Raw genomic sequence first — 121896 nt, 5'->3', positions numbered from 1 at the left:
TATTCAACCCTATTCTATTCTATTCAACTATCCTGTTATATTCTATTCAACCCTATTCCATTCTATTCTATCCTATTCTATCCTATTATATTCAACCCTATTCTATTCTATTCTATTCTATCCTATTCAATCCTATTCTATTCAACTATTCTATTCTATTCAATCCTATTCTATCCTATCCTATTCTATCCTATTCTATTCAATTCTATTCTATTCTATTAAACTATTCTATTCTATTATATTCTATCCTATTCTATTCTATTCTATTCTATTCAACCCTATTCTATCCTATTCTATTCAATCCTATTCTATTCAACTATTCCATTCTATTCTATCCTCCTATTCTATTCAACTATTCTATTCTATTCTATTCAATTCTATTCTATCATATTCTATCCTATTCTATCCTATCCTATCCTATTCTATTCAACCCAATTCTATCCTATCCTATTCTATTCAATCCTATTCTATTCAACTATCCTATTATATTCTATTATATCCTATTCTATTCTATCCTATCATATTCTATTCTATCCTATCCTATTCTGTTCAATCCTATTCTATTCAACTATTCTATTCTATCCTATCCTATTCTATCCTATTCTATTCTATCCTATTCTATTCTATCCTATTCTATTCTATCCTATTCTATTCAACCCTATTCTATCCTATTCTATTCAACTATTCCATTCTATTATATTCTATTCAATCCTATTCTATTCAACTATTCCATTCTATTATATTCTATTCAATCCTATTCTATTCAACTATTCCATTCTATTCTATCCTATCCTATTCTATTCAACCCTATTCTATCCTATCCTATTCTATCCTATTCTATTCAATCCTATTCTCTTCAACTATCCTATTATATTCTATTCTATCCTATTCAACCCTATCCTATTCTATTCTATTCTATTCAACCCTATCCTATTCTATCTTATTCTATCCTATTCTATTCTATTCAACCCTATCATATTATATTCTATCCTATCCTATCCTATTCTATTCACTCCTATCCTATTCTATTATATCCTATCCTATCCTATTCTATTCTATTCTATCCTATCCTATTCTATTCACTCCTATTCTATTCAATCCTATTCTATTCTATTCAATTCTATTCTATTCTATTCAATCCTATCCTATTCTATTCAACTATTTCATTCTATTCAAACCTATCCTATTCTATTCAACCCTATTCTATTCAACCCTATCCTATTCTATCTTATCCTATTCTATTCTATCCTATTCTATCCTATCCTATTCTATTCTATCCTATCCTATTCTATTCAACCCTATTCTATTCAACCCTATCCTATTCTATCCTATTCTATTCTATCCTATCCTATTCTATTCTATTCAATCCTATCCTATTCTATTCAACCCTATTCTATTCTATTCAACCCTATCCTATTCTATCTTATCCTATTCTATCCTATCCTATTCCATTCAATCAACCTATCCTATTCTATCCTATCCTATCCTATTCTATTCTATTCTATTCAATCCTATTCTATTCTATCCTATTCTATTCTATTCAAGCCTATCCTATTCTATCCTATTCTATTCTATCCTATTCTATTCTATTCTATTCTATTCAATCCTATCCTATCCTATTCTATTCAACTATTTCATTCTATTCAATCCTATCCTATTCTATTCAACCCTATTCTATTTAACCCTATTCTATTCTATCCAGTCGACGGTAATCCATAGCGTCCCTATCAAGAGTCTCTCGATTGATCATTTATTCTCAAGGTCACTGGGTTTAAAAGAATCGTCACGATGATGCGGTGTGCCTTCACTTCCTCCCTTTCCCCATTCTTCTACTAGGCTACACGCACACTGTTGCAGCCACAGGAAATGTACGGTTAAGTTATAAATGTAATTCCGTGGACCTGCCACTAGAGGACATAGATCCTTGTTTCCCCCTTTTTTTATGAGTCGTTTCCATAATCACCAACCACCCCCCTTCTCTTCTCCCTCCGTTGCTCGCTCGTTTGCTCCCCCACCCTCCCACCCTTTCTTTCTACCTCCTCCCTCCGTTGCTCGCTCGTTTGCTCCCCCTCTCTCCCTACTCTTCGACTCACCTCCAAGGGACGCAAAAACGCTAGTAACACACCAGCAGGTTAGCAAGCAGACTGTCAAGCGACAAGGACACGAGAGGGAAAAGCTACTTTTTAACGCCAGATATTATCCATCTGAAATAACGGAAACTGCACAACACGGTATGTGAATAGAGGGTTAACTATCAGAATCGAAGTATTTCTGGACATAGCATTGTATTTATATGGGATAACGGAGAAGTGATAGTAGTCTGCCCTAATTTACCCCACCTGAGAAATATGGATGCATGTTGACTTTTGAAGAATCAAAACAATAGTTGCAACACAAATGTAGTGAGTATTTAACATTTAACATTTATGTTATTTTGTGGCAATCTCTTCCTCTCAGTAAAGAGCAAATCATTTCCCGTTATGTGCCAATATATGATTGTGACGTGACTACCCTTTGATTTGACGTGAGGCCGTATGGAAGATGATTGAAGTAACAGTATACCGGTATTACCGGTAGCCTATCAATTAAATAGCGGATGGTTATTGCGACTCTTTGCCGCCTCTCATATCATGCTATAGCTGGGGTTGTAAATAACGTAGGCTACAATGGGCCCCCACATCCAATGCCTCTGGTGGTAACCGCGAGGACACGGATTTGCTCGGGAAAATGCTGATTTGGTGTAAATGTGAACTTGGTAGTCCCGACCGGGTCCAGATGTGTTTTTATCCCCGGGTTAGCGGTTCAGCGGGGGGTATGAACGTTTACCTCCCAGACCATGTAGACCTGTAGCAGGCAGGCTGTGTCTGGTTAGAGGGTGGGCGTGACGATGGTCGTGACCGCCTGAAGTCAACGTCAGATACCAGCGTGTGCGCGACAGCGAATGGGAGAGAAGGAGAACGCGTGAGTAGAGGATATTGCAACTCAAATTGCGGCAGTTGTGATCACCCGTAATTGCGCGTGTGTGTGTGTGTATAGTGTGACCTTTGGCTTATTATCCATTATGCTACATTCAAGACTTGTAGCACGATTTGAATTCTAGCATGTCAGACACTGCAGGACTGTAGGATGTTGCAAGACAGTACCCAGTCATGTGATCGACAATTCTATTGCAGCTGTGAAATGATTTGAGTCCTGTCCTCGGACTGATAACTTATGATATCCATGCCTTTGAACACTGGAGGTAGCTGAGGGGAGAACGGCTCATTATAATTGGCTGGAACCCGAGTGAATGGAAAGGTGTCTAACACATGGAAACCATTTGTTAGAAGTGCTGGATACCAGTCCATTGATTCAATTCCAGCCATTACAATGAGCCCGTCCTCCCCAATTACCGGCCCCCTGTGCCTTTGATGAACGGAAAGAAAGATGTCCATCTCCTAGAGTTGGTAATGTTGGAGAACAACCATACAGACACCCTCTGTCTATCTGTTAGGGTTGGTAATGTTGGATAACAACCATACAGACACCCTCTGTCTATCTGTTAGGGTTGGTAATGTTGGAGAACAACCATACAGACACCCTCTGTCTATCTGTTAGGGTTGGTAATGTTGGAGAACAACCATACAGACACCCTCTGTCTATCTGTTAGGGTTGGTAATGTTGGAGAACAACCATACAGACACCCTCTGTCTGTCTGTTAGGGTTGGTAATGTTGGAGAACAACCATACAGACACCCTCTGTCTATCTGTTAGGGTTGGTAATGTTGGAGAACAACCATACAGACACCCTCTGTCTATCTGTTAGGGTTGGTAATGTTGGAGAACAACCATACAGACACCCTCTGTCTATCTGTTAGGGTTGGTAATGTTGGAGAACAACCATACAGACACCCTCTGTCTATCTGTTAGGGTTGGTAATGTTGGAGAACAACCATACAGACACCCTCTGTCTATCTGTTAGGGTTGGTAATGTTGGAGAACAACCATACAGACACCCTCTGTCTATCTGTTAGGGTTGGTAATGTTGGAGAACAACCATACAGACACCCTCTGTCTATCTGTTAGGGTTGGTAATGTTGGAGAACAACCATACAGACACCCTCTGTCTATCTGTTAGGGTTGGTAATGTTGGATAACAACCATACAGACACCCTCTGTCTATCTGTTAGGGTTGGTAATGTTGGAGAACAACCATACAGACACCCTCTGTCTATCTGTTAGGGTTGGTAATGTTGGAGAACAACCATACAGACACCCTCTGTCTGTCTGTTAGGGTTGGTAATGTTGGATAACAACCATACAGACACCCTCTGTCTATCTGTTAGGGTTGGTAATGTTGGAGAACAACCATACAGACACCCTCTGTCTATCTGTTAGGGTTGGTAATGTTGGATGGACAACCATACAGACACCCTCTGTCTATCTGTTAGGGTTGGTAATGTTGGAGAACAACCATACAGACACCCTCTGTCTATCTGTTAGGGTTGGTAATGTTGGATAACAACCATACAGACACCCTCTATCTATCTGTTAGGGTTGGTAATGTTGATGGACAACCATACAGACACCCTCTGTCTATCTGTTAGGGTTGGTAATGTTGGAGAACAACCATACAGACACCCTCTGTCTATCTGTTAGGGTTGGTAATGTTGGAGAACAACCATACAGACACCCTCTGTCTATCTGTTAGGGTTGGTAATGTTGGATAACAACCATACAGACACCCTCTGTCTATCTGTTAGGGTTGGTAATGTTGGAGAACAACCATACAGACACCCTCTGTCTATCTGTTAGGGTTGGTAATGTTGGAGAACAACCATACAGACACCATCTGTCTATCTGTTAGGGTTGGTAATGTTGGAGAACAACCATACAGACACCATCTGTCTATCTGTTAGGGTTGGTAATGTTGGATAACAACCATACAGACACCATCTGTCTATCTGTTAGGGTTGGTAATGTTGGAGAACAACCATACAGACACCCTCTGTCTATCTGTTAGGGTTGGTAATGTTGATGGACAACCATACAGACACCCTCTGTCTATCTGTTAGGGTTGGTAATGTTGGAGAACAACCATACAGACACCCTCTGTCTATCTGTTAGGGTTGGTAATGTTGGAGAACAACCATACAGACACCCTCTGTCTATCTGTTAGGGTTGGTAATGTTGGAGAACAACCATACAGACACCCTCTGTCTATCTGTTAGGGTTGGTAATGTTGGAGAACAACCATACAGACACCCTCTGTCTATCTGTTAGGGTTGGTAATGTTGGAGAACAACCATACAGACACCCTCTGTCTATCTGTTAGGGTTGGTAATGTTGGAGAACAACCATACAGACACCCTCTGTCTATCTGTTAGGGTTGGTAATGTTGGAGAACAACCACACAGACACCCTCTGTCTATCTGTTAGGGTTGGTAATGTTGGAGAACAACCATACAGACACCCTCTGTCTGTCTGTCAGGGTTGGTAATGTTGGATAACAACCATACAGACACCCTCTGTCTATCTGTTAGGGTTGGTAATGTTGGAGAACAACCATACAGACACCCTCTGTCTATCTGTTAGGGTTGGTAATGTTGGAGAACAACCATACAGACACCCTCTGTCTATCTGTTAGGGTTGGTAATGTTGGAGAACAACCATACAGACACCCTCTGTCTGTCTGTTAGGGTTGGTAATGTTGGAGAACAACCATACAGACACCCTCTGTCTGTCTGTTAGGGTTGGTAATGTTGGAGAACAACCATACAGACACCCTCTGTCTATCTGTTAGGGTTGGTAATGTTGGAGAACAACCATACAGACACCCTCTGTCTATCTGTTAGGGTTGGTAATGTTGGAGAACAACCATACAGACACCCTCTGTCTGTCTGTTAGGGTTGGTAATGTTGGAGAACAACCATACAGACACCCTCTGTCTATCTGTTAGGGTTGGTAATGTTGGATAACAACCATACAGACACCCTCTGTCTATCTGTTAGGGTTGGTAATGTTGGAGAACAACCATACAGACACCCTCTGTCTATCTGTTAGGGTTGGTAATGTTGATGGACAACCATACAGACACCCTCTGTCTATCTGTTAGGGTTGGTAATGTTGGAGAACAACCATACAGACACCCTCTGTCTATCTGTTAGGGTTGGTAATGTTGGAAAACAACCATACAGACACCCTCTGTCTATCTGTTAGGGTTGGTAATGTTGGAGAACAACCATACAGACACCCTCTGTCTATCTGTTAGGGTTGGTAATGTTGGAGAACAACCATACAGACACCCTCTGTCTGTCTGTTAGGGTTGGTAATGTTGGAGAACAACCATACAGACACCCTCTGTCTATCTGTTAGGGTTGGTAATGTTGGAGAACAACCATACAGACACCCTCTGTCTGTCTGTTAGGGTTGGTAATGTTGGAGAACAACCATACAGACACCCTCTGTCTATCTGTTAGGGTTGGTAATGTTGGAGAACAACCATACAGACACCCTCTGTCTATCTGTTAGGGTTGGTAATGTTGGAGAACAACCATACAGACACCCTCTGTCTATCTGTTAGGGTTGGTAATGTTGGAGAACAACCATACAGACACCCTCTGTCTGTCTGTTAGGGTTGGTAATGTTGGAGAACAACCATACAGACACCCTCTGTCTATCTGTTAGGGTTGGTAATGTTGGAGAACAACCATACAGACACCCTTTGTCTATCTGTTAGGGTTGGTAATGTTGGAGAACAACCATACAGACACCCTCTGTCTATCTGTTAGGGTTGGTAATGTTGGAGAACAACCATACAGACACCCTCTGTCTGTCTGTTAGGGTTGGGTAATGTTGGAGAACAACCATACAGACACCATCTGTCTGTCTGTTAGGGTTGGTAATGTTGGAGAACAACCATACAGACACCCTCTGTCTGTCTGTTAGGGTTGGTAATGTTGGAGAACAACCATACAGACACCCTCTGTCTATCTGTTAGGGTTGGTAATGTTGGAGAACAACCATACAGACACCATCTGTCTATCTGTTAGGGTTGGTAATGTTGGAGAACAACCATACAGACACCCTCTGTCTATCTGTTAGGGTTGGTAATGTTGGAGAACAACCATACAGACACCCTCTGTCTATCTGTTAGGGTTGGTAATGTTGGAGAACAACCATACAGACACCCTCTGTCTATCTGTTAGGGTTGGTAATGTTGGAGAACAACCATACAGACACCCTCTGTCTATCTGTTAGGGTTGGTAATGTTGGAGAACAACCATACAGACACCCTCTGTCTATCTGTTAGGGTTGGTAATGTTGGAGAACAACCATACAGACACCCTCTGTCTATCTGTTAGGGTTGGTAATGTTGGAGAACAACCATACAGACACCCTCTGTCTATCTGTTAGGGTTGGTAATGTTGGAGAACAACCATACAGACACCCTCTGTCTATCTGTTAGGGTTGGTAATGTTGGAGAACAACCATACAGACACCCTCTGTCTGTCTGTTAGGGTTGGTAATGTTGGAGAACAACCATACAGACACCCTCTGTCTATCTGTTAGGGTTGGTAATGTTGGAGAACAACCATACAGACACCCTCTGTCTATCTGTTAGGGTTGGTAATGTTGGAGAACAACCATACAGACACCCTCTGTCTATCTGTTAGGGTTGGTAATGTTGGAGAACAACCATACAGACACCCTCTGTCTATCTGTTAGGGTTGGTAATGTTGGAGAACAACCATACAGACACCCTCTGTCTATCTGTTAGGGTTGGTAATGTTGGAGAACAACCATACAGACACCCTCTGTCTATCTGTTAGGGTTGGTAATGTTGGAGAACAACCATACAGACACCCTCTGTCTATCTGTTAGGGTTGGTAATGTTGGAGAACAACCATACAGACACCCTCTGTCTATCTGTTAGGGTTGGTAATGTTGGAGAACAACCATACAGACACCCTCTGTCTATCTGTTAGGGTTGGTAATGTTGGAGAACAACCATACAGACACCCTCTGTCTATCTGTTAGGGTTGGTAATGTTGGAGAACAACCATACAGACACCCTCTGTCTATCTGTTAGGGTTGGTAATGTTGGAGAACAACCATACAGACACCCTCTGTCTATCTGTTAGGGTTGGTAATGTTGGAGAACAACCATACAGACACCCTCTGTCTATCTGTTAGGGTTGGTAATGTTGGAGAACAACCATACAGACACCCTCTGTCTATCTGTTAGGGTTGGTAATGTTGGAGAACAACCATACAGACACCCTCTGTCTATCTGTTAGGGTTGGTAATGTTGGAGAACAACCATACAGACACCCTCTGTCTATCTGTTAGGGTTGGTAATGTTGGAGAACAACCATACAGACACCCTCTGTCTATCTGTTAGGGTTGGTAATGTTGGAGAACAACCATACAGACACCCTCTGTCTATCTGTTAGGGTTGGTAATGTTGGAGAACAACCATACAGACACCCTCTGTCTATCTGTTAGGGTTGGTAATGTTGGAGAACAACCATACAGACACCCTCTGTCTATCTGTTAGGGTTGGTAATGTTGGAGAACAACCATACAGACACCCTCTGTCTATCTGTTAGGGTTGGTAATGTTGGAGAACAACCATACAGACACCCTCTGTCTATCTGTTAGGGTTGGTAATGTTGGAGAACAACCATACAGACACCCTCTGTCTATCTGTTAGGGTTGGTAATGTTGGAGAACAACCATACAGACACCCTCTGTCTATCTGTTAGGGTTGGTAATGTTGGAGAACAACCATACAGACACCCTCTGTCTATCTGTTAGGGTTGGTAATGTTGGAGAACAACCATACAGACACCCTCTGTCTATCTGTTAGGGTTGGTAATGTTGGAGAACAACCATACAGACACCCTCTGTCTATCTGTTAGGGTTGGTAATGTTGGAGAACAACCATACAGACACCCTCTGTCTATCTGTTAGGGTTGGTAATGTTGGAGAACAACCATACAGACACCCTCTGTCTATCTGTTAGGGTTGGTAATGTTGGAGAACAACCATACAGACACCCTCTGTCTATCTGTTAGGGTTGGTAATGTTGGAGAACAACCATACAGACACCCTCTGTCTATCTGTTAGGGTTGGTAATGTTGGAGAACAACCATACAGACACCCTCTGTCTATCTGTTAGGGTTGGTAATGTTGGAGAACAACCATACAGACACCCTCTGTCTATCTGTTAGGGTTGGTAATGTTGGAGAACAACCATACAGACACCCTCTGTCTATCTGTTAGGGTTGGTAATGTTGGAGAACAACCATACAGACACCCTCTGTCTGTCTGTTAGGGTTGGTAATGTTGGAGAACAACCATACAGACACCCTCTGTCTGTCTGTCTGTTAGGGTTGGTAATGTTGGAGAACAACCATACAGACACCCTCTGTCTGTCTGTTAGGGTTGGTAATGTTGGAGAACAACCATACAGACACCCTCTGTCTGTCTGTTAGGGTTGGTAATGTTGGAGAACAACCATACAGACACCCTCTGTCTATCTGTTAGGGTTGGTAATGTTGGAGAACAACCATACAGACACCCTCTGTCTGTCTGTTAGGGTTGGTAATGTTGGAGAACAACCATACAGACACCCTCTGTCTATCTGTTAGGGTTGGTAATGTTGGAGAACAACCATACAGACACCCTTTGTCTATCTGTTAGGGTTGGTAATGTTGGAGAACAACCATACAGACACCCTCTGTCTATCTGTTAGGGTTGGTAATGTTGGAGAACAACCATACAGACACCCTCTGTCTATCTGTTAGGGTTGGTAATGTTGGAGAACAACCATACAGACACCCTCTGTCTATCTGTTAGGGTTGGTAATGTTGGAGAACAACCATACAGACACCCTCTGTCTGTCTGTTAGGGTTGGTAATGTTGGAGAACAACCATACAGACACCCTCTGTCTATCTGTTAGGGTTGGTAATGTTGGAGAACAACCATACAGACACCCTCTGTCTGTCTGTTAGGGTTGGTAATGTTGGAGAACAACCATACAGACACCCTCTGTCTATCTGTTAGGGTTGGTAATGTTGGAGAACAACCATACAGACACCCTCTGTCTGTCTGTTAGGGTTGGTAATGTTGGAGAACAACCATACAGACTCCCTCTGTCTATCTGTTAGGGTTGGTAATGTTGGAGAACAACCATACAGACACCCTCTGTCTATCTGTTAGGGTTGGTAATGTTGGAGAACAACCATACAGACACCCTCTGTCTATCTGATAGGGTTGGTAATGTTGGAGAACAACCATACAGACACCCTCTGTCTGTCTGTTAGGGTTGGTAATGTTGGAGAACAACCATACAGACACCCTCTGTCTGTCTGTTAGGGTTGGTAATGTTGGAGAACAACCATACAGACACCCTCTGTCTATCTGTTAGGGTTGGTAATGTTGGAGAACAACCATACAGACACCCTCTGTCTGTCTGTTAGGGTTGGTAATGTTGGAGAACAACCATACAGACACCCTCTGTCTATCTGTTAGGGTTGGTAATGTTTTAGAACAACCATACAGACACCCTCTGTCTATCTGTTAGGGTTGGTAATGTTGGAGAACAACCATACAGACACCCTCTGTCTGTGTGTTAGGGTTGGTAATGTTGGAGAACAACCATACAGACACCCTCTGTCTGTCTGTTAGGGTTGGTAATGTTGGAGAACAACCATACAGACACCCTCTGTCTATCTGTTAGGGTTGGTAATGTTGGAGAACAACCATACAGACACCCTCTGTCTGTGTGTTAGGGTTGGTAATGTTGGAGAACAACCATACAGACACCCTCTGTCTGTCTGTTAGGGTTGGTAATGTTGGAGAACAACCATACAGACACCCTCTGTCTATCTGTTAGGGTTGGTAATGTTGGAGAACAACCATACAGACACCCTCTGTCTGTCTGTTAGGGTTGGTAATGTTGGAGAACAACCATACAGACACCCTCTGTCTGTCTGTTAGGGTTGGTAATGTTGGAGAACAACCATACAGACACCCTCTGTCTGTCTGTTAGGGTTGGTAATGTTGGAGAACAACCATACAGACACCCTCTGTCTATCTGTTAGGGTTGGTAATGTTGGAGAACAACCATACAGACACCCTTTGTCTATCTGTTAGGGTTGGTAATGTTGGAGAACAACCATACAGACACCCTCTGTCTATCTGTTAGGGTTGGTAATGTTGGAGAACAACCATACAGACACCATCTGTCTATCTGTTAGGGTTGGTAATGTTGGAGAACAACCATACAGACACCCTCTGTCTATCTGTTAGGGTTGGTAATGTTGGAGAACAACCATACAGACACACTCTGTCTATCTGTTAGGGTTGGTAATGTTGGAGAACAACCATACAGACACCCTCTGTCTATCTGTTAGGGTTGGTAATGTTGGAGAACAACCATACAGACACCCTCTGTCTATCTGTTAGGGTTGGTAATGTTGGAGAACAACCATACAGACACCCTCTGTCTATCTGTTAGGGTTGGTAATGTTGGAGAACAACCATACAGACACCCTCTGTCTATCTGTTAGGGTTGGTAATGTTGGAGAACAACCATACAGACACCCTCTGTCTGTGTGTTAGGGTTGGTAATGTTGGAGAACAACCATACAGACACCCTCTGTCTGTCTGTTAGGGTTGGTAATGTTGGAGAACAACCATACAGACACCCTCTGTCTGTCTGTCTGTTAGGGTTGGTAATGTTGGAGAACAACCATACAGACACCCTCTGTCTATCTGTTAGGGCTGGTAATGTTGGAGAACAACCATACAGACACCCTCTGTCTATCTGTTAGGGTTGGTAATGTTGGAGAACAACCATACAGACACCCTCTGTCTGTCTGTTAGGGTTGGTAATGTTGGAGAACAACCATACAGACACCCTCTGTCTGTCTGTTAGGGTTGGTAATGTTGGAGAACAACCATACAGACACCCTCTGTCTATCTGTTAGGGTTGGTAATGTTGGAGAACAACCATACAGACACCCTCTGTCTGTCTGTTAGGGTTGGTAATGTTGGAGAACAACCATACAGACACCCTCTGTCTATCTGTTAGGGTTGGTAATGTTGGAGAACAACCATACAGACACCCTTTGTCTATCTGTTAGGGTTGGTAATGTTGGAGAACAACCATACAGACACCCTCTGTCTATCTGTTAGGGTTGGTAATGTTGGAGAACAACCATGCAGACACCCTCTGTCTATCTGTTAGGGTTGGTAATGTTGGAGAACAACCATACAGACACCCTCTGTCTATCTGTTAGGGTTGGTAATGTTGGAGAACAACCATACAGACACCCTCTGTCTGTCTGTTAGGGTTGGTAATGTTGGAGAACAACCATACAGACACCCTCTGTCTGTCTGTTAGGGTTGGTAATGTTGGAGAACAACCATACAGACACCCTCTGTCTGTCTGTTAGGGTTGGTAATGTTGGAGAACAACCATACAGACACCCTCTGTCTATCTGTTAGGGTTGGTAATGTTGGAGAACAACCATACAGACACCCTCTGTCTATCTGTTAGGGTTGGTAATGTTGGAGAACAACCATACAGACACCCTCTGTCTATCTGTTAGGGTTGGTAATGTTGGAGAACAACCATACAGACACCCTCTGTCTATCTGTTAGGGTTGGTAATGTTGGAGAACAACCATACAGACACCCTCTGTCTATCTGTTAGGGTTGGTAATGTTGGAGAACAACCATACAGACACCCTCTGTCTATCTGTTAGGGTTGGTAATGTTGGAGAACAACCATACAGACACCCTCTGTCTATCTGTTAGGGTTGGTAATGTTGGAGAACAACCATACAGACACCCTCTGTCTGTGTGTTAGGGTTGGTAATGTTGGAGAACAACCATACAGACACCCTCTGTCTGTCTGTTAGGGTTGGTAATGTTGGAGAACAACCATACAGACACCCTCTGTCTGTCTGTCTGTTAGGGTTGGTAATGTTGGAGAACAACCATACAGACACCCTCTGTCTATCTGTTAGGGCTGGTAATGTTGGAGAACAACCATACAGACACCCTCTGTCTATCTGTTAGGGTTGGTAATGTTGGAGAACAACCATACAGACACCCTCTGTCTGTCTGTTAGGGTTGGTAATGTTGGAGAACAACCATACAGACACCCTCTGTCTGTCTGTTAGGGTTGGTAATGTTGGAGAACAACCATACAGACACCCTCTGTCTATCTGTTAGGGTTGGTAATGTTGGAGAACAACCATACAGACACCCTCTGTCTGTGTGTTAGGGTTGGTAATGTTGGAGAACAACCATACAGACACCCTCTGTCTGTCTGTTAGGGTTGGTAATGTTGGAGAACAACCATACAGACACCCTCTGTCTGTCTGTCTGTTAGGGTTGGTAATGTTGGAGAACAACCATACAGACACCCTCTGTCTATCTGTTAGGGCTGGTAATGTTGGAGAACAACCATACAGACACCCTCTGTCTATCTGTTAGGGTTGGTAATGTTGGAGAACAACCATACAGACACCCTCTGTCTGTCTGTTAGGGTTGGTAATGTTGGAGAACAACCATACAGACACCCTCTGTCTGTCTGTTAGGGTTGGTAATGTTGGAGAACAACCATACAGACACCCTCTGTCTATCTGTTAGGGTTGGTAATGTTGGAGAACAACCATACAGACACCCTCTGTCTGTCTGTTAGGGTTGGTAATGTTGGAGAACAACCATACAGACACCCTCTGTCTATCTGTTAGGGTTGGTAATGTTGGAGAACAACCATACAGACACCCTTTGTCTATCTGTTAGGGTTGGTAATGTTGGAGAACAACCATACAGACACCCTCTGTCTATCTGTTAGGGTTGGTAATGTTGGAGAACAACCATGCAGACACCCTCTGTCTATCTGTTAGGGTTGGTAATGTTGGAGAACAACCATACAGACACCCTCTGTCTATCTGTTAGGGTTGGTAATGTTGGAGAACAACCATACAGACACCCTCTGTCTGTCTGTTAGGGTTGGTAATGTTGGAGAACAACCATACAGACACCCTCTGTCTGTCTGTTAGGGTTGGTAATGTTGGAGAACAACCATACAGACACCCTCTGTCTGTCTGTTAGGGTTGGTAATGTTGGAGAACAACCATACAGACACCCTCTGTCTGTCTGTTAGGGTTGGTAATGTTGGAGAACAACCATACAGACACCCTCTGTCTATCTGTTAGGGTTGGTAATGTTGGAGAACAACCATACAGACACCCTCTGTCTGTCTGTTAGGGTTGGTAATGTTGGAGAACAACCATACAGACACCCTCTGTCTATCTGTTAGGGTTGGTAATGTTTTAGAACAACCATACAGACACCCTCTGTCTATCTGTTAGGGTTGGTAATGTTGGAGAACAACCATACAGACACCCTCTGTCTGTCTGTTAGGGTTGGTAATGTTGGAGAACAACCATACAGACACCCTCTGTCTGTCTGTTAGGGTTGGTAATGTTGGAGAACAACCATACAGACACCCTCTGTCTATCTGTTAGGGTTGGTAATGTTGGAGAACAACCATACAGACACCCTCTGTCTGTCTGTCTGTTAGGGTTGGTAATGTTGGAGAACAACCATACAGACACCCTCTGTCTGTCTGTTAGGGTTGGTAATGTTGGAGAACAACCATACAGACACCCTCTGTCTGTCTGTTAGGGTTGGTAATGTTGGAGAACAACCATACAGACACCCTCTGTCTGTCTGTTAGGGTTGGTAATGTTGGAGAACAACCATACAGACACCCTCTGTCTATCTGTTAGGGTTGGTAATGTTGGAGAACAACCATACAGACACCCTTTGTCTATCTGTTAGGGTTGGTAATGTTGGAGAACAACCATACAGACACCCTCTGTCTATCTGTTAGGGTTGGTAATGTTGGAGAACAACCATACAGACACCATCTGTCTATCTGTTAGGGTTGGTAATGTTGGAGAACAACCATACAGACACCCTCTGTCTATCTGTTAGGGTTGGTAATGTTGGAGAACAACCATACAGACACCCTCTGTCTATCTGTTAGGGTTGGTAATGTTGGAGAACAACCATACAGACACCCTCTGTCTATCTGTTAGGGTTGGTAATGTTGGAGAACAACCATACAGAAACCCTCTGTCTATCTGTTAGGGTTGGTAATGTTGGAGAACAACCACACAGACACCATCTGTCTATCTGTTAGGGCTGGTAATGTTGGAGAACAACCATACAGACACCCTCTGTCTGTCTGTTAGGGTTGGTAATGTTGGAGAACAACCATACAGACACCCTCTGTCTGTCTGTCAGGGTTGGTAATGTTGGAGAACAACCATACAGACACCCTCTGTCTATCTGTTATGGTTGGTAATGTTGGAGAACAACCATACAGACACTCTCTGTCTGTCTGTTAGGGTTGGTAATGTTGGAGAACAACCATACAGACACCCTCTGTCTGTCTGTCAGGGTTGGTAATGTTGGAGAACAACCATACAGACACCCTCTGTCTGTCTGTTAGGGTTGGTAATGTTGGAGAACAACCATACAGACACCCTCTGTCTGTCTGTCAGGGTTGGTAATGTTGGAGAACAACCATACGGACACCCTCTGTCTGTCTGTTAGGGTTGGTAATGTTGGAGAACAACCATACAGACACCCTCTGTCTATCTGTTAGGGTTGGTAATGTTGGAGAACAACCATACAGACACCCTCTGTCTGTCTGTTAGGGTTGGTAATGTTGGAGAACAACCATACAGACACCCTCTGTCTATCTGTTAGGGTTGGTAATGTTGGAGAACAACCATACGGACACCCTCTGTCTATCTGTTAGGGTTGGTAATGTTGGAGAACAACCATACAGACACCCTCTGTCTATCTGTTAGGGTTGGTAATGTTGGAGAACAACCATACAGACACCCTCTGTCTATCTGTTAGGGTTGGTAATGTTGGAGAACAACCATACAGACACCCTCTGTCTATCTGTTAGGGTTGGTAATGTTGGAGAACAACCATACAGACACCCTCTGTCTATCTGTTAGGGTTGGTAATGTTGGAGAACAACCATACAGACACCCTCTGTCTATCTGTTAGGGTTGGTAATGTTGGAGAACAACCATACAGACACCCTCTGTCTATCTGTTAGGGTTGGTAATGTTGGAGAACAACCATACAGACACCCTCTGTCTATCTGTTAGGGTTGGTAATGTTGGAGAACAACCATACAGACACCCTCTGTCTATCTGTTAGGGTTGGTAATGTTGGAGAACAACCATACAGACACCATCTGTCTATCTGTTAGGGTTGGTAATGTTGGAGAACAACCACACAGACACCATCTGTCTATCTGTTAGGGCTGGTAATGTTGGAGAACAACCATACAGACACCCTCTGTCTGTCTGTTAGGGTTGGTAATGTTGGAGAACAACCATACAGACACCCTCTGTCTATCTGTTAGGGTTGGTAATGTTGGAGAACAACCATACAGACACCCTCTGTCTGTCTGTCAGGGTTGGTAATGTTGGAGAACAACCATACAGACACCCTCTGTCTATCTGTTAGGGTTGGTAATGTTGGAGAACAACCATACAGACACTCTCTGTCTATCTGTTAGGGTTGGTAATGTTGGAGAACAACCATACAGACACCCTCTGTCTGTCTGTCAGGGTTGGTAATGTTGGAGAACAACCATACGGACACCCTCTGTCTATCTGTTAGGGTTGGTAATGTCAAATCAAATTGTATTAGTCACGTGCCGAATACAACAGGTGTAGTAGACCTTACAGTGAAATGCTTACTTACAAGCCCTTAACCAACAATGCAGTACAAATAAGAATACGAAATAAAAGCAACAAGTAATTAAAGAGCAGCAGTAAAATAACAATAGTGAGACTATATACAGGGGGGCACCGGTACAGAGTCAATGGCACTCCGGTACCGCTTGCCATGCGGTAGTAAAGAGAACAGTCTATGACTAAGGTGGCTGGAGTCTTTGAGAATTTTTAGGGCCTTCCTCTGACACCACTGGGTATAGAGGTCCTGGATGGCAGGAAGCTTTGCCTCAGTGATGCCGTACGCACTACCCTCTGTAGTGCCTTGTGGTCGTAGGTCGAGCAGTTGCCATACCAGGCAGTGATGCAACCCGTCAGGATGCTCTCGATGGAGAAACTGTAGAACCTTTTGAGGAGCTGAGGACCCATGCCAAATCTTTTCACTCTCCTAAGGGGGAATAGGTTTCGTCGTGGACCATGTTCGTTTGTTGGTGATGTGGACACCAAGGAACTTGAAGCTCTCAACTTGCTCCACTACAGCCCCGTCGATGAGAATGGGGGCGTGCTCGGTCTTCCTTTTCCTGTAGTCCACAATCATCTCCTTTGTCTTGATCACGTTGAGGGAGAGGTTGTTGTCCTGGCACCACACGGCCAGGTCTCTGACCTCCTCCCTGTAGGCTGTCTCATCGTTGTCAGTGATCAGGCCTACCACTGTTGTGTCATCGGCAAACTTAATGATGGTGTTGGAGTCGTGCCTGGCCGTGCAGTCACGAGTGAACAGGGAGTGCAGGAGGGGACTGAGCACGCACCCCTGAGGCCCCCGTGTTGAGGATCAGCGTGGCGGATGTGTTGCTGCCTACCCTCACCACCTGGGAGCGGCCCTTCAGGAAGTCCAGGACACTCCCAGGGTATGGGTGAGCGTTTTCCTGTATGCTTACGTTGGAATACAGCTCATTGAGTGTGGTCTTAGTGCCAGCCTCACTCTGTGGTGGTATGTAAACAGCTACGAAAAATACAGATAAAAACTCTCTAGGTATGTAGTGTGGTCTACAGCTTATCATGAGATACTCTACCTCAGGCGAGCAAAACCTTGAGACTTACTTAGATATCGTGCACCAGCTGTTATTTACAAAAATACATAGACCGCCGCCCCTTGTCTTACCAGACTCCGCTGTTATAACCAGCCAGCTGTCTCATGATGCCATCTATTTTGTGAAGTGCACCAGTCTCTCCTGCAGCAAAGCAACCCACAACATGATGCTGCCACCCCCGTGCTTCACGGTTGGGATGGTGTTCTTCAGCTTGCGAGCATCCCTCTTTTTCCTCCAAAAATAACGGTGGTCATTATGGCCAAACAGTTCTATTTTTGTTTCATCAGACCAGAGGATATTTCTCCAAAAAGTACGATCTTTGTCCCCATGTGCAGTTGCAAACCGTAGTCTGACTTTTTTATGGCGGTTTTGGAGCAGTAGCTTCTTCCTTGCTGAGCGGTCTTTAAGGTTATGACGATATAGGACTCGTTTTACTGTGGATATACTTTTGTACCTGTTTCCTCCAGCATCTTCACAAGGTCCTTTGCTGTTGTTCTGGGATTGATTTGCACTTTTCACACCAAAGTACGTTCATCTCTAGGAGACAGAACGCATCTCCTTCCTGAGCGGTATGACGGCTGCGTGGTCCCATGATGTTTATACTTGCGTACTATTGTTTGTACAGATGAACGTGGTACCTTCAGGCGTTTGGAAATTACTCCCAAGGATGAATCAGACTTGTGGAGGTCTCCAAAACATTTCTGAGGTCTTGGCTGATTTCTTTAGATTTTCCCATGATGTCAAGCAAAGAGGCACTGACTTTGTAGGTAGGCCTTGAAATACATCCACAGGTACACCTCCAATTGACTCAAATGATGTCAATTAGCCTATCAGAAGCTTCTAAAGCCATGGCATAATTTTCTGGAATTTTCCAAGCTGTTTAAAGGCACAGTCAACTTAGTGTATATAAACGGGCTCCCTGCCTGTGCGATTAAACCCCTACAACTCATCCAGAACGCCGCAGCCCGTCTGGTGTTCAACCTTCCCAAGTTCTCTCACGTCACCCCGCTCCTCCGCTCTCTCCACTGGCTTCCAGTTGAAGCTCGCATCCGCTACAAGACCATGGTGCTTGCCTACGGAGCTGTGAGGGGAACGGCACCTCCGTACCTTCAGGCTCTGATCAGGCCCTACACCCAAACAAGGGCACTGCGTTCATCCACCTCTGGCCTGCTCGCCTCCCTACCTCTGAGGAAGTACAGCTCCCGCTCAGCCCAGTCAAAACTGTTCGCTGCTCTGGCACCCCAATGGTGGAACAAACTCCCCCACGACGCCAGGTCAGCGGAATCAATCACCACCTTCCGGAGACACCTGAAACCCCACCTCTTTAAGGAATACCTAGGATAGGATAAAGTAATCCTTCTAACCCCCCCCCCCCCTTAGAGTTAGATGCACTATTGTAAAGTGGTTGTTCCACTGGACATCATAAGGTGAATGCACCAACTTGTAAGTCGCTCTGGATAAGAGGGTCTGCTAAATGACTTAAATGTAAATGTAATAAACTTCTGACTCACTGGAATTGTGATACAGTGAATTATAAGTGAAATAATCTGTAAACAATTGTTGGAAAAATTACTTGTGTCATGCACAAAGTAGATGTCCTAACTGACTTGCCAAAACTATAGCTTGTTAACAAGAAATTTGTGGAGTGGTTGAAAAACAAGTTTTAATGACTCCAACCTAAGTGTATGTAAACTTCTGACTTCAACTGTATATTCTTAGGACCAGATGGAAAAAGGAGGACATTTTCCTCATGCGATAATTCTTCGTAAGATCTGTATAAAAAAGCAACGGACCAATAAAGCTTAAAAATAGAAATGTTGCTAAAAGTAATTAGGAAAGAAGAAGAACTCAACCAACATGAGTCGAGTTGCAACCAATTTTTTAAATAATCATTGCAAAGGAAAAGGCACAAAGCTGGCTCACCATTTATTTTTTATTTTTTATTTAAACAACTATTAAAAGCTTTTTAAATCATCCTAAAACTAAGCATCTCAATAAATATGACAAAGGTATGTCAAAATCAGGTAATGCCAAATTCCAGTCTGAAGGACACTTTGAATTATTTTCCCTCAGTCATTAGGTGTTTGTTCTAACGAGTCAGAAGGCACGTTCCTGTTCCCGAGAGTCGTAGCTTTCAGGAATGAGGTCATAATATTTTGTAGCTAAAAACTAGAGCCAAATTTATAGGAAGAAAAAAATATCAACATGCCACATAGGCACTAGAACCCCCCCTATAGACACTATAGACAACCCCCCTATAGACACTATAGACAACCCCACTATAGACACTATAGACAACCCCACTATAGACACTATAGACAACCCCACTATAGACAACCCCACTATAGACACTATAGACAACCCCACTATAGACAACCCCACTATAGACACTATAGACAACCCCACTATAGACACTATAGACAACCCCACTATAGACAACCCCACTATAGACACTATAGACAACCCCACTATAGACAACCCCACTATAGACACTATAGACAACCCCCCTATAGACACTATAGACAACCCCACTATAGACAACCCCCCTATAGACACTATAGACAACCCCACTATAGACAACCCCACTATAGACACTATAGACAACCCCCCTATAGACACTATAGACAACCCCACTATAGACACTATAGACAACCCCACTATAGACACTATAGACACTATAGACAACCCCACTATAGACAACCCCACTATAGACACTATAGACAACCCCACTATAGACAACCCCACTATAGACACTATAGACACTATAGACAACCCCACTATAGACACTATAGACAACCCCACAACCCCACTATAGACACTATAGACAACCCCACTATAGACACTATAGACAACCCCACTATAGACAACCCCACTATAGACACTATTGACAACCCCACTATAGACACTATAGACAACCCCACTATAGACAACCCCACTATAGACACTATAGACAACCCCACTATAGACACTATAGACAACCCCACTATAGACAACCCCACTATAGACACTATAGACAACCCCCCTATAGACAACCCCACTATAGACAACCCCACTATAGACACTATAGACACTATAGACAACCCCACTATAGACAACCCCACTATAGACACTATAGACACTATAGACACTATAGACACTATAGACACTATAGACAACCCCACTATAGACAACCCCACTATAGACACTATAGACACTATAGACAACCCCACTATAGACAACCCCACTATAGACACTATAGACAACCCCACTATAGACAACCCCACTATAGACACTATAGACAACCCCACTATAGACACTATAGACACTATAGACAACCCCACTATAGACAACCCCACTATAGACACTATAGACAACCCCACTATACACACTATTGACAACCACACTATAGACACTATAGACAACCCCACTATAGACAACCCCACTATAGACACTATAGACAACCCCACTATAGACACTATAGACACTATAGACAACCCCACTATAGACAACCCCACTATAGACACTATAGACAACCCCACTATAGACAACCCCACTATAGACACTACAGACAACCCCACTATAGACACTATAGACAACCCCACTATAGACACTATAGACAACCCCACTATAGACAACCCCACTATAGACAACCCCACTATAGACACTATAGACAACCCCACTATAGACACTATAGACAACCCCACTATAGACACTATAGACAACCCCACTATAGACACTATAGACAACCCCACTATAGACACTATAGACAACCCCACTATAGACAACCCCACTATAGACACTATAGACAACCCCACTATAGACAACCCCACTATAGACACTATAGACAACCCCACTATAGACACTATAGACAACCCCACTATAGACACTATAGACAACCCCACTATAGACAACCCCACTATAGACACTATAGACAACCCCACTATAGACACTATAGACAACCCCCCTATAGACACTATAGACAACCCCACTATAGACACTATAGACAACCCCACTATAGACAACCCCACTATAGACACTATAGACAACCCCACTATAGACACTATAGACAACCCCACTATAGACACTATAGACAACCCCCCTATAGACACTATAGACAACCCCACTATAGACACTATAGACAACCCCACTATAGACACTATAGACAACCCCACTATAGACACTATAGACAACCCCACTATAGACACTATAGACAACCCCACTATAGACAACCCCCCTATAGACACTATAGACACTATAGACACTATAGACAACCCCACTATAGACACTATAGACAACCCCCCTATAGACACTATAGACAACCCCACTATAGACACTATAGACAACCCCCCTATAGACACTATAGACAACCCCCCTATAGACACTATAGACAACCCCACTATAGACACTATAGACAACCCCACTATAGACAACCCCCCTATAGACACTATAGACAACCCCCCTATAGACACTATAGACAACCCCACTATAGACACTATAGACAACCCCACTATAGACAACCCCCCTATAGACACTATAGACAACCCCACTATAGACACTATAGACAACCCCACTATAGACACTATAGACAACCCCACTATAGACACTATAGACAACCCCCCTATAGACACTATAGACAACCCCACTATAGACACTATAGACAACCCCACTATAGACACTATAGACAACCCCACTATAGACAACCCCACTATAGACACTATAGACAACCCCCCTATAGACACTATAGACAACCCCACTATAGACACTATAGACAACCCCACTATAGACTACCCCACTATAGACACTATAGACAACCTCACTATAGACACTATAGACAACCCCCCTATAGACACTATAGACAACCTCACTATAGACACTATAGACAACCCCCCTATAGACACTATAGACAACCCCACTATAGACACTATAGACAATCCCACTATAGACACTATAGTCAACCCCACTATAGACAACCCCACTATAGACACTATAGACAACCCCACTATAGACACTATAGACAACCCCACTATAGACAACCCCCCTATAGACACTATAGACAACCCCACTATAGACACTATAGACAACCCCACTATAGACACTATAGACAACCCCACTATAGACACTATAGACAACCCCCCTATAGACACTATAGACAACCCCACTATAGACACTATAGACAACCCCACTATAGACACTATAGACAACCCCACTATAGACAACCCCACTATAGACACTATAGACAACCCCCCTATAGCCACTATAGACAACCCCACTATAGACACTATAGACAACCCCACTATAGACAACCCCACTATAGACACTATAGACAACCTCACTATAGACACTATAGACAACCCCCCTATAGACACTATAGACAACCTCACTATAGACACTATAGACAACCCCCCTATAGACACTATAGACAACCCCACTATAGACACTATAGACAACCCCACTATAGACACTATAGTCAACCCCACTATAGACAACCCCACTATAGACACTATAGACACTATAGACAACCCCACTATAGACAACCCCACTATAGACACTATAGACACTATAGACAACCCCACTATAGACACTATAGACACTATAGACAACCCCACTATAGACACTATAGACAACCCCACTATAGACACTATAGACACTATAGACAACCCCACTATAGACAACCCCACTATAGACACTATAGACAACCCCACTATAGACACTATAGACAACCCCACTATAGACAACCCCACTATAGACACTATAGACAACCCCACTATAGACACTATAGACAACCCCACTATAGACACTACCACTATAGACACTATAGACAACCCCACTATAGACACTATAGACAACCCCACTATAGACACTATAGACAACCCCACTATAGACACTATAGACAACCCCACTATAGACACTATATACAACCCCACTATAGACACTATAGACAACCCCACTATAGACAACCCCACTATAGACACTATAGACACTATAGACAACCCCACTATAGACACTATAGACAACCCCACTATAGACACTATAGTCAACCCCACTATAGACACTATAGACAACCCCCCTATAGACACTATAGACACTATAGACAACCCCCCTATAGACACTATAGACAACCCCACTATAGACAACCCCACTATAGACACTATAGACACTATAGACAACCCCACTATAGACACTATAGACAACCCCACTATAGACACTATAGACAACCCCACTATAGACACTATTGACAACCCCCCTATAGACACTATAGTCAACCCCACTATAGACAACCCCACTATAGACACTATAGACAACCCCACTATAGACAACCCCACTATAGACACTATAGACACTATAGACAACCCCACTATAGACACTATAGACAACCCCACTATAGACACTATAGACAACCCCACTATAGACACTATAGACAACCCCACTATAGACACTATAGACAACCCCACTATAGACACTATAGACAACCCCACTATAGACACTATAGACAACCCCACTATAGACACTATAGACAACCCCACTATAGACACTATAGACAACCCCACTATAGACAACCCCACTATAGACACTATAGACAACCCCACTATAGACAACCCCACTATAGACACTATAGACAACCCCACTATAGACAACCCCACTATAGACACTATAGACAACCCCACTATAGACACTATAGACAACCCCACTATAGACAACCCCACTATAGACACTATAGACAACCCCACTATAGACAACCCCACTATAGACAACCCCACTATAGACAACCCCACTATAGACACTATAGACAACCCCACTATAGACAACCCCACTATAGACAACCCCCCTATAGACACTATAGACAACCCCACTATAGACACTATAGACACTATAGACAACCCCACTATAGACACTATAGACAACCCCACTATAGACAACCCCACTATAGACACTATAGACAACCCCACTACAGACACTATAGACAACCCCACTATAGACAACCCCACTATAGACACTATAGACAACCCCACTATAGACACTATAGACAACCCCACTATAGACACTATAGACAACCCCACTATAGACACTATAGACAACCCCACTATAGACACTATAGACAACCCCACTATAGACACTATAGACAACCCCACTATAGACAACCCCACTATAGACACTATTGACAACCCCACTATAGACACTATATACAACCCCACTATAGACACCATTGACAACCCCACTATAGACACTATAGACAACCCCACTATAGACACTATAGACACTATAGACAACCCCACTATAGACACTATAGACAACCCCACTATAGACAACCCCACTATAGACAACCCCACTATAGACACTATAGACAACCCCACTATAGACAACCCCACTATAGACACTATAGAAAACCCCACTATAGACACTATAGACACTATAGACAACCCCACTATAGACAACCCCACTATAGACACTATAGACAACCCCACTATAGACACTATAGACACTATAGACAACCCCACTATAGACAACCCCACTATAGACAACCCCACTATAGACAACCCCACTATAGACACTATAGACAACCCCACTATAGACACTATAGACAACCCCACTATAGACACTATAGACAACCCCACTATAGACACTATAGACAACCCCACTATAGACACTATAGACAACCCCACTATAGACACTATAGACAACCCCACTATAGACACTATAGACAACCCCACTATAGACACTATAGACAACCCCACTATAGACACTATAGACAACCCCACTATAGACACTATAGACAACCCCACTATAGACACTATAGACAACCCCACTATAGATAATATAGACAACCCCCCTATAGACACTATAGACAACCCCACTATAGATACTATAGACAACCCCACTATAGACACTATAGACAACCCCCCTATAGACACTATAGACAACCCCACTATAGACAACCCCACTATAGACACTATAGACAACCCCCCTATAGACACTATAGACAACCCCACTATAGACAACCCCACTATAGACACTATAGACAACCCCACTATAGACACTATAGACACTATAGACAACCCCACTATAGACACTATAGACAACCCCCCTATAGACACTATAGACAACCCCACTATAGACACTATAGACAACCCCACTATAGACAACCCCCCTATAGACACTATAGACAACCCCACTATAGACAACCCCACTATAGACACTATAGACAACCCCACTATAGACACTATAGACACTATAGACAACCCCACTATAGACACTATAGACAACCCCCCTATAGACACTATAGACAACCCCCCTATAGACACTATAGACAACCCCACTATAGACACTATAGACACTATAGACAACCCCACTATAGACACTATAGACAACCCCCCTATAGACACTATAGACAACCCCACTATAGACACTATAGACAACCCCACTATAGACACTATAGACACTATAGACAACCCCACTATAGACACTATAGACAACCCCACTATAGACACTATAGTCAACCCCACTATAGACACTATAGACAACCCCACTATAGACACTATAGACAACCCCACTATAGACACTATAGACAACCCCCCTATAGACACTATAGACAACCCCACTATAGACAACCCCACTATAGACACTATAGACACTATAGACAACCCCACTATAGACACTATAGACAACCCCACTATAGACACTATAGACAACCCCACTATAGACACTATTGACAACCCCCCTATAGACACTATAGTCAACCCCACTATAGACAACCCCACTATAGACACTATAGACAACCCCACTATAGACAACCCCACTATAGACACTATAGACACTATAGACAACCCCACTATAGACACTATAGACAACCCCACTATAGACACTATAGACAACCCCACTATAGACACTATAGACAACCCCACTATAGACACTATAGACAACCCCACTATAGACACTATAGACAACCCCACTATAGACACTATAGACAACCCCACTATAGACACTATAGACAACCCCACTATAGACACTATAGACAACCCCACTATAGACAACCCCACTATAGACACTATAGACAACCCCACTATAGACAACCCCACTATAGACACTATAGACAACCCCACTATAGACAACCCCACTATAGACACTATAGACAACCCCACTATAGACAATATAGACAACCCCACTATAGACAACCCCACTATAGACACTATAGACAACCCCACTATAGACAACCCCACTATAGACAACCCCACTATAGACAACCCCACTATAGACACTATAGACAACCCCACTATAGACAACCCCACTATAGACAACCCCCCTATAGACACTATAGACAACCCCACTATAGACACTATAGACACTATAGACAACCCCACTATAGACACTATAGACAACCCCACTATAGACAACCCCACTATAGACACTATAGACAACCCCACTATAGACACTATAGACAACCCCACTATAGACAACCCCACTATAGACACTATAGACAACCCCACTATAGACACTATAGACAACCCCACTATAGACACTATAGACAACCCCACTATAGACACTATAGACAACCCCACTATAGACACTATAGACAACCCCACTATAGACACTATAGACAACCCCACTATAGACAACCCCACTATAGACACTATTGACAACCCCACTATAGACACTATATACAACCCCACTATAGACACTATTGACAACCCCACTATAGACACTATAGACAACCCCACTATAGACACTATAGACACTATAGACAACCCCACTATAGACACTATAGACAACCCCACTATAGACAACCCCACTATAGACAACCCCACTATAGACACTATAGACAACCCCACTATAGACAACCCCACTATAGACACTATAGAAAACCCCACTATAGACACTATAGACACTATAGACAACCCCACTATAGACAACCCCACTATAGACACTATAGACAACCCCACTATAGACACTATAGACACTATAGACAACCCCACTATAGACAACCCCACTATAGACAACCCCACTATAGACAACCCCACTATAGACACTATAGACAACCCCACTATAGACACTATAGACAACCCCACTATAGACACTATAGACAACCCCACTATAGACACTATAGACAACCCCACTATAGACACTATAGACAACCCCACTATAGACACTATAGACAACCCCACTATAGACACTATAGACAACCCCACTATAGACACTATAGACAACCCCACTATAGACACTATAGACAACCCCACTATAGACACTATAGACAACCCCACTATAGACACTATAGACAACCCCACTATAGACACTATAGACAACCCCACTATAGATACTATAGACAACCCCCCTATAGACACTATAGACAACCCCACTATAGATACTATAGACAACCCCACTATAGACACTATAGACAACCCCCCTATAGACACTATAGACAACCCCACTATAGACAACCCCACTATAGACACTATAGACAACCCCCCTATAGACACTATAGACAACCCCACTATAGACAACCTCACTATAGACACTATAGACAACCCCACTATGGACACTATAGACACTATAGACAACCCCACTATAGACACTATAGACAACCCCCCTATAGACACTATAGACAACCCCACTATAGACACTATAGACAACCCCACTATAGACAACCCCCCTATAGACACTATAGACAACCCCACTATAGACAACCCCACTATAGACACTATAGACAACCCCACTATAGACACTATAGACACTATAGACAACCCCACTATAGACACTATAGACAACCCCCCTATAGACACTATAGACAACCCCCCTATAGACACTATAGACAACCCCACTATAGACACTATAGACACTATAGACAACCCCACTATAGACACTATAGACAACCCCCCTATAGACACTATAGACAACCCCACTATAGACACTATAGACAACCCCACTATAGACACTATAGACACTATAGACAACCCCACTATAGACACTATAGACAACCCCACTATAGACACTATAGACAACCCCACTATAGACACTATAGACAACCCCACTATAGACACTATAGACAACCCCACTATAGACAACCCCCCTATAGACACTATAGACACTATAGACAACCCCACTATAGACACTATAGACAACCCCACTATAGACACTATAGACAACCCCACTATAGACACTATAGACAACCCCACTATAGACACTATAGACAACCCCACTATAGACAACCCCCCTATAGACACTATAGACACTATAGACAACCCCACTATAGACACTATAGACAACCCCACTATAGACACTATAGACAACCCCACTATAGACACTATAGACAACCCCACTATAGACACTATAGACAACCCCACTATAGACACTATAGACAACCCCACTATAGACACTATAGACAACCCCACTATAGACACTATAGACAACCCCACTATAGACACTATAGACACTATAGACAACCCCACTATAGACACTATAGACAACCCCACTATAGACACTATAGACAACCCCACTATAGACAACCCCACTATAGACAACCCCACTATAGACACTATAGACAACCCCACTATAGACACTATAGACAACCCCACTATAGACACTATAGACAACCCCACTATAGACAACCCCACTATAGACACTATAGACAACCCCACTATAGACACTATAGACAACCCCCCTATAGACACTATAGACAACCCCACTATAGACACTATAGACAACCCCCCTATAGACACTATAGACAACCCCCCTATAGACACTATAGACAACCCCACTATAGACACTATAGACAACCCCCCTATAGACACTATAGACAACCCCACTATAGACACTATAGACAACCCCCCTATAGACACTATAGACAACCCCACTATAGACACTATAGACAACCCCACTATAGACACTATAGACAACCCCACTATAGACACTATAGACAACCCCACTATAGACACTATAGACAACCCCAGTATAGACACTATAGACACTATAGACAACCCCACTATAGACACTATAGACAACCCCACTATAGACACTATAGACAACCCCACTATAGACAACCCCACTATAGACACTATAGACAACCCCACTATAGACAACCCCACTATAGACACTATAGACAACCCCACTATAGACACTATAGACAACCCCACTATAGACACTATAGACAACCACGCTAAAGCTTGTTATTTTGTCAATGACAGTCGGATTTGGGCTGGGATTTTTTGTTGTTGCAGTTATTTAATATATGTTCAGAATTGATCAAAAGGCCAGTATAAATTAATAAAAGGACCATGATCTGTCCCGCGGGCCGCCAGTTGAATAGCCCTGCCCGATGCCTTAGTTTGAATGGAAAGACGTCTATGCCTCTCAGTGACAGTCATGTGGTTAGGCCTAGCTTTAGCCTCAGTTAGAGTCATGTGGTTAGCTTTAGCCTCAGTTAGAGTCATGTGGTTAGCTTTAGCCTCAGTGACAGTCATGTGGTTAGCTTTAGCCTGAGTGACAGTCATGTGGTTAGCTTTAGCCTCAGTGACAGTCATGTGGTTAGCTTTAGCCTCAGTGACTGTCATGTGGTTAGCTTTAGCCTCAGTGACTGTCATGTGGTTAGCTTTAGCCTCAGTGACAGTCATGTGGTTAGCTTTAGCCTCAGTTACAGTCATGTGGTTAGCTTTAGCCTCAGTTAGTCATGTGGTTAGCTTTAGCCTCAGTGACAGTCATGTGGTTAGCTTTAGCTTTAGCTTACAGTCAATGGAGAATTTTTCACTCCCATCTGTCCGTTTGTAATAGCCTGGGTGTTTTTGTTGTTGTTGCCAAATGCATTTTTTGCGCATATATTCCTAATATAGATTTTGTAGGCACTTATCACGACTCAAGATATGACCCAGAGGCAGACACGGGAGGTGGATATTACACTTCTCGATAGTTCACACGGGGCAAAGGGCCGGTCGAGGACAGGCAGAGGTTCGTAATCAGGTCAGAGTCAGGCAGGGACAGGACGGCAGGGCGGACTCGGGGGCAGGGCAGGACAAACTGGCAACAGACAAACAGAGAAAACGGGTATAAATACACACAGGGGATAATGGGGAAGATGGGTGACACCTGGAGGGGGTGTAGACAAGCACAAAGACTGTTTGAAACCGAATCAGGGTGTGACACCTATAGCCAATCTATGAATATAACACCCTCACGACAACCAGTAGGCTATTGAATCTGTATGTTGCCTAATGCCTTTTTACAATTCGTAGGAATGAGGAGCAACTCTGCAGAAGGCGTAGGCTACATCTCATAACTGCTGCTATCTCTCTCTCTCTCTCTCTCTCTCTCTCTCTCTCTCAAAGATAAATGGATGTGTTGCTGGCCTGTGAGAGGAGACATCCAAGGCCACACATTGTCTAGTAGAACAGAAAAATACACCAACAGTCCACACAGACATTATTTGTTACTCAAAGTAGGCGATCCATCTCAATCCTATGTTCAAACACTGGGAAAATGCTGCTGTCTGTCTGTGTCTGTCTGTCTGTCTCTGTCTGTCTCTGTCTGTCTGTCTGACTGACACAGAATGATGCTTATATAATTAGAATGACCTTCTCATGTAGAGTCTTGATTCAATTTCAATTCAATTTTATTTTATATAGCCCTTCGTACATCAGCTAATATCTCGAAGTGCTGTACAGACACCCAGCCTAAAACCCCAAACAGCTAGTAATGCAGGTGTAGAAGCACGGTGGCTAGGAAAAACTCCCTAGAAAGGCCAAAACCTAGGAAGAAACCTAGAGAGGAACCAGGCTATGAGGGGTGGCCAGTCCTCTTCTGGCTGTGCCGGGTGGAGATTATAACAGAACTATGCCAAGATGTTCAAAAATGTTCATAAGTGACAAGCATGGTCAAATAATAATCATGAATAATTTTCAGTTGGCTTTTCATAGCCGATCATCAAGAGTTGAAAAACAACAGGTCTGGGACAGGTGGCGGTTCCATAACAGCAGGCAGAACAGCTGAAACTGGAATAGCAGCAAGGCCAGGCGGACTGGGGACAGCAAGGAGTCACCACGGGCGGCAGTCCCGACGCATGGTCCTAGGGCCCAGGTCCTCCGAGAGAAAGAAAGAGAGAAGGAGAAAATTAGAGAGAGCCAAGATTTTCAAAATGTTCATAAATGACAAGCATGGTCAAATAATAATCAGGAATAAATCTCAGTTGGCTTTTCATAGCCGATCATTAAGAGTTGAAAACAGCAGGTCTGGGACAGGTAGGGGTTCCATAACCGCAGGCAGAACAGTTGAAACTGGAATAGCAGCAAGGCCAGGCGGACTGGGGACAGCAAGGAGTCACCACGGCCGGTAGTCCCGACGTATGGTCCTAGGGCTCAGGTCCTCCGAGAGAAAGAAAGAGAGAAGGAGAAAATTAGAGAGCGCCAAGATTTTCAAAATGTTCATAAATGACAAGCATGGTCAAATAATAATCAGGAATAAATCTCAGTTGGCTTTTCATAGCCGATCATTAAGAGTTGAAAACAGCAGGTCTGGGACAGGTAGGGGTTCCGTAACCGCAGGCAGAACAGTTGAAACTGGAATAGCAGCAAGGCCAGGCGGACTGGGGACAGCAAGGTGTCATCATGCCCGGTAGTCCTGACATATGGTCCTAGGGCTCAGGTTCTCAGAGAGAAAGAGAGAACGAAAGAATTAGAGAGAGCATACTTAAATTCACACAGGACACTGGATAAGACAGGAGAAGTACTCCAGGTAACCAACTGACCCTAGCCCCCCGACACATAAACTACTGCAGCATAAATACTGGAGGCTGAGACAGGAGCGGTCAGGAGACACTGTGGCCCCATCCGAAGAAACCCCCGGACAGGGCCAAACAGGAAGGATATAACCCCACCCACTTTGCCAAAGCACAGCCCCCGCACCACTAGAGGGAAATCCTCAACCACCAACATTACAATCCGGAGACAAGGCCGAGTATAACCCACAAAGGTCTCCACCACAGCACAAACCAAGGGGGGGCGCCAACCCAGACAGGAAGATCACGTCAGTAACTCAACCCACTCAAGTGACGCACCCCTCCTAGGGACGGCATGAAAGAGCACCAGCAAGCCAGTGACTCAGCCCCTGTAACAGGGTTAGAGGCAGAGAATCCCAGTGGAGAGAGGGGAACCGGCCTGGCAGAGACAGCAAGGGCGGTTCGTTGCTCCAGAGCCTTTCCGTTCACCTTCACACTCCTGGGCCAGACTACACTCAACCATATGACCTACTGAAGAGATAAGTCTTCAGTAAAGACTTAAAGGTTGAGACCGAGTCTGCGTCTCTTCTAGTCAGGATTCTAGCAGCCGTATTTAGCACTAACTGAAGTTTATTTAGTGCTTTATCCGGGTAGCCGGAAAGTAGAGCATTGCAGTAGTCTAACCTAGAAGTAACAAATGCATGGATTAATTTTTCTGCATCATTTTTGGACAGAAAATTTCAGATTTTTGCAATGTTACGTAGATGGAAAAAAGCTGTCCTTGAAACAGTCTTGATGTGTTCGTCAAAAGAGAGATCAGGGTCAAGAGTAACGCCGAGGTCCTTCACAGTTTTATTTGAGACGACTTTACAACCATCAAGATGAATTGTCAGATTTAACAGAAGATCTCTTTGTTTCTTGGGACCTAGAACAAGCATCTCTGTTTTGTCCGAGTTTAAAAGTAGAAAGTTGTCAGCCATCCACTTCCTTATGTCTGAAACACAGGCTTCTAGCGAGGGCAATTTTGGGGCTTCACCATGTTTCATTGAAATGTACAGCTGTGTGTCATCCGCATAGCAGTGAAAGTTAACATTATGTTTTCGAATAACATCCCCAAGAGGTAAAATATATAGTGAAAACAATAGTGGTCCTAAAACGGAACCTTGAGGAACACCGAAATGTACAGTTGATTTGTCAGAGGACAGACCATTCACAGAGACAAACTGATATCTTTCCGACAGGTAAGATCTAAACCAGGCCAGAACTTGTCCGTGTAGACCAATTTGGGTTTCCAGTCTCTCCAAAAGAATATGGTGATCGATGGTGTCAAAGGCAGCACTAAGGTCTAGTAGCACGAGGACAGATGCAGAGCCTCGGTCTGACGCCATTAAAAGGTCATTTACCACCTTCACAAGTGCAGTCTCAGTGCTATGATGGGGTCTAAAACCAGACTGAAGCATTTCGTATACATTGTTTGTCTTCAGAAAGGCAGTGAGTTGCTGCGCAACAGCTTTTTCTAAAATTTTTGAGAGGAATGGAAGATTCGATATAGGCCGATAGTTTTTTATATTTTCCGGGTCAAGGTTTGGCTTTTTCAAGAGAGGCTTTATCACTGCCACTTTTAGTGAGTCTGGTACACATCCGGTGGATAGAGAGCTGTTTATTATGTTCAACATAGGAGGGCCAAGCACAGGAAGCAGCTCCTTCAGCAGTTTAGTAGGAATAGGATCCAGTATGCAGCTTGAAGGTTTAGAGGCCATGATTATTTTCATCATTGTGTCAAGAGATATAGTACTAAAACACTTAAGTGTCTCTCCCGATCCCAGGCCCTCGCAGAGCTGTGCGGATCCAGGACAGCTAAGCCCTGGAGGAATACGCAGATTCAAAGAGGAGTCCGTAATTTGCTTTCTAATGGTCATGATCTTTTCCTCAAAGAAGTTCATGAATTTATTACTGCTGAAGTGAAAGCCATCCTCTCTTGGGGAATGCTGCTTTTTAGTTAGTTTCGCAACAGTATCAAAAAGAAATTTTGGATTGTTCTTATTTTCCTCGATTAAGTTGGAAAAGTAGGATGATCGAGCAGCAGTGAGGGCTCTTCGGTACTGCACGGTACTGTCTTTCCAAGCTAGTCGGAAGACTTCCAGTTTGGTGTGGCGCCATTTCCGTTCCAATTTCCTGGAAGCTTGCTTCAAAGCTCGGGTATTTTCTGTATACCAGGGAGCTAGTTTCTTATGACAAATGTTTTTCGTTTTTAGGGGTGCAACTGCATCTACGGTATTGCGCAAGGTTAAATTGAGTTCCTCAGTTAGGTGGTTAACTGATTTTTGTCCTCTGATGTCCTTGGGTAGGCAGAAGGAGTCTGGAAGGGCATCAAGGAATTTTTGTGTTGTCTGAGAATTTATAGCACGACTTTTGATGCTCCTTGGTTGGGGTCTGAGCAGATTATTTGTTGCGATTGCAAACGTAATAAAATGGTGGTCCGATAGTCCAGGATTATGTGGAAAAACATTAAGATCTACAACATTTATTCCATGGGACAAAACTAGGTCCAGAGTATGACTGTGACAGTGAGTAGGTCCAGAGACATGTTGGACAAAACCCACTGAGTCGATGATGGCTCCGAAAGACTTTTGGAGTGGGTCTGTGGACTTCTCCATGTGAATATTAAAATCACCAAAAATTAGAATATGATCTGCTATGACTACAAGGTCTGATAGGAATTCAGGAAACTCAGAGAGGAACGCTGTATATGGCCCAGGAGGCCTGTAAACAGTAGCTATAAAAAGTGATTGAGTAGGCTGCATAGATTTCATGACTAGAAGCTCAAAAGACGAAAACGCCATTTTTTTTTGTTGTAAATTGAAATTTGCTATCGTAAATGTTAGCAACACCTCCGCCTTTGCGGGATGCACGGGGGATATGGTCACTAGTGTAACCAGGAGGTGAGGCCTCATTTAACACAGTAAATTCATCAGGCTTAAGCCATGTTTCAGTCAGGCCAATCACATCAAGATTATGATCAGTGATTAGTTCATTGACTATGACTGCCTTTGAAGTGAGGGATCTAACATTAAGTAACCCTATTTTGAGATGTGAGGTATCACGATCTCTTTCAATAATGGCAGGAATGGAGGAGGTCTTTATCCTAATAAGATTGCTAAGGCGAACACCGCCATGTTTAGTTTTGCCCAACCTAGGTCGAGGCACAGACACAGTCTCAATGGGTATGGCTGAGCTGACTACACTGACTGTGCTATTGGCAGACTCCACTAAGCTGGCAGGTTGGCTAACAGCCTGCTGCCTGGCCTGCACCCTATTTCATTGTGGGGCTAGAGGAGTTAGAGCCCTATCTATGTTGGTAGATAAGATGAGAGCACCCCTCCAGCTAGGATGGAGTCCGTCACTCCTCAGCAGGTCAGGCTTGGTCCTGTTTGTGGGTGAGTCCCAGAAAGAGGGCCAATTATCTACAAATTCTATCTTTTGGGAGGGGCAGAAAACAGTTTTCAACCAGCGATTGAGTGCTGAGACTCTGCTGTAGAGCTCGTCACTCCCCCTAACTGGGAGGGGGCCAGAGACAATTACTCGATGCCGACACATCTTTCTAGCTGATTTACACGCTGAAGCTATGTTGCACTTGGTGACCTCTGACTGTTTCATCCTAACATCGTTGGTGCCGACGTGGATAACAATATCTCTATACTCTCTACACTCGCCAGATTTAGCTTTAGCCAGCACCATCTTTAGATTAGCCTTAACGTCGGTAGCCCTGCCCCCTGGTAAACAGTGTATGATCGCTGGGTGATTCGCTTTAAGTCTAATACTGCGGGTAATGGAGTCGCCAATGACTAGGGTTTTCAATTTGTCAGAGCTAATGGTGGGAGCCTTCGGCGTCTCAGACCCCGTAACGGGAGGAGTAGAGACAAGAGAAAACTCAGACTCAGACTCAGACTCGCTACATAATGGGGAGAACCGGTTGAAAGTTTCTGTCGGCTGAATGAGCGACACCGGTTGAGCATTCCAACAGCATTTCCCTCCAGAAGCCATGAGAAAGTTGTCCGGCTGCGGGGACTGTGTGGGGGGATTTATACTAACGTTACTATCTGTACTTACTGGTGGCACAGACGCTGTTTCTTCCTTTCCTACACTGAAATTACCCTTGCCTAACGATTGCGTCTGAAGCTGGGCTTGTAGCACAGCTATTCTCGCCGTAAGGCGATCGTTCTCCTGTATATTATGAGTACAGCGACTGCAATTAAAAGACATCATGTTAATGTTAGTACTTAGCTTCGGCTGTTGAAGGTGTTGACGAACCATGTCCAGATAAAGCGTCCGGAGTGAAAAAGTTGAATGAGGGAAGAAAGTTGCGATGGAAAAACTAAAAATATAAACGGTAATTAAAAACAAAACAAAAAAAACGTAAAGTTGTCAGCTAGCAAAGTAAAGTAAAGTTGGCAGCAAAACGCACAGGTCTACATGGTCTACATGGCTACATGGCTACATAGGTCTACATGGCTCTCAGTTCAGATGTGAGAGAGAGAGAGAGGCAGGGAGGGAGAGAGGCAAAGAGAGAGAGAGAGAGAGAGGCAGGGAGGGAGGGAGGGAGGGAGGGAGGGAGAGAGAGAGGCAGGGAGGGAGGGAGGGAGGGAGAGAGGCAAAGAGAGAGAGGCAGGGAGGGAGAGAGAGAGAGATGCAGACATAGAGGGAGAAAGACCACAAGAAAACAACTCTAGACACAATGGAACACAAAGCTTTTACTATCCCATCCTGGATACACAAGGTCTGAGCTCATCTGCCTTTGGCCTAAAGAGCAGGAACACAGACTTCATTAAAGTAATGTGAAATCCTACAGATATTGTCATCCTATAAGAAACATGGTGTAGAGGACTTGGACCCACTGGTATCCCTCTAGGTTACAGAGAGCTGGCAGTCCCATCCACCACACTACCAGGTGGGTGGTATAGAGGAGACGGACCCACTGGTTGCCCTCTAGGTTACAGAGAGCTGGTAGTCCCATCCACCACACTACCAGGTGGGTGGTATAGAGGAGACGGACCCACTGGTTGCCCTCTAGGTTACAGAGAGCTGGTAGTCCCATCCACCACACTACCAGGTGGGTGGTATAGAGGAGACGGACCCACTGGTTGCCCTCTAGGTTACAGAGAGCTGGTAGTCCCATCCACCACACTACCAGGTGGGTGGTATAGAGGAGACGGACCCACTGGTTGCCCTCTAGGTTACAGAGAGCGGGTAGTCCCATCCACCACACTACCAGGTGTGAAACAGGGAAGAGACTCAGGGGGTATGCTAATTTGGTATAGAGCAGACTTAACTCACTCCATTAAATTAGTCAAAACAGGAACATTTTACATCTGGCTAGAAATTAAAAAGTAAATGATCTCAACAGATAAAAATGTCCTCCTGTGTGCTACCTATATCCCCCCAATAGAATCCCTACACTTTAATGATGACAGCTTCTCCATCCTTGAGGGGGAGATCAATCATTTCCAGGCCCAGGGACATGTACTAGTCTGTGATGACCTAAATTCCAGAACCGGACAAGAACCTGACACCCTCAGCACACAGGGGGACAAACACCTGCCTGGAGGTGACATCATTCCCTCCCCCATATACCCCCCTAGACACAACTATGACAAAACAACCAACAAAATGGGTCACAACTCCTGCAGCTCTGTCAGATAGGTCTGTAGATAGTCAATGGTAGGCTTCCAGGAGACTGCTATGGTAGGTACACCTATAGCTCATCTCCTGGCAGTAGTACTGGAGGCTACTTTATAACTGACCTCAACCCAGAGTCTCTCAGCGCGTTCACAGTCAGCCCACTAACACCCCTATCAGATCACAGCAAAACCACAGTCTACTTGAACAGAGCAATACTCAATCATGAGGAATCAAAGCCAAAGGAACTGAAAAAGATTAAGAAATGCTATAGATGGAAGGAAAGTAGTGTGGAAACCAACCAAAAAACAATTAGGCAACAACAAATTCAATCCCTTTCAGACAACTTCCTGGACAAAACATTTCACTGTAATAGTGAAGGTGTAAACTTGGCAGTAGAAAGACTAAACCGTGTATTTGACCTTTCAGCTTCCCTGTCATATCTAAACATGTAAAGCAGACAACCTAAGAAAATGAACAACAATGACAAATGGTTTGATGAAGAATGTAAAAACCTAAGAAAGAAATTGAGAAACCTGTCCAACCAAAAACAGAGACCCAGAAACCCTGAGCCTCGGCCTTCACTATGGTGAATCACTAAAACAACACAGAAATACACTACGGGAAAAGAAGGAACAGCACGTCAGAAATCAGATCAATGTAATTGAAGGACCCATAGAATCAAATCACTTCTGGGAAAATTGGAAAACACTAAACACTAAACACACAACACGAAGAGTTATCTATCCAAAATGGAGATGTCTGGATAAATCACTTCTCCAACCTTTTAGCCTGTATAACAAAGAAAGAACAAACAGCAAAAACATATACATGACCAAATATGAGACTCAGCATGCAGAATTCTGAAAAAAGCATGCCCCGTGTACAACGTAAAACACCAAATAATGCATGCAGAGCAGAATTCCGATACCCGCTAATTATCAACATCCAGAAAAGAGACGTTAAATTCTACAACCACCTAAAAGGAATCGATTCCCAAACCTTCCATAACAAAGCCATCACCTACAGAGAGATGAACCTAGAGAAGAGTCCCCTAAGCAAGCTGGTCATAGGGCTCTGTTCACAAACACAAACAGACCCCACAGAGCCCCAGTACAACAACACATTTAGACCCAACCAAATCATGAGAAAACAAAAAGATAATTACTTGACACATTGGAAAGAATTAACAACAAAACAGAGGAAACTAGAATGCTATTTGACCCTAAACAGAGAGTAAACAGTGGCAGAATACCTGACCACTGTGGCTGACCCAAACTTAACAAAAGCTTTGAGGCAGACATGGCTCTCAAGAGAAGACAGGCTATGTGCACACTGCCCACAAAATGAGGTGGAAACTGAGCTGCACTTCCTAACCTCCTGCCCAAGGTATGACCATATTAGAGACACATATTTCCCTCAGATTACACAGACTCACAAAGAATTCGAAAACAAATCCAATTTTGAGAAACTCCCATATCTACTGGGTGAAATACCACAGTGTTCCATCACAGTAGCAAGATTCGTGACCTGTTGCCACAAGAAAAGGGCAACCAGTGAAGAACAAACATCATTGTGAATACAACCCATATTTATGTTTATTTATTTTCCCTTTTGTACTTTAACTGTTTGCACATCGTTATAACACTGTACTTAGAGAGAGAGGTGGAGAAAGAAGCAAAGTGAGAGATAAAGACAGGGAGAAGACAGAGGCAGACAGGGAGAAGACAGAGGCAGACAGGGAGAAGACAGAGGCAGACAGGGAGAAGACAGAGGCAGACAGGGAGAAGACAGAGGCAGACAGGGAGAAGACAGAGGCAGACAGGGAGAAAGAAAGGAGAGGCAACAGACAGAGAGAAGGGAGAGGCAGACAGACAGAGAGAAGGAGAGAGAGGCAGACAGAGAGAAAGAAAGGAGAGGCAACAGACAGAGAGAAGGGAGAGGCAGACAGACAGAGAGAAGGGAGAGGCAGACAGACAGAGAGAAGGGAGAGGCAGACAGACAGAGAGAAGGGAGAGATAGACAGACAGAGAGAAGGGAGAGGCAACAGACAGAGAGAAGGGAGAGGCAACAGACAGAGAGAAGGGAGAGGCAACAGACAGAGAGAAGGGAGAGATAGACAGACAGAGAGAAGGGAGAGGCAGACAGACAGAGAGAAGGGAGAGATAGCCAGACAGAGAGAAGGGAGAGATAGACAGACAGAGAGAAGGGAGAGGCAACAGACAGAGAGAAGGGAGAGGCAGACAGACAGAGAGAAGGGAGAGATAGACAGACAGAGAGAAGGGAGAGGCAACAGACAGAGAGAAGGGAGAGGCAGACAGACAGAGAGAAGGGAGAGGCAGACAGACAGAGAGAAGGGAGAGATAGACAGAGAGATGGATGGATAAATAATGAGAGAGAGATTAAATAGAATTCAGTGGTATTAGGTTTATAACCTTTCCTTTATCAGGAGTCATCTGATGTATTTGCGATCCTTCCTGTTGCATAACTCTTTCTAGTAGTCTCCATAATAGAATCACACTCCGGTGTCTACTCCAAACCAAGTATTAGAAACTATGACAACCGCATCTTGGCTGCAGTTCTGGTGCAGGGAGACCTTTCAAAAGAGAGACTTGATACAACAGTAATGTAGAGATGGTATGGTCCTGTGAGACTCAGTTGGTAATGTAGAGATGGAATAGTCCTGTGAGACTCAGTTGGTAATGTAGAGATGGTAGAGGTCAGAGAGTGTTTGAGAGGCAGGTTCATGATACACCCCCAGGTCAGAGAGTGTTTGAGAGGCAGGTTCATGATACACCCCCAGGTCAGAGAGTGTTTGAGAGGCAGGTTCATGATACACCCCCAGGTCAGAGAGTGTTTGAGAGGCAGGTTTATGATACACCCCCAGGTCAGAGAGTGTTTGAGAGGCAGGTTCATGATACCCCCCCAGGTCAGAGAGTGTTTGAGAGGCAGGTTCATGATACCTCCCCCAGGCTCTGCTTGTGTTTGCAGTTCAGAATGTGCAGCTCAGGGTTGTGAGGTGCTGACAACAGTCACTGGCAGGGAACTTGTAATAACAAGTGTGACTCCTTAGCCCAAGGTTAACAAATGCTTGTGTGAAAACACAGGCTAATCTAGCCTGGGGCCAGTCTAGCCTGGGGCTAATCTAGCCTTGGGCCAGTCTAGCCTGGGGCTAATCTAGCCTGGGACCAGTCTAGCCTGGGGCTAATCTAGCCTGGGGCCAGTCTAGCCTGGGGCTAATCTAGCCTGGGACCAGTCTAGCCTGGGGCTAATCTAGCCTGGGACCAGTCTAGCCTGGGACCAGTCTAGCCTGGGGCTAATCTAGCCTGGGACTAATCTAGCCTGGGGCCAGTCTAGCCTGGGGCTAATCTAGCCTGGGACCAGTCTAGCCTGGGGCTAATCTAGCCTGGGACCAGTCTAGCCTGGGACCAGTCTAGCCTGGGGCTAATCTAGCCTGGGACCAGTCTATCCTGGGGCCTGTCTAGCCTGGGGCCTGTCTAGCCTGGGGCCAGTCTAGCCTGGGGCCAGTCTAGCCTGTCTAGCCTGGGGCCTGTCTAGCCTGGGCCCTGTCTAGCCTGGCCCTGTCTAGCCTGGGCCCTGTCTAGCCTGGGGCCTGTCTAGCCTGGGGCCTGTCTAGCCTGGGGCCTGTCTAGCCTGGGGCCAGTCTAGCCTGGGGCTAATCTAGCCTGGGGCTAATCTAGCCTGGGGCTAATCTAGCCTGGGGCTAAGAACAATGCAGTGTTCTTCTACCAGTAGTTAGGTCAGAAGAGGGAGAAGAGATAGGTTGTGTGACTGCCAGAAATTATAGACCTACTAGGTTTACATGCTTATCCAGAGGCGGCGTTCCTAGTGGCCGGGGACTTTAAAGCAGGGAAACTTAAATCTGTTTTACCTCATTTCTACCAGTATGTTACATGTGCAATCAGAGGAGAAAAAAACTAGACCACCAGCCTTTCAAAGCACCTCATGACTACAGACGTGAGCGCTACGGGTCTGTAGTCATTTAGGCTGGTTACCTTAGTGTTCTTGGGCACAGGGACTATAGTGGTCTGCTTGAAACATGTTGGTATTACAGACTCGGACAGGGAGAGGTTGAAAATGTCAGTGAAGACACTTGCTAGTTGGTCAGCGCATGCGCGGAGTACACGTCCTGGTAATCTGTCTGTCCCTGCGGCCTTGTGACTGTTGACCTGTTTAAAGATCTTACTCACATCGGCTGCGGAGAGCGTGATCGCACAGTTGTCCGGAACAGCTGGTGCTCTCATGCATGCCTCAGTGTTGCTTGCCTCGAAGCGAACATAGAAGTAATTTAGCTCGTCTGGTAGGCTCTTGTCACTGGGCAGCTTGCGGCTGGGCTTCCCTTTGTAGTCAATAATAGTTTGCAAGCCCTGCCACATCCGACGAGCGTCGGAGCCGGTGTAGTAGGATTCGATCTGTATTGTTTGATGGTTCGTCGGAGGGCATTGCAGGATTTCCTTATAAGCGCCTGGATGTCCTGCTCCTTGAAAGCGGCAGCTCTAGCCTTTAGCTCGTGGACGCTGTTGCCTGTAATCCATGACTTCTGGTTGGGATATGTACGTACGGTCACTGTTGGGACGATGTCGTCAATGCACTTATTAATGAAGCCGGTGACTGATGTGGTAAATTCCTCAATGCCATCGGATGAATCCCGGAAGTTATTCCAGTCTGTGCTAGCGAAACAGTCCTGTAGTTTAGCATCCGTTTCATCGGTCCACTTCTGTATTGAGCGCATCACTGGTACTTCCTGTTTGAGTTATTGCTTGTAAGCAGGAATCAAGAGGATAGAGTTATTGTCAGATTTGCTAAATGGAGGGCGAGGCTGAGCTTTGTATGCATCTCTGTGTGTGAGTTAAAATGGATTTCAGTTTTCCTGCATTAAAATCACCGTCCACTAGGTGCGCCGCTTCTGTGTGAGGATTTTCTTGTTAGTTTATGGCCCTATACAGCTGGTTGAGTGTGGTCTTAGTGCCAGCATCAGTTTGTGGTGGTAAATAGACAGCTACAAAAAATATAGATACCCCTTGACTTATTCCACACATTGTTTTGTTACAGCCTGAATTCAAAATGGATTAAAAATGTGTTTTTTTCTCTCACCCATCTACACACAATACCCTATTATGACAAAGTGAAAACATGTTTTTGGAAATACACTAATATCTCATTTACATAAGTATTCACACCTCTGAGTCAATACATGTTAGAATCACCTTTGGCAGCGATTACAGCTGTGAGTGTTTCTGGGTAAATCTCTAAGAGCTTTACACACCTGGATTGTGCAACATATGGCCATTATTCTTTAGAGAATTCTTCAAACTATGTCAAATTGTGAGGAACACCGTACAATTGATTTGTCAGAAGACAAACCATCCATAGAGACAAACTGATATCTTTCCGACAGATAAGATCTAAACCAGGCAAGAACTTGTCCGTGTCAACCAATTAGGGTTTCCAATCTCTCCAAAGGAATGTGGTGATCTGTCACGACTTCCGCTGAAGTCGGCTCCTCTCCTTGTTCGGGCGGCGTTCGGCGGTCGACGTCGCCAGCTTTCTAGCCATCGCCGCTCCATTTTTCATGTATCCATTTGTTTTGTCTTGTTCCCTGCACACCTGGTTTTCATTCCCCCAATCGCACTGCATGTATGTATTCCTCTGTTCCCCCTCATGTCTTTGTGTGAGATTGTTTGTGTGGTACGTGTATGCCCTAGGCATGCGTGCGTTTTCCCCGTGTTATTTCACGAAGCCTGTTTGTATACATTTGATGTGTTGTGACTGTTTTGCGCGTTTTAAACTTTGACTTGTTGGCTGGAGGTTTTTGTATATCTCTCCTGCCGAAATAAAGTGTGCGCCTCCTGCACCTGACTTCAGCACAAGTACGCACACGCTTGACATGATCGATGGTATCAAAGGCAGCAATAAGGTCTAGGAGCACGAGGACAGATGCAGAGCCTCGGTCTGACGCCATTAAAAGGTCACTTACCACCTTCACGAGTGCAGTCTCAGTGCTATGATGGAGTCTAAAACCAGACTGAAGCATTTCGTATACATTGTTTGTCGTCAGGAAGGCAGTGAGTGCTGCGCAACAGCTTTTTCTTTTCTTTTTTGTTGAGGAATGGAAGATTCGATATAGGCCGATTTAAAAAAAAAATAAAAAAATGTTTTATTTTATTTTCTAGGTCAAGGTTTGTCTTTTTCAAGAGAGGCTTTATTACTGCCACTTTTAGTGAGTTTGGTACACATCCGGTGGATAGAGAGCCGTTTATTATGTTCAACATAGGAGGGCCAAGCACAGGAAGCAGCTCTTTCAGTAGTTTAGTTGGAATAGGGTCCAGTATGCAGCTTGATGATTTAGAGGCCATGACTATTTTCATCAATGTGTCAAGAGATACAGGATTAAAAAACTTGATCCTAGGTCCTGGCAGTGTTGTGCAGACACAGGACAACTGAGCTTTGGAGAAATACGCAGATTAAAAGAAGATTCCGTAATTTGCTTTCTATTGATCATGATCTTTTCATCAAAGAAGTTCATGAATGTATCACTGCTTAAGTGAAAGCCATCCTCTCCTGGGGAATGCTGCTTTTTAATTAGCTTTGTAACAGTATCAAAAATACATTTAGGATTGTTCTTATTCTCCTCAATTAAGTTGGGAAAGTAGGATGATCGAGCAGCAGTGAGGGCTCTTCGATACTGCACGGTACTGGCTTTCCAAGCTAGTCGGAAGACTTCCAGTTTGGTGTGGCGCCATTTCCGTTCCAATTTTCTGGAAGCTTGCTTCAGGGCTCGGGTATTTTCTGTATACCAGGGAGCTAGTTTCTTATGACAAATGTTTTTAGTTTTTTGGGTTGCGACTGCATCTAGGGTATTACGCAAGGTTAAATTTAGATCCTCAGTTAGCTGGTTAACTGATTTTTGTACTCTGACGTCCTTGGATAGGTGGAGGGAGTCTGGAAGGGCATCTAGGAATCTTTGGGTTGTCCGAGAATTTATAGCACAACTTTTGATGATCCTTGGTTGGGGTCTGAGCAGATTATTTGTTGAGATTGCAAACGTAATCAGTCCAGGAGATGCAGTATGTGTCATTAGAGCAGGTGTTGTTACAATCATAACTTAATTGGTTCATATTAGGCTGTATTATACACCTATTATATCATGGCATTGTTGAATACTTGTATCTGATTGGCTTGAAGGGCATTCTAGAGCGTGCAATATTTCCCTATAACTCACAGTATATCAACAGGGTACAATTCAATGGCTTTACTTCATTCTTACATATTCTATGTTTGAGCTGCTTTTCAAAGCAAAAGTTGAATTGAAAACATTATTGTCATTTTTAAAAGGGATTTGTCATACTTAGCGAGCTAGGACTGATGGTTTGGTTAGCTGAGCTAGCAAGTCTGTTTGTTTGGTTACCAAGGCGACTACTGTAGCTATCTAGCAAACTCGCTAGCTACTTCAGTGGCTGTTCAACACATTTCTAGAGGTAAATTAACACATTTCTCAAGGTAAATGTGTTCAATTATAGCCATGGTATATAAAAGGAATAATCAACTCGGGGCTTTATGGGTTCTCCGGAAAATAATGCAACTCCGTGGAAAGGTCAGTTTTTCCGCTCCACTAGCGCGCCACGTCGTTCATTTATTTTCCATACAACGCATTGTATTATCGTTGTATTATCCCTTACTTATATTATTACACGTTTATTTACCATGTGTAAATGAATACTTCAGAAATCTTACTCACTGTTTTGACCAGAGCATTTAACTCACTGTTTTGACCAAATCAATTAAAATCAAATTGTATTAGTCACATGCACCGAATACAACAGGCATTTCACCTTACAGTGAAAACATTATTGGCATTACCAGAGCATCTAACTCACTCTTTTGACCAGAGCATCTAACTCACTCTTTTGACCAGAGCATTTAACTCACTCTTTTGACCAGAGCATCTAACTCACTGTTTTAACCAGAGCATCTAACTCACTGTTTTAACCAGAGCATCTAACTCACTGTTTTAACCAGAGCATCTAACTCACTGTTTTAACCAGAGCATCTAACTCACTGTTTTAACCAGAGCATCTGTATCAGAATGCCATTGTTGAGTCGCACCATGCCCATTGTGCAAGTCAAATAAGCTGGGCTGACTAGTTGATTCCGGTTAGTCAACGTGATGTTGTAGGCTTGGGGCAGTTGGCACACTGGCTAGTATGATACTGGTAACTTCCATCTTGATCTCTGCAGAATGTTATATCACAATTGCAGTGCATCTAACCTTGAACCCTGAGTCCTGTCCTGGCATGCATCCCAAATGGAACCCTATTCCCTATATAGTGCACTACTATTATGGGTCCTTGTCGATAGTAGTGCACTAGGGAATATGGTTCTATAGGGCACTGGTTAACACTAGTGCACTATATAGGGAATAGGGTTCTATAGGGCTCTGGTCTAAAGTAGTGCACTATATAGGGGATAGGGTTCTATTTGGGATGCAACCTTAGTAATGTAGTATATGTAGTACTGTAGTATCTGTAGTACTGTAGTATCTGTTGTACTGCAGTATCTGTAGTAATGTAGTACTGTAGTAATTTATTATCTGTAGGACTGTAGTACTGTAGTATCTGTAGTACTGCGGTGTCTGTAGTATCTGTAGTACTGTAGTATATGTAGTACTGTAGTATCTGTAGTACTGTAGTATCTGTAGTACTGTAGTACTGTAGTACTGTAGTAATGTAGTACTGTAGTACTGTAGTATCTGTAGAATCTGTAGTACTGTAGTATCTGTAGTACTGTAGTACTGTAGTATCTGTAGAATCTGTAGTACTGTAGTATCTGTAGTACTGTAGTACTGTAGTACTGTAGTATCTGTAGAATCTGTAGTACTGTAATACTGTAGTATCTGTAGAATCTGTAGTACTGTAGTATCTGTAGTACTGTAGTAATGTGGTACTGTAGTATCTGTAGTACTGTAGTACTGTAGTAATGTAGTATATGTAGTACTGTAGTATATGTAGTACTGTAGTATCTGTAGTATATGTAGTACTGTAGTATATGTAGTATCTGTAGTATCTGTAGTATCTGTAGTACTGTAGTATATGTAGTACTGTAGTATCTGTAGTATCTGTAGTACTGTAGTAATGTAGTATCTGTAGAATCTGTAGTACTGTAGTACTGGTCCACTTACGTATCTACAGTCTATCAATGGTTATTGCAGCCCGCCATTAAGGGGCATAGCAGGGTGATATTTTATCCTCAAGTCGCATCATGTCCAGTCAGCCAATACCGAGTCATGTAGCCTCAGTACGCATCATAATCAGTCAGCCAATCCAGGCAGAGCAAAGTCATATCAAAAACCCTTTTAAAAGACAGGATGATTGAAGTGTATGTGAACTACATATTCAAACCATGATGGAACAGCTGGAGTTTTGCCTGTTAGATTATTATAGTTAGATTATTCTAGTTAGATTATTCTAGTTAGATTATTCTAGTTAGATTATTTCAGATAGATTATTTTAGTTAGATTATTCTTGTTAGATTATTTCAGATAGATTATTCTAGTTAGATTATTCTAGTTATATTATTCTAGTTAGATTATTCTAGTTAGATTATTTCAGTTAGATTGTTCTAGTTAGATTATTCTAGTTAGATTATTTTAGTTAGATTATTCTAGTTAGATTATTTTGGTATGAAAGTCAGCAAGTTCATAATGTAGGAATGTTGTAAGAACCAGGCCCTGTGTGTTTCAGCATAGCACAGGTATTTGTTTTATGGCCCTGACTGTTGAGGATTTAATGGTGAGCAAGGGTCAGTTTAGTCTGTTATCTGCCTCATTTAGGGCCTAGTTCTGCTTGGATCTTCTGGCAACACTTTAACCAGACTGGTTATCATGTTCTCTATCTGTGGTCACTGCAGTTCAGTTGTAGTCCAGGGTCTTGTTCATTCGGCAACAAACGGAAGAAAACTGACCCCAAAAAAAGGGAGGGATTACCTATCCTTGTCCAATAAGAAATCCTTGTTTACGTTTTCTGTTGCAAAATGTTTTAAAATATTTTGTTACGGTGCGACCTAATGAACAGGACCCTTTTCGGGGTACTGACTGTAGCATTGTAGCTTAAAGAGTTCAATGTTCTGCTGTCCTGGTAACTAAGGCTGCATCCCAAGTAGAACCCTATTCCCTATATAGTGCACTACTTTAGACCAGAGCCCTATTGAACCCTATTCCCTATATAGTGCACTACTTTAGACCAGAGCCATATAGAACCCTATTCCCTATATAGTGCACTACTTTAGACCAGAGCCCTATAGAACCCTATTCCCTATATAGTGCACTACTTTAGACCAGAGCCCTATGGCGGCTAGGGAGTAGGGTGCTATATTGGTCCTAGTCAGAAGTAGTGCACTACCTAGGGAATAGGGCACAAGTTGGAACACATATAAGTTGCTTATTCAACCCTTCTATTGTTATTTATCAGTGTTATCAGTCTTCAAAGTAAAGATAGGAAGTGTGTGTGTGTGGGTGTGTGTGTGTGTGTGTGTGTGTGTGTGTGTGTGTGTGTGTGTGTGTGTGACGTTTCTAGTCACATTGGAATGTGACGTAAGTTCCACAATCGGCCTGTAACCTGTAGTTTGTCAGATGTGCAGTTTGCTGTCTACTCAACATTTAATTTTAATGTTATTATTTAACCTTTGTTTAACTAGGCAAGTCAGTTAAAGAACACATTTTTATTTACAATGACGGGTCTACACCGGCCAAACCCGGAAGACGCTGGGCCGCCCTATGCGACTCCCAATCACGTCCGGAAGTGATGCAGCCTGGGTAGGCTAGCCTATTTCCCAACGAGAAAAAGAAAGAAAATCAAAGACTATTTTCCTCGCTCTCTAATGTTATCATTGTACTTTAGGCTTGATGGGATGGTTTTTCCAGACACGGATTAGGCTAATCCTAGTCCTGGACCAAAAAGCACTTTCATTTAATAACTTCCATTGTGTTTGAGCCCTCAACTATAGGTTGGATCTGTGTCTGGGAAACACACGTTAACCAGATGTTGTGATGGTGAATCCTGAAACGATAAAAGACCATTTTGAAAAGGCACATTCCACCATAAAGTTTCCACCCAGTCTGTTTTTCATTTGGCACAGCGTGGAGAGAGAAGGAGCATTCCATCTATAGTGGATCAGTTGTTTCTCTGTTTCTATAGTGGATCAGTTGTTTCTCTGTTTCTATAGTGGATCAGTTGTTTCTCTGTTTCTATAGTGGATCAGTTGTTTCTCTGTTTCCATAGTGGATCAGTTGTTTCTCTGTTTCCATAGTGGATCAGTTGTTTCTCTGTTTCCATAGTGGATCAGTTGTTTCTCTGTTTCCATAGTGGATCAGTTGTTTCTCTGTTTCCATAGTGGATCAGTTGTTTTCTCTGTTTCCATAGTGGATCAGTTGTTTCTCTGTTTCTATAGTGGATCAGTTGTTTCTCTGTTTCTATAGTGGATCAGTTGTTTCTCTGTTTCTATAGTGGATCAGTTGTTTCTCTGTTTCCATAGTGGATCAGTTGTTTCTCTGTTTCTATAGTGGATCAGTTGTTTCTCTGTTTCTATAGTGGATCAGTTGTTTCTCTGTTTCCATAGTGGATCAGTTGTTTCTCTGTTTCCATAGTGGATCAGTTGTTTCTCTGTTTCTATAGTGGATCAGTTGTTTCTCTGTTTCTATAGTGGATCAGTTGTTTCTCTGTTTCTATAGTGGATCAGTTGTTTCTCTGTTTCTATAGTGGATCAGTTGTTTCTCTGTTTCCATAGTGGATCAGTTGTTTCTCTGTTTCCATAGTGGATCAGTTGTTTCTCTGTTTCCATAGTGGATCAGTTGTTTCTCTGTTTCCATAGTGGATCAGTTGTTTCTCTGTTTCCATAGTGGATCAGTTGTTTCTCTGTTTCCATAGTGGATCAGTTGTTTTCTCTGTTTCCATAGTGGATCAGTTGTTTCTCTGTTTCCATAGTGGATCAGTTGTTTCTCTGTTTCTATAGTGGATCAGTTGTTTCTCTGTTTCCATAGTGGATGAGTTGTTTCTCTGTTTCTATAGTGGATCAGTTGTTTCTCTGTTTCCATAGTGGATCAGTTGTTTCTCTGTTTCTATAGTGGATCAGTTGTTTCTCTGTGTCTCTGTTTCCATAGTGGATCAGTCGTTTCTCTGTTTCTATAGTGGATCAGTTGTTTCTCTGTTTCTATAGTGGTTCAGTTGTTTCTCTGTTTCCATAGTGGATCAGTTGTTTCTCTGTTTCCATAGAGGATCAGTTGTTTCTCTGTTTCTATAGTGGATCAGTTGTTTCTCTGTTTCTCTGTTTCTATAGTGGATCAGTTGTTTCTCTGTTTCCATAGTGGATCAGTTGTTTCTCTGTTTCCATAGTGGATCAGTTGTTTCTCTGTTTCCGTAGTGGATCAGTTGTTTCTCTGTTTCTATAGTGGATCAGTTGTTTCTCTGTTTCCATAGTGGATCAGTTGTTTCTCTGTTTCTATAGTGGATCAGTTGTTTCTCTGTTTCCATAGTGGATCAGTTGTTTCTCTGTTTCCATAGTGGATCAGTTGTTTCTCTGTTTCCATAGTGGATCAGTTGTTACTCTGTTTCTCTGTTTCTATAGTGGATCAGTTGTTTCTCTGTTTCTATGGTGGATCAGTTGTTTCTCTGTTTCTATAGTGGATCAGTTGTTTCTCTGTTTCCATAGTGGATCAGTTGTTACTCTGTTTCTCTGTTTCCATAGTGGATCAGTTGTTTCTCTGTTTCTATAGTGGATCAGTTGTTTCTCTGTTTCTATAGTGGATCAGTTGTTTCTCTGTTTCTATAGTGGATCAGTTGTTTCTCTGTTTCTATAGTGGATCAGTTGTTCCTCTGTTTCCATAGTGGATCAGTTGTTTCTCTGTTTCTATAGTGGATCAGTTGTTTCTCTGTTTCTATAGTGGATCAGTTGTTTCTCTGTTTCTATAGTGGATCAGTTGTTCCTCTGTTTCTATAGTGGATCAGTTGTTTCTCTGTTTCTATAGTGGATCAGTTGTTTCTCTGTTTCTCTGTTTCCATAGTGGATGAGTTGTTTCTCTGTTTCTATAGTGGATCAGTTGTTTCTCTGTTTCCATAGTGGATCAGTTGTTTCTCTGTTTCTATAGTGGATCAGTTGTTTCTCTGTGTCTCTGTTTCCATAGTGGATCAGTCGTTTCTCTGTTTCTATAGTGGATCAGTTGTTTCTCTGTTTCTATAGTGGTTCAGTTGTTTCTCTGTTTCCATAGTGGATCAGTTGTTTCTCTGTTTCCATAGAGGATCAGTTGTTTCTCTGTTTCTATAGTGGATCAGTTGTTTCTCTGTTTCTCTGTTTCTATAGTGGATCAGTTGTTTCTCTGTTTCCATAGTGGATCAGTTGTTTCTCTGTTTCCATAGTGGATCAGTTGTTTCTCTGTTTCCGTAGTGGATCAGTTGTTTCTCTGTTTCTATAGTGGATCAGTTGTTTCTCTGTTTCCATAGTGGATCAGTTGTTTCTCTGTTTCTATAGTGGATCAGTTGTTTCTCTGTTTCCATAGTGGATCAGTTGTTTCTCTGTTTCCATAGTGGATCAGTTGTTTCTCTGTTTCCATAGTGGATCAGTTGTTACTCTGTTTCTCTGTTTCTATAGTGGATCAGTTGTTTCTCTGTTTCTATGGTGGATCAGTTGTTTCTCTGTTTCTATAGTGGATCAGTTGTTTCTCTGTTTCCATAGTGGATCAGTTGTTACTCTGTTTCTCTGTTTCCATAGTGGATCAGTTGTTTCTCTGTTTCTATAGTGGATCAGTTGTTTCTCTGTTTCTATAGTGGATCAGTTGTTTCTCTGTTTCTATAGTGGATCAGTTGTTTCTCTGTTTCTATAGTGGATCAGTTGTTCCTCTGTTTCCATAGTGGATCAGTTGTTTCTCTGTTTCTATAGTGGATCAGTTGTTTCTCTGTTTCTATAGTGGATCAGTTGTTTCTCTGTTTCTATAGTGGATCAGTTGTTCCTCTGTTTCTATAGTGGATCAGTTGTTTCTCTGTTTCTATAGTGGATCAGTTGTTACTCTGTTTCCATAGTGGATCAGTTGTTTCTCTGTTTCTCTGTTCTCTGTTTCCATAGTGGATCAGTTGTTCCTCTGTTTCCATAGTGGATCAGTTGTTTCTCTGTTTCCATAGTGGATCAGTTGTTTCTCTGTTTCTATAGTGGATCAGTCGTTTCTCTGTTTCTATAGTGGATCAGTTGTTTCTCTGTTTCCATAGTGGATCAGTTGTTTCTCTGTTTCTATAGTGGATCAGTTGTTTCTCTGTTTCTATAGTGGATCAGTTGTTTCTCTGTTTCTATAGTGGATCAGTTGTTTCTCTGTTTCCATAGTGGATCAGTTGTTTCTCTGTTTCTATAGTGGATCAGTTGTTTCTCTGTTTCTATAGTGGATCAGTTGTTTCTCTGTTTCTATAGTGGATCAGTTGTTTCTCTGTTTCCATAGTGGATCAGTTGTTTCTCTGTTTCTATAGTGGATCAGTTGTTTCTCTGTTTCTATAGTGGATCAGTTGTTTCTCTGTTTCTATAGTGGATCAGTTGTTTCTCTGTTTCTATAGTGGATCAGTTGTTTCTCTGTTTCTATAGTGGATCAGTTGTTTCACATCGGAGTGCTGCTGCAGGCTCTGTGTTTTGATCAGTGAAAAGTTGAAATATCTTTAGTCAATAATTACTTAACCCCTTTATTATGGCCTAAATCAGTTCATGAGTACAAGTCACATAATCAGTTTTAAGTTTAAGATGATTTTTGAATGACTACCTTATCTCTTCTGTACCCCAAACATACAATTATCTGTAAGGTTCTCAGTCGAGCAGTGAATTTCAAACAGATTCAACCACAAAGACCAGGGAGGTTTTCCAATGCCTCGCAAAGAAGGGCACCTATTGGTAGATGGGTAAACAAAAAAAAGCAGACATTGAATATCCCTTTGAGCATGGTGAAGTTATTAATTACACTTTGGATCAGGTAGCAATACACCCAGTCAAATCAACATGTTTATTTGTCACTTACGCCGAATACAACAGGTGAAATGCATACTACAAGTCCTTAAGCAACAATGCAGTTTTAAGAAAATAGAGTTAAGAAAATATTAACTAAATAAACTAAAGTAAAAGAAATATAAAAAAAAGAATAAAAAAGTAACACAATAAAATTAAAATAACGAGACAATATACAGGGGGTACCGGTACAGAGTCAGTGTGCGGGGATACAGGTTAGTCGAGGTAATTTGTACATGTAGGTCGGGGTGAAGTGACTATGCATAGATAATAAACAGTGTGTAGCAGCAGTGTAAAAACAAAGGGGGGGGGGGGGGGGGTGTCAAAGCAAAAAGTCCAGCTGGCTGTTTGATTCGTTGTTCAGCAGTCCTATGGCTGTTAGGGAGCCTTTTGGACCTAGACTTGGCTCCCCGTGTTGAGGATCAGCGTGGCAGATGTGTCGTTACCTACCCTCACCACCTGGGGGCGGCCCGTCGGGAAGTCCAGGATCCAGTTGCAGAGGGAGGTGTTTAGTCCCAGGGTCCTTAGCTTAGTGATGAGCTTTGAGGGCACTATGGCGTTGAACGCTGAGCTGTAGTCAATGAACAACATTCTCACGTAGGTGTCCCTCTTATCCAGGTGGGAAAGGGCAGTGTGGAGTGCAGATTGCATCATCTGTGGAACTGTTGGGAATAGCTAGTAGCATGCTAGAAACAGACAATGTTAATATATATTGCATTAAGCTAGCTAGTAACATGCTAGAAACAGACAATGTTAATATATATTGCATTAAGCTAGCTAGTAACATGCTAGAAACAGACAATGTTAATATATATTGCATTAAGCTAGCTAGTAACATGCTAGAAACAGACAATGTTAATATATATTGCATTAAGCTAGCTAGTAGCATGCTAGAAACAGACAATGTTAATATATATTGCATTAAGCTAGCTAGTAGCATGCTAGAAACAGACAATGTTAATATATATTGCATTAAGCTAGCTAGTAGCATGCTAGAAACAGACAATGTTAATATATATTGCATTAAGCTAGCTAGTAGCATGCTAGAAACAGACAACGTTAATATATATTGCATTAAGCTAGCTAGTAGCATGCTAGAAACAGACAACGCTAATATATGTTGCATTAAGCTAGCTAGTAGCATGCTAGAAACATACAACGCTAATATATGTTGCATTAAGCTAGCTAGTAGCATGCTAGAAACAGACAACGTTAATATATATTGCATTAAGCTAGCTAGTAGCATGCTAGAAGCATACAACGCTAATATATGTTGCATTAAGCTAGCTAGTAGCATGCTAGAAACAGACAATGTTAATATATATTGCATTAAGCTAGCTAATACCATGCTAGAAACATACAATGCTAATATATGTTGCGTTAAGCTAGCTACGGTAGGTTACACTGCTACTGTCATAGTTCTATGGCACACCTACATTTCAGTGGCCACTAGCCATGAATTGAGACAATGCTACTAACATGTAGTCTAGTGTTAGAGCACAACACTACAGTTACTGCAACTGGCGTAGTTGGTACAGAATCCAGATGGATCCTAGTGAGTCAGTCACAGTGAGGTATGAGCAGCTCTGGAGAGCACACTGTCACTTTGAAGAGATTGGAAGGGATGATGATTCCTAGAGGATTAGAGTGGCCGTGCCAACCTGTCGTCTGCATTCTACTATCACACACACACACACACACACACACACACACACACACACACACACGAGACTTGTATACTCACACTTCAGATAAAATACTATATAATCATTAAACCCTGAATATACAGTACTATATAATCATTTAATTTCAATAAAGCCTTGTAATTGATATTGGTTCAGAGGATTTGCAAAGTAAGCTGCCTAGAAAAAGGAAGCAGTAAAATTAGAACTGCGAGAAGTGAACAAAAAGCCAGAGGACTGGGAAGAGAAGTGAGAGAGAGATTTTCATGCCTAAGTATTTTTCCGATTTGTCCGGTGAACGACCTGAGAGACAAGGCAAGAAGGGCATTCTATGCCATCAAAAGGAACATAAATTTCAACATACCAATTAGGATCTGGCTAAAAATACTTGAATCAGTCATAGAGCCCATTGCCCTTTATGGTTGTGAGGTCTGGGGTCCGCTCACCAACCAAGATTTCACAAAATGGGACAAACACCAAATTGAGACTCTGCATGCAGAATTCTGCAAAAATATCCTCCGTGTACAACGTAGAACACCAAATAATGCATGCAGAGCAGAATTAGGCCGATACCCACTAATTATCAAAATCCAGAAAAGAGCCGTTAAATTCTACAACCACCTAAAAGGAAGCGATTCCCAAACCTTCCATAACAAAGCCATCACCTACAGAGAGATGAACCTGGAGAAGAGTCCCCTAAGCAAGCTGGTCCTAGGGCTCTGTTCACAAACACAAACACACCCCACAGAGCCCCAGGACAACAGCACAATTAGACCCAACCAAATCATGAGAAAACAAAAAGATAATTACTTGACACATTGGAAAGAATTAACAAAAAAACAGAGCAAACTAGAATGCTATTTGGCCCTAAACAGAGAGTACACAGTGGCAGAATACCTGACCACTGTGACTGACCCAAACTTAAGGAAAGCTTTGACTATGTACAGACTCAGTGAGCATAGCCTTGCTATTGAGAAAGGCCGCCGTAGGCAGACATGGCTCTCAAGAGAAGACAGGCTATGTGCTCACTGCCCACAAAATGAGGTGGAAACTGAGCTGCACTTCCTAACCTCCTGCCCAATGTATGACCATATTAGAGAGACATATTTCCCTCAGATTACACAGATCCACAAAGAATTTGAAAACAAATCCAATTTTGATAAACTCCCATATCTACTGGGTGAAATTCCACAGTGTGCCATCACAGCAGCAAGATTTGTGACCTGTTGCCACAAGAAAAGGGCAACCAGTGAAGAACAAACACCATTGTAAATACAACCCATATTTATGCTTATTTATTTTAACTTGTGTGCTTTAACCATTTGTACATTGTTACAACACTGTATATATATAATATGACATTTGTAATGTCTTTCTTGTTTTGAAACTTCTGTATGTGTAATGTTTACTGTTAATTTGTATTGTTTATTTCACTTTTGTATATTATCTACCTCACTTGCTTTGGCAATGTTAACACGTTTCCCATGCCAATAAAGCCCCTTGAATTGAATTGAATTGAATTGAGAGAGAGAGAGAGAGAGAGAGGACAGAGGACTGGGAAGAGAAGTGTGTGAGAGAGAGAGAGAGCGAGGATAGAGGACTGGGAAGAGAAGTGTGTGAGAGAGAGAGAGAGCGAGGACAGAGGACTGGGAAGAGAAGTGTGTGAGAGAGAGAGAGAGCGAGGACAGAGGACTGGGAAGAGAAGTGTGTGAGAGAGAGAGAGAGCGAGGACAGAGGACTGGGAAGAGAAGTGTGTGAGAGAGAGAGAGAGCGAGGACAGAGGACTGGGAAGAGAAATGAGAGAGAGAGAGAGAGAGAGCGAGGACAGAGGACTGGGAAGAGAAATGAGAGAGAGAGAGAAAGAGGAGAGGTAGTCTGGATTGTGAAGCCACAGGGAACAGAAGAGAGGAGAGGTGAGGTGAGGCAGGAAGTGGAGAGGAGAGGGCGTAGGTCCTCCATTGGGACTTGTCAGTGAGATAGTGACCTCATCTGACCCCTACACTACTGCCCACCACACACACACACACACACACACACACACACACACACACACACACACACACACACACACACACACACACACACACACACACACACACACACACACACACACACATACACACAGTACCGCACAGCCAGGGCCCTGAGTCCCCATCCAAACCAAATGCAACACACTGCCATGGAGTACAGCTGCATTCTCAGGTTCCACTGCTTCAGCTGTAGTCATTCTAGGCCTGGTACTCACAAGATAAATACCCTGTTCCGTCTCTACTGGACTAACTGTATACAGCGGATCTGGTTTTCAAATAAAAAGATACGTCAGCAAAAGTACGAGCGGAAAAGAAAGAATGTTCTGTGTTGGAGAGTCACGAGAGAGGGAAGGAGAGGGAGGGAGGGAGAGAGAAGGAGAGAGAGGGAAGGAGAGGGAGGGAGGGAGAGAGAAGCAGGGAGGGAGAAGGAGGGAGGGAGGGAGGGAGGGAGAGAGAGAGAGAGAGAAGGAGAGAGAGAGAAGGAGGGAGGGAAGGAGGGAGGGAGAGAGAAGGAGGGAGAGAGAGAGAGGGAGGGTGGGAGGGAGGGAGGGAGAAGGAGGGAGGGAGAGAGAAGGAGAGGGAGCGAAGGAGGGAGGGAGAAGGAGGAGGGAGGGAAGGAGGGAGGGAGAGAGAAGGAGGGAGAGAGAAGGAGGGAGAGAGAGAGAGAGAGAGAGAGGGAGGGAGAGGGAGGGAGGAGAAGGAGGGAGGGAGAGAGAAGGAGAGGGAGGGAAGGAGGGAGGGAGAAGGAGGGAGCGAGAGAGAAGGAGGGAGGGAGAAGGAGGGAGGGAGAGAGAAGGAGGGAGAGAGAAGGGGGGCCGGGTAATAGCTGGGCTAGAGAGACGTCGTGATTGGTTGAGGCAAAGGGGGAAATGGGAAGCAGATTTCCACATCAGGGCTGTTTCTGCTCTGCTGTAACTACACATCAGGGCTGTTTCTGCTCTGCTGTAACTACACATCATGGGCTTCCGTGTGGCACAGCAGTCTAAGACACTATGTCTCAGTCCTAGTCCCTGGTTCGGATCCAGGCTGTATCACATCCGGCCGTCATTGTAAATAAGAATGTGTTCTTTAATAACTGACTGGTTAAATAAAGGTTACATAAATATAATGTCTATTCTTTTCTCTACGTTTTACCACCAGTCTGATTAAAACCGTTATATGGATAGTTGTCCTTTCTGCTTCACCAATTCAATACAGAACATAATGTAGCCGTGTTAACGCCAACCAAGCAACACCAGGCAACGTAGATGCAAACAGATATATTCTGCTATAGGGCAACACAAATGTAATGCCAGTACACTATTCTGATGGTTTTTTGGCACCATGCTACCCATCATTAAAACCTCTTAAGGATCGGATCCCTTTTTTTCAATTTTTTGCCTAGAATGAAATTCACAAATCTAACTGCCTGTAGCTCAGGACCTGAACCAAGGATATGCATATTCTTGGTACCATATGAAAGGAAACACGTTGAAGTTTGTGGAAATGTTAAATTAATGTAGGAGAATATAACACATTAGATCTGGTAAAAGATGATACAAACCAAAAAAAATATGTGTTTTCTATGATTTTATATGTTCCATCATCTTTGAAATGCAAGAGAAAGGCCATAATATCATATAGGAGTTTAGGCGCAATTTAGATTTTGGCCACTAGGTGGCAGCAGTGTGAGTGCAAAGTTTTTATTGATCCAGTGAAGCATTGCAATACTGGACAATAGAATGTGCTGAATTGGTCAATTGATAAGTTTGCACACTTCCAGGAATGTCATAAATGATGGATCATTAGCTTATAAACTAACTTTCACACGTCTAGATGGCCGGGCGGGGTGGGTGTGGAGCCAGAGACAGCAGGGGTTCAAATTGCAGACCCCAGTTCCTACATTTGAATAGAAAAATTGATTTTTATCAAACAAACTATGCTACATTTTATGGGACCCTCAGGATGACAAATCAGAGCCAGATTACTGAGTGTAAGTACATTATTTACCTTCAGAGGTGAATGTATCAAACCAGTTGCCGTGATTCAAGTATTTTGTTGTTGTGCACTCTCCTCAAACAACAGCATGATATTTGAGATTAACAAAAATTACAGCTTTCTGCCCATGTGTGTGAGTGAGAGAGAGAGAGAGAGAGAGAGAGAGAGAGAGAGAGAGAGAGAGAGAGAGAGAGAGAGAGACTCTTGATGAATGTAGAGAGAGAGAGACTCTTGATGAATGTAGAGAGAGAGAGATTCTTGATGAATGTAGAGAGAGAGAGACTCTTGATGAATGTAGAGAGAGAGAGACTCTTGATGAATGTAGAGAGAGAGAGACTCTTGATGAATGTAGAGAGAGAGAGACTCTTGATGAATGTAGAGAGAGAGAGAGAGAGAGAGAGAGAGAGAGAGAGAGAGAGAGAGAGAGAGAGAGAGAGAGACTCTTGATGAATGTAGAGAGAGAGAGACTCTTGATGAATGTAGAGAGAGAGAGACTCTTGATGAATGTAGAGAGAGAGAGACTCTTGATGAATGTAGAGAGAGAGAGACTCTTGATGAATGTAGAGAGAGAGAGACTCTTGATGAATGTAGAGAGAGAGAGAGAGAGACTCTTGATGAATGTAGAGAGAGAGAGAGAGAGACTCTTGATGAATGTAGAGAGAGAGAGAGAGAGACTCTTGATGAATGTAGAGAGAGAGAGAGACTCCTCCCTCAATGTAACACACTAGGTAACACATTACTTGAAGCCTGCAGGTATAATGCATTACATGTTGTTATAGGCATGTTATAAGCATGCATAACCCTTTATAACAAGCCTTTGGTGTGAGGATACTGCTAACTGAATGAGTATAGCAGCCCCTGATAAGGCCACTTTGACAATGTTGGACAAGTCTTAGGGAACAATGTTGTATGATAACTGTGACGGTTTGCGTGTGTCTCGGTGCTACAGAGGAGAACCAACCCCAAGCAAATCCTCCTACAGTGCTGTTTGTATGTGCTATAACTCCCTCTCCAGCCTCATCAAGCCACCAGTTGTTGACGTATTTCAGGGCAACAACTCCTTTGTCTCGTTGATGTTAGTAGCTAACAGGTTCTTCCTTTCACCTGTTTCAGATATCCCTTCCTATCGGACCTCAACTACTACTGACCAGCTGGCGCTCCAGAGACCAGATATCCCTTCCTATCGGACCTCAACTGACCAGCTGGCGCTCCAGAGACCAAATATCACTTCCTATCGGACTTCTACTGACCAGCTGGCGCTCCAGAGACCAAATATCACTTCCTATCGGACTTCTACTGACCAGCTGGCGCTCCAGAGACCAAATATCACTTCCTATCGGACTTCTACTGACCAGCTGGCGCTCCAGAGACCAGATATCCCTTCCTATCGGACCTCAACTGACCAGATATCCCTTCCTATCGGACCTCAACTGACCAGATATCCCTTCCTATCGGACCTCAACTGACCAGATATCCCTTCCTATCGGACCTCAACTGACCAGCTGGCGCTCCAGAGACCAGATATCCCTTCCTATCGGACCTCTACTGACCAGCTGACAGACAAGACAACTGACTGATCGAAAATAATAATAATAACGTTTGGATTCAAAGTTTTAAAGACACAGAAACTAAGGAAGAGCTAACCAAGCAAACTGACTGCATTAGAGACTAAAGAAAGAAACACACAACAACAATAACAACAGCAGCAGATGGACTGACTGACTCGACAGACAGACTGGCGGTGTACTGTGGAGGACCTGACAGACAGACGGGCGGTGTACTGTGGAGGACCTGACAGACAGACGGGCGGTGTACTGTGGAGGACCTGACAGACAGACGGGCGGTGTACTGTGGAGGACCTGACAGACAGACACATATCAACTCTCTGACGACCAGCCGGTGCCTCACAAGATGGCTGACAAGCAGATCAGGTGAGCTAATGGCTTTCGAAGACTACACTGTGAAATAGAACCCTATTCCCTACATAGTGCACTACTTTAGACCAGAGCCCTACAGAACCCTATTCCCTATATAGTGCACTACTTTAGACCAGAGCCCTATAGAACCCTATTCCCTATATAGTTCACTACTTTGGACCAGGGCCCATATATTCCCTAAATAGTGCACTACTTTAGACTGGGGCCCATATGTTCCCTATATAGTGCACTACTTTTGACCGGGGCCCATATATTCCCTATATAGTGCACTACTTTTGACCGGGGCCCATATATTCCCTATATAGTGCACTACTTTTGACCGGGGCCCATATATTCCCTATATAGTGCACTACTTTTGTCCGGGGCCCATATATTCCCTATATAGTGCACTACTTTTGACCGGGGCCCATATATTCCCTATATAGTGCACTACTTTAGACTGGGGCCCATATATTCCCTATATAGTGCACTACTTTTGACCGGGGCCCATATATTCCCTATATAGTGCACTACTTTAGACAGGGGCCCATATATTCCCTATATAGTGCACTACTTTTGACAGGGGCCCATATATTCCCTATATAGTGCACTACTTTAGACCGGGGCCCATATATTCCCTATATAGTGCACTACTTTAGACTGGGGCCCATATGTTCCCTATATAGTGCACTACTTTTGACCGGGGCCCATATATTCCCTATATAGTGCACTACTTTTGACCGGGGCCCATATATTCCCTATATAGTGCACTACTTTTGACCGGGGCCCATATATTCCCTATATAGTGCACTACTTTTGTCCGGGGCCCATATATTCCCTATATAGTGCACTACTTTTGCCCGGGGCCCATATATTCCCTATATAGGGCACTACTTTAGACCGGGGCCCATATATTCCCTATATAGTGCACTAATTTAGCCCGGGGCCCATATGTTCCCTATATAGTGCACTACTTTTGCCCGGGGCCCATATATTCCCTATATAGTGCACTACTTTAGCCCGGGGCCCATATATTCCCTATATAGTGCACTACTTTAGACTGAGGCCCATATATTCCCTATATAGTTCACTACTTTTGACCGGGGCCCATATATTCCCTATATAGTGCACTACTTTAGCCCGGGGCCCATATATTCCCTATATAGTGCACTACTTTAGACCGGGGCCCATATATTCCCTATATAGTGCACTACTTTAGACTGAGGCCCATATATTCCCTATACAGTGATCCCTCGCCACTTCGCGGTTCACTTATCGCGGATTCGCTATTTCGCGGATTTTCATAATGCATTTATTATTTTTTTTTGGTGCATTGTGCTCTGCATTCTGATTCGCTAAAAACTCACTCCCGCTTCTTGTATCAAAACATGCTACGAATTGTGCTATCATTTTGTCGTCTCGTGCAGTTATGTGTACGTACATAAAACAGCTTGGCAAATTTACATTAAGTTGGCCAAATTATCTTGTAATTTCGAACATCTCCTAAACCCATAATGTCGACGAAACGGCCTACACGTGAGTCACTGTATTTGTATACATGTAATAGTTGCTAATTGTAAAAAAAAAAGAAAAGTTTTCTATTTCGCGGATTTCACTTATCGCGGGTCATTTTCGGAACGTAACCCCCGCGATAAACGAGGGATTACTGTATAGTTCACTACTTTTGACCGGGGCCTATATAGTGCACTACTTTAGACCGGGGCCCATATATTCCCTATATAGTGCACTACTTTTGACCGGGGCCCACATTAGGCACTATACTACGTAGGGAATAGAGTGCCATCCAGCCTAAGCTGTGTTTCAGTTTAGAAAACAGAAGTGAAAGTTGTTGAGTACTGCATTATATTCATGTCTTCTTTCTTACACGAGCAACGCCTTGCCCCGCCCACCTGAGACAGCCCTGATGTGTATCCCCGCCCAACCATCAGATTCTCAGTGTATTTCATGTTGCTTCTCCCTGTAGTCAACCATCAGATTCTCAGTGTATTTCATGTTGCTTCTCCCTGTAGTCAACCATCAGATTCTCAGTGTGTTTCATGTTGCTTCTCCCTGTAGTCAACCATCAGATTCTCAGTGTGTTTCATGTTGCTTCTCCCTGTAGTCAACCATCAGATTCTCAGTGTGTTGTATGTTGCTTCTCCCTGTAGTCAACCATCAGATTCTCAGTGTATTTCATGTTGCTTCTCCCTGTAGTCAACCATCAGATTCTCAGTGTGTTTCATGTTGCTTCTCCCTGTAGTCAACCATCAGATTCTCAGTGTTGTATGTTGCTTCTCCCTGTAGTCAACCATCAGATTCTCAGTGTCTTTCATGTTGCTTCTCCCTGTAGTCAACCATCAGATTCTCAGTGTGTTTCATGTTGCTTCTCCCTGTAGTCAACCATCAGATTCTCAGTGTTTCATGTTGCTTCTCCCTGTAGTCAACCATCAGATTCTCAGTGTGTTTTATGTTGCTTCTCCCTGTAGTCAACCATCAGATTCTCAGTGTGTTTCATGTTGCTTCTCCCTGTAGTCAACCATCAGATTCTCAGTGTGTTGTATGTTGCTTCTCCCTGTAGTCAACCATCAGATTCTCAGTGTGTTTCATGTTGCTTCTCCCTGTAGTCAACCATCAGATTCTCAGTGTGTTTCATGTTGCTTCTCCCTGTAGTCAACCATCAGATTCTCAGTGTATTTCATGTTGCTTCTCCCTGTAGTCAACCATCAGATTCTCAGTGTCTTTCATGTTGCTTCTCCCTGTAGTCAACCATCAGATTCTCAGTGTGTTTCATGTTGCTTCTCCCTGTAGTCAACCATCAGATTCTCAGTGTTTCATGTTGCTTCTCCCTGTAGTCAACCATCAGATTCTCAGTGTGTTTTATGTTGCTTCTCCCTGTAGTCAACCATCAGATTCTCAGTGTGTTTCATGTTGCTTCTCCCTGTAGTCAACCATCAGATTCTCAGTGTGTTGTATGTTGCTTCTCCCTGTAGTCAACCATCAGATTCTCAGTGTGTTTCATGTTGCTTCTCCCTGTAGTCAACCATCAGATTCTCAGTGTGTTTCATGTTGCTTCTCCCTGTAGTCAACCATCAGATTCTCAGTGTATTTCATGTTGCTTCTCCCTGTAGTCAACCATCAGATTCTCAGTGTGTTGTATGTTGCTTCTCCCTGTAGTCAACCATCAGATTCTCAGTGTGTTTCATGTTGCTTCTCCCTGTAGTCAACCATCAGATTCTCAGTGTGTTTCATGTTGCTTCTCCCTGTAGTCAACCATCAGATTCTCAGTGTGTTTCATGTTGCTTCTCCCTGTAGTCAACCATCAGATTCTCAGTGTGTTTCATGTTGCTTCTCCCTGTAGTCAACCATCAGATTCTCAGTGTGTTGTATGTTGCTTCTCCCTGTAGTCAACCATCAGATTCTCAGTGTGTTTCATGTTGCTTCTCCCTGTAGTCAACCATCAGATTCTCAGTGTGTTTCATGTTGCTTCTCCCTGTAGTCAACCATCAGATTCTCAGTGTGTTTCATGTTGCTTCTCCCTGTAGTCAACCATCAGATTCTCAGTGTGTTTCATGTTGCTTCTCCCTGTAGTCAACCATCAGATTCTCAGTGTGTTTCATGTTGCTTCTCCCTGTAGTCAACCATCAGATTCTCAGTGTGTTTCATGTTGCTTCTCCCTGTAGTCAACCATCAGATTCTCAGTGTGTTTCATGTTGCTTCTCCCTGTAGTCAACCATCAGATTCTCAGTGTGTTTCATGTTGCTTCTCCCTGTAGTCAACCATCAGATTCTCAGTGTGTTTCATGTTGCTTCTCCCTGTAGTCAACCATCAGATTCTCAGTGTGTTTCATGTTGCTTCTCCCTGTAGTCAACCATCAGATTCTCAGTGTTTCATGTTGCTTCTCCCTGTAGTCAACCATCAGATTCTCAGTGTGTTTCATGTTGCTTCTCCCTGTAGTCAACCATCAGATTCTCAGTGTGTTCTATGTTGCTTCTCCCTGTAGTCAACCATCAGATTCTCAGCGTGTTTCATGTTGCTTCTCCCTGTAGTCAACCATCAGATTCTCAGTGTATTTCATGTTGCTTCTCCCTGTAGTCAACCATCAGATTCTCAGTGTGTTGTATGTTGCTTCTCCCTGTAGTCAACCATCAGATTCTCAGTGTGTTGTATGTTGCTTCTCCCTGTAGTCAACCATCAGATTCTCAGTGTGTTTCATGTTGCTTCTCCCTGTAGTCAACCATCAGATTCTCAGCGTGTTGTATGTTGCTTCTGTATATTAGCTGATGAAATTGACATATTGTGATATTTGGTGTCCGCAGTGGGATGATGTAACACTAGAAAAGTTAAATAAAATGTCATCGTTATTTTAAAGTTACTGGTTTGTCTCCTCTCCTCTCCTCTCCTCTCCTCTCCTCTCCTCTCCTCTCCTCTCCTCTCCTCTCCTCTCCTCTCCTCTCCTCTCCTCTCCTCTCTCCCATGATTCTCTCTCCCATGATCCTCTCTTCCTCCCCAGTTTGCCTGCCAAATTGATAAATGGTGGAATTGCAGGGCTGATCGGCGTGAGCTGTGTGTTTCCCATCGACCTGGCCAAGACCCGCCTGCAGAACCAGCAAAATGGATCACGACTTTACACCAGCATGTATGTATTACAGTTTCCCGACATGGGTGCGAACCAATGCCCATCTGCAAACACTGTCCATCCAAGACTGCGTTGTAATCGCTCTACCAAACTCAGGACTCAATGCTTCTACAGTGCAACTCACATTTCACCAGTTAAATCTCTTTATTTATCTCTATATATTTATTTTACATCATACCATGTTAATCATGTAATAATAATGTTAATGTTAATAACAGATCTACAACACACAACCAACCAGCCAATAACAGATCTACAACACACAACCAACCAGCCAATAACAGATCTACAACACACAACCAACCAGCCAATAACAGATCTACATCACACAACCAACCAGCCAATAACAGATCTACAACACACAACCAACCAGCCAATAACAGATCTACAACACACAACCAACCAGCCAATAACAGATCTACATCACACAACCAACCAGCCAATAACAGATCTACAACACACAACCAACCAGCCAATAACAGATCTACAACACACAACCAACCAGCCAATAACAGATCTACATCACACAACCAACCAGCCAATAACAGATCTACATCACACAACCAACCAGCCAATAACAGATCTACAACACACAACCAACCAGCCAATAACAGATCTACATCACACAACCAACCAGCCAATAACAGATATACAACACACAACCAACCAGCCAATAACAGATATACATCACACAACCAACCAGCCAATAACAGATCTACAACACACAACCAACCAGCCAATAACAGATCTACAACACACAACCAACCAGCCAATAACAGATCTACATCACACAACCAACCAGCCAATAACAGATCTACATCACACAACCAACCAGCCAATAACAGATCTACAACACACAACCAACCAGCCAATAACAGATCTACAACACACAACCAACCAGCCAATAACAGATCTACAACACACAACCAACCAGCCAATAACAGATCTACAACACACAACCAACCAGCCAATAACAGATCTACAACACACAACCAACCAGCCAATAACAGATCTACATTACACAACCAACCAGCCAATAACAGATCTACAACACACAACCAACCAGCCAATAACAGATCTACATCACACAACCAACCAGCCAATAACAGATATACATCACACAACCAACCAGCCAATAACAGATCTACAACACACAACCAACCAGCCAATAACAGATCTACATCACACAACCAACCAGCCAATAACAGATCTACATCACACAACCAACCAGCCAATAACAGATCTACATCACACAACCAACCAGCCAATAACAGATATACATCACACAACCAACCAGCCAATAACAGATCTACAACACACAACCAACCAGCCAATAACAGATCTACAACACACAACCAACCAGCCAATAACAGATCTACAACACACAACCAACCAGCCAATAACAGATCTACATCACACAATCAACCAGCCAATAACAGATCTACATCACACAACCAACCAGCCAATAACAGATATACAACACACAACCAACCAGCCAATAACAGATCTACAACACACAACCAACCAGCCAATAACAGATCTACAACACACAACCAACCAGCCAATAACAGATCTGCTGGTTCTGTGTTCAAGGTGTGTTATTGATTGGTTGGTTCTGTGTTCTAGGTGTGTTATTGATTGGTTGGTTCTGTGTTCTAGGTGTGTTATTGATTGGTTGGTTCTGTGTCCTAGGTCCGTTATTGACTGGTTGGTTCTAGGTCCGTTATTGACTGGTTGGTTGTGTGTTATTGATTGGTTGGTTCTGTGTTTTAGGTCCGTTATTCCCTGTTTCTATGTTCTAGGTCCGTTATTGATTGGTTGGTTGTGTGTTTTAGGTTTGTTATTCCCTGGTTCTATGTTCTAGGTCCGTTATTGATTGGTTGGTTGTGTGTTTTAGGTCTGTTATTCCCTGGTTCTATGTTCTAGGTCCATTATTGATTGGTTGGTTGTGTGTTTTAGGTCCGTTATTCCCTGGTTCTATGTTCTAGGTCCATTAATGATTGGTTGGTTGTGTGTTTTAGGTCCGACTGTCTTATCAAGACCATCCGCTCAGAGGGATACTTCGGGATGTACAGAGGTAGGTTTGGGTGAGGACATAGTGACAGGTCATAGTGACAGGTCATAGTGACAGGTCATAGTGACAGGTCATAGTGACAGGTCATAGTGACAGGTCATAGTGACAGGTCATAGTGACAGGTCATAGTGACAGGTCATAGTGAAGCCAAGCAGCACAGTGAGGTCATAGTGCCATTTGCTGAACCCTGATACTATCAAAGCAGCTTAGCAGTCAGAGACACACAGGTACACACAGGTACACACAGGTACACACAGGTACACACACACACACACACACACACACACACACACACACACACACACACACACACACACACACACACACACACACACACACACACACACACACACACACACCAGTATACAGAATAGTACTAGTAGCCTGCCATGTGTGTGAGTGCCTGGGAATTGGTAAATCCTCATAATTCTCGCTCACACCCCTCTCTCCCTCTCTTTCTCTCTCTCTCACTTCCGCTCTCTCACACCCCTCTCTCCCTCTCTTTCTCTCGCTCTCACTTCCGCTCTCTCACACCCCTCTCCATATCTCTCTCTCTCCCTCTCTTTCTCTCGCTCTCACTTCCGTTCTCTCACACCCCTCTCCCTATCTCTCTCTCCCTCTCTCTCTCGCTCTCTCTCTCTCACTTCCTCTCTCTCACACCCCTCTCTCCCTCTCTTTCTCTCTCTCTCACTTCCGCTCTCTCACACCCCTCTCCCTCTCTCCCTGTCTCTCCCTCCCTCACTCTCTCTCCCTCTCTCCCTCTCTCTCTCTCCCCCCCTCTCCCCCTCTATTTCTCTTTCTCTCTGTCTCTCTCACAAACCACTCTCTCCCTCTCTCCATACCCCCCCCCCTCCTCTCTCTCTCTCTCTCTCACGCTCTCACTTCCTCTCTCTCACACCTCTCTCTCCCTCTCTCTCTGTCTCTCACTTCCTCTCATTGTTACAGGGTCTGCGGTGAACCTAACCCTGGTCACTCCAGAGAAAGCCATCAAACTAGCAGCAAATGACTTCTTCAGACAATACCTCTCCAAGGATGGGTAAGATGTGATGACTAAGACTAAACACACACACACACACACACACACACACACACACACACACACACACACACACACACACACACACACACACACACACACACACACACACACACACACACACACACACACACACACACACACACACTCCAATTTGGACACCCTAGACCCACTCCAATTTGCTTACCGACCCAATAGGTCCACAGACGACGCAATCGCAACCACACTGCACACTGCCCTAACCCATCTGGACAAGAGGAATACCCATGTGAGAATGCTGTTCATCGATTACAGCTCAGCATTTAACACCATAGTACCCTCCAAACTCGTCATCAAGCTCGAGACCCTGGGTCTCGACCCCGCCCTGTGCAACTGGGTCCTGGACTTCCTGACGGGCCGCCCCCAGGTGGTGAGGGTAGGTAACAACATCTCCACCCCGCTGATCCTCAACACTGGGGCCCCACAAGGGTGCGTTCTGAGCCCTCTCCTGTACTCCCTGTTCACCCACGACTGCGTGGCCATGCACGCCTCCAACTCAATCATCAAGTTTGCGGATGACACTACAGTGGTAGGCTTGATCACCAACAACGACGAGACGGCCTACAGGGAGGAGGTGAGGGCCCTCGGAGTGTGGTGTCAGGAAAATAACCTCATACTCAACGTCAACAAAACAAAGGAGATGATTGTGGACTTCAGGAAACAGCAGAGGGAGCACCCCCCTATCCACATCGACGGGTCAGTAGTGGAGAAGGTGGAAAGTTTTAAGTTCCTCGGTGTACACATCACGGACAAACTGAACTGGTCCACCCACACAGACAGCGTTGTGAAGAAGGCGCAGCAGCGCCTCTTCAACCTCAGGAGGCTGAAGAAATTCGGCTTGTCACCAAAAGCACTCACAAACTTCTACAGATGCACAATCGAGAGCATCCTGTCGGGCTGTATCACCGCCTGGTACGGCAACTGCTCCGCCCACAACCGTAAGGCTCTCCAGAGGGTAGTGAGGTCTGCAGAACGCATCACCAGGGGCAAACTACCTGCCCTCCAGGACACCTACACCACCCGATGTCACAGGAAGGCCATAAAGATCATCAAGGACAACAACCACCCAAGCCACTGCCTGTTCACCCCGCTATCATCCAGAAGGCGAGGTCAGTACAGGTGCATCAAAGCAGGGACCGAGAGACTGAAAAACAGCTTCTATCTCAAGGCCATCAGACTGTTAAACAGCCACCACTAACATTTAGCGGCCGCTGCCAACATACCGACTCAACTCCAGCCACTTTAAAAATGGGAATTGATGGAAATTATGTAAAAATGTACCACTAGCCACTTTAAGCAATGCCACTTAATACAATGTTTACATACCCTACATTACCCATCTCATATGTATATATACTGTACTCTATATCATCTACTGCATCTTGCCATCTTTATGCAATACATGTACCACTAGCCACTTTAAACTATGCCACTTTATGTTTACATACCCTACAGTACTCATCTCATATGTATATACTGTACTCTATACCATCTACTGCATCTGCCATGCCGTTCTGTACCACCACTCATTCATATATCTTTATGTACATATTCTTTATCCCTTTACACTTGTGTGTGTGTGTAAGGTAGTAGTGTGGAATTGTTAGGTTAGATTACTGTTGGTTATTACTGCATTGTCGGAACTAGAAGCACAAGCATTTCGCTACACTCGCATTAACATCTGCTAACCATGTGTATGTGACTAATAAAATTTGATTTGATTTGATTTGATTTGACACACACAGATGATTAACTGCCAACACACTCCTTAACATATCACATTATGCGGCCTGTGTCTCTGTCTCACTGTTTGACTGTGTCTCACTGTGTCTCTGTCTCACGGTGTCTCTGTCTCACTGTGTCTCTGTCTCACTGTGTCTCTGTCTCACTGTGTCTCTGTCTCACTGTGTCTCTGTCTCACTGTGTCTCTGTCTCACTGTTTGACTGTGTCTCTGTCTCACTGTGTCTCTGTGTCACTGTGTCTCTGTGTCACTGTGTCGCTGTCTCACTGTGTCTCTGTCTCACTGTGTCTCTGTCTCACTGTTTGACTGTGTCTCTGTCTCACTGTGTCTCTGTCTCACTGTGTCTCTGTCTCACTGTTTGACTGTGTCTCTGTCTCACTGTGTCTCTGTGTCACTGTGTCTCTGTCTCACTGTGTCGCTGTCTCACTGTGTCTCTGTCTCACTGTGTCTCTGTCTCACTGTTTGACTGTGTCTCTGTCTCACTGTTTGACTGTGTCTCATATGAATGTTTGATTGTTTCTCTGATTAGTTTTCTACCAGTGCTTCAGAAAGGCCTAGTGCTTCAGTAAGGCCTAGTGCTTCAGTAAGGCCTAGTGCTTCAGTAAGGCCTAGTGCTTCAGTAAGGCCTAGTGCTTCAGTAAGGCCTAGTGCTTCAGAAAGGCCTAGTGCTTCAGAAAGGCCTAGTGCTTCAGAAAGGCCTAGTGCTTCAGTAAGGCCTAGTGCTTCAGTAAGGCCTAGTGCTTCAGTAAGGCCTAGTGCTTCAGTAAGGCCTAGTGCTTCAGAAAGGCCTAGTGCTTCAGTAAGGCCTAGTGCTTCAGTAAGGCCTAGTGCTTCAGAAAGGCCTAGTGCTTCAGAAAGGCCTAGTGCTTCAGAAAGGCCTAATGCTTCAGAAAGGCCTAGTGCTTCAGTAAGGCCTAGTGCTTCAGTAGGGCCTAGTGCTTCAGTAAGGCCTAGTGCTTCAGAAAGGCCTAGTGCTTCTGAAAGGTCTAGTGCTTCAGAAAGGCCTAGTGCTTCAGTAAGGCCTAGTGCTTCAGAAAGGCCTAGTGCTTCAGAAAGGCCTAGTGCTTCAGTAAGGCCTAGTGCTTCAGAAAGGCCTAGTGCTTCAGAAAGGCCTAGTGCTTCAGAAAGGCCTAGTGCTTCAGAAAGGCCTAGTGCTTCAGTAAGGCCCAGTGCTTCAGAAAGGCCTAGTGCTTCAGTAAGGCCTAGTGCTTCAGAAAGGCCTAGTGCTTCAGTAAGGCCTAGTGCTTCAGAAAGGCCTAGTGCTTCACAAAGGCCTAGTGCTTCAGAAAGGCCTAGTGCTTCAGAAAGGCCTAGTGCTTCAGAAAGGCCTAGTGCTTCAGTAAGGCCTAGTGCTTCAGAAAGGCCTAGTGCTTCAGAAAGGCCTAGTGCTTCAGAAAGGCCTAGTGCTTCAGTAAGGCCTAGTGCTTCAGAAAGGCCTCTTCACTATACTGAAAGATTAGAAACACAATGCAGTTGTTTTAGCCTTCTACGACACGGGATTATTTCATTTAACTGTTCACCGGGACCGTGTAGAACAAACGTTGCCCCAGATTTTAGCTACATAGCAAATTGGTTTTGACATAGCTCTCCCATAATGCTATCCTCCTGATTTCTGCTTACAAGCAAAAACTAAAGCACAAGTGACTCGCTCAACACGCAAGTGGTCAGATGAAGCAGATGCTACACTACAGGATTGTTTTGCTAGCACAGACTGGAATATTTTCCTGGATTCATCCAATGGCACGAAAGAGTATACCCCCTCAGTCACCGCCTTCATCAATAAGTGCATCGACGACGTCGTCACCACAGTGACCGTACGTACATATCCCAACCAGAAGCCATGGATTACAGGCAACATCTGCACCGAACTAAAGGGTAGTGCTGCTGCTTTCAAGGAGCGGGACACTAATCCGGACCTTTAATATAAATCCCGCTATGCCCTCAGACGAACCATCAAACAGGCAAAGCATCAATACAGGACTAAGATTGAATCATACTACACCAGCTCAGACGCTCGTTGGATGTGGCAGGGCATGCAAACCATTACAGACTACAAAGGGAAACACAGCCGAGAGCTGCCCAGTGACACGAGCCTACCAGACGAACTAAACTACTTCTATGCTCGCTTCGAGGCAAGCAACACTGAAGCATGCATGAGAGCACCAGCTGTTCCCGGAAGACTGTGTGATCACGCTCTCCGCAGCTGATGTGAGCAAGACCTTTAAACAGGTCGACATTCACAAGGCCCGCGGGGCCAGACGGACTACCAGTATGCATACTCGGAGCATGCGCTGACCAACTGGCAAGTGTCTTCACTGACATTTTCAACCTCTTCCTGACCGAGTCTGTAATACCTACGTCTTTCAAGCAGACCACCATAGTCCCTGTGCCCAAGACAACGAAGGTAACCTGCCTAAATGACTACCGCCCCGTAGCACTCACGTCTGTAGCCATGAAGTACTTTAAAAGGCTGGTCATGGCTCATATCAACACCATCATTCGGAAACCCTAGACCCACTCCAATTCACATACCGCCCCAACTGCTTCACAGATGACACAATCTCTATTGCACTCCACACTGCCCTTTCCCACCTGGACAAAATAACACCTATGTGAGAATGCTATTCATTGACTACAGCTCAGCGTTCAACACCGTAGTGCCCACAAAGCTCACCACTAAGCTAAGGACCCTGGGACTAAACACCTCCCCCTGCAACTGGATCCTGGACTTCCTGAAGAGCCACCACTAGGTGGTAAGGGTAGGCAACAACACATCTGCCACGCTGATCCTCAACACGGGGCCTCTCAGCGGTGTGCACTCAGTCCTGTACTCCCTGTTCACCCACGACTGCTGGGCCAAGCACGACTCCAACACCATCATGAAGTTTGCAGATGACACGACGATGGTAGGCCTCATCACCGACAATGATGAGACAGCCTATAGGGAGGAGGTCAGAGACCTGTCATTGGGGTGCCAGAACAACAACCTCTCCCTCAACATGGAAAAGGAGGGCCAAACGCCCCCATTCTCATCGACGGGACTGTAGTGGAGTGGGTTGAGAGTTTCAAGTTCCTTGGCGTCCACATCACCAACAAACTATCATGGTCCAAACACACCAAGAAAGTCATGAAGAGGGCACGACAACACCTCAGGAGACTGAAAAGATTTGGCATGGGTCCTCAGATCCTCCAGAAATTCTACAGCTGCACCATTGAGAGCATCCTGACCAGTTGCATCACCGCCTGGTATGGCGATTGCTCGGCCTCCGACCGTAAGCCGCTACAGAGGGTAGAATGTACAACCCAGTACATCACTGGGGCCAAGCTTCCTGCCATCCAGGACCTACATACTAGGCGATGTCAGAGGAAGGCCATAAAATTTGTCAAAGACTCCAGCCGCTCTAGTCATAGACTGTTCTCTCTGCTACCGCACGGCAAGCGTTACCGGAGTGCCAAGTCTAGGTCCAAAAGGCTCGTTAACAGCTTCTACCTCTAAGCCATAAGACTGCTGAACAAGACTGCAACCAATTACCTTCAGAAGTCACGTAATTAGTTAAATAAAGTCCACCTGTGTGCAATCTAAGTGTTACATGATCTCTCACATGATCTCAGTATATATACACTTGTTCTGAAAGGCCCCAGAGTCTGCAACACCACCAAGCAAGCGGCACCATGAAGACCAAGGAGCTCTCCAAACAGGTCAGGGACAAAGTTGTGGAGAAAGCCATTGCTTAAAGAAAGAAATTTGCGAACACGTTTGGTGTTCGCCAAAAGGTATGTGGGAGACTCTCCAAACATATGGAAGAAGGTAATCTGGTCAGATGAGACTAAAATTGAGCTTTTTGGCCATCAAGGAAAACGCTATGTCTGGCGTAAACCCAACACCTCTCATCACCCCATCATGCTGTGGGGATGTTTTTCATCGGCAAGGACTGGGAAACTGGTCAGAATTGAAAGAATGATAGATGATACTAAATACAGGGAAATTCTTGAGGGAAACCTATTTCAGTCTTCCAGAGATTTGAGACTGGGACGGAGGTTCACCTTCCAGCATGACAATGACCCTAAGCATACTGCTAAAGCAACACTTGACTGGTTTAAGGGGAAATATTTAAATACATGTCTTGGAATGGCCTAGTCAAAGCCCAGACCTCAATCCAATTGAGAATCGGTGGTATGACTTAAAGATTGCTGTACACCAGCGGAACCCATCCAACTTGAAGGAGCTGGAGCAGTTTTGCCTTGAAGAATGGGCAAAAATCCCAGTGACTAGATGTGCCAAGCTTATAGAGACAAGCCCCAAGAGACTTGCAGCTGTAATTGCTGCAAAAGGTGGCTCTACAAAGTATTGACTTTGAGGGGGTGAATAGTTATGCACGCTCCAGTTTTCAGTTTTTTTGTCTTATTTCTTGTTTGTTTTACAATAAAAACGTATTTTGCATCTTCAGAGTGGTAGGCATGTTGTGTAAATCAATGATACAAACCCCCCCCAAAAATCTATTTTAATTTCAGAAAAATGCCAAGGGGGGTGAATACTTTCGCAAGCCACTGTACATATACAAATTACCTCGACTAACCTGTACCTCCGCACATTGACTCGGTATTTTAGTTTATTTAGTAAATATTTTCTTAACTCTATTTTCTTAAACTGCATTGTTGGTTAAGGGCTCGTAAGTAAGCATTTCACGGCAAGGTTGTATTCGGCGCATGTGACAAATATATATTGATTTGATTTGAATTGCCTTCTACAGTTCTTACACAGAATATCTAATATTCATCTGATTCATCTGATCATCTAATATTCATCAGCATTCTGAATATTCATCGGCATTCTTAATATTCATCTAATATTCATCCAATATTCACCTGTATTCTTAATATTCATCAGCATTCTTAATATTCATCAGCATTCTTAATATTCATCAGCATTCTGAATATTCATCCACATTCTGAATATTCATCTGCATTCTTAATATTTGTCTAATATTCATCAGCACTCTGAATATTCATCTAATATTCATCATCATTCTTAATATTCATCTCATATTCATCTAATATTCATCAGCATTTTTAATATTCATCCAATATTCATCTGCACTCTTAATATTTCTACTTTCCCGGTGGACAAAATCACATTTCCTGGCATTTCTATGTAGCAGTCTGAGTGTACAGAATACTGATTCTATCTCTGGAAAACTACTGTAAACTATCGCAGGAATACTACTGGAAACTATATCTGGAATACTACTGGACACTATATCTGGAAAAATACTGGAAACTATATCTGGAATACTACTGGAAACTATATCATGAAAATCAATAAATTGTCCAAATAAGGCAAAGTAGAGCAGACTGAACCGCTGGTGTTACTGAGACCACTGTCCCCTGCTGCTCTGTCCTGTAATGTTACTGAGACCACTGTCCCCTGCTGCTCTGTCCTGTAATGTTCCTGAGACCACTGTCCCCTGCTGCTCTGTCCAGTAATGTTCCTGAGACCACTGTCCCCTGCTGCTCTGACCTGTTTCATGTTTGTGTGTTCCGTGTGTGTGCATGGATGAATCTTGAATATGTTTCTAGAGCATCTATCTATCTCTGTCACTAGAGCTGGGTCGGTGAATGATTGACTGTGAATGGTTAACTTGCTGACTGGTTGGCCATCTTGTAAATTATTAATGTGTCTCTATCTCTGTCTGTGTTCCAACGTCACAGGGAGATTAGTTACAACACATGTCACAACACATGGCACACTCGTACACAACTCAGTCACTAGATGTATGACTCACACACGACTCAGTCACTAGCTGTATGACTGAAACACGACTCAGTCACTAGCTGTATGACTCATACACGACTCAGTCACTAGCTGTATGACTGAAACACGACTCAGTCACTAGCTGTATGACTGAAACACGACTCAGTCACTAGCTGTATGACTGAAACACGACTCAGTCACTAGCTGTATGACTGAAACACGACTCAGTCACTAGCCGTATGACTGAAACACGACTCAGTCACTAGCTGTATGACTCACACACGACTCAGTCACTAGCTGTATGACTGAAACACGACTCAGTCACTAGCTGTATGACTGAAACACGACTCAGTCACTAGCTGTATGACTCATACACGACTCAGTCACTAGCTGTATGACTGAAACACGACTCAGTCACTAGCTGTATGACTGAAACACGACTCAGTCACTAGCTGTATGACTGAAACACGACTCAGTCACTAGCTGTATGACTGAAACACGACTCAGTCACTAGCTGTATGACTGAAACACGACTCAGTCACTAGCTGTATGACTGAAACACGACTCAGTCACTAGCTGTATGACTGAAACACGACTCAGTCACTAGCTGTATGACTGAAACACGACTCAGTCACTAGCTGTATGACTAGCTCATACACGTATTGACTTCCTCTCCTTTTGTCTTTTTCTCTCCCTCCCTTTGTATCTCTCTTTGTCTCTCCTTTCTTTCCTCTCTCTATCCCTTCTCTCTCTCCCTCTTTCTCCCCCTTCTCTCTCTGTCGATCCATCTCTCTCTCTACCTGTTTCTCTCTCCCACTCTCTCTCTCGCTCTCCCTCTCATGCTGTCTCTCTCTCCCTCACCCCCCTCTATCTCTCTCTCTCTCCCTCTCTCTCTCTCTCTCTCTCTCTCTCTCTCTCTCTCTCTCTCTCTCCTCCCTCTTTCTCTGTCGATCCATCTCTCTCTCGCTCTCTCCAGTCAGAAACTCACCCTGGTCAAAGAGATGCTGGCGGGGTGTGGGGCGGGTACATGTCAGGTGAGTGGCTTGTGAGGTGCGGGGAAGGTACAGTTGATGTCGAAAGTTTACATACACCTTAGCCAAATACATTTAAACTCAGTTTTTCACAATTCCTGACATTAAATCCTAGTAAAAATTCCCTGTCTTAGGTCAGTTAGGATCACCACTTTATTTTAAGAATGTGAAATGTCAGAATAATATTAGAGAGAATGATTTATTTCAGCTTTTATTTCTTTCATCACATTCCCAGTGGGTCAGAAGTTTACATACACTCAAATAGTATTTGGTAGCATTGCTTTTCAATTTTTTTACTTGGGTCAAACGTTTCAGGTAGCCTTCCACAAGCTTCCCACAATAAGTTGGGTGAATTTTGAGCTGGTGTAACTGAGTCAGGTTTGTAGGCCTCCTTGCTCGCACACGCTTTTTCAGTTCTGCCCACAAATCTTCTATGGGATTGAGGTCAGGGCTTTGTGATGGCCACTCCAATACCTTGACTTTGTTGTCCTTAAGCCATTTTGCCACAACTTTGGAAGTATGCTTGGGGTCATTGTCCATTTGGAAGACCCATTGCGATGAAGCTTTAACTTCCTGACTGATGTCTTGAGATGTTGCTTCAATATATCCACATAATTTTCCATACTCATGATGCCATCTATTTTGTGAAGTGTACCAGTCCCTCCTGCAGCAAAGCACCCCCACAACATGATGCTGCCACCCCCGTGCTTCACAGTTGGGATGGTGTTCTTCAGCTTGCAAGACTCCCCCTTTTTCCTCCAAACATAACGATGGTCATTATGGCCAAACAGTTCTATTTTTGTTTCATCAGACCAGAGGACATTTCTCCAAAAAGTACGATCTTTGTCCCCATGTGCAGTTGCAAACCGTAGTCTGGCATTTTTATGGCGGTATTGGAGCAGTGGCTTCTTCCTTGTTGAGCGGCCTTTCAGGTTATGTCGATATAGGACTCGTCTACTGTGGATATAAATACTTTTGTACCTGTTTCCTCCAGCATCTTCACAAGGTCCTTTACTGTTGTTCTGAGATTGATTTGAACTTTTCACACCAAAGTACGTTCATCTCTAGGAGACAGAACGCGTCTCCTTCCTGAGCGGTATGACGGCTGCGTGGTCCCATGGTGTTTATACTTGCGTATTATTGTTTGTACAGATGAACGTGGTACCTTCAGGCGTTTGGAAATTGCTCCCAAGGATGAACCAGACTTGTGGAGGTCTACAATTTTTTTTTCTGAGGTCTTGGCTGATTTCTTATGATTTTCCCATGATGTCAAGCAAAGAGTCACTGAGTTTGAAGGTAGTCCTTGAAATACATCCACAGGTACACCTCCAATTGACTCAAATGATGTCAATTAGCCTATCAGAAGCTTCTAAAGCCATGACATAATTTTCTGGAATTTTCCAAGCTGTTTAAAGGCACAGTCAACTTAGTGTCTGTAAACTTCCGACTTCAACTGTTCCTGTCAGTGAAGACAAGTTCTCTCTTAATGATACATCCTGTTCCCCATCTGGAGATACAGCCTACAGCACACACACACACACACACACACACACACACACACACACACACACACACACACACACACACACACACACACACACACACACACACACACACACACACACACACCACACACACACACACACACACACACACACACACACACACACACACACACACACACACACACACACACACACACACACACACACACACACACACACACACTTCCTCAGCCATCAGCAGAAGTGCCATGTTCCCCCCACAGTCTGTCTCAATCTGATTTGCAACGGACACCCTATTCTCTGCACGGTGCGCTACGTAGTGTAAAGGTAGGACACTATCTAGGCAATAGGATGGTTTCTGGGACCAGCCTCAGTGTGTACCCAGACACCACTAGGCATCAGCTGTTGACCTCTCTGTTGACCTCTCTAGTTCTCTAGAGAACTTAACTGATGGACGGAGATGAAAATAAACGCAGCGATCTTTAGACATTGTCTAATGGTCGCAAAAGGTTTTGATTCATGATTATGTAACAGGTCTACACAGCATAACCACTATGTCTAGTCTACATAACCACTATGTCTAGTCTACAGTAGGTCTACATAACCACTATGTCTAGTCTACAATAGGTCTACATAACCACTATGTCTAGTCTACAGTAGGTCTACATAACCACTATGTCTAGTCTACAGTAGGTCTACATAACCACTATGTCTAGTCTACAGTAGGTCTACATAACCACTATGTCTAGTCTACAGTAGGTCTACATAACCACTATGTCTAGTCTACAGTAGGTCTACATAACCACTATGTCTAGGTCTCCACAGCATGTCGTCTGCAGCTTGTATGAAGGACAGAGAGCTCTGGCATGTCATCAATGAGCACATTGCGCCGCCATAAAGCAAGTTAACAACTCAGCAGGTGATCTAGTATTCACAAGTCCTGCTGGCCAGACAGACACAGTGGGACAATAAAGTATTCATGAGCTCAGCTGTTCTGGACTGGTGGTAACAGTCAGATAAGGACTTGCAGGTCATTAGACCCTGAGCACGGTGTGTGTGTGTGTGTGTGTGTGTGTGTGTGTGTGTGTGTGTGTGTGTGTGTGTGTGTGTGTGTGTGTGTGTGTGTGTGTGTGTGTGTGTGTGTGTGTGTGTGTGTGTGTGTGTGTGTGTGTGTGTGTGTGTGTGTGTGTGTTAATGATGCACGGGTTGACTCATAACCTGCTGTCCCTGCGGTTATATCCACGTGTGCAGGCGGGTTTAGAGTCATGAAATATTGTGTGGATGAAGGGCGGGTTTAATAAAGAGAAAATGATGCATATAATGATATATCCTTTTTCCTGTTCAGTTAATATCTATAGGTTACATTGAGGTTTTCCTTCAGTGCACAAGCCCAAGCTTTAGGGCCTAACTGTACTCGAGCCTGTCACGTATTTCTAGGAGTGGTGGGTGTAGAGTCAGGGAATTCTAGGAGTGGTGGGTGTAGAGTCAGGGAATTCTAGGAGTGGTGGGTGTAGAGTCAGGGAATTCTAGGAGTGGTGGGTGTAGAGTCAGGGAATTCTAGGAGTGGTGGGTGTAGAGTCAGGGAATTCTAGGAGTGGTGGGTGTAGAGTCAGGGAATTCTAGGAGTGGTGGGTGTAGAGTCAGGGAATTCTAGGAGTGGTGGGTGTAGAGTCAGGGAATTCTAGGAGTGGTGGGTGCAGAGAGCAATACTTCCAATGGATGTGTTTATTTTGCTTGGTCTAGCCAACAATCAGGCAATGACCACAAATCAGGTATGTCTCCAAAAACCAGGAAATAACATACAACAAATTACGCAGGAGAAACACAACTACACCACTGACAGTAAGGATAAGCCCGCACACAAACAGGCGGGCACTGGAAGTTTACATAGACCATTGATGAACCAAAATAAGTAACAGGTGAAAACAATCAAGACAAAACCAACAGAAAAGAAAAAGGGATCGGTGGCAGCTAGTAGATCGGTGACGACGACCGCCGAGCGCCGCCCGAACAGGGAGAGGAGCCACCTTCGGTGGAAGTCGTGACAGAGCCACACATGTTTACACGCCAATCACCAAACGCTTTCGGGAACTAGGGCAGAAAAAGTTAATGTCGCTCCACTGAGGCAAAAAAAAAAAAAAAGGGGGCGGAGTTGAATTCATGAAGAGAAAAGCTGCCCAATGGGAGACTTGAAAAGGGAGGACCAGAATGATGTTTGGTGAAGTGGTAAAACAAGGATGATAGCAGTGTGGCTGTGTTGTTAGGATGATGTGTGATGATTGTGAGGCTCGATTACATTTGGACAGTCAGGACTTCAAACAGGCCTATGGCACGTCAAAGGAACTGGACTGTTCAGGCGGAATAGTAACCTAACTGAACTCTGGACCCTGACTGTAGGTCTATAACCTCTCATATAATATTAACTGTAGGTTTATAACCTCTCATATAATATGAACTGTAGGTTTATAACCTCTCATATTAACTGTAGGTTTATAACCTCTCATATTAACTGTAGGTTATAACCTCTCATATAATATGAACTGTAGGTCTATAACCTCTCATATAATATGAACTGTAGGTCTATAACCTCTCATATAATATGAACTGTAGGTCTATAACCTCTCATATGAACTGTAGGTTATAACCTCTCATATAATATGAACTGTAGGTCTATAACCTCTCATATAATATGAACTGTAGGTCTATAACCTCTCATATAATATGAACTGTAGGTCTATAACCTCTCATATAATATGAACTGTAGGTCTATAACCTCTCATATTAACTGTAGGTCTATAACCTCTCATATAATATGAACTGTAGGTCTATAACCTCTCATATAATATGAACTGTAGGTCTATAACCTCTCATATAATATGAACTGTAGGTCTATAACCTCTCATATAATATGAACTGTAGGTCTATAACCTCTCATATAATATGAACTGTAGGTCTATAACCTCTCATATAATATGAACTGTAGGTCTATAACCTCTCATATAATATGAACTGTAGGTCTATAACCTCTCATATAATATGAACTGTAGGTTTATAACCTCTCATATAATATGAACTGTAGGTTTATAACCTCTCATATTAACTGTAGGTCTATAACCTCTCATATAATATGAACTGTAGGTCTATAACCTCTCATATAATATGAACTGTAGGTTTATAACCTCTCATATTAACTGTAGGTCTATAACCTCTCATATGAACTGTAGGTTATAACCTCTCATATAATATGAACTGTAGGTCTATAACCTCTCATATAATATGAACTGTAGGTTATAACCTCTCATATAATATGAACTGTAGGTCTATAACCTCTCATATAATATGAACTGTAGGTCTATAACCGCTCATATAATATTAACTGTAGGTTTATAACCTCTCATATAATATGAACTGTAGGTTATAACCTCTCATATAATATGAACTGTAGGTCTATAACCTCTCATATAATATGAACTGTAGGTCTATAACCTCTCATATAATATGAACTGTAGGTCTATAACCTCTCATATAATATGAACTGTAGGTCTATAACCTCTCATATAATATGAACTGTAGGTCTATAACCTCTCATATAATATGAACTGTAGGTCTATAACCTCTCATATAATATGAACTGTAGGTCTATAACCTCTCATATAATATGAACTGTAGGTCTATAACCTCTCATATAATATGAACTGTAGGTCTATAACATCTCATATAATATGAACTGTAGGTCTATAACCTCTCATATAGCATCATATAATATGAATTAATGATTTAATTTATGTCTTTCAGCATCTTGATAGAATGAATGGGCAGTTAGGGACTGTCTGTAAAGATGCTGCAGTATCTTTATCAGCATCATAACAGCTGATAGTATTTCAACCACAGTTAGGGACTGTCTGTAAAGATGCTGCAGTATCTTTATTAGCATCATAACAGCTGATAGTATTTCAACCACAGTTAGGGACTGTCTGTAAAGATGCTGCAGTATCTTTATCAGCATCATAACAGCTGATAGTATTTCAACCACAGTTAGGGACTGTCTGTAAAGATGCTGCAGTATCTTTATTAGCATCATAACAGCTGATAGTATTTCAACCACAGTTAGGGACTGTCTGTAAAGATGCTACAGTATCTTTATCAGCATCATAACAGCTGATAGTATTTCAACCACAGTTAGGGACTGGCTGTAAAGATGCTGCAGTATCTTTATCAGCATCATAACAGCTAATAATATTTCAACCACAGTTAGGGACTGTCTGTAAAGATGCTACAGTATCTTTATCAGCATCATAACAGCTGATAGTATATAATATGCATCCAAGCCGAACTGAAATCTGATCAAGAAACATGTTGGGTTTTTAATTTCCTTAAAACCGGTCAAACTGATGTCATTTCCTGTTTATTTTTTTTAGTTATTGCATTAAATGTGTGCTGTGCGAGTGAAGCAGAGATAACAGAGAACTTTATAGATGTCCCTTAGATTGAAGCATTCATCGATTTATGACACTGTTCTGGGACAGAAGATAAACCGCATGTATCTAATTACAGACATGTTGATTCACAAATAGCCTACCAAAATATCTCAAATTATAAGCAGAAACATATTTAAATTAGGCTTTAAAAAAAATATATCCCGCAACCCCCTGTCAAAAGTATTTGTTTCGGCGTCTCTGACTGTACAGCACATTTTCTATAGTCCTATATGGCGGGGTTGGGTGCGGGATTATCACAGAGGCTAAAGTCGGGCGGTTGCAGATGAGTTATTAGCAAATGTGGGCGAGTGCGGGTGAACAAACAGCTGACCCACGCATCACTACTGTGTGTGTGATTGTGTGTGTGTGCGTGACTGTGTGCGTGCGTGTGTGTATCTGTGTCATAGTGTAATAGCCTACCTGTAGTCCATTAGGCCGAAGCCAGCTAGCACAATACTGCCCAGGGAACACTAGATTAGATTAGGAGTAGTATTAACCCAACTGGCCATCTCACCTTTAATCCCGTTTACCAGTTACTACAGCCCGGATTACACAGGAAAAACAAGTGTGTATAAATGAATGGTATCCGTAGTGTGGTCTAGCTCTTGGACCTATTTGTAACACAAATAGGAGCTAGTGAGTTGTTAGCTATTAGCACATTGATGTCCGGTAGGTCGTAGCCTAGCCTAGCTCCTGGACTTATTGGTTACACTGTAGAGTTGCTAATGCTAGCTATTAGTTAATGGTATTGTATATGTTAGGCTGTAGCATAGCCTAGCTTAACTCCTGGACCTATTGGTACACTGCAGAGTTGCTAATGCTAGCTATTAGTTAATGGTATTGTATATGTTAGGCCGTAGCCTAGCCTAGCCTAGCTCCTGGACCTATTGGTACACGGCAGAGTTGCTAATGCTAGCTATTAGCTGTAAGGAGGTTGTATGTCTTATTTTTTTTTACTCCAGATACAAACTATGTTTGTGGACCAATTTATCGGTGAATTGTGAAAAGCTATCCAAGGATTGTTCCATAAGGTTGTGTTTTTATTGAGTAATATTGATTCTTGTAGAATACATTTAATTTAGTTCCGTATTGTTCCATGTTGTTCCATATTGTTATAGTGTTCTATATTGTTATAGTGTTCTATATTGTTATAGTGTTCTATATTGTTATAGTGTTCCATATTGTTATAGTGTTCTATATTGTTATAGTGTTCTATATTGTTATAGTGTTATAGTGTTCTATATTGTTGTAGTGTTCTATATTGCTATAGTGTTCTATATTGCTATAGTGTTCTATATTGTTATAGTGTTCCATATTGTTATAGTGTTCTATATTGTTATAGTGTTCTATATTGTTATAGTGTTCTATATTGTTATAGTGTTCTATATTGCTATAGTGTTCTATATTGCTATAGTGTTCTATATTGTTATAGTGTTATAGTGTTCTATATTGCTATAGTGTTCTATAGTGTTGTAGTGTTCTATAGTGTTATAGTGTTCTATATTGTTATAGTGTTCTATATTGTTATAATGTTCTATATTGTTATAATGTTCTATATTGTTATAGTGTTCTATATTGTTATAGTGTTCTATATTGCTATAGTGTTCTATATTGCTATAGTGTTCTATATTGTTATAGTGTTATAGTGTTCTATATTGCTATAGTGTTCTATATTGTTATAGTGTTCTATATTGTTATAGTGTTCTATATTGCTATAGTGTTCTATATTGCTATAGTGTTCTATATTGTTATAGTGTTCTATATTGTTATAGTGTTCTATATTGTTATAGTGTTCTATATTGTTATAGTGTTCTATATTGCTATAGTGTTCTATATTGTTATAGTGTTATAGTGTTCTATATTGCTATAGTGTTCTATAGTGTTGTAGTGTTCTATAGTGTTATAGTGTTCTATATTGTTATAGTGTTCTATATTGTTATAATGTTCTATATTGTTATAATGTTCTATATTGTTATAGTGTTCTATATTGTTATAGTGTTCTATATTGCTATAGTGTTCTATATTGCTATAGTGTTCTATATTGTTATAGTGTTATAGTGTTCTATATTGCTATAGTGTTCTATATTGTTATAGTGTTCTATATTGTTATAGTGTTCTATATTGTTATAGTGTTCTATATTGTTATAGTGTTCTATATTGCTATAGTGTTCTATATTGTTATAGTGTTCTATATTGTTATAGTGTTATAGTGTTCTATATTGCTATAATGTTCTATATTGTTATAGTGTTCTATATTGTTATAGTGTTCTATATTGCTATAGTGTTCTATATTGTTATAGTGTTCTATATTGTTATAGTGTTCTATATTGTTATAATGTTCTATATTGTTATAGTGTTCTATATTGTTATAGTGTTATAGTGTTCTATATTGTTATAGTGTTGTAGTGTTCTATATTGCTATAGTGTTCTATATTATATAGTGTTCTATATTGTTATAGTGTTCTATATTGTTATAGTGTTCTATATTGTTATAGTGTTGTAGTGTTCTATATTGTTACAGTGTTCTATATTGCTATAGTGTTCTATATTGTTATAGTGTTCTATATTGTTATAGTGTTCTATATTGCTATAGTGTTCTATATTGTTATAGTGTTCTATATTGTTATAGTGTTCTATATTGCTATAGTGTTCTATATTGTTATAGTGTTCTATATTGTTATAGTGTTGTAGTGTTCTATATTCTTATAGTGTTCTATATTGCTATAGTGTTCTATATTGTTATAGTGTTCTATATTGTTATAGTGTTCTATATTGTTATAGTGTTCTATATTGTTATAGTGTTATAGTGTTCTATATTGTTATAGTGTTCTATATTGCTATAGTGTTCTATATTGTTATAGTGTTCTATATTGTTATAGTGTTGTAGTGTTCTATATTGTTATAGTGTTCTATATTGTTATAGTGTTCTATATTGTTATAGTGTTCTATATTGTAATAGTGTTATAATGTTCTATATTGTTATAGTGTTCTATATTGTTATAGTGTTCTATATTGTTATAGTGTTCTATATTGTTGTAGTGTTCTATATTGTTATAGTGTTCTATATTGCTATAGTGTTCTATATTATATAGTGTTCTATATTGTTATAGTGTTCTATATTGTTGTAGTGTTCTATATTGTTATAGTGTTGTAGTGTTCTATATTGTTACAGTGTTCTATATTGCTATAGTGTTCTATATTGTTATAGTGTTCTATATTGTTATAGTGTTCTATATTGCTATAGTGTTCTATATTGTTATAGTGTTCTATATTGTTATAGTGTTCTATATTGCTATAGTGTTCTATATTGTTATAGTGTTCTATATTGTTATAGTGTTGTAGTGTTCTATATTGTTATAGTGTTCTATATTGCTATAGTGTTCTATATTGTTATAGTGTTCTATATTGCTATAGTGTTATTGTGTTCTACATCCTTATAGTGTTCTATATTGCTATAGTGTTCTATATTGTTATAGTGTTCTATATTGTTATAGTGTTCTATATTGTTATATTGTTATTGTGTTCTACATCCTTATAGTGTTCTATATTGCTATAGTGTTCTATATTGTTATAGTGTTCTATATTGCTATAGTGTTCTATATTGTTATAGTGTTCTATATTGTTGTAGTGTTCTATATTGTTATAGTGTTGTAGTGTTCTATATTGTTACAGTGTTCTATATTGCTATAGTGTTCTATATTGTTATAGTGTTCTATATTGTTATAGTGTTCTATATTGCTATAGTGTTCTATATTGTTATAGTGTTCTATATTGTTATAGTGTTCTATATTGCTATAGTGTTCTATATTGTTATAGTGTTCTATATTGTTATAGTGTTGTAGTGTTCTATATTGTTATAGTGTTCTATATTGCTATAGTGTTCTATATTGTTATAGTGTTCTATATTGCTATAGTGTTATTGTGTTCTACATCCTTATAGTGTTCTATATTGCTATAGTGTTCTATATTGTTATAGTGTTCTATATTGTTATAGTGTTCTATATTGTTATATTGTTATTGTGTTCTACATCCTTATAGTGTTCTATATTGCTATAGTGTTCTATATTGTTATAGTGTTCTATATTGCTATAGTGTTCTATATTGTTATAGTGTTCTATATTGTTATAGTGTTCTATATTGTTATAGTGTTATAGTGTTCTATATTGTTATAGTGTTCTATATTGCTATAGTGTTCTATATTGTTATAGTGTTCTATATTGTTATAGTGTTGTAGTGTTCTATATTGTTATAGTGTTCTATATTGTTATAGTGTTCTATATTGTTATAGTGTTCTATATTGTAATAGTGTTATAATGTTCTATATTGTTATAGTGTTCTATATTGTTATAGTGTTCTATATTGTTATAGTGTTCTACATTGTTATAGTGTTCTATATTGTTATAGGGTTCTATATTGTTATAGTGTTCTATATTGTTATAGTGTTATAATGTTCTATAGTGTTATAGTGTTCTATAGTGTTATAGTGTTATAATGTTCTATATTGTTATAGTGTTCTATATTGTTATAGTGTTCTATATTGTTATAGTGTTCTATATTGTTATAGTGTTATAGTGTTCTATATTGTTATAGTGTTCTATATTGCTATAGTGTTCTATATTGTTATAGTGTTCTATATTGTTATAGTGTTGTAGTGTTCTATATTGTTATAGTGTTCTATATTGTTATAGTGTTCTATATTGTTATAGTGTTCTATATTGTAATAGTGTTATAATGTTCTATATTGTTATAGTGTTCTATATTGTTACAGTGTTTTATATTGTTGTAGTGTTCTATATTGTTGTAGTGTTCTATATTGTTATAGTGTTCTATATTGTTATAGTGTTCTATATTGTTGTAGTGTTCTATATTGTTATAGTGTTCTATATTGCTATAGTGTTCTATATTATATAGTGTTCTATATTGTTATAGTGTTCTATATTGTTATAGTGTTCTATATTGTTATAGTGTTGTAGTGTTCTATATTGTTACAGTGTTCTATATTGCTATAGTGTTCTATATTGTTATAGTGTTCTATATTGTTATAGTGTTCTATATTGCTATAGTGTTCTATATTGTTATAGTGTTCTATATTGTTATAGTGTTCTATATTGCTATAGTGTTCTATATTGTTATAGTGTTCTATATTGTTATAGTGTTGTAGTGTTCTATATTGTTATAGTGTTCTATATTGCTATAGTGTTCTATATTGTTATAGTGTTCTATATTGCTATAGTGTTATTGTGTTCTACATCCTTATAGTGTTCTATATTGCTATAGTGTTCTATATTGTTATAGTGTTCTATATTGTTATAGTGTTCTATATTGTTATATTGTTATTGTGTTCTACATCCTTATAGTGTTCTATATTGCTATAGTGTTCTATATTGTTATAGTGTTCTATATTGCTATAGTGTTCTATATTGTTATAGTGTTCTATATTGCTATAGTGTTCTATATTGTTATAGTGTTCTATATTGTTATAGTGTTGTAGTGTTCTATATTGTTATAGTGTTCTATATTGTTATAGTGTTCTATATTGTTATAGTGTTCTATATTGTAATAGTGTTATAATGTTCTATATTGTTATAGTGTTCTATATTGTTATAGTGTTCTATATTGTTATAGTGTTCTACATTGTTATAGTGTTCTATATTGTTATAGTGTTCTATATTGTTATAGTGTTCTATATTGTTATAGTGTTCTATATTGTTATAGTGTTATAATGTTCTATAGTGTTATAGTGTTCTATAGTGTTATAGTGTTATAATGTTCTATATTGTTATAGTGTTCTATATTGTTATAGTGTTCTATATTGTTATAGTGTTATAATCTTCTATATTGTTATAGTGTTCTATATTGTTATAGTGTTCTATATTGTTATAGTGTTCTATATTGTTATATTGTTCTATGTTGTTATAGTGTTATAATGTTCTATATTGTTATAGTGTTCTATATTGTTATAGTGTTCTATATTGTTGTAGTGTTCTATATTGTTATAGTGTTCTATATTGTTATAGTGTTCTATATTGCTATAGTGTTCTATATTGTTATAGTGTTCTATATTGTTATAGTGTTATAATGTTCTATATTGTTATAGTGTTCTATATTGTTATAGTGTCCTATATTGTTATAGTGTTCTATATTGTTGTTGTGTTCTATATTGTTATGGTGTTCTATATTGTTATAGTGTTCTGTATTGTTATAGTGTTCTATATTGTTATAGTGTTATAGTGTTCTATAGTGTTATAGTGTTCTATATTGTTATAGTGTTCTATAGTGTTATAGTGTTATAGTGTTCTATATTGTTATAGTGTTCTATATTGTTATAGTGTTCTATATTGTTATAGTGTTCTATATTGTTGTAGTGTTCTATATTGTTATAGTGTTCTATATTGTTATAGCGTTCTATATTGTTATTGTGTTCTACATCCTTATAGTGTTCTATATTGTTATAGTGTTCTATATTGTTATAGTGTTCTATATTGTTATACTGTTCTATATTGTTGTAGTGTTCTATATTGTTATAGTGTTCTATATTGTTATAGTGTTCTATATTGTTATAGTGTTCTATATTGTTGTAGTGTTCTATATTGTTATAGTGTTTTATATTGTTATAGTTTTCTATATTGTTATAGTGTTCCATAGTGTTTCATATTGTTCCATATTGTTAGATGCACCGTGTAACACAAATAGGACCTACTGAGTTGACAGCTATAATGTCCTTGCTAATGTCCTTGCTACTCTCATGGTAAGATAGACTTTTAACCCTTGCTCTAGTGTAGTGTTGGTGTTGTGTTAGTGCAGTTTAGTGTAGTGTTGTGTAGTGTTGTGTAGTGTTGTGTAGTGTTGGTGTAGTTTAGTGTAGTGTTGTGTTGGTGTAGTGTTGTGTTGGTGCAGTTTAGTGTAGTGTTGTGTAGTGTTGGTGTAGTGCAGTGTAGTGTTGTGTTGGTGTAGTTTGGTGTAGTTTAGTGTTGTGTGGTGTAGTTTGGATTAGTGTTGTGTTGGTGTAGTTTAGTGTCGTGTGGTGTAGTTTACATGGAGTCTTAAGTAGTAAATGCCTATCTATGCCATGATATCCCCTGGCATCTTCATGTAAGCCTATACATACCCCTGGTTATCACACTTTACCAAATGTTCCTGTCAGACATAGTGGTTTTTCATCTTGTATTTCTGTTTATTGTCACAGGTTATCGTCACGACTCCTATGGAGATGTTGAAGATTCAGCTTCAAGATGCTGGGAGAATTGGTAAGAGATTTAGAGAGATGGAGGAGAATCTGTAAGAGATTTAGAGAGATGGAGGAGAATCTGTAAGAGATTTAGAGAGATGGAGGAGAATCTGTAAGAGATTTAGAGAGATGGAGGAGAATCAGTAAGAGATTTAGAGAGATGGAGGAGAATCAGTAAGAGATAGTGGAGAATCAGTAAGAGCTAGAGGAGAATCAATAAGAGATAGTGGGGAATCAGTAAGAGATAGATTGTGGAGAAATAGTAAGAGATAGATAGTGGAGAATCAGTAAGAGATAGATAGTGGAGAATCAGTAAGAGATAGTGGAGAATCAGTAAGAGCTAGAGGAGAATCAATAAGAGATAGTGGGGAATCAGTAAGAGATAGATTGTGGAGAAATAGTAAGAGATAGATTGTGGAGAATCAGTAAGAGATAGATAGTGGAGAATCAGTAAGAGATAGATAGTGGAGAATCAGTAAGAGATAGTGGAGAATCAGTAAGAGATAGTGGAGAATCAGTATGAGATAATGGATAATCAGTGAGAGATAGATAGAGGAGAATCAGTAAGAGATAGCGGAGAATCAGTAAGAGATAGTGGAGAATCAGTAGGAGATAGATAGAGATGGAGGAGGATCACTGGGAGGTTTAGAGAGAAATTGAGGAGGATCGGTAAGAGATGTAGGGCTCCATTAAATCCATATTACGGAAGGCCTGTATTACAGCGTGATTTAAATTTAAAGGCAATGTTCTCGCTTTTGTGGAGACGCCGTTCACTGTAAACGCTGCAGATGTCGGCTCAATAGGAAATGACTCAATAGGAAATGGCTCAATAGGAAATTACCATTACATTTCTCTATCAGTGATACAGACTGAATAGAACCATTTAGAGAGATAGAAAAACAGTCTGTAAGATATTTAGAGAGATGGAGGAGGATTGGTAAGAGAGAGGGAGCTGCAAAATGGAAGGGTCACTATGACCTAGTGTTGAAATATGGATAAATTCTGCCCCCGTGTGGTCAATTTTGGATCCACATAAGGATCCTACCTACTCCACTGTCTAATCTCGGTAGTCCCCTTGTTGTATTTGCTGACCATTACCTGCTCATTGACCTATTCATGCATTCCATGTGGTAACAGCCTGCAGTTATAATGCATTATGATGCAGTTATAATGCATTGTAAGACTTTACATGAGCAAGTACAAACCCTTATAAAGTCTTATCTTGCCTAAATAGCTGCAAACTGGGTGGGTGGGTGGGTGGGTGGGTGGGCGGGCGGATACTATATTGTCCACAGACAGAACAGAAAAGTTAGTGCATCTTAATTACAATAATAGTAAAATTCTTCCTTAACAAATCAACTATCAGAAAAGGTCAGTGCTAGTAATAAAATAAAATATATTTCGATGAGGTAGAGGAAAATGGGTAATAGATTTAAGAGCTCTAACCCCATGCTGTCCCTGTCTGTCCTTCTATCAGAGGCCCAGAGGAAGCTGATGCCAGAGACAGTAGTACCGGGGACCGTGCCGACCAAGTCCCCCACCGCCATGCAACTGACCAGGGAACTGCTTAAGGAGAAGGGCATCGCTGGGCTGTACAAGGGCCTGGGGGCCACACTGCTCAGGTAAACACCACAGCCAGACGCTGTTCTGACCACCAGCCACCCTCGACTCATTGGCTCATTGTATTTCCTGGATTCCTACCGTCCTCTCTCTCCTCGTCTCCTTCTCAAAATGTACGGAGGAAAAACGGTCAGAGACTAAAGGATCTTGGATCTTCTCCTCCAAGGCGTTTTGAGGAGTCGAGGAAAGAGGACGCAAGGAATCGAGGAATCAAGGAAATACAACGAAAGTCCACCCATAGATACACCGACACACATTGCTCTGGCTACAACGCTGAGGTATGACGAAATGATAAAAACTCTCCTCTGCTCGTCTCTCCTCTCCTCTCCTCTCCTCTCCTCTCCTCTCCTCTCCCCTCCCCTCCTCTCCTCTCCTCTCGTCTCGTCTCGTCTCCTCTCCTCTCCTCTCCTCTCCTCTCCTCTCCTCTGCTCCTCTCCTCTCCTCTCCTCTCCTCTCCTCTCCTCTGCTCGTCTCTCATTTCTTCTCCTCTCCTCTCCTCTCCTCTCCTCTCCTCTCCTCTCCTCTCCTCTCCTCTCCTCTGCTCGTCTCTCATCTCCTCTCCTCTCCTCTCCTCTCCTCTCCTCTCCTCTCCTCTGCTCGTCTCTCATTTCTTCTCCTCTCCTCTCCTCTCCTCTCCTCTCCTCTCCTCTCCTCTCCTCTCCTCTCCTCTCCTCTGCTCGTCTCTCATCCTCTCCTCTCCTCTCCTCTCCTCTCCTCTCCTCTCCTCTCCTCTCCTCTCCTCTCCTCTCCTCTCCTCTCCTCTCCTCTCCTCTCCTCTCCTCTCCCCTCCCCTCCCCTCCTCTCCTCTCCTCTCCCCTCCTCTCCTCTCCTCTCCTCTCCTCTCCTCTCCTCTCCTCTCCTCTCCTCTCCTCTCCTCTCCTCTCCCCTCCCCGCCCCTCCTCTCCTCTCCTCTCCTCTCCTCTCAGGGATGTTCCATTCTCCATCATCTACTTCCCTCTGTTTGCCAACCTGAACACCCTGGGGAAGAGAGGAGCGGAGGGCCCCGCCCCGTTCTATGTGTCATTCCTGGCAGGCTGTCTGGCTGGCAGCACGGCCGCTGTGGCTGTCAACCCTGTAGATGGTGAGACATAATATCCAGTATATAATTAATAATACTGTAGTAATATGGGTTGGCAGCACGGCCGCTGTGGCTGTCAACCCTGTAGATGGTGAGACATAATATCCAGTATATAATTAATAATACTGTAGTAATATGGGTTGGCAGCACGGCCGCTGTGGCTGTCAACCCTGTAGATGGTGAGACATAATATCCAGTATATAATTAATAATACTGTAGTAATATGGGTTGGCAGCACGGCCGCTGTGGCTGTCAACCCTGTAGATGGTGAGACATGGGGATTTTCTTTCAAACTTGTTATAACTTGTTATAAAGACCCTAGAATGTGTTACAATGTTATACTATTATACTACGTTATGTCTCTCTGAGTTAAAATGGTCTGTATTTAGCCTGGATCTTACACCAATCATATGTTGTTCGTTGCATCAGTGTGTGTTGTAGTGTTCACATAGTGTTGTTGTGTATCGACAGTGATAAAGACCAGAATCCAGTCTATGAACAGAGGGAGTACAGAGGAAACTTACAGTGGGGTGACTGACTGTATCAGGTAAATCTCAACACCTGGGGATTGTGGGGCATTGACGTTGTTCAGGATCCCCCCAAACCCCCCCACCCCCTCTCTGTTTTTTCAGCTTTTCGTTCTCAAAATCACACCTTTTGTTTGGGATAAAAACAAATTGGATGTTCTAAGTATAGTACAATACATATTACCACGTCAGGAGATTGTTGAGTGTAGTTACCCTTTCATTCAAGTGCCCATGGACCTAGCGCTGTTGTTTGGTTAGCGGTGTTTCTGTAGTACAGCCACCTAGCACTGTTGTTTGGTTAGCGGTGTTTCTGTAGTACAGCCACCTAGCACTGTTGTTTGGTTAGCGGTGTTTCTGTAGCACAGCCACCTAGCACTGTTGTTTGGTTAGCGGTGTTTCTGTAGTACAGCCACCTAGCGCTGTTGTTTAGTTAGCGGTGTTTCTGTAGTACAGCCACCTAGCACTGTTGTTTGGTTAGCGGTGTTTCTGTAGTACAGCCACCTAGCGCTGTTGTTTGGTTAGCGGTGTTTCTGTAGCACAGCCACCTAGCGCTGTTGTTTGGTTAGCGGTGTTTCTGTAGTACAGCCACCTAGCGCTGTTGTTTGGTTAGCAGTGTTTCTGTAGCACAGCCACCTAGCACTGTTGTTTGGTTAGCGGTGTTTCTGTAGTACAGCCACCTAGCGCTGTTGTTTGGTTAGCGGTGTTTCTGTAGCACAGCCACCTAGCGCTGTTATTTGGTTAGCGGTGTTTCTGTAGTACAGCCACCTAGCACTGTTATTTGGTTAGCGGTGTTTCTGTAGTACAGCCACCTAGCACTGTTGTTTGGTTAGCGGTGTTTCTGTAGTACAGCCACCTAGCACTGTTGTTTGGTTAGCGGTGTTTCTGTAGTACAGCCACCTAGCGCTGTTGTTTGGTTAGCGGTGTTTCTGTAGTACAGCCACCTAGCACTGTTGTTTGGTTAGCGGTGTTTCTGTAGTACAGGCACCTAGCACTGTTGTTTGGTTAGCAGTGTTTCTGTAGCACAGCCACCTAGCACTGTTGTTTGGTTAGCGGTGTTTCTGTAGTACAGCCACCTAGCACTGTTGTTTGGTTAGCGGTGTTTCTGTAGTACAGCCACCTAGCACTGTTGTTTGGTTAGCGGTGTTTCTGTAGTACAGCCACCTAGCACTGTTGTTTGGTTAGCAGTGTTTCTGTAGTACAGCCACCTAGCACTGTTGTTTGGTTAGCGGTGTTTCTGTAGTACAGCCACCTAGCACTGTTGTTTGGTTAGCGGTGTTTCTGTAGCACAGCCACCTAGCACTGTTGTTTGGTTAGCGGTGTTTCTGTAGAACAGCCACCTAGCACTGTTGTTGGGTTAGCAGTGTTTCTGTAGTACAGCCACCTAGCACTGTTGTTTGGTTAGTGGTGTTTCTGTAGTACAGCCACCTAGCACTGTTGTTTGGTTAGCGGTGTTTCTGTAGTACAGGCACCTAGCACTGTTATTTGGTTAGCGGTGTTTCTGTAGTACAGCCACCTAGCACTGTTGTTTGGTTAGCGGTGTTTCTGTAGTACAGCCACCTAGCACTGTTGTTTGGTTAGCGGTGTTTCTGTAGTACAGCCACCTAGCGCTGTTGTTTAGTTAGCGGTGTTTCTGTAGTACAGCCACCTAGCACTGTTGTTTGGTTAGCGGTGTTTCTGTAGTACAGCCACCTAGCGCTGTTGTTTAGTTAGCGGTGTTTCTGTAGTACAGCCACCTAGCGCTGTTGTTTGGTTAGCGGTGTTTCTGTAGTACAGCCACCTAGCGCTGTTGTTTGGTTAGCGGTGTTTCTGTAGCACAGCCACCTAGCGCTGTTGTTTGGTTAGCGGTGTTTCTGTAGTACAGCCACCTAGCGCTGTTGTTTGGTTAGCAGTGTTTCTGTAGCACAGCCACCTAGCGCTGTTGTTTGGTTAGCGGTGTTTCTGTAGTACAGGCACCTAGCGCTGTTGTTTGGTTAGCGGTGTTTCTGTAGTACAGCCACCTAGCGCTGTTGTTTGGTTAGCGGTGTTTCTGTAGTACAGCCACCTAGCACTGTTGTTTGGTTAGCGGTGTTTCTGTAGTACAGCCACCTAGCACTGTTGTTTGGTTAGCGGTGTTTCTGTAGTACAGCCACCTAGCACTGTTGTTTGGTTAGCGGTGTTTCTGTAGCACAGCCACCTAGCACTGTTGTTTGGTTAGCGGTGTTTCTGTAGTACAGCCACCTAGCACTGTTGTTTGGTTAGCGGTGTTTCTGTAGTACAGCCACCTAGCACTGTTGTTTGGTTAGCGGTGTTTCTGTAGTACAGGCACCTAGCACTGTTGTTTGGTTAGCAGTGTTTCTGTAGCACAGCCACCTAGCACTGTTGTTTGGTTAGCGGTGTTTCTGTAGTACAGCCACCTAGCACTGTTGTTTGGTTAGCGGTGTTTCTGTAGTACAGCCACCTAGCACTGTTGTTTGGTTAGCGGTGTTTCTGTAGCACAGCCACCTAGCACTGTTGTTTGGTTAGCGGTGTTTCTGTAGTACAGCCACCTAGCGCTGTTGTTTAGTTAGCGGTGTTTCTGTAGTACAGCCACCTAGCACTGTTGTTTGGTTAGCGGTGTTTCTGTAGTACAGCCACCTAGCGCTGTTGTTTAGTTAGCGGTGTTTCTGTAGTACAGCCACCTAGCGCTGTTGTTTGGTTAGCGGTGTTTCTGTAGTACAGCCACCTAGCGCTGTTGTTTGGTTAGCGGTGTTTCTGTAGCACAGCCACCTAGCGCTGTTGTTTGGTTAGCGGTGTTTCTGTAGTACAGCCACCTAGCGCTGTTGTTTGGTTAGCGGTGTTTCTGTAGCACAGCCACCTAGCGCTGTTATTTGGTTAGCGGTGTTTCTGTAGTACAGCCACCTAGCACTGTTATTTGGTTAGCGGTGTTTCTGTAGTACAGCCACCTAGCACTGTTGTTTGGTTAGCGGTGTTTCTGTAGTACAGCCACCTAGCACTGTTGTTTGGTTAGCGGTGTTTCTGTAGTACAGCCACCTAGCGCTGTTGTTTAGTTAGCGGTGTTTCTGTAGTACAGCCACCTAGCACTGTTGTTTGGTTAGCGGTGTTTCTGTAGTACAGCCACCTAGCGCTGTTGTTTAGTTAGCGGTGTTTCTGTAGTACAGCCACCTAGCGCTGTTGTTTGGTTAGCAGTGTTTCTGTAGCACAGCCACCTAGCGCTGTTGTTTGGTTAGCGGTGTTTCTGTAGTACAGGCACCTAGCGCTGTTGTTTGGTTAGCGGTGTTTCTGTAGTACAGCCACCTAGCGCTGTTGTTTGGTTAGCGGTGTTTCTGTAGTACAGCCACCTAGCACTGTTGTTTGGTTAGCGGTGTTTCTGTAGTACAGCCACCTAGCACTGTTGTTTGGTTAGCGGTGTTTCTGTAGTACAGCCACCTAGCACTGTTGTTTGGTTAGCGGTGTTTCTGTAGCACAGCCACCTAGCACTGTTGTTTGGTTAGCGGTGTTTCTGTAGTACAGCCACCTAGCACTGTTGTTTGGTTAGCGGTGTTTCTGTAGTACAGCCACCTAGCACTGTTGTTTGGTTAGCGGTGTTTCTGTAGTACAGGCACCTAGCACTGTTGTTTGGTTAGCAGTGTTTCTGTAGCACAGCCACCTAGCACTGTTGTTTGGTTAGCGGTGTTTCTGTAGTACAGCCACCTAGCACTGTTGTTTGGTTAGCGGTGTTTCTGTAGTACAGCCACCTAGCACTGTTGTTTGGTTAGCGGTGTTTCTGTAGTACAGCCACCTAGCACTGTTGTTTGGTTAGCAGTGTTTCTGTAGTACATCCACCTAGCACTGTTGTTTGGTTAGCGGTGTTTCTGTAGTACAGCCACCTAGCACTGTTGTTTGGTTAGCGGTGTTTCTGTAGCACAGCCACCTAGCACTGTTGTTTGGTTAGCGGTGTTTCTGTAGAACAGCCACCTAGCACTGTTGTTGGGTTAGCAGTGTTTCTGTAGTACAGCCACCTAGCACTGTTGTTTGGTTAGCGGTGTTTCTGTAGTACAGCCACCTAGCACTGTTGTTTGGTTAGCGGTGTTTCTGTAGTACAGGCACCTAGCACTGTTATTTGGTTAGCGGTGTTTCTGTAGTACAGCCACCTAGCACTGTTGTTTGGTTAGCGGTGTTTCTGTAGTACAGCCACCTAGCACTGTTGTTTGGTTAGCGGTGTTTCTGTAGTACAGCCACCTAGCGCTGTTGTTTAGTTAGCGGTGTTTCTGTAGTACAGCCACCTAGCACTGTTGTTTGGTTAGCGGTGTTTCTGTAGTACAGCCACCTAGCGCTGTTGTTTAGTTAGCGGTGTTTCTGTAGTACAGCCACCTAGCGCTGTTGTTTGGTTAGCGGTGTTTCTGTAGTACAGCCACCTAGCGCTGTTGTTTGGTTAGCGGTGTTTCTGTAGCACAGCCACCTAGCGCTGTTGTTTGGTTAGCGGTGTTTCTGTAGTACAGCCACCTAGCGCTGTTGTTTGGTTAGCAGTGTTTCTGTAGCACAGCCACCTAGCGCTGTTGTTTGGTTAGCGGTGTTTCTGTAGTACAGGCACCTAGCGCTGTTGTTTGGTTAGCGGTGTTTCTGTAGTACAGCCACCTAGCGCTGTTGTTTGGTTAGCGGTGTTTCTGTAGTACAGCCACCTAGCACTGTTGTTTGGTTAGCGGTGTTTCTGTAGTACAGCCACCTAGCACTGTTGTTTGGTTAGCGGTGTTTCTGTAGTACAGCCACCTAGCACTGTTGTTTGGTTAGCGGTGTTTCTGTAGCACAGCCACCTAGCACTGTTGTTTGGTTAGCGGTGTTTCTGTAGTACAGCCACCTAGCACTGTTGTTTGGTTAGCGGTGTTTCTGTAGTACAGCCACCTAGCACTGTTGTTTGGTTAGCGGTGTTTCTGTAGTACAGGCACCTAGCACTGTTGTTTGGTTAGCAGTGTTTCTGTAGCACAGCCACCTAGCACTGTTGTTTGGTTAGCGGTGTTTCTGTAGTACAGCCACCTAGCACTGTTGTTTGGTTAGCGGTGTTTCTGTAGTACAGCCACCTAGCACTGTTGTTTGGTTAGCGGTGTTTCTGTAGTACAGCCACCTAGCACTGTTGTTTGGTTAGCAGTGTTTCTGTAGTACAGCCACCTAGCACTGTTGTTTGGTTAGCGGTGTTTCTGTAGTACAGCCACCTAGCACTGTTGTTTGGTTAGCGGTGTTTCTGTAGCACAGCCACCTAGCACTGTTGTTTGGTTAGCGGTGTTTCTGTAGAACAGCCACCTAGCACTGTTGTTGGGTTAGCAGTGTTTCTGTAGTACAGCCACCTAGCACTGTTGTTTGGTTAGTGGTGTTTCTGTAGTACAGCCACCTAGCACTGTTGTTTGGTTAGCGGTGTTTCTGTAGTACAGGCACCTAGCACTGTTGTTTGGTTAGCGGTGTTTCTGTAGTACAGCCACCTAGCACTGTTGTTTGGTTAGTGGTGTTTCTGTAGTACAGCCACCTAGCACTGTTGTTTGGTTAGCGGTGTTTCTGTAGTACAGGCACCTAGCACTGTTGTTTGGTTAGCGGTGTTTCTGTAGTACAGCCACCTAATAATGTTGTTTGGTTAGTGGTGTTTCTGTAGTACAGCCACCTAGCACTGTTGTTTGGTTAGCAGTGTTTCTGTAGTACAGCCACCTAGCACTGTTGTTGGGTTAGCTGTGTTTCTGTAGTACAGGCACCTAGCACTGTTGTTTGGTTAGCAGTGTTTCTGTAGTACAGGCACCTAGCACTGTTGTTTGGTTGGCAGTGTTTCTGTAGTACAGCCACCTAGCACTGTTGTTGGGTTAGCTGTGTTTCTGTAGTACAGGCACCTAGCACTGTTGTTTGGTTAGCAGTGTTTCTGTAGTACAGCCACCTAGCACTGTTGTTGGGTTAGCTGTGTTTCTGTAGTACAGGCACCTAGCACTGTTGTTTGGTTAGCAGTGTTTCTGTAGTACAGGCACCTAGCACTGTTGTTTGGTTAGCAGTGTTTCTGTAGTACAGCCACCTAGCACTGTTGTTGGGTTAGCTGTGTTTCTGTAGTACAGGCACCTAGCACTGTTGTTTGGTTAGCAGTGTTTCTGTAGTACAGGCACCTAGCACTGTTGTTCGGTTAGCAGTGTTTCTGTATTACAGGCACTTAGCACTGTTGTTTGGTTAGCGGTGTTTCTGTATTACAGCCACCTAACGCTGTTGTTTAGTTAGCAGTGTTTCTGTAGTACAGCCACCTAGCACTGTTGTTTAGTTAGCAGTGTTTCTGTATTACAGCCACCTAACACTGTTGTTTTGTTAGCAGTGTTTCTGTATTACAGCCACCTAGCACTGTTGTTTAGTTAGCAGTGTTAACAGGGGTTTCTGTAGCGCACATGTGATTGAGTTTACAAAGCAAATGCCCATTGGATTGGTGGAAAACATCGGGATTTTATTCTGCCAGGAAGACACAGGCTTCTTTGTGCTCCCGAGTGGCGCAGTGGTCTAAGACACTGCATCTCAGTGTTCGAATCCAGGCCGCATCACATCCAGGCCGTGATTGTGAGTCCCATAGGGCGTCGCACATTTGGCCCAGTGTCTTCCGGGTTTGGCCGGGGTCACTGACTTGCCTAGTTAAATATAGGTTAAATAAAAATAAATAAATAAAATACTTTGTAGCCAGTTAACATTTAATAGTGAAGGTTTTGGGGAAAACCTATCCCTCTACCAAAAGACTGTTATAATTAGCATCACTATGTTTTTCTTGTTCTTTATGGTGTGGTGACAACAATTTGAATACAGAATGAATATATTCTATACGCTATATGATAACTCAGCTGCCATATTCAGTTTAAACACATAATTAGTAACAAGGTAAAACTATTCACTGATATCTTGTTGCTAATCTGTGTTGCCCATGTCTCTTCTTACCTCTCTCCCATCAGTAAAATCATGAAGAACGAGGGTCCCTCAGCGTTCCTGAAGGGGGCGTACTGCCGTGCCCTGGTCATCGCGCCCTTATTTGGTATCGCTCAGGTGGTCTACTTCTTCGGGGTGGGAGAATACCTCCTCAGCTTCCTGCCTGGCAACTAAGAACACCAACCAATCGGATCTCTGCCTTTCCCTCTTTCACGACTACGTCACGCACAGCACACCGAAACGCTCGGGGATCACCTCCCGTCACGAAATAAGGTTTTGATCGTTTGATGGATAGTTTGAATATCTGATCGTTGTCGTCGTCGGGTGAAAGTATGACTACCGACAATTTAGAAATTTTTTCTTTGACCCCTTTTTGGCTTAAGAGCGCCCCCTAGAGGCAACAAAGTTGCGTTTAGCCTCTTTAATTGTCGTTGTTGTGTTGAATGTAATGCTATGGTTGTGAGCACAGTAGTAAGAGTACTTAGGAGAGAGATGTTGATGGCAAAGCTGCCTACGGTGGCAACACAACATTCCAGTGGATATAATGCCACAAATACCATGTTCTCAAACAATGATGATTATTTTATATTTTTTATATAATTTTTCTTTTTTAAATATGGGCGTGAATTACAGGGTAGACTTGATCAGGGTAGGTCTTGAGTATATGGTAATTATCTCCATTAACCTCCATAGTGTCAGAATGATCATGCGAATGACAACTATTGCCTATAAATCACATTTAATATTAATTACATATCTTGTAATAATAAAAACAAACCGGCTGGTCCTAATGAAAAAGCTGGATTTTATCCGCTCTCTTCTCTCAAGAAAACAAAGGATCCCTTAAGACTATTCAAAGTTAAGACTATTCAAAGTTTACCAAGCATGCTCATTAAAGAAAAGACATGCTCCATACCTTATTATTGTTACCAGCTATTACGTAGTATACTTCAAATCAAATCAAATTTTATTAGTCACATACACATGGTTAGCAGATGTTAATGCGAGTGTAGCGAAATGCTTGTGCTTCTAGTTCCGACAATGCAGTAATAACCAACAGTAATCTAACCTAACAATTCCACACTACTACCTTACACACACACACAAGTGTAAAGGGATAAAGAATATGTACATAAAGATATATGAATGAGTGGTGGTACAGAACGGCATGGCAGATGCAGTAGATGGTATAGAGTACGGTATATACATATGAGATGAGTACTGTAGGGTATGTAAACATAAAGTGGCATAGTTTAAAGTGGCTAGTGGTACATGTATTGCATAAAGATGGCAAGATGCAGTAGATGATATAGAGTACAGTATATATACATATGAGATGGGTAATGTAGGGTATGTAAACATTGTATTAAGTGGCATTGCTTAAAGTGGCTAGTGGTACATTTTTACATAATTTCCATCAATTCCCATTTTTAAAGTGGCTGGAGTTGAGTCAGTATGTTGGCAGCGGCCGCTAAATGTTAGTGGTGGCTGTTTAACAGTCTGATGGCCTTGAGATAGAAGCTGTTTTTCAGTCTTACTTAAACAGTAAGGCTCGAGGAGCTGTGGTTATATGGCCAATATACCACGGCTGAGGGCTGTTCTTATGCACGACACAACACGGGGTGCCTGGACACTACCCTTAGCCGTGGTATATTGACCATACATCACAAACCCCTGAGGTGTCTTATTGCTATTATAAACTGGTTACCAACGTAATTAAAGCAGTAAAAATAAATGTTCTGTCATACCCGTGGTATACGGTCTGATATTACCACGGCTATCAGCCAATCAGCATTCAGGGCTCGAACCAACCAGTTTATTATATGAATTAGAGCTTAAATTATATCTTACATTTATATTGTTATTGTATTTATATAGACCCATAGAATATCTTAAGTTGTGCACTATATACAATTATACAATACTAACACTCCCATTGGATCTTACCTGAACATCCCTGCCTGTGATTGGTTGTAATTGCCAGTCAGCCAATCAGCTTATAGCTCTGTGTGGACCCTAATTGCCTTGTCCCTGGTGGTCTTTTCTCTATAGGGGGCAGCATAAATGCAGTACCTAGTTATCCCCAAACGTAGAAGGAAAATAGAGCTATCATAATAACCAACATTCTTTTTTTGCAAAATATGGCCAATATCATATGAATGTGGTCTTGGTGTTCAACATTTGGTCCAGTGAAGGTAGTGATGCTATATCTGAAGAGCAACCTGATCTGCAATAGATTCTATACTAAAAAAAAGCAGAATCAATGATAATTGATGAAGCCACTTTTAATATTGTCCAAACTTTTTATTGTTGTTATTAATATTTGGAAAGCTACTCCTCTTACAGCCATTCAAACTTTAAAACGTGTAGACTGATCTGAGATAAAGTTGCTTGCATACAAATGTTTGATAACATTTTATACGTTTAAACTTTTATTCAACTTATAAACTGCATCCACTTTAAATGGGATGTCTTAAATATTCTAAAGCTTCCATTGTGACTTCCAACATTTCATTCACAAAAATCTGCTACTTTGACCTCGTTCCCAACAAGTTAAACAAAAGTTAGAGCATATGAAGTCTTCCTCTACTTCTCTGATATTCACATCTAAAAATGCAACCAAAATATATTCTACCAATCTAACGATACAGCTATTTTAGTAACTACATAAACTACATTTTCAGTAGCGTTTTATAAACAACTGAAAATTTAGACCACTTTCCCGACAACTTAGACCACACAAAAAAAGGTGAATTGTTCTTCTACTTCTCTGCTAATTCAAATCTGAAAACAGAGCAGAAATATTTTCTACCAAATAAATGTTACAGCTGTTTTGTCGGCGTTTAGAGTGACGGAAAGTAGCTAGCTAACATCAGCTAAAAGCTCTGTGATGTCCGTTGCTATGGATACTCACACACTGCAGAGTAGAACATTGTGACATCGTGACTTCCAACATTCCATTCACTGTGAATGGAACAATGGATCGTTTGACACAAATCAAGATAGAAAAACAATTTGAAAAAATCTTCCTCTACTTTCTCTGCTATTCAAATCTGAAAACAGAGCAGGAATAACTTTTACCAATCAAGCTGTTTTAGTAATCGCATCAACTGCATTTATTAAGGTAACTTTCCACTGTTAAATTTAACTGTCACAGAACTTTCAGAAATGTCAAATTATAGTTGTTTTTACATTTATTTTGTTATTTAACCTTTATTTAACTAGGCACGTCAGTTAAGAACAAATTATTATTTACAATGACGGCCTACCCCGGACACACCCGGAGGTTGCTGGTCCAATTATGCGCCGCCCTTTGGGACAACCAATCACGGGCGGATGTGATACAGCCTGGATTCAAACCAGGGACTGTAGTGACACCTCTTGCACTGAGATGCAGTGCCTTAGACCGCTGCGCCACTCGGGAGCCCCTATGTGTCGGCACCATAGAATTAGGAGTTAGAATACTAGAAGGGCCATGAACCTTCTTATGATGGGATAATGGTCAGCCATATTGGTCAGGGAGTTGGTCAGCCATATTGGTCAGGGAGTTGGTCAGGGAGTTGGTCAGCCATGGTTTGGTCAGGGAGTTGGTCAGGGAGTTGGTCAGCCATGGTTTGGTCAGGGAGTTGGTCAGGGAGTTGGTCAGCCATGGTTTGGTCAGGGAGTTGGTCAGCCATGGTTTGGTCAGGGAGTTGGTCAGCCATGGTTTGGTCAGGGAGTTGGTCAGGGAGTTGGTCAGGGAGTTGGTCAGGGAGTTGGTCAGCCATGGTTTGGTCAGGGAGTTGGTCAGGGAGTTGGTCAGCCATGGTTTGGTCAGGGAGTTGGTCAGCCATGGTTTGGTCAGGGAGTTGGTCAGCCATGGTTTGGTCAGGGAGTTGGTCAGCCATGGTTTGGTCAGGGAGTTGGTCAGCCATGGTTTGGTCAGGGAGTTGGTCAGCCATGGTTTGGTCAGGAAGTTGGTCAGCCATGGTTTGGTAAGGGAGTTGGTCAGCCATGATTTGCCACTGCTGCGACAGGGATTAGACAAGTTGTAAATGCAACAAGTACTGATATTGCATCATATAATAGCACTCACAGCTTTATAATTTTTTGCTTGGGGACATTTATGGTCTGTTTACATATATTTTAGAAGCTATTTTTACAGAAAATGTGTATAAAACTCGAATAAGCTGTATTTATAATACGTGACAATATTTTAGCTTGACAATAATTTAATTACACAATTTCTGATATATCACATGCTGTACTTTTATTTTCATGTATAAGTAATAATCAGGATTATACCTCTGCTACCGTTCCTTCCGATCAGACTGGTTTGGATTTCTCCCTGACCAATATGGCTGACAGTTTCACCCCATTCTGGAACTTTGAGGGTTTATGACATAGTAATTTAATGGGATCTCGATGGCGTGCACATTAACATTCTAAGAATGAGACAATATGTAAACAATGTGACTTTTGACAGAAATCAGCTACTTTGGCCACTTTCAACAAGTTAGAACGTATGAAATCTTAGCCCGTTTCTCTCCTATTTAAATATGAAATCAGAACAGGAATAACTCCACCGATCTAAAGATGCGGCTGTTTGAGGAACCACACCGACTGCTTCTTTTTAATTAACTTTTTAAAACAACTTACATTTTTACCACTTTCACCAAAAAGCTTGACAAAAAGTTAGAACGTATGAAATCTTCCTCTACTTCTCTACCATTCAAATCTGGCATCAGAACACTTCTTTCACTTCCACAAAACTACTTGTAAAGAACTGGTTTAAAGGCACACAATTTTACTTAATGTAAAATTACAATCTAGTTGTGATTTCAATAGTGTACTAAAAAGATTGTACTATACTACAATAGTTTACTAAAAATTGTTTTATTTCAGTCATTCCAATGTACTAAAACTATTTTTAGCTTGAGTATGTTTTGTTTGTTGTTCTCTAGGCTCTTTGGGGATTGAAGCTTCCATGGTGTGGCTTTGTTGTAAATGCATTTGTTACATCACTGAAGGCCTGCCACACCATTCAAATTAAATCAAGCTTTATTTATACAGCACATTTCAGACATGCAATGCAATGTGCTTCACAGGGAAAAACTAATAAAAAACAATGAAAATAAAAGCTGAAATATAACTGAGATCTATAATGTGATGGGAGATAACTGAGATCTATAATGTGTTGGGAGAGAACTGAGATCTATAATGTGTTGGGAGAGAACTGAGATCTATAATGTGTTGGGAGATAACTGAGATCTATAATGTGTTGGGAGATAACTGAGATCTATAATGTGTTGGGAGATAACTGAGATCTATAATGTGTTGGGAGAGAACTGAGATCTATAATGTGATGGGAGATAACGGAGATCTATAATGTGTTGGGAGAGAGATCTGTAATGTGTTGGGAGATAACTGAGATATATAATGTGTTGGGAGAGAGATCTGTAATGTGTTGGGAGATGACAGATATATAATGTGTTGGGAGAGAGATCTGTAATGTGTTGGGAGATAACTGAGATATATAATGTGTTGGGAGAGAGATCTGTAATGTGTTGGGAGATGACAGATATATAATGTGTTGGGAGATAACTGAGATCTGTAATGTGATGGGAGATAACTGAGATCTATAATGTGATGGTAGAGAGATCTGTAATGTGTTGGGAGATAACTGAGATCTATAATGTGATGGGAGATAACTGAGATCTATAGTGTGATGGGAGAGAGATCTGTAATGTGATGGGAGATAACTGAGATCTATAATGTGTTGGGAGAGAGATCTGTAATGTGTTGGGAGATGACAGATCTATAATGTGATGGGAGATAACTGAGATCTATAATGTGCTGGGAGAGAGATCTGTAATGTGATGGGAGATAACTGAGATCTATAATGTGTTGGGAGAGAGATCTGTAATGTGTTGGGAGATAACTGAGATCTATAATGTGCTGGGAGAGAGATCTGTAATGTGATGGGAGATAACTGAGATCTATAATGTGCTGGGAGAGAGATCTATAATGTGTTGGGAGATAACTGAGATCTATAATGTGATGGGAGAGAGATCTGTAATGTGTTGGGAGATAACTGAGATCTATAATGTGTTGGGAGATAACTGAGATCTATAATGTGATGGGAGATAACTGAGATCTATAATGTGATGGGAGAGAGATCTGTAATGTGTTGGGAGATAACTGAGATCTATAATGTGTTGGGAGATAACTGAGATCTATAATGTGTTGGGAGATACCTGAGATCTATAATGTGTTGGGAGATAACTGAGATCTATAATGTGTTGGGAGATAACTGAGATCTATAATGTGGCGGGAGATACCTGAGATCTATAATGTGGCGGGAGATAACTGAGATCTATAATGTGTTGGGAGATACCTGAGATCTATAATGTGTTGGGAGATAACTGAGATCTATAATGTGTTGGGAGATAACTGAGATCTATAATGTGTTGGGAGATACCTGAGATCTATAATGTGTTGGGAGATAACTGAGATCTATAATGTGTTGGGAGATAACTGAGATCTATAATGTGTTGGGAGATAACTGAGATCTATAATGTGGCGGGAGATACCTGAGATCTATAATGTGTTGGGAGATAACTGAGATCTACAACACTTATCAATATTCCTTTCTACACATATATATATCTGTATCTGTATGTGTTGTGTCCATCTCAGTATATCGCAGATGATATGAACTTTTCCTTATATCTATAGTAAGTTTTATTACACATTTTACAGATGGCTTTATTTACACACCTACCTCTCCAGCCCCCCTTCTCTCAATCCATATTGTTGTTGATTTTATTATTATTATTATTATTATTATCATATTGTGAAACTATTCCATTGAAGGAATTCATGTTATTTTAATGCAAAAAAAAAGGCTATAATTTGCAAGCAGAAAAGGGTGAGGTTTATCTCCGTACTCGATAACTGTATGCAAAAGCTCTCTGATATCTCACCCTTTATGACCAAATACACACCGTGTTAAACCCACTATGCCACCAGGAATGACCTTCTGAAGAAAATTAGCTTAGAATCAACAATGTGATGATCATTATGAATTAATGTCAAATCAAGTGTATTGCAACACAATTTATGTCTTGATTATTATTATGTTTTAGCTCAAAATAGTGGAGAAACGTAGCTAACAAAAAAACATACTTGAATCTATTCAGTAAATCAAATTAATAAAATGCATTACTGTAGTAGTCGGAAAAGCGACACGATTTTTAGAATTTCAACTTTGTTATCAGAATGACTTGTTTCACCACAGTGGCGATAGTAATGACCTGGTCATACTATCATTACATCCATGTCCTAATGAGCAGGTCTGATTTACTCTAGCCTAGAGGTCAGATAGCTGAATCCTAGCCCCTAGGCCTAGGGGATAGGGTTAGGGGTTAAGGATAGGGGTTAGGGCTAGGGGATAGGGCTAGGGGATAGGACTAGGGAAAGGGCTAGGGGATAGGGTTAGGGGATAGGGGTTAGGGCTAGGGGATATGGTTAGGGGATAGGGGTTAGGGCTAGGGGATATGGTTAGGGGATAGGGCTAGGGGATAGGGTTAGGGAATAGGGTTAGGGGATACGGATAGGGGTTAGGGCTAGGGGATAGGGGATATGGATCGGGGATAGGGCTAGGGGATAGGACTAGGGGATAGGGCTAGGGGATAGGACTAGAAGATAGGGGTTAAGGCTAGGGGATATGGATAGGGGATAGGGAAAGGGCTAAGGATAGGGGATAGGGCTAGGGGATATGACTAGTGGACAGGGCTAGGGGATAGGGCTAGGGGATAGGACTAGGGAAAGGGCTAGGGGATAGGGGTTAGGAATAGTAGACCGAGGACCCCCCGCCATGATCAGAGATCAGAGACTATATCCCCAATGGCACCTTATTCCCTATATAGTGCACTACTTTAGACCAGAGCCCTATAGAACCCTATTCCCTATATAGTGCACTACTTTAGACCAGGGCCCTATAGAACTCTATTCCCTATATAGTGCACTACTTTAGACCAGAGCCCTATAGAACCCTATTCCCTATATAGTGCACTACTTTAGACCAGAGCCTTATAGAACCATATTCCCTATATAGTGCACTACTTTTGAGCAGTGGTGCACTATAAAGGGTGCCATTTGGAAGGCAGACAGACAGAACAGACAACAGGCCTATCGTCTTAGCTTTAAGTTATTTCATTCATGTTGTTTATTCTTCAAACATTCCAACTGCCTACTCATCTCGTATGATAATATCATTGTTATTACAAATGCTTGTTATTGTTGTCTTTTTGTTATTGTTGTTTTGTTATTGTTTACCTTTTTGTTCTATGATTTTCCTTGTCTTTACGGCTTTAATCTTGAACATGTTGAACAATGAAGTAATTTTCATTTTTTTTGATCAGCTGTGAATTTGTACTGACTGCGTCGATCTGGTCGATTTGGTTGTGTGTGTGTGTGTGTGTGTGTGTGTGTGTGTGTGTGTGTGTGTGTGTGTGTGTGTGTGTGTGTGTGTGTGTGTGTGTGTGTGTGTGTGTGTGTGTGTGTGTGTGTGTGTGTGAAGTAATCCTGTAGTTAGTAATGACGTAGTCATAGGTTAGTTAGTTAGTTAGTTAGTGTGACACCTCGTCAGTCCCACTCTCCTTTCTCTTCTTCTGTCTATCACACGCCTCCGTCATGTGTTCGTCTGCGTCACGTGTATCTCAGGGGGGCGAGGAGGACTGATCTATCTTAACACCAAAAATACAATTAGAAAAGCACAAATAAAGATTAGTCACAATATCACTGAGAGAACCTTCCTGTCACTGAAGCACTAGGCGACACAGTCAATGGGGTTCCCCTGAGAGAACCTTCCTGTCACTGACACAGTCAATGGGGTTCCCCTGAGAGAACCTTCCTGTCACTGACACAGTCAATGGGGTTCCCCTGAGAGAACCTTCCTGTCACTGACACAGTCAATGGGGTTCCCCTGAGAGAACCTTCCTGTCACTGACACAGTCAATGGGGTTCCCCTGAGAGAACCTTCCTGTCACTGACACAGTCAATGGGGTTCCTCTGAGAGAACCTTTTCTGTCACTGACACAGTCAATGGGGTTCCCCTGAGAGAACCTTCCTATCACTGACACAGTCAATGGGGTTCCCCTGAGAGAACCTTCCTGCCACTGAAACACTAGACAACACAGTCAATGGGGTTCCCCTGAGAGAACCTTCCTGCCACTGAAACACTAGACAACACAGTCAATGGGGTTCCCCTGAAAGAACCTTCCTGTCACTGAAACACTAGACAACACAGTCAATGGGGTTCCCCTGAAAGAACCTCGCTGTTGGAACAGTAGAATTGGAATGAGAACGCCTTGTTCTAAGAGGATCACATCGTTCTATAGCTACCATGTCCCTGTACTGTATACCATCTAGCTACATAGTCTAAAGACCATGTCCCTGTACTGTATACCATCTTGCTACATAGTCTAAAGACCATGTCCCTGTACTGTATACCATCTAGCTACATAGTCTAAAGACCATGTCCCTCTACTGTATACCATCTAGCTACATAGTCTAAAGACCATGTCCTTGTACTGTATACCATCTTGCTACATAGTCTAAAGACCATGTTGAATCCGAGAATGTGACTGAAATAAATATTATGACATATATTGATTATAGTGATATATTTTAGCCGCCCGAGAAAACGTCTGTAAATGAACACAACAACAACGACAGAATATATGCTAACCAGCCAGTCAAAACATAGGAACCAGAAATACACAGCAGTTAAGACATTAGTTAGTCATCACACCTGGACACCTGCTTCTGAAATGGCACCCTATACCCTATGAAGTGCACTACATAGAGATTAGGGTGCCATTCTGGTCAAAACTAGTGCACTACATAGGGATTAGGGTGCCATACTGGTCAAAACTAGTGCACTACATAGGGATTAGGGTGCCATACTGGTCAAAACTAGTGCACTACATAGGGATTAGGGTGCCATACTGGTCAAAACTAGTGCACTACATAGGGATTAGGGTGCCATACTGGTCAAAACTAGTGCACTACATAGGGATTAGGGTGCCATTCTGGTCAAAACTAGTGCACTACATAGGGATTAGGGTGCCATACAAGGTGCCATACTGGTCAAAACTAGTGCACTACATAGGGATTAGGGTGCCATACTGGTCAAAACTAGTGCACTACATAGGGATTAGGGTGCCATACTGGTCAAAACTAGTGCACTACATAGGGATTAGGGTGCCATACTGGTCAAAACTAGTGCACTACATAGGGATTAGGCTGCCATACTGGTCAAAACTAGTGCACTACATAGGGATTAGGGTGCCATACTGGTCAAAACTAGTGCACTACATAGGGATTAGGGTGCCATACTGGTCAAAACTAGTGCACTACATAGGGATTAGGGTGCCATTTTGAAAACAGTCTATGTAACAACAACACACCATGTGTTTATCAGTAGGCATCTCTATAGGGACCTGTGCTCTCTCTATTCCCATGTGTTTATCAGTAGGCATCTCTATAGGGACCTGTGCTCTCTCTATTCCTCCAAGAGGAACTGCTGATTTTTAAGATACCACTCCAGCCTGATCCCAGATCTGTTTCTGCTCTCTGGACAACTCCATTGATGTCATTGTTATGGCAATTCCATAGGAGTTGTCAAGAGAGCGGAAACAGGCACCCAGGCTAAACAGACAGGCACCCAGGCTAAACAGACTGGCACCCAGGCTAAACAGACTGGCACCCAGGCTAAACAGACTGGCACCCAGGCTAAACTGACTGGTACCCAGGCTAAACAGACTGGCACCCAGGCTAAACTGACTGGCACCCAGGCTAAACAGACTGGCACCCAGGCTAAACAGACTGGCACCCAGGCTAAACTGACTGGCACCCAGGCTAAACTGACTGGCACCCAGGCTAAACAGACTGGCACCCAGGCTAAACAGACTGGCACCCAGGCTAAACACACCTTCCACTCTCTCCTTCTACAACGTATCTCTCTCCATCCACCACGTGGAGGCTGATACAATGAGGATGACTAACTTGTGTGACGTGAATTATGAAATGTATGAAATTACAATTGTCTGCACACATGACATGTAAATTACTATGTTAAGAAAGCGTCTGCTAAATGTCATATATTATTGTCTTAGTCATTGTTTTCAAGGAGATGTTGTATTTCCTGTTTCCTTCACCATGTACTGTTCTAATAAAGTCACATGACTGTCCTTATTCGCCTGGTATGTCTGTTCTATTCATTAAACCTTTTTGTTTGTTTTGTCTTAAGAGTCTTTAGGTCTTTTTTTAAAAGAAATCTCCCTCCCCCCAAAAAAATATTACTATTTTACAAACACTTCTTTTTTTTATACTACCACTGACTTAGCTGATAACTCTAACTAGTATGTAGAGGGAAAACAGGCCGACTTACTAAGATTGTGATATGTTCAGTGGTGACCCGTGTTTCAGGCCCGTGTTCAGACCCGTGTTTCAGGCCCGTGTTTCAGGCCCGTGTTTCAGGCCCGTGTTCAGGCCCGTGTTTCAGGCCCGTGTTTCAGGCCCGTGTTTCAGACCCGTGTTCAGGCCCGTGTTTCAGACCCGTGTTCAGGCCCGTGTTTCAGACCCGTGTTTCAGACCCGTGTTTCAGGCCCGTGTTCAGACCCGTGTTTCAGACCCGTGTTCAGGCCCGTGTTTCAGACCCGTGTTCAGGCCCGTGTTTCAGACCCGTGTTTCAGACCCGTGTTCAGACCCGTGTTCAGGCCCGTGTTTCAGACCCGTGTTCAGACCCGTGTTCAGACCCGTGTTCAGGCCCGTGTTTCAGACCCGTGTTTCAGGGCAGAGCCCTGTTTTGAGAACCACCTGTTTTACATTTTTTGTTGTTTTTCTGATTTGCATGTTATTTTTGGCATTAATACGTGTCACATATCAGTTTGCAAACAATGTAAAATCATTGATTTAATAAAGCTGAACACAAATATTGTCTCTTTTTTTGTTGTCTTGAGTAAGGCAGCTCCAAAATGCAGGTGTTTCAGCCTAGCTCAGTGCTTTCTGTGGTAGGCGGGGCAGCCAACCGAAAATACGGAGCGTAGGGGTTGGTAATGTTCTCTAGTTACGCCGTGATTGGCTCAGTGTTCTGTCTCTCGTGGGGACACTACACTACTTCACTGCAAAATCTACGGGGAGAGCTCGAAAATTAAATAGAGGTGCCCATCCAAGAAGTCTCAAGGTCATTGGCCACAGATAAAATGAAGTCAAAACACGTAATATGTACGTACAGCAGCTTTGATTGGACTGATCATGTCAACATCATACTTTTCAAAGTCTTAGCTAGCAAACTAGGCTAGCAGTCATCATGAATCAAGTTGACAATCTACTGGCAAATCCTTTTTAATCCTTGTCATATGAAGAGAAATTATGAAGATAAATTATAGATAAAATGTATCGGTGCTCATCGGCCATTGGACATCAACATTACACAACAAGTTGTAAATCTCAAATTCAACAATGACTGGTTTGGAAGGAATCAGTGGTTAACTGCAAGTGGTGCAAAGCAATCACTAGCCTGCTATTCAGTGGAGTGGATGTGCGGTCCAAATCTGGGTTTAAGGGTCTCTTTTCCAAGCTTAAAAGGATAAACATTCAACATTGGACATGCTGTCAATCCAGCATGATTTATGGCGTGTTAAAAACAACTGGAAACTCTGAACTGGGAAATCTTAGACTTCAGTGAGTTCAAATCAACTGGGAAGTTGTGGGAGCTCCTTTCTGGGAAATAGGTTTTGAGCGGTCATCCAACTCGGAATTCCATGTGAGGAACTCGGTCCTCTTTCTAGAGCTCCGACCTGAAGATCACGAATGTCATGATTCGACCTTGTTTTTTTCAGAGTTCCCAGTTGTCTTGAAAGCACCATAAATCTGGAGAATGACAGACTTTGATGACAAAGTTTGATGACAAAATTTGTCCACGAAGGACCACCACGCCACCTTCCTGTTCAAGTGAGCACAGCACAACAAGGTGAGTTCAAAAATGTATTTTATGCTGCTGCATAAATGATGTAATATGCCAGGGAGATATGTATACTGTAGCTAAGAAAGTAATACTTAGTATATGTTGTGTAGTAAGCTGTTAGTAGCCCATGTGCCTCACCATAATAATTTGGTCCCTTTTCCCCTCATAATTTCAAATACTGTTCTGATTTGGTGATGCACATGTAGCCTATAGCCTGTTTTAGAGAAATGTAATCATCGAATATTGTAAGAGCTTTTATTGTCTGCTTATATGCCCCCTTTATTTATCCTACGGTTCTGACTTGGTGTACAGGGAGAATACTGTAAGAACTGCCCATGTTCTGAATTCTGTCGCTGTACATTTCAAAAGTGCTGAACAAATTATTGTTATGACTACGTCCATCCACTCGTCGTCTCCTTATGCCATAGTTTGTACATCTCAGTTGTCAGTAGAAACCACATTTGTTTAAGCAAGTCAGCCATATCAGCTATGTTTTTTAAAAGGCAGTAAATGAGGCTGAATGAACTGTTTCGATGCCAGACAAGGCTCCGCTGATAACCAGGTGTAGCGGTGGTAAGGTGTTGGGACTCTGCTGATGGGACTCTGCTGTTGGGACAGCTTTATGTAAGCCCTAACAGTGTGTGGGCACCATTTGTCACTGTTATAGTCCAATTTATATATTGTTTAGTATTGTGTTGTGTAGCGACTTTGCTGGCATGCATTAAAAAACAAATTGGGGGAGTTTGCCCCACTAAGATTTACATGCTAAAATCGCCACTGGATATGTTGTTGCCTCACCTAGCTATCTTAAGATGAATACTGTAAGTCTCTCTGGATAAGAGCGTCTGCTAAATGACCAAACATGTAAATGTAAAATGTTGTCTCACTTCCGCAGGAAAGAAATCATTCAAGATAGCAGGTGTTGATGTGCTGTGTTGTTTGTTGTGGAAGAGAGATTCTCTGCTTTCATTCAAGATGAGTCTATTGGCAATAGTAATAAAAACACATCAATGAAACCGTATAAATGTTTTGATGCCAACTCTAATGACCGTTCCTGCTTCCTTGCCCTGGAGTCGTGCAGGACCTCTATAGAGGGCAGGTGGCAGCCGGAGTCTGCAGTTTGTCCTCGCAGCAGGCAGACACAGATCCAACGATGGTGATGGAAGAGGTGAGGATGGACTCAAGGCTGGATGAGTAAAACCAGATCAGGATTGACTGGGAGATTTGACGTTTTTTTCAGCTGGACATGTTCAGCTGGGAGAGTTTGTCTTTTAGCATTTCTGGAATGATCAAATAAAATCAAATGTATTTATAAAGCCCTTCTTACATCAGCTGATATCTCAAAGTGCTGTACAGAAACCCAGCCTAAAACCCCAAACAGCAAGCAATGCAGGTGTAGAAGCACGGTGGCTAGGAAAAACTCCCTAGAAAGGCCAAAACCTAGGAAGAAACCTAGAGAGGAACCAGGCTATGAGGGGTGGCCAGTCCTCTTCTGGCTGTGCCGGGTGGAGATTATAACAGAACATGACCAAAATGTTCAAATGTTCATAAATGACCAGCAGGGTCAAATAATAATAATCACAGTAGTTATCGAGGGTGCAACAAGTCAGCACCTCAGGAGTAAATGTCAGTTGGCTTTTCATAGCCGATCATTAAGAGTATCTCTACTGCTCCTGCTGTCTCTAGAGAGTTGAAAACAGCAGGTCTGGGACAGGTAGCACGTCCGTTGAACAGTTCAGGGTTCCATAGCCACAGGCAGAACAGTTGAAACTGGAGCAGCAGCACGGCCAGGTGGACTGGGGACAGCAAGGAGTCATCATGCCAGGTAGTCCTGAGACATGGTCCTAGGGCTCAGGTCCTCCGAGAGAGAGAAAGAAAGAGAGAAAGAGAGAGAGAATTAGAGAGAGCATACTTAAATTCACACAGGACACCGGATAAGACAGGAGAAGTACTCCAGATATAACAAACTGACCCTAGCCCCCCGACACATAAACTAATGCAGCATAAATACTGGAGGCTGAGACAGGAGGGGTCAGGAGACACTGTGGCCCCATCCGATGATACCCCCGGACAGGGCCAAACAGGAAGGATATAACCCCACCCACTTTGCCAAAGCACAGCCCCCACACCACTAGAGGGATATCTTCAACCACCAACTTACCATCCTGAGACAAGGCCGAGTATAGCCCACAAAGAGGTTTGTGATATTGATATTGCCTGTTAGCTCTGCAGAGATAAAGTCTACTAACAATCTCCTTGCATTTGTCTTTAGGTTATCTATGTTGTTAGGATGTAGTGTAGGCCCATGTTGACAGTGTCATCCACAAACCTGTTAGATCTGTAGGGAAACTGCAGTGGGTCGAGGGAGGCATCAGTGATGGTTTGGGACAGTGTCTGTCAGCTCTGTAGGGAGTGATGGTTTGGGACAGTGTCTGTCAGCTCTGTAGGGAGTGATGGTTTGGGACAGTGTCTGTCAGCTCTGTAGGGAGTGATGGTTTGGGACAGTGTCTGTCAGCTCTGTAGGGAGTGATGGTTTGGGACAGTGTCTGTCAGCTCTGTAGGGAGTGATGGTTTGGGACAGTGTCTGTCAGCTCTGTAGGGAGTGATGGTTTGGGACAGTGTCTGTCAGCTCTGTAGGGAGTGATGGTTTGGGACAGTGTCTGTCAGCTCTGTAGGGAGTGATGGTTTGGGACAGTGTCTGGTTTTCATGATGACCAAGTCTGTAGTTACATGTCTGTAGTTGATCAGCCAGGACACCTTTATTTTACCTTGATTTACTAGGCAAATCAGTTAAGAACAAATTCTTATTTACAATGATGGTCTAGGAACAGTGGGTTAACTGCCTTGTTCAGGCGGCAGAATGACAGATTTGTACCTTGTCAGCTCGGGGATTCGATCTTGCAACCTTTCGGTAACTAGTCCAACGCTCTAACCACTAGGCTACGCTGCCGCCCCTCCACTCTAACCACTAGGCTACGCTGCCGCCCCTCCACTCTAACCACTAGGCTACGCTGCCGCCCCTCCACTCTAACCACTAGGCTACGCTGCCACCCCTCCACTCTAACCACTAGGCTACGCTGCCGCCCCTCCACTCTAACCACTAGGCTACGCTGCCGCCCCTCCACTCTAACCACTAGGCTACGCTGCCGCCCCTCCACTCTAACCACTAGGCTACGCTGCCGCCCCTCCACTCTAACCACTAGGCTACGCTGCCGCCCCTCCACTCTAACCACTAGGCTACGCTGCCACCCCTCCACTCTAACCACTAGGCTACGCTGCCGTCCCTCCACTCTAACCACTAGGCTACGCTGCCGCCCCTCCACTTTAACCAGTAGGCTACGCTGCCGCCCCTCCACTCTAACCACTAGGCTACGGTGCCGCCCCTCCACTCTAACCACTAGGCTACGCTGCCGCCCCTCCACTCTAACCACTAGGCTATGCTGCCGCCCCTCCACTCTAACCACTCGGCTACGCTGCCGCCCCTCCACTCTAACCAGTAGGTAACGCTGCCGCCCCTCCACTCTAACCACTAGGCTACGCTGCCGCCCCTCCACTCTAACCAGTAGGTAACGCTGCCGCCCCTCCACTCTAACCACTAGGCTACGCTGCCGCCCCTCCACTCTAACCACTAGGCTACGCTGCCGCCCCTCCACTCTAACCACTAGGCTACCTGCCGCCCCTCCACTCTAACCACTAGGCTACCTGCCGCCCCTCCACTCTAACCACTAGGCTACGCTGCCACCCCTCCACTCTAACTACTAGGCTACGCTGCCACCCCTCCACTCTAACCACTAGGCTACGCTGCCACCCCTCCACTCTAACCACTAGGCTACGCTGCCACCCCTCCACTCTAACCACTAGGCTACGCTGCCGCCCCTCCACTCTAACTACTAGGCTACGCTACCACCCCTCCACTCTAACCACTAGGCTACCTGCCGTCCCTCTTGGGCCTGGAACAGTGACGTAAGATTAGAAACAGTGAATGCTTCCCAAATGGCATCCTATTCCCTATTGGTCCAGGGTCAAAAGTTGTACACTTCATAGGGGATAGGGTGCCATTTACCAGCCAGCAAATGGAGAGAGCTGTTCTGTTGATGTGGTGGTGCAGTACTCAGAACCACCACAGGGTGTCACTAGAGGGCCACAGGAATCACTACATCATGTCACTATTTCATTTTAATTTGATTTAACCTTTATTTAACTATGCAAATATTCTCCATAGAATGGATTAACTAAAATGAACTACTGGGAGAATGAAGGACTCTCCAGGTGGGAAACTGCAGGCGTGTGATTTCAAAGATGCAATTTTATGCAAAAAGGAGTTTTAAAGTCTAGTCTTTATTAGGTAGAAGAGTCCAGGCTACATAGTCAATGAGACATAAGCCGCCTGCTCCTTCAGGGAACAAGGGAACAATTCAATTCCCCTTCTCCTCCTGTGGCTTCTGGCTGGGTTTTGATGAGTGCAAATGAGAAGCATCCATCTTTATTTACAACAGCTTCATCCATGTGATTAATACCCCTTCATCCATGTGATTAATACCCCCTTTATCCATGTGATTAATACCCCCTTCATCCATGTGATTAATACCCCCTTCATCCATGTGATTAATACCCCCTTTATCCATGTGATTAATACCCCCTTCATCCATGTGATTAATACCCCCTTCATCCATGTGATTAATACCCCCTTCATCAATGTGATTAATACCCCCTTTATCCATGTGATTAATACCCCCTTCATCCATGTGATTAATACCCCCCTCATCCATGTGATTAATACCCTCCTCATCCATGTGATTAATACCCCCTTCATCCATGTGATTAATACCCCCTTCATCCATGTGATTAATACCCCCCTCATCCATGTGATTAATACCCCCTCCATCCATGTGATTAATACCCCCTTTATCCATGTGATTAATACCCCCTTCAACCATGTGATTAATACCCCCTTTATCCATGTGATTAATACCCCCTTCATCCATGTGATTAATATCCCCTTTATCCATGTGATTAATACCCCCTTCATCCATGTGATTAATACTCCCTCTGAGAGAGAGAGAGAGAGAGAGAGAGAGAGAGAGAGAGAGAGAGAGAGAGAGAGGGAGAGAGAGAGAGAGAGAGAGAGAGAGAGAGAGAGAGAGAGAGAGAGAGAGAGAGAGAGAGAGAGAGAGAGAGAGAGAGAGAGAGAGAGAGAGAGAGAGAGAGAGAGAGAGAGAGAGAGAGAGAGAGAGAGAGAGAGAGAGAGAGAGAGAGAGAGCACACACACAACACACAGTGAAATGTCTCTCTACATGGTTGATCATTGGGGCTTTTTCCGGTCTACTGCTGACATTCACTGAGTTTACAAAACGTTCAGAACACCTGCTCTTTCTATGACGTAGACTGACCAGGTGAATCCAGGTGAGAACTATGATCAATTATTGAGGCTGTTCTGAGGGCAAAAGGGGGTGGAACTCAATATTCAGAAGGTGTTCATGATGAGTTGTACACACCGTGTGCATGGTTGATCATTGCGACTTTTTCCGGACTACGCAGTCTGTAGAATATTACACATTATCATGATGAATACTGTCTGAAAGGAGGGTAGAGTACTGAAAGGAGGGTAGAGTACTGCTGAAAGGAGGGTAGAGTACTGAAAGGAGGGTAGAGTACTACTGAAAGGAGGGTAGAGTACTGAAAGAGGGTAGAGTACTGAAAGGAGGGTAGGGTAATGAAAGGAGGGTAGAGTACTGAAAGGAGGGTAGAGTACTGAAAGGAGGGTAGAGTACTGAAAGGAGGGTAGAGTACTGAAAGGAGGGTAGAGTACTGAACGGAGGGTAGAGTACTGAAAGGAGGGTAGAGTACTACTGAAAGGAAGGTAGAGCACTGAAAGGAGGGTAGAGGACTGAAAGGAGGGTAGAGTAATGAAAGGAGGGTAGAGCACTGAAAGGAGGGTAGAGTAATGAAAGGAGGGTAGAGTAATGAAAGGAGGGTAGAGTAATGAAAGGAGGGTAGAGGACTGAAAGGAGGGTAGAGTAATGAAAGGAGGGTAGAGGACTGAAAGGAGGGTAGAGCACTGAAAGGAGGGTAGAGCACTGAAAGGAGGGTAGAGGACTGAAAGGAGGGTAGAGCACTGAAAGGAGGGTAGAGCACTGAAAGGAGGGTAGAGGACTGAAAGGAGGGTAGAGCACTGAAAGGAGGGTAGAGCACTGAAAGGAGGGTAGAGGACTGAAAGGAGGGTAGAGGACTGAAAGGAGGGTAGAGGACTGAAAGGAGGGTAGAGCACTGAAAGGAGGGTAGAGGACTGAAAGGAGGGTAGAGGACTGAAAGGAGGGTAGAGCACTGAAAGGAGGGTAGAGTACTGAAAGGAGGGTAGAGGACTGAAAGGAGGGTAGAGGACTGAAAGGAGGGTAGAGGACTGAAAGGAGGGTAGAGGACTGTTACTTAGATTGTAATTTTTAATCTTTTTAATCTTTTTAATCTCCTGAAGTAAAAGTTGCCCTCATAAGAAACCACTCCAGGAAGAGTAAAACAGTTTCCGCTCAGAAAACTACTTCAGTACCAGTTACACATTTAGTTTGATAGTCTATTACACCTCGTGGTGAACTGTGAGTGTGAGAGCAAATAAAAGAAGAACAACTTGGTGTAATTGATTTGACATTCATGTATTATTTAATCCTGCCAGCGTCATCTTGCAGATGTTCTCCAGTACAGGAAGTCTCCAAAGAACACTGACGTCAAACAAAGACCGTAGGCTGTGCTGTTTCATTACGGTCTTATTCAAGGTCACTATCAATCAATATCGCCATGTCACTATCAATCAATATCTCCATGTCACTATCAATCAATATCTCCATGTCACTATCAATCAATATCTCCATCAATCAATATCTCCATGTCACTATCAATCAATATCTCCATGTCACTATCAATCAATATCTCCATGTCACTATCAATCAATATCTCCATGTCACTATCAATCAATATCTCCATGTCACTATCAATCAATATCTCCATGTCACTATCAATCAATATCTCCATCAATCAATATCTCCATGTCACTATCAATCAATATCTCCATGTCACTATCAATCAATATCTCCATGTCACTATCAATCAATATCTCCATCAATCAATATCTCCATGTCACTATCAATCAATATCTCCATGTCACTATCAATCAATATCTCCATGTCACTATCAATCAATATCTCCATGTCACTATCAATCAATATCTCCATGTCACTATCAATCAATATCTCCATCAATCAATATCTCCATGTCACTATCAATCAATATCTCCATGTCACTATCAATCAATATCTCCATGTCACTATCAATCAATATCTCCATGTCACTATCAATCAATATCTCCATGTCACTATCAATCAATATCTCCATGTCACTATCAATCAATATCTCCATCAATCAATATCTCCATGTCACTATCAATCAATATCTCCATGTCACTATCAATCAATATCTCCATGTCACTATCAATCAATATCTCCATCAATCAATATCTCCATGTCACTATCAATCAATATCTCCATGTCACTATCAATCAATATCTCCATGTCACTATCAATCAATATCTCCATGTCACTATCAATCAATATCTCCATGTCACTATCAATCATGTTAGTAGAATTCAGACAGACTTCAGCATGGGTGTAAACATCAAGGCAGGTATTCAGGTGAGAATCCATCAAGGCAGGTATTCAGGTGAGAATCCCGTAAGTAATAAATTAATCAAACTGCCCAGATATAAACTGCCAAAGTCTCCTGAGACCCGAAAAAAAAAAACGTTTATGATTTTTTAAATTTTTTACATAACAGAAGTCTTTCGGGTGAAAATAAACAATACAGTTTTTTGAAAATATATTGTTATTTATCTTTTATTGTAAGGGCGAAATTGTCCTCTGTAGTTGTCATTAGGAAGTAAATATGAAAACATTAATATTAACTTACTTACAACTCACTTAAAACTTCCTGAAATATTCACCCACAGTCCTGACAACTCACTGAACTAGTCCTGAAATATTCACTTACTAGAAACAACGTGAATATCAAACTCACAGAAATGATAATTCATAATTACACACACTTCTTTTAAAATTTACATAAAATGTGCTAATTTTGACGGCAGCCATTTTGTTTTAAAGGACCAGGTAGATAAAGTTGTCAAGGTCCCACCACTTAATACAGTGGCTTGTATGGTTGCCGAGATACGGACCAAGAACCCCTCCAACCCCTCCAGTTGTGCTGCTACAAGCTGTAAATAAAAAGAAACACACAAAAAATGAACTTGAACTTGAATGAACTTAAAAAGAAGCTTTACTGAGATGTTTCACTGTGTGACAGTTGTACTTATAGACCTTGTCATAAAAAACAAAATTACATTTAG

General features: G+C 42.7%; 1 protein-coding gene and 2 long non-coding RNA genes across 4 annotated transcripts; 2 read left to right on the top strand and 1 right to left on the bottom strand.

Moving 5' to 3' along the window:
- The first annotated feature begins 2017 nt into the window (after positions 1 to 2017).
- On the top strand, positions 2018 to 105629 carry LOC139584153 (mitochondrial glutamate carrier 1-like). 2 transcript variants are annotated; one of them, XM_071415674.1, is made up of 11 exons: positions 2018 to 2231; positions 60323 to 60879; positions 65375 to 65500; positions 67522 to 67577; positions 68520 to 68610; positions 77120 to 77177; positions 90344 to 90404; positions 91863 to 92007; positions 92932 to 93086; positions 93555 to 93630; positions 100519 to 105629. In XM_071415674.1, the coding sequence occupies exons 2-11, from the start codon at positions 60860 to 60862 to the stop codon at positions 100664 to 100666; spliced, it is 936 nt and encodes a 311-aa protein (XP_071271775.1). In that variant the 5' UTR covers positions 2018 to 2231; positions 60323 to 60859; the 3' UTR covers positions 100667 to 105629. The 2 variants fall into 2 exon arrangements, with proteins under 2 accessions (XP_071271775.1, XP_071271774.1); XM_071415673.1 differs by having other exon boundaries at positions 60062 to 60879.
- A 3303-nt stretch (positions 105630 to 108932) lies between these two features.
- Positions 108933 to 109705, bottom strand: LOC139584152 (uncharacterized). The gene is made up of 2 exons (XR_011676722.1): positions 109601 to 109705; positions 108933 to 109556 (listed from the first exon to the last, which is right to left on the bottom strand). It is a non-coding gene; the product is annotated as an uncharacterized lncRNA (long non-coding RNA).
- Positions 109706 to 109856: 151 nt separating this feature from the next.
- Positions 109857 to 112480, top strand: LOC139584151 (uncharacterized). Its single transcript, XR_011676721.1, has 2 exons — positions 109857 to 111967; positions 112333 to 112480. It is a non-coding gene; the product is annotated as an uncharacterized lncRNA (long non-coding RNA).
- Positions 112481 to 121896: the final 9416 nt, after the last annotated feature.

This window comes from Salvelinus alpinus, chromosome 9, assembly GCF_045679555.1.
Source record: "Salvelinus alpinus chromosome 9, SLU_Salpinus.1, whole genome shotgun sequence".
Lineage (NCBI taxonomy): Eukaryota > Metazoa > Chordata > Actinopteri > Salmoniformes > Salmonidae > Salvelinus > Salvelinus alpinus.
Note: the sequence above shows the minus strand (reverse complement) of the source record. Positions and strands in the feature narration are given on the sequence as shown.

Bases quoted from the DNA above. Each gene is read 5' to 3' on its own strand.
- LOC139584153 (XM_071415674.1), top strand. From the start codon at position 60,860: ATGGCTGACAAGCAGATCAG. The intron at 65,501-67,521 runs GTATGTATTACA...TGTGTGTTTTAG, and splicing joins TCACGACTTTACACCAGCAT to GTCCGACTGTCTTATCAAGA. The intron at 92,008-92,931 runs GTAAACACCACA...CTCTCCTCTCAG, and splicing joins CTGGGGGCCACACTGCTCAG to GGATGTTCCATTCTCCATCA.